General features: G+C 40.1%; 4 protein-coding genes across 23 annotated transcripts; all 4 read left to right on the top strand.

The window, feature by feature from the left end:
- The first annotated feature begins 34152 nt into the window (after positions 1 to 34152).
- lancl1 (LanC antibiotic synthetase component C-like 1 (bacterial)) lies at positions 34153 to 44830 on the top strand. Of its 4 annotated transcripts, none has more exons than XM_021320029.2 (11): positions 34153 to 34291; positions 34577 to 34690; positions 34775 to 34892; positions 38706 to 38916; positions 38998 to 39145; positions 39231 to 39377; positions 40217 to 40399; positions 40546 to 40722; positions 41227 to 41299; positions 43301 to 43390; positions 44215 to 44830. In XM_021320029.2, exons 2-10 carry the CDS (start codon positions 34604 to 34606, stop codon positions 43375 to 43377), a joined length of 1221 nt encoding a protein of 406 aa, XP_021175704.1. In that variant the 5' UTR covers positions 34153 to 34291; positions 34577 to 34603; the 3' UTR covers positions 43378 to 43390; positions 44215 to 44830. The 4 variants fall into 4 exon arrangements, with proteins under 4 accessions (XP_021175704.1, XP_021175703.1, XP_012725013.1 ...); XM_021320028.2 differs by having other exon boundaries at positions 44195 to 44830; XM_012869559.3 differs by lacking the exon at positions 44215 to 44830 and having other exon boundaries at positions 43301 to 44191.
- A 2601-nt stretch (positions 44831 to 47431) lies between these two features.
- Positions 47432 to 49953, top strand: mylz3 (myosin, light polypeptide 3, skeletal muscle). The gene is made up of 6 exons (XM_012869564.3): positions 47432 to 47518; positions 47840 to 47867; positions 48793 to 48936; positions 49020 to 49190; positions 49279 to 49356; positions 49436 to 49953. The coding sequence occupies exons 1-6, from the start codon at positions 47516 to 47518 to the stop codon at positions 49462 to 49464; spliced, it is 453 nt and encodes a 150-aa protein (XP_012725018.2). The 5' UTR covers positions 47432 to 47515; the 3' UTR covers positions 49465 to 49953.
- A 2197-nt stretch (positions 49954 to 52150) lies between these two features.
- Positions 52151 to 57694, top strand: acadl (acyl-CoA dehydrogenase long chain). The gene is made up of 11 exons (XM_012869578.3): positions 52151 to 52459; positions 53526 to 53705; positions 53778 to 53915; positions 55189 to 55353; positions 55448 to 55514; positions 55589 to 55753; positions 55832 to 55933; positions 56015 to 56128; positions 56875 to 57002; positions 57074 to 57160; positions 57243 to 57694. The coding sequence occupies exons 1-11, from the start codon at positions 52371 to 52373 to the stop codon at positions 57334 to 57336; spliced, it is 1329 nt and encodes a 442-aa protein (XP_012725032.2). The 5' UTR covers positions 52151 to 52370; the 3' UTR covers positions 57337 to 57694.
- A 1439-nt stretch (positions 57695 to 59133) lies between these two features.
- Positions 59134 to 143310, top strand: LOC105931057 (microtubule-associated protein tau). Of its 17 annotated transcripts, XM_036128119.1 has the most exons (18): positions 59134 to 59235; positions 96836 to 96898; positions 111015 to 111083; positions 121257 to 121419; positions 122434 to 122508; positions 125521 to 125541; positions 125675 to 125863; positions 130788 to 130843; positions 132262 to 132279; positions 132504 to 132683; positions 132779 to 132893; positions 133029 to 133085; positions 134766 to 135073; positions 137579 to 137671; positions 138043 to 138135; positions 138577 to 138658; positions 141091 to 141203; positions 142320 to 143310. In XM_036128119.1, the coding sequence occupies exons 4-18, from the start codon at positions 121287 to 121289 to the stop codon at positions 142524 to 142526; spliced, it is 1740 nt and encodes a 579-aa protein (XP_035984012.1). In that variant the 5' UTR covers positions 59134 to 59235; positions 96836 to 96898; positions 111015 to 111083; positions 121257 to 121286; the 3' UTR covers positions 142527 to 143310. The 17 variants fall into 17 exon arrangements, with proteins under 17 accessions (XP_035984012.1, XP_035984013.1, XP_012725010.1 ...); XM_036128120.1 differs by lacking the exon at positions 125521 to 125541; XM_021320020.2 differs by lacking the exon at positions 59134 to 59235 and having other exon boundaries at positions 96698 to 96898.
- The last annotated feature ends 869 nt before the right edge of the window (positions 143311 to 144179 follow it).

The raw sequence follows: 144179 nt of genomic DNA, 5'->3' as shown, positions 1-144179 counted from the left end.
AGAGCAGTGGGGAGAGTCCCAGCAGCTGCAGCCATGATTAACTGAATTAAAACATTGTGTTTGATTGTTTCTTCCCTAAGCCGTGCTAGTTAAGACAGGAATCTATCAACCAACAGTTGCAGATTTATACTCTTTCCCAAATTAAATTAGAGTGTTTACGCTTCTTTGACCGTGGGAAGAAAAAAAACATTAGCCCAGTGGCAGGGTGACAACACAGTACAGATGAAGTGAGTGCTGCTCTTGCCAAAATCTGAGACTGTTTTACCTATTAATGAGCTTTGTGTTGTCTGCTGTTATGAGGAAAATCATTATAAAAAAAGGATTTTTTTCCCCCTATCCAGATCAGACATTGTAATTTAGCACTTGCTGTAAAACAGAAACTAAAGATTATGGCAATGACATGCAGTGTCAGAGATTTCATGACATAAATGCTGAATTTTGTGGATGGAATGAAAAAAGGGAAATGACATGTAAACAAAACAAAACACAGCAGCCACACACAAGGGTGTTTTATTTATATCAGCCATATAGGCACTTACTCAGAGCAGCACTAGAAAGAGGATTGCTCAATCACCATACTTAAAATAACCTTTTTTTCTTTATGCATGTGCATAAACCGTAAATTGTAATTAAAAATAAATTGTGTGTGTTCTGGTCATTTGAGCATGATTAGACATGCCACCTTTAATATGGCTATAAAAAAGCTTGTTGCATTTTTATTTTATTTTTTGAGATTGGGGATGCTTCAACCCGGTTGGGAAAGTTTGGGAACCGCTGACCTAGAGTATTGTATCTACGCGGCCATCCTGAGTTCAAGTCCTTGCCTGCAGACCTTTGTCACATGTCTTCACTTCCTCTCTCAACCCCATTTCCTTCCAGCTTACAGTCAATAACTTTAAAAATAGATAATTAAATATATGCATAAGAGTTAATAGATATCTGTTTGCTGAGAAAAGCTATTTCAGAAATTGCAGATAAGATAAATCCTTTCACTTGCAAAATGTTTGTAATGGATTCAAGTTAATGCACAAGACAGAAGGTAAAGGACAGACGTTAAAGGTTTAGAGGGCCATGAAAATGTTTCCCAAACAGCGACACAAAACCGTCATTACTTTTATGATTAAATATTTTTAAAAGTCACAGGAGCTGCTAGAAATGATGCATTTCCAAAAAACAACTTTTTTGGATTACTCAAAGAGAAGAAAGAAACTGCGGAGCCTCCCCAGACTTTTACCCTGAAGACAAGATGAATAGTATATTAAGGGCAAAGATTTTAAAAAGCCATGTTATAAGGAAACAATATAATTAGTTGTAACATTTGACAGCTATTACACTGATACAACAGATAACAGGTGGAGACATGGTGGCTTTGGGATGTGAGATGAATTGTTCTGCTGACTTTTACCACACGAGATTCAGGTTTTTCAACTGTGAATGAAGGTTAGTGGAAAATGGTCTACATTTGAAAATGTTTCCCAATCAGTTTTGATAATGTTTTATTTTTATTAAAAAACGGGATTTGGATGTAACTGTATGATTAGATCTGAAAATGTAAACTTTTGAGGAAAGTCAGAATGACTTTCCTCAAAAGTTTACATTTTTGTCTGTCTGCCGTTTATTTGGATGTACACTTCATGCTTCTCCTCTAACCTTCTCTTGATTGTTGCAGCTTCATCTTTATTTCAGCCTGTGAGGCTGTGTCTGGCTCCAAACCAAACAACTTTCCCATCACAGAGGCCACAACAGAGCGTAATCAGCAGTGGAGCCTAAGAAGCACAGCCTCGCTCCACACCACTTACCACAGGCGTAAGAAACGTAAGCAGGTGGAGCTTTCTGTCATGGTTCTCTCCACCTGACGCTTAGACTACAGCCAGCGGGAAGGTGGACCCACCACCCCCGACACAGTGTGAGATAATCAGCACAGAGCCGCAGCTTGAATTACGACGGAGCGGGCGGTGCAGGAAGGAGGCCCAAGGGCAGCCGAGGTGGCGGGGTTGAGTGGAGGGCAGGGGGTTCTCCTGTCATCAGCAGACCCAGCATGAGATGTGATAATCATGGACCACCGTAAGACTCAAGCCTACGTGCTAACCAGCTATCACTGAGTGCAATCACGAAGAGTGGGGCCCCTCAGAAAGACAGAAACAAAAAAGTACCAGCAAAGCTGGCTATTCTGACTGAGAAGCACATTTTAGCCAAGAAATGAAGATTTGCAGAGCGAAATGGAAGCGTCTGGTACTCTAAATCCACATCTGGAGGAAATACGCTTTCTTGCATTGCCGCAAGTTCATTAATCATCTTCAAATAGTACAATTACTATGGACGCATTTTAGCTCCGTCCATCTTCTTGTCAAGTCTGACATGCTTCCATGTCCCTGTTCATGAGAACCATGCCCACGGCCTGATGCTACCACCACCATGGGATGGTGTGTTCAATGTCAGTGCTAGTTTTTCCCACACAGACCAAAAAGTTCAGTCTTGGTTTCAGCCAAACAGAGCATCTTCTTCCACGTTTTCATTTCCTTATTGTCATGATGTACGATAGTCTTGGCAAGTTTAGTTTAAGTACAAAAAAAACATATATTTTAAGTGGAAATATCAGCGTTGTTTGTTAACTCTTAACTCATGTGCAGAGTAGAACAACCACTTTAAATAAAGGGATGGAACTATAACATTTGTAAGGCCTGACCTTCATGGACAGAAATTAACCATCAAATTGGAGTTAAAGCTGGCTTTTAAGACTCAGTATTATATCAGTTAGAAATGCTTAGCAGTAATTAATCCCGTGAAAGAAGTGTGCATTCAGAACTATAAGTGTGATTTCCTTTGGAAATTGCAGATATGTTACACTTAATTTTCACCAATAAGCATAAAATCCTGTTGTTGTTTTTTTTTTGTGTAACTGCCTTTTGTTGAAGTTGCTTCAATCGTTTTAAGATTGTTTACTCAGAAAAACAGAAACTAAAATTGCTGGCGCCACATAACATGATATATTTACGTTGTTGTATTGTTGATTTCTCTTTGCATTTTTTGATCCAAAGGCCTCCTCTGTCCCTCACTGTTAGATACATGAATGAATCATGAAAACATTTCTTCACAAGCCAGAAGGCTTTTCTGCTTCCTTTCATGTTTTCTATAGAAAGCTGATCTTTCCCTCAATCAGAATAATATCCAGCCGCAGTCTAATGCTGCCACACAGTTATCGTTATCGTCATTCATCTCTTAATCCCAGCCTGCTTCTGAGGTTCTGTGATGAACAAATTGCCAATCTGAGTGATTTGTTCTTGTGTGTTTTGCCTTCTCACCTCTTTTTTGTGCAAACCAGAAACATTAACACTCTTCCTTTACCCGATTTTCTTCTTTGCTTATCTCTGTATCTTACTATAAGGCAGCGTAAGGGGTAAAAAGGGCCCAGAAAATGTTTATAAATCCCAACTGTTAGTCCAGTCTAACTAATAGGAACTAACGCAGGGCTCTTACAAATCTGTCCTGTAAAAAAATATATGCTTTATGTAACTCAATTTCCCAGAGTTCTTAGTCCTTTAGGTAGATTTTAAATATAACAGTCATTATATATTTATGGCTCACACTTCCACAGTGTGCAGGTGTTGAATATGGATCCTTAAAAAACCGAAGGAACCAAGTGGTCATATAGTAAGAAGGTAGGAAACAAGGAAGGGAGCAAGGAAGGACATAAAAAGAAATTACATAAGGAGCTAGCCCCCAAGGAGGTAAAGAAAAAAAACAACCAAAAAAGGAAGCACATGAGGTAGGGAGGCGAAGAAGGAAAGACTCAAAAAGGGAAGTAGATAGAATGCACAAAAGGACATAAGGAGGTGAGCCTTAGGAAGCAATTTTGGACACAACAAAGAAGACCAGTTATAGTTTTTCTTAAGTGGGCAGGAAGCAGTGATAGAGGCAGGTCACAATGAATAAAAGGCATGAGGAATAGGGGAAGGACAAAAGACACTGAGAAGGGAAGGAAGGGCAAGACGTCTGCAAGGAAGCAATGAAGGCAAGGCGCTAAGTAGGTATGAATCACAGAACGAAGAAATGAAAGACAGAAAGAAGCAAAGGTATAAAAAAGAGGTGAAGAAAAACAAAGGAAAAAAAGGAAGGGTGACCTGTTATAGATGCTTAGAAAAGGATAGAATGAATTATAATAAGAGAGGGAAGCCTATTGGAAAAGAGGGAAGATGTAGATTTTGTGGAAATACATGTTTTTAATCCTACGTCCTATTTTTTTCAAACCTATGCAGACATGTAAAGAAGCAAAGTAATTTTCCAAGCTTTGTTTGAGCCCTGTTAACAGCACGTACATAGCTGCAGCTGTGAAGCTTGCTAAATGAAATTAGATTGATGTTTATAAGATGAAACACAGGAATGAAAACAAAAAACATGTTTATCACATAATATTCTGTAACATGAATGAAATCTAACCCGAGTTATTTAAAGACATTATAAATCACAGCATAATTAGTGACTTTCTAATTGTGATATAATATTGAATTCATGCATTTCTTCTTTATTCCCCTCTGCCTACTTTACTTCCTCATCTGATTTGAGCTCATTCGCTAATTTGGAATTTTGCCCGACACATTATTTCACTGCTCGAGATATTCGCTGGCATCATTAACACAAGAGCTTTTTACTTTTAATGCACCTAATTGTGCTGCTCTTCACAGACGGGCGCTTACAGCCAGGGCTCTTTTGTTATGATAACCACCAAACGTACAATTACAGGTCCCATCAGCGCTCTTCAGCAAGGAGCGCAGATGCACGAGAAGAGACGGAGCAGCAGGTACATGAGCAGGAACAATATGTTTTTTTGTCACAGAAACAATGGCAATCTGAGTGGGTTTCTGCAGAAACCGTTGCAGGGTGATGTTTAAATCTTTGGGGTGATGAAGCAGGAATGTGACCGGGTCATTTCTGAGATGACAGGTTTTATCTGCATGCTTGGTCGAGCTTTATCCCGGAGAGGAGGAATAATTTGGTGCTTTAGTCTGCTCAGGTAAATCACAGGGTGTTTTTAAACTCAGTGGTAGCCTGGATACTTTAAAATTCTGTTGAGTCCTTGAAGTCCTGATGAAATTTGAGGACAACATAAGCAGTGTACTCTAATATACATAATCTGATTTGGCTGTGTCTCTTCGCTGGATGGAACTGTTTGCTGCCTTTAACTGTGTTCTCTTTGGTTTCCTTTTCCATAAAGAGTGACTCAAAAAATAGCTCATACTTTTTTTCCAGGACAAAGCCACTGACACTGCCATTGCTGATGCTAGTACTGTGTATACCCAACATTATTTTGTTTTGTTTTACACACAAATTAGTCCTGGTCCAGTGCCCCTGTGTTTAATTTATTTTTGTCCTGGATGTCACTACTAACCTGAATGGTATGCTGTTTTTTTTTGTTGTTGTTGTTTCTGTAGAAGCTACTGCTGGTAGAGTGATTCTGTGTTAAGTTGGGTGGAACAAATGACAGGGATAGTGCTGCCATTAACTTTCTCTCTGCTTTGGTTTTCTCAATATTTCAAGCATTTATTTCTTGCAATTGTGATCATTATCACTTAGAGATAATTCAATCTCCAAATTCAATGTCTCAGAAAATTAGACTGTTACATAAGATCCATAAAAACGGATATTTTAAACAGAAATGTCAGGCGTCTGACATCCATGTTCATTTCTATGGACTCGGTACCTGGTGGGCCTCCTCTAGCATAAATTACTGCATCAGTGTAGCGTGGCCTAGAGGCCACCAGCCTGTGGCTCTGCCGGGGTGTGTTGGAAGCCCAGGTTGCTTTGATAGCTGCCTTCAGGTCATCTGGATTTTTTGGTACTGGTGTATCCCGTCTTCCTCTTGAGAATACTCCATAGTTTTCCATTATCTGTAAGCCATGATTGTCAAAATTACCGATAATAATGGCTTAAAACATTTAGCATTTTATGTGATAAATCTCTATGACATATGAATTTCACTTTCTGAAATTATTGAATTTCTTCATGATATTCTTGTTTCTGTGAGAAGTCCCAGGAGTATCTTGGCGGAAATCTACAGGGACTGACCAAAATGCTGCAGTATTCTCAGAGGCAACTTGTAAGGAGTCCATGTGACAAAGTGGGTAAGAACACCATTTGTCAGTTTATATATATTTTGGTAACTTTCTGGTTTGTTTGATTTAGCCATATTGTATTTAGTCCTTAGTTTGCAAATATATACCATCCCGGGTTTGTTTATGTTTTGCATTTCTGCTGATTATTTACTATAACATCATGGTTTAAATCATTCAGTTTGTTTGTAATTGTTTTTCACTTAACTTGTGTATTTTATTTTGGTGATCTTACCTGATGTGTTGCAGAAGAAAGTGTTACCTCACTTCCTGGAGTTAGGCCTTCCTGTTGGAGGAATGGCACAGGAAGAGACCAACTGAAGAGGGGGAAGCGATAGCTACTTCAGTCTTTTTGTTTAATGAGTTTTGCCTTTGTGTAGTTTCATTCTATGTATATTTAATTTTGCTGCACTTGACATCTTTTGCCTGACTGCCTTCTTTAGCCACTTTGGCCAGGCTAACTTACAGTCCAAAGCAGCTAGAGGACATAAAAGGTCACAGGATATTAGTCACAGCAAAACTTTGCTAGAAAGGGTTTCAAAAGAGGCTTGACTGACCACGACCAAAGTGAAGAACAATGCAACTGGTGAAGTCTGACAAACACACTTTGTTTCATGAACTTAAGTGTTGGGTTTTGTTGTATTTTTTCACCAAATCATCTGTGTTTGAGTGAAGTAAAATAGAATCAGGTTTTAAAAGTTAAGTTCACACATTCTTTTCTAAATAACAGTCTTGCTTAAAAAAATGTGTTTTTCCTGATTGCTGCTGGTTCTTAACGTATTCCCCTGCCTCAACTGCTGCCAGTCAACCAGGAAGCTGCTGATCCACCGACACTGGAGGCCGGCTTTATAAGCTGGGTAAGCTTCTGGTGGGGGACGTCTGGGTCGATGGTGCTGAAGGCAGAGCTGAAGTTTACAAACAGGTTCCCAGCATAAATTTCTGGGTGGTTGAGGTGGGGCAGGATGAAGTGCAGTAGATGACTGCCTCATCTGTCGACCTGTTTGGCCTGTGAGCAAATTACAGGAGGGCCCAGGAGGGGCCTGTGATCTCCTTCAGATGTTCAACACCAGTTGTTGTGAGGATTTGTGACCACAGTTGTCAAGGGTTATAGGTCTGTTGTCATTTAACCTCGCGTTGAAGCACGAGGGGAACCTCATGCAATTCTAGAGACTTGGGGCCAATTCACGTGACGTCAATTGTAAGATTGCTCTACCCATGCAGAAGTGTACCCCAGGCCAAGCTAACCCTCAACAACAAAGATGTTGTAACGACCATGATAGTGAAGCTCACAGTATTGATCAGAAGCATTTCTGCCTTATCTACCAACATTAAAGCAAAAAAGACAGGGAAAGAACTTTTAAGAAAGTTGTACATCAAGTCAGTGAAGTTATTTCAAGATAATCATGGACAAATCAATATTAAACTCCAAGTTCAAATACCTGACTTAAAATAAATAGAAGTAATTAAAAATGGTTACTGCAGACTGCAGTAGGTGTATTTATAGCCCCATTTACACTACCCTTTTTTTACCAATCCATGACGAGTTCGGACCGAGCTTGGATCAGTTAACCGTGCCGAGCTTAGTTCTTACGACCATTTACACATCACGCTAGCATGGTTCCTCGCCTCCTAGTGACAATCTATGGTACTACTGCTCTCTAGGATTGAAGGAGGGAATCAAGCAAATAACAATGGCGGCGCCGTAACATTCAGGAAGTTATGTTTGGTTATAATTGTGATACGTCGTTGTTTGCGGAGAGTCAGGCGAAGAAGGCAACCTTTGGTAAATGTACTTGACAGAGTCGGCTTTTGAGAAGTGGATAAGACAAATGATAGTCTAATCAGGGCTTACAGACACAGGAAACAACGACAGACGTTGAGGTTCATCACACTGCTAAGCAGAATCATCACTGGAAATCGTGTGGCATGGTAGGGAAGCTAGTATTTTTATTGCCCCATTTACACTACCCTTTTTAAACCGATCCGAGCCAGCCAGACACGCCAGAAAAACCGCGGAGAGTCAGCTGATGTAAGGGCATGACGCGGTCTGCTCATGCGCTTTTTGTTATCAGATAACCGGGACAGAAAAAAACTACACATGGAACTGGGCTGCATTTAGCGCGGTCCGGTTATGTCTAGCTCGGTTCAGTTCAGTCTACTTACCGATTACACACGAGAGTTATCTCGGTTACCGAGTTCGGACTGGTCTCGGCTCGGTTAAAAAAGGGTAGTGTAAACGGGTTAAGTTGCCATCAAGCAATCCATGGCAAGTTAAAGGTTGGAGAAAGGTGTGAATGGCAGCTTTTCAAACCTCCAGTAGAAGCTGTTGAGGTCTTCTGCCAGACGACTATTCAGATCACAGTGGGGTTACAGGTACTTGCAGGCTCTGGTGGTTCTCAAAGCATTCCATCTTATAACTTGGTTGTTAGTTGAGAAGCTTTTTCAGGTTATCACCATAGCGTCACCTTGGTGAGCTTGTTCTTGCTTATCCAGGGCACAGTCCCCACTGTTCCTATGACACTTCCTCAGATGTGAAGTTACCCATGGTTTATTGTTGTTACGTGTGAAAGATTTTGGTCTGCATGCACATGTCCACAAAAGTATTTAGGTCATTGGATGAAGTTTCATGCCCACTTCCATCAGTGCAATCACAGCAGGCCTGTATTACCTGCTTTGACCTGAGTCCTCACCACAGTCCTCGCTTCAGACTTAGAGGTTTTCAGTTTTTGCCCTTTTACATTGGGATGAGATAAATCAGACAGTGATCAGAAAGTTTCATAGCAGCCCTGGTGCCAGCATGATATGAAGCTGTGTAACAATGATCCAGTTTGTTATTATAATCCCTGGTGGAGCATTTTACCTGCTGTCTGTATTTTGGAAGTTCACAGGAGAGGTTTGCGCTGTTAAAATCCCCAGGAACTAACGGTCTCCATGCCTGTTTTCAGTCCAGCAAGCTGCCTTTCAACTTCTTGTGGTGGCGTGTAAACACAAACCAGAACAAAGATGGAGAACTCTTTATGTGAACAAAAAGGTCTACACTCTTTATAAAATGACTCTAGGTGAGGACTACATGTCTTCTAAAACACTTCACATCAGCATTCCAACCTTCGTTTACGCAAAATCAGATTCCAGCTCCTCTCTTTTTCCCAGAAAGCACCACGCTGGGGTTTGCACAAAACAGCTGGAAGCCCGCCGTCAGAAGTACGCTGACCATGGTGGGCTCAGAGAGCTAGGTTTCAGTGAAACAGAGGGAGGTAGATTTGAAGAAATCAGAGTTTTTGGAGTTGTGTGTTCAGTGATGTGACACTCACTAGCAGATCCCTTCCTGAATGACTCAAAAATCAAGACAAAGGTTTTGGAGTGGCCAAATGAAAATTTATAAGTTCATGCATGGAAACCCTTCAAGGTAGAGAAAATGAGAACAATACTGTAAAGTAGGAAGGGTCAAGATTCCTCCACTGCGGATGCATTACCAGTTGGACCGAACACTAGATGGCGTTTGATACATTTAGGTTTATAGTGTACAATTTTTAAAATTCTAATACACAAAACATCTTGCATCAGTAGCTGCATTCCAGTATGCTAAAAAAAATACTCTTTGTTTTCCATGTCAACGGGGACTTAAAGTGGACCGTATGAAATAAGAAATTAAGTCCTTGAAAGTGCTGAGAAGTGTCTTAGGATCTGCGGAGTTTGAAAAGAAGGGACAATGATGGTGGCTTGGAGGGGTCAGACATGTCTTCTTCTGTCAGTCCGAAGATATTTGCATTTGAGCATTCTGTGAAAATCCTTGCATGCCTATCCTTGTGAAGATCAATTTGACGCCTTGACATCAAAGCTGTCGTTGCCTGGGCTGACTTCCTACAAAAACCTTGAGCATCGCTGTTGATTTTGTGTGCATTGTTTTGCTGCAAGATTGCTCCAAACTATTTTTCTACTTCAATAAAATATGTATTTATATTTCGTCCTCAACAACAACCTAAGGTTTTGTTCCGTCCTTCGGTCGAAACTGAACAGGGAGACGGATTATTAGAGTGTCTGGCAGCATCGATATGTCTGAGTCAGAGGGGGGAAAAAAAGCGAATCATCAAAATTCACAATGTGTTCTACAAAGGCATTGTTTTCCGCCACCAGTGTACAGAGGCTGGGGACTCAAAGACTCTGCATAGCCCTAACTTTTAATAACCCTGCAATGGTTTGCCCAGTCTCTCCACCCTTAAACACTTAAGCAACTTTTTATTAACAATCAAATCTGCAAAACTGACCGAAATAGGCTCTGTTTTATCCTTTCTCAGGGGCCTTATTAAAAGGATCTGGTAAGACATCAAAGCATTTTCATTTGCTCCATTTTTGGTGGTATACCTGGAAACTCCCCCAATTGTTGAGCTTGGCAAGGACCTGATTATGATTGGTTGCATCCACTTTCACACCAGGGCCATTTCAACTTAATGGTGAAAAATTTTAAATCCATAAAGGAAGGTACATAGTTTATAGAGGAGTGCCCCAATTTAGAAAAAAAAAAACATTTCATCCAAGAACAGGAACTGAAAATCTTACCTGATTTTCTTTTTTCTAATTTCCTTTCTGTATCATTTACAAAATACTTTTACATTTAAGGTTATCACTTTTTTTCAACAGAGTTCACAAACGTTTAAGGAGAAAAGGCACAGAGTTCAGGGTGGCAACAGAGCTGGAGGAACCTTGTTACAACATGTAAAAATGTTGAAATAAGAGATACCTTTATGCCTTCCGCTCAATATAAAAACTCACCAAGAATCCTGCCATGCACTTGTGGAGAACCAGTAATTCTGATTGGAAGGGATATAGTGTTTTCCGAAAATGAGAGAAAACAAGAGCAAAGCTGAACTAACTGTAACGTGTTCCCACACGTGATCAAAAATGATGACGAGTCAGACCTGACAGGGGAAGAATCCATCTTCAGTTAAACGAAAAATTATGACTATGGCTCACATTGTTCCCAGATCTCAGTTCAGTTGAAGAACTTTTTTTTTGGCACCTACAAAGATTTTTGCAACAGGCACTGTCAGCGACTGTCAGTGCAAATGAGGCTCCTGGAGGTCGAGATGCTTTTGTATCAGCAGGCAACTTTTTCACCTGCTCTTTGCTGTGCATGTTCCCTCACAGGAGAATGGATATCCAGCTGCTCGGCCTGGAATAAAAAAATGGGAATAGACATGGCTCAGAGTGTGGGCTTTAATCCTCTTACCACTATACTCTGCAATCATAAACACTATTTGTTAGCCAAACGTGCCATATGTCATTTTGTTCCTTCATCTCTATATTTAAATGTTTTGTTGTGGCTTCCTTAAAAACAACAACAACTTGTTTTTCTCCTTTTCTTTGACTCATCCTCAGGGTCCTGAATCTGGTTAACAGTGCATTCATAAAGAGATGGCCGCGAGAGCCAGACAGAGCACCACACCTTGTTCTCGCTCATTATTAATGGCCATTTTAGGTTGGACACGATGCGAAGCAAGACGAGCCACCGAGCGAGAAACCTGACGTGAATTTTAAAAGAGCGAGAAAAAGATCATAGCCGGAGCTGGTAAAACAGGCTGCGGTGAGGCGCAGTGACTAATGACTACTCCTATTTCCCATGCTGGGATATGTATTAGGTCAGCCAGCTTGAAAAATGCATAATTGGGTGACGAAATAGAAACTCCCACCGAGCATGCTTCAGCTGAAGTCATACATACTTTTAAAATCAGATGTTGTATTAAAGATCTTTGAATTAAAAAAAAGTAACTCAGGCAGTTTGGAGCCCTTCTGATGGTCTTTTATGTATTTTTTCTCCATTTGCTCATACTGATATAATTTAATCTGCTGTGGAATACCTGGTGATGAACTTGTAAACACCGCTCAGAGTGTCAGACAAAAGGACTGTTTGTAATTCATATTTCATTCCCCACATCCTTCATTGTGTTTTATGGGGATTTTATGTGATACATCAACATAAAGTAGTGTTGAATTGCATAGTTTAAGGAAAATCTTACGTGTTTTTTTTTTTTACACTTTTTACGAATTAAAGTCAGAATAGTGTGGTGTGCATCTAGAGACATAGATTTGTGTGGTTCTTATTTTTGTAAAATGATGAGATGAAGTTAGAAAATGTCTGTGAAAATTGTTATGCCATCATGAATAATTGATCTCAGATTGTGAAAATCTAATTTTAAGTCTTGAGGCTAATCGCATTAAGGTATGGACTTTGTCTTGGCCGCTCAAACTGAATCTTTAGCATCCATCCATTCATCCATCTTATCAACTCTGAAAAGAAAAGCATCCCCACAAAAAGTTAAAAAGGAAAAGTTTGGTCTAAATTGGTCATCAATGTAAATAGGGCTGAATATAAATCCATGATGCACTTTTAAGATTTAATTTGTAACACAAAATAACATTTTTGTCTTTTACTTCTCAACTTTGTGTTAGTCTATCACATAAGAGTTAACGTACATTGAAGTTAAAATGCAACACTTTTGCAACATACTTTGTTCCTGTCTTTTCTGCAAACTTATTTCATATCCACCTGTCAGCTTTCCGCCTATTTAATTCTGCTTTGATCAACTTGATTACTGCAACTCCTTCATAAGAGACAGCCAAGTCCTTGCTGTCACACATGCAGGTGCTTCAAAATGCCATGCCAAGACTCCTGACATTTTTCCCCCCATGTGCTCACACCTCTCCAGAGATTACCACTCAAATATGGAATGGACTTTACACACAGGTGGGCACTGATACAAATGACTCCGATGTAAGTGTTTGAAGACCTACATGCTGCAGATGGTGCATTAGAAAAATACAGTGACACCAGTTTCATTTTCTGCATTGATCATATTTTTCATCACTTTTGTGAAGCTAGGACTTTCCATGCACAAAAACAATTCATGTAAATTAGTACAGATGTTATTATAAGAAATATGCAAAATCTAATAAATGCATGTCATTTCTTTTCAAGCTTTCATCTTTGTTATAACCCAAAACATTACCTCCGTAAACATTAGGCTGAGAGTCTGTTAAATCTGTCACATGTAACACGTGGATATTTTAATACAGATAAATGCATGAAAAGGGCAAATAAATGAAAGTTTGCAAAAATAACAGACACCTTTAACAACCAGTACTTTAACAAATACAAAATATAGCTTTGGATAAACATCCTGTTGTGCTATTACACACTGTTCAAAGTGATTTAATGTTTAATAAATAAGCCAAAGGGCTGATATCAGGATAATAGTTGAACGAAATGTTACGAGCACTGGCGTTCTTTTAAAAGCAAACCCTGCACACATATGGAATAAATGGGTGACAAGTTCTCTTCAAGATCAAGAATTTATTAACAGAAATAAAATGAACATCCAGAGAACACCACTATAGAATGCTGTTTATCTGAATTAACACTATATTTCAATCAACAAATCCTCTCTACTAGGCTAGTGAAACTTAACCAAAACTACTAAACAAAAGATAAAATAAGCTAAGGAACTATGTACACACAAAAGAAACAAAAGACAAAATAAAATGGTTGATGATGATCATCAGAATAATTCAGTGAATCCGGGTTCACTGCAGATCTAAGGTAAAGAACCAAAGTTCATCTTTAAGAGCATGGAATGAGGTTAAATTAGCTTAACTAATTCAGAACAACATTTGGCATGTGTTTCAACCCATTCACAATGCAAATCCTGAGTTGAACAAACTTTATTTGATAAAATAACATTTTAAAGAATTATTTTCTCAGTAAAAATCAGTAAACTTTAGAACGCTTGAGTTTATTACTGCCATTATACCTCTGGGAAGCTAGGGGACACTGCAGCGATCGGTCGCTAAAATCGTAAAATATAAAAGTTATACAAAAACACCATTAAATCAACATTAATGTTCCATATTTATGCAATAATAACGCTCATAGCACTATTGAACGATGGTGGAGTGAAACGAAACAAACCATAACGAACCGTAGTCACGTTTCCGGGAAGAGTGAATGTTATACAGAAGCTAATAGCATTAGCCTAGCAGACATTCGGCACTAATGTTAAAAAGCTTCAGCCTTATTTTCGTCGTCATAAGTGAACCGGATAACACAAATATCTATATCCCATCAATGTGTAAAACCCTTGTGGGGATAACGTTTGTTATAACCATAAAAACACACTTGAATTACATCAGCATGGCATGGTTTCGAAGAAGCTCGTGGGAGCTACGTCGGTTGGCTCCACGTGTTTTAAGAACACCGTGAAAGCGCGTTAAGTAAAGCAATAAACACTTTAACTTCCCCTGTTTATTTCTCTGGCACAGAAGGGCACTGGTTCACATGCGTCCTGAGCGGGTCTGGGCAGGGGTAAAGCGTCCTGTTTGCACAACATCCAGGAGAATTTGATATAAGCCAGCCTCCAAGGTTAGCCATCAGGGTGCTGGATTCAGTAACAAGGAGATTGTTTTTGTATCAGGCTGACTGTGAAATTTGTGTCATCCTTTAAGTCTCGGCTGGTCCATCTTCATGGCAAGTCTCAAACAACCGAATTTGTTGGACGTTCTGCCGTAAATCAAGCAAGAAACTTCTCCGAGGTCCTTCCATTCCACCATTCAGTTCAAACCACTGCTGGCATGCAATACTGTGCAAGTATTGCATCCAGCTTACGGTTTTGTTCACTAAGCATCTTATTCTGGGTCATCACAGCCCTCGTCAACCCATCAAACTCCTGGCAGCCTCGCCAAAACTGCCGCCAAGATCTTCTGTATTTGCCGATATATCAGGTAACCACTAGCACCAATAAGCAGTACTGTTATCATAAATCCAATTATGTAGGCACTTTCCACGTCCTTGATGGACAAAATAGACAGCACATCATCTTCCAAACTCCCCATGAATCCATGATGTATCCGGCAACATGTGTCTCCACAGAACAGCTCAGCTCCCCCGGGCCTTTTCTTCTCGTTGAGAAAATGTGAGCAATTGCGTCTGCCTTCGCTGAGAGAGGAGAGATAAGTTTGGCAAAATGTCCCACTTGTCCCACAGACAAACTTGTCTGATCAGAGCAAACACGGAAGGTTATACCTGACAGGAATTGATTCAGAAATCCAAAACGTATATATTTTTTTCTTTATTTCCGGGGCAGCACCATTCAAAACCTATTAAAAGGCTACAGTGATGGCTCTGATTAGTGGACGTAGGTTGTAGCAGCTGTCACACTGTGAGCTATTCTTTCAGAATATCGGACACTGTCAGATATTGGTTGAAGGTTATCTTTGCAAGAAGCTAAAGAAGGAATTCCTTGCTTTTATTCTGTTTTATTTTCCTATTTTTTAATCATATAAAGCACTTTGCTTTGTCTCTGTACTGAACTGTGCTATACAAATAAATTTGCCTTGCCTTGCCTTGCCTTGCCTTGACTTGAACCTATCTCACTGAGAATTTTTCCATAGTCCTCGTCTTTTGTAGTGAATAGGAATGGGTACCTAATTTAGTACTTTTATAGGTATCAACCGAGTTCCGTCAGTACTACCAGATACCGATTTGTGTAATATCAAAAGGTACCATGTTTCGGTACCTGAGGGATTTGAAGAGTGGAAAATTTTCCTCACTGAACACGCACATTGCACGCACAAGAGCATAATGACGTCAGTAGCCGCTGGTCCAGTTAGCAAAGCAAGCATGGCTGATAGAAAGTGGTCAAAAGTATGGCTCCGCTTTTCAAAATGTGCTCCAGATTACGCTCAATGCAATATTTGTGATGCGAAGTGCAAGGCCAGTGTCGGAAATACTTCTAATCTGAGGAAACACCTGGTCACTGCTGCCAATTTACCAAATTTCCTGGCTATATTTAGTGACTATTCTAACCCATCGTGCAACCTTTTTCAAAAAAAGCGACTTTCTTCTTGTATATAAAACAACCTGTTCAAATAAATTCCTAAACACCCCAAAGTACTGACAGCAATACCTATAATGATCAAATCACTGCAACTGTCTTTTTTACCTAACAATTTAGCATGGGTAAAAGAGGCTAGCTAATCTTTGCTAAATATTTAGCCTCATTTGCCTGCCTCCTAATATTTTTAAGCAAAACTAACAATGTGTCCTGCTTATTCCCTTAATTTGGAAACGTTTGTCTCCATGGTGACCTCTATAGCACAAGAGATAATCAACACCATGCTATGTATGACTAACAGGTTTAGCAAGGCTAGTAGTTCCAGGCTCTGTGGGAAGACTAACCTTACACCAAAACTGACATTGTTCTGGTTTTAGTAAAAAAAGAACTAAAAATCTGGGAAAGTTAATGCCAAATAATCTGTTTGAAGTTGAATAAAATTTATTTAAGGCGAAACCAGTTAACCTAGCAGTAACATGAAGAACAGAATTAAAACGAAGAAGCTATGCCTTTCAGTTGTTCAAACATGTTTTTTGTTATAACTGACGAATAAAGTGACATTTGGCTTACATTTAAGATTTTGCACGTTACATTTTTAAATTGTTGCATAAACGAAAGTGTAAACTATAATTCCAAGGCTAAACATTTCTTGCAGACATCTTTTTAACATGTCAAAACTCTTTCATATAAGTGGAAAAGTAGAACAAAATATTAAGAATATATCTGGAAGTTTAACAATCCTTTTTCTTAACTGTGGTGCGCTCTATAAAAATGACTCAGCATCATTATGGGGCAGGCTTAGAGAAAAAGGACCTCTAGCTGGAGCCTTGGAAGCCAGCAGGGGTCCTTCTCTCTGCAGGCGGGTGTTTCCAGACTTTGTGGGCAGATAGTGCCTTATCATTCCTTCCACGTTCTTCTGATTCCCAGCCACTTGTGGATCAATAGTGGTCTTTGTGCAAGGCAGAGGTCCTATTGTGGCTGTGTTTTTTACCAAGGCTGAACCAACGCCACCACTGGTGCAGCTAAACCATGACGGATTCATCCCAGCCTGGTTCTCCCATTAGTCAGCCGCTATGGGGTGAAAACACAAACCTGAGGTCCCCTAATGGGAACTGAATGCACTTCAATATACCTGCAAGCAAATAGAAAGAGAGTGGCCGCTGTTTCCTCCCTCCACAGATGATGACTCACTGTGAATATTAGATCTCTGCAGTCAGCGAAGCCGACATGTATCATAAGTGGAGCTTATTTGTTTGTGGCTTCGAAGTTAAATCGGGGCACTCAGTGCATCGGGGATAGGGCTTACGGATGGATTGTTTCTTTTACATGAAAGGAAGTGGGTATAATGTAGAGTGTGAGGTGCGTCTGCTTCTCTTCACTTCAGTTGTTACACCTTATCAACTAAAAAACAGAAATGCAGATCACAGCACCATCCACATTTATTGATAAAGATGTGTAAAAACCTTGAACATAAATTTATCTTTTTCTGCAGTAGCACATTCAGACACTGAGCCCTAAATTTAAAGACATTTATTCAAGGAACCCACATTAAGAGATAATACGTTTTCTGACAATATTTAACAAAATCACGCCTTGCACCTTTACTGGCTCCCTAGAGGAGCAATTCTTTGAGGCAAATGTATCAGATTTGAATTTCTTCTTTTTGAAAGTTGATCAGAATCTTGAGGAACTCTGAATAAACAGTCTACAAACATGATGTGACACAGAAACACATTTCTAGGAGCTTCTCTTCAAAATGGGAAAGATGTGATGTGGGTTGATTTTCACAAATCAGGGCACTCCTACAACAAAGTCACAGGTCACCTAAACTTGGTCAGATTAACCATTTAGATTCTTAAAACAATTGGAGCTTTTACAGACAAGACTTGACGAGGAACCACATTTAAGTAAACAGTGGCATCTTGGGGGTCGGCAAGTGTCCCTGACAACCACTAGACTGTTGTTTGGGTAGGATGCCTGGGTAAAGCCTTTTATATATTCAACCATCACAAACATAGGAGCTAGCTTATTTTGCTAAGCTAGCTCCTGATAGGTTCACCACTGTTCCATTTTTTCTCAGCTTCAAGATAATGACTGAGTTTTGTTTGCTGGAATACCACTGCTCATGTCCAGACTGAGGGATGTCTACTTCATGCTGTCAGCTTGGTTCAACAGATCTGGCAGTAATCGGAACTGGGTGTGGCTAGTGAAACTGAACTTATTTTTCCATGTAATGTGGTAAATGTTTTCCTTTAACAAGGGGGGCAACTCTAAGTTCATATACAGCGAGGCTGACTTGTAAAGCTCTTTATCTACAACAAATAAAATCACTATTTTAACAAACCCCCACCCTCGCTTTATTTTTAGCATCCAACTCATAAATTACATGCATACTTGATTGGATTAACCCTACAGTCCATTGTGTTGCGACTGGTTGCTTTTCTCCAAGAAAATAACGATTTTCTTTTTCCTGCTAGGATCTCATTATCCACTCGGTTTGATTTCCCACAGAGCCTGGAACTACCAAAAAGTCCTCCCTCTTCATTCCTGCAGTGCATGAAGGGGTAAATAATTGAATGGTGTCCATGTGCTAGTCTTAAAGCACATATGATGATATAAACAGTGTTTGTAATGCTAAATACTTAGCTGTGTTTGGATCAACTAAGTGGATCAACTCAGAAAGTGCACTGAGTCATTGACTGGCTGCAGTTGAGTCTAAACAAGCTGAGCAAAATCATCATTATGCTCACAAGCCTTTAATTTGGTTTTATTTTGCAGATGCATTCACCCGTTGAAGTTGCATCTTGAAGTTCCTTGTGTAATAGAAATTCCCTTGCTTTATCAGCACTTTCTCTAACTATTTGATTTAGGCTGTGCAGCCAGCTGAAACATGATTGTGAAGAACAGAGGCGATGCTCTTCTTTGGTCTCTTCGTGCCAAAGGGATCGCAACTCTCACCTCGTGGCTGTGCCGAGGACAAAGTACTCTACCCACCTTTCTGGTGACCCTGTAAACCCTCCACAGGCACGTGGATACACGAGCACTCAAACTCAGAGAGGGGACAAGTATAAAACATGACAGTATTGGCAGGTCCGGGAATTGCCAGACGCCTCTTGCCCCGCCAGGGTGCTGGGATTCATAATGACCCCATACGCTTCTATCCGATGTGTATTGAGCGCCGGTGACACATAAAACTGTCGCAGCATGATAAGAAATAACCACTGTCAGCCCACATCTGTGCTTCAAAAGATTTAAGCAGGAAAGGAGGAGAGGGCAAGTGCGAGGGCAGATGGACCAGAGTGGGGAGGGGGGGCAAAGGGTAGTCTGCGTGACCGCCCAGCAGGATTCACAGACCCATGACAGTACACTTTCTAAAAAACACTTTTCTTTTACTGTGGCTATGGCAATGCTCCTCTAACTGATACTGAAAAGAGGAAATCACAGCTCAGGATTGTTTGCTTGTGCCTCTCTCTGTTCGCACAACCCCCTCTCTCATACAAATCCACGATGCTCGGCTGTCATCTGACTGATAAACGGGCAGATGCATGAATCCCAGACCGACATGTGAGAAATCTAAGAATGCACGAGTATTAAAAAAAAGGCAAATAGATACACAAATAGAGCAAATTGGGGGAGTCTGTGGGAATATTCAAGGTTCTAGCTCATTCCAAGTAGTTTAACTAAAGCCATTTTTAATTACCAAAAAACACTGGGAAATATTTGTTTGCTTCAGACTCAACAGGTTGAAAACAGCCGTTCCCTGCAGTCCATTTAGGTCATAGATTTAAAAAGTGTTTGTTGTGGCTGCTTAGAAAATTTCAGAGGACGTGGCAGGACGTCAAAAGGGACAACTACACCGGCAACGCCGATGGTGCAGGAGGTGGTAAAGTATCCAAGAATTACCATAAAGTCTACCCCGAAGAAGGTGGGTCATGCTGATGGCAACATCTCAAGCCAGACCCTGCATACTGCTGGATTACGAGCGCAGATCGAGCAAGAAGCCCCTTCTCTCAGTAAAGCCAGCTCCATCTTTGCCAACCAAGCAAACAATGTTTATAAGTGTGTTTATGGGAATTTTTGGCCATTCCTGCGGAAGTTAATTTATGAGATCAGACAGTTTAAAGGTTTTTAATCCAGGCAATAGTATGGAGGACCTACCAGGAGAAGGTAAAAGCGAGAAACTTTTTGTCTGCTTTTATTATTAATTATTTAGTATGGAAACTCTTCTCCAAACTGAAAAAAAAAAATGTAGAACCATCTCGCTATTAGCTGTGGTACTAATTAGATTAGATCTAAAACCAATTAAACAAACAAATAATAAGAATTATATTCGAAGAAACTTGTATTTGGGTTATACAAATACATTTGTTGTCATTAATGGTTTTTATAAGGTAAAACTTTGAAAAACTGTTTATCTTTAGTAAATGGGATTCATAACAGAGCTCACGTATCCACTGAGTTCCTGAGAGGGACCAATCCTTTCACAATTGTTTGCGGATGCAGTCTGCAGACCTAAGTGCTGGATTGTATACTGCAAACATGTGAACATGGAGGTGACTGGAAGACTTGGATTCAATAATTTGGCAGAGTGGCGCATTGCTTTTGGTGATAGAGTGTATTCTCTAATTTACCCAAGATGATTTCAATTCAGTCTAAAACTGTCCTATTTGGAGTCAAAGAAGCTGCAGGTCAGTGGCAAAGATTGTTCAAATGGCAATAGAAAAGATCTGAATGTATTTCCAATTGCTTTTACTGAGAATACTTCAAAAAGTACACAGTGAAAATCAAATTCAGTGCAGTTAAATACAAGGTAATTATCCATAATTTATCTAAATGCAATCAATTCAATTTAATACCTCCTATCTCTAGTCCGGTTTAGTCCAGTTACAAATTAATACATTTATATTTAGATCTAAATTTTGCTGCAGAAATCAAGTGCAAATGTGTCTTTCTTCCTTCTAATGACAGAATCTATTTAAATTGCACAGTACGGTTCAATTTCATGACAATTATTTCCATTCACTCCAATTACAATTCAATCCACTACACTCAGGTACTGATTTTGCCATCCTGAGTCGAAATGGTGATAGAGGAGTTCTGAATTATGATACTTGAAGATCAGTCTTAAGGGTCTTGGAAGTTTTGGATATTTTTCAGACAATTTCTGAGAAATATTACTTCATGTTTTCAGGATACTTCCTCAATGGGGGCATATTTCACAGCTAGTCTACAGGCTGAATGTGACCAGCCTCAAATAGCAGTAGTATACTTGCATCTCCCCTTTTCATTTTCTCTTTATGGAGGAAATAGCTACATGCGCAGTCAGTGTGACTTAAAGACAAAGTGGAAACAATAATATCAAGTAAATTCTTTAAGTTCTTTTTTGCAATCAAATCAGTGTTACATTCTGTTTTTTTCCAGTGTGGGCGTTCAGAAGCATAAAAAGCACTTTGCCATGGCTTGTGCAAATAATTTAACACAGTAAAACACAAGTAAACAGCCTTTGATGTTTCTTTCTTTCCTCCCCCTTTCCTGTGATGTTTTTGGGAGTGTTGCGCTAATGTGATTTAGAATGATGAAATGAGCTCAGTGTGGCTTGGAACCCACAGAGGGGGCTCCAGGTAGTTCTACCTGTTAACCAACTGTTAGCCTAAGCGTCCGAGCCCGCTTCCCTGTAGGGGACCGAGAACTTCAGCTCTGCTGGGGATGAGAGTGAAGGAGGAGGAGGCGTTGAGAATCGTGTGTCGCTTTCCAATCGTGTCATCAGTCCCCTAAGATGAGGGAAGTTTGGGTGTGTGAGTCAGTAGAAGTTGGCACAGCGACAGCATCGACGCACATGTAAGTGATAAATTGTCCCTGTGAATGCAGGCAGAAAACAAACTACAGGTCCTGGCTGATGGAGAACAAATTTTTCACATAAGATTCCCAAAAATACTTCAACCTTCCACAACTACAAGGCTCATTTACATTCCTTTAATTCCATTTCATAATCTATTCAGAGTTGGAATTGGTTTCTAAGCAGTAACAAAGATTAAAATTGTCCTGACTTGACAATTTTTGACTTGCTTTATTCCATAATCACCAGTTAACTTTGTAATTCTTAAGAATATGGCTATATGCTCCCAAGTAATCAGCCCATTCTTGACCAGAGAGTTACCAAACATGCTAATTCTGACAAAACAGCCTTAAACAACACAGAAAGTAACAAAATACGTGTTTAGTCAGTTCTGTCTTTATTGTACTAATGTTTCTTCAATATTAAGCTCATACAGCTGGAAAGCCTGTTGATTTCCCTGAAACGGATGCCACATTTATGAAAGAAAATGCCTTTAGAGGTTCAGCAGTGGAGTTGAATATGTTAAAGGCAGAGTGATGGTGTGGGACGGCATCTCTGCCTCAGACTGCGGTTTCCGAACTTAACCCCATCGAGCGCTTAGGAGATCAACTAAGGTATGCTGTTCGTGGTAGAGCGACCAACCCAACAACACTGTCTGACTTCATGTGAATGCTGGTTGAGGAATGTGATGATGAGGCAGAATACTATGAATTCCAAAGACTTGATCTTAGTACACGCACTGTTCATAACAGGAACCCCTTCAATGCAATGCCATACAAAAATAGGGGAAAGGATCTTGGACTGTTGGACATTAGAGTGGAGGAGGAACTCAGACTGGTGTTAAGGATCTGCACCAACATACTGACCCCGTCCCAATACTCACACTACACCCTACCCCCTTCTATGAAGTGTGTACCTGGTGGAAGTGCATACAAGGGCTCGAGTGCACAGGTTCCCAGCGTGCAAAATTGTAGAATTGGGACATTGTGGGTTATGTTATCAAGTGTCTGTGTCATAACTGCGACAACAAAAATGACGAGGATCTTGGACTTTGGGGCATCAAAGTGGAGGAGGTACTTAGACTGGTGTTGAGGGACAAGAGTCCTTCTGTTTTTGTTTTACGTCTGTTTTAGTACAACAGCACCATCAATAGGTATGGCAGAGTTACTACATTGCATTGGAGTGTGTGTGTGTGTGTGTGGGGGGGGGGGGGGGGGGTCACTGTGTGGATAACAACATTTCTAGATGCAGGGTTAGGGTTAGGATATCTTTATTGAAAAAAAAAGATCATATGAACAAATTCCTCCAACACGAATGAGATAAAAAGCTAGCCTAAATCAACACCTCAAAGTTGGAGAAGTCTTTCTTGCCAACTAAATAGTATGTTTTGCAAAACTCAGCATATCACTCTACTCATCTTGAATTAGTTTTCTAATTTTCAGACTCTGGCACCTCTTTTAAGTGTTCACTTACTTGCTCTGTTGGTTTTACTCATGCTTTCTTGGGCGACCTGACTTTATTTCCTTTAATGTTCCTGCTCAGATCTTTAACAGGCTCCCCGGCTCACATAATGCCCTGCCTCCTCATACCTCTCCTTGTCGTTTCCAGGGAGAGTTTACCCTCCGTATGCCCGCCTTTTGCCTTACTTCAGTTCTCGCTGTTCTCGTCGGCGTTAATGACCTGGCTTGGGTTTTGGGTTTTTTTGTTTGTAGCAGCGGGAGCTCGTCAGACAGAATATATGGTTCCTGAATTCCTCCCTGAACCTGAACCCTCCCAGGTGCGAGCCGTTCCTCAGGTACAATGGGTGAACAAAGAAAGGGATGGGTGGCAGAGTGATGGGGATGGGGGGCCTAGTTGCTGTGGACCACTCTGAATGTTTTTTTTCTTTTTTACAATGATCCTGTTTATTAGGTCCATCAAGAAAAGCTGTGTAAGTGTTTTCCTAATTTGCTCTCTAATTAGAAAACCTAAACAGTTCCTGTTGTTGAGGATCAGCCATTAGGAAGGAAACAAGGCACTGGGCTTAACTGTGCAGGAGGTGCAGCTTTGTATAATGCGTGGAGGTGGTTGAGGTGGGAGGAAAATCACGTGTAGACATATTGGAATTACAAAAAAATTAATGAGCTTACATATTTTCGAATGAAAGAAACTAATTTCCACTGTTAAGGCAAAGCAGCAGTTTCGTTTTAGGGTGCATGTATCAGCTCCACACAGCAAAATAAACTCCAAGGCCTCCACCTAGTGGTTGCTCTCAAAACTACAGTAAAATGCCAGAGCACAACCTGTCTTGTAGATTGAAACAGAAAAGGGCTTTCATCAGCTGTTTTGTAATGGCAGCTGTCATCGTGGATGGGTGTAAGGGGTTCTGCAAATATGTTGAGAGAAAAGAAACAATCCAACCCCAGTTCTGATGAAGCCACATGATAAATGTCTGGTAAGTGCATTCCCCCGAGTCACAAAGATTGGGCGAGAAAGAACGGGCTTGTTTTTGGGTAGGATCAATTTTTCACTGAATGCATTATAGCAAGATTGATTGGGGAGAGGAATGTGCAGACGGTAATCAGCCATCTTTTTCTGTGCCTATTTCAGTTTGAGCGAACATTTACCTGCCTGGTTATGACTGAAGCTTGAAAAGTTTCGTTTTTGCAAAGAACTGGTGCCTGCGCATAGCTTTTAAAACTTCGACCAAACTTCACTGTGAGACCAAGGTCATTACTACATTAAGCTTGACTTTAAAACCTAAAATATCCTGGGCCTTTCTACAATTATTTGTTCTCAAGGAACTGATGTTGCAATGGAAGAAGTGGCTTCTGGTGATAATGTGATCTCATGTTTTAGACCAGCGTCTTCTTCAAAGACCCCAGGATGGCCCATTTTCAGTTTGAACCCAAATTCCATAAGATTTCCAGTCAAGGAGTGGTTCATGATGCAATGCACTGTAAGTAGATTCCAGAGAATTAGGCCCACAGCATCGCATATCCTCCACCATACTAAACAGTGATCACAAGGTGCTTTTCCTCAAGCAGATTTAGGTTAGTTACAGCCATTTCCTGACTTGTGAAGAGCTACACACATTTGCCGTTATTAAACACTATTTTCTCTTGTTTTGCCCATTTTGAAGCGTGGCTAAGAGAAATATGCTCCTATTTTGTTTCACATTAGCATTAGGAAACAGTGAGTCATGAATTACTAAATGGAATTACTAAATGGAACCTTCTCTGTGATCAACGTCAAACAGGAAAGTAGAAAACAAATGTACAAATTGTAATTGTGTGAGGCAGCATATTTCCTGGTCCACAGATAACATATACAGTATATTGTTTTATGTCAAGGCAGGAGCTGATCAGATCAGGTCGGGTAACACAATAGGGAAAACAAGGGAGAAATGCACACTGGAAGCAATAATCATCATCAGAGCTCTCGAAGCAGGAATATAGAATACATAAATGTTCCTGAAATTGGTAGCTTTTAAAGACAGACTATTTGTCTAAATAAGACACAGACATGTTCAACGTTGACACAAATGGCTGATGAATGGTATGCAGAACTGGACAATCAAAAGATATGCGGAGTAGTCCTATTAGACTTTTCAGCAGCGTTTGATGTGGTTGATCATAGCCTTCTTTTAGAAAACAATTGAGCTGTATGGTTTTAAATCATCAGAGTTACTTGTCTGATAGATCACTGAGTGTGTATTTCATTGGTAGTTTTTCAAAAGTAGTGTCAGTGGACTGTGGAATTCCACAAGACAGCTGCCTTGGTCCGCTCTTGTACGCTATTTTTACAAACGACCTACCATTCACATTAAAACATGCAAAATTAACAATGTACGCATTAACAATGTACTGTTTATGCATCTGCAAAATCAATATCTGAATTGACATAAATTTTAAACAATGAATTAAAAATTATAGATTTTTTTTAGATAAAAAATGTATCACATTACATTAAAAGCAAAAGGTTTAGTACTTGATTCAAACAAGTCTCTTGAAAATGACTCAAAATTAAATTTCTCAATAAATAACACATTCAATTAACAAATAACAGAAGTAAATCTTCCCTCTGTCTATCTGGATAATAAACTGTCTTGGTCAAGACACATAGAAGCTGATGTGAACAATATGGGTAGGACTTTAGTTTTAATAAGATGTTGTAAATCTTTGCCAAGTAATTTGATTAAGCAAGTCTTTCTTAAAATGCACCGTTACTTACTTAGCAATGATATAATTGAATTCTTTGCCATTAATTCTAATAAAGTCAGTTTTTAAGAAAAAGCTGTAAAGCTTTTTAGCAGCAAATTATTTATAAATGAAATGGTTAATAATTGTACATTTTATACATTTATCAACATTTTGTATGAATTGTAATGAATTATTGTATTAATATGTATGTTAAACTTGTTCTCTGTTAAATATATTTTTTGTAAAGCCTAGCTAGTGGGGATCCTAAACAATTACCACAACCCTTTTATTTCCCTCATTAACATTAAATCAGACTAAACCTTCCCTGTTAGGGGTCAGTTGGGAATAACACAATTATTTATATTAGCTAAATGCCAGAATAACCAGAGAGATAATTGTTTAAGAGAATTGTTGTAAAACTTTCTTCATATTCAATAATGTACATTAATTTCCTTATTTTAAGTAGAATTGCCTTTTAATTTTATGTACTTAAGTCAAATGTTTTGGGTTTCCTGTCATAAGCTTCTAACAACAGCTTGCTAGAATTCTGTCCCATTCTTCCTTACCAAACTGGGATAACTGAATCAGGATTCTGGGCCTCAGCACCAAATTTTCTCTGAGTGACATCAGGGCTTTGTGATGGCCACTCCAAACGTTGACTTTTTGTCCTTTGCCCACTTTCTAAGTAATCTTCTGGTGTGCTGAAGGTCCAGTTAAGAGACCTGTGTGTGTCCAGCTTTAACTTCTTGGCTGATGTCTTGTGGTGTTAGTTAAATATTTCCACACCATCTCCTTTGCTCATGTTGGCGTCTATTCTGTGAAGTCCACCTGTCCCTCCTGCAGCAAAATGTACTACATAACAGGGGGCTGTCACTCCCATATGTCACAGTTGGGATGGTTTTCAGGTTACAAAGCTGCACCCTGTTACCTCCACATGGTCATCATGCCAAACACTTCAGTGTTTGTATTTGTCGTGCCACATGGCGTGTCTTCGAAAACAAAGTCCCTTTTCCCTGTGTGCATTTGGAAACAGTAATTTGGCTTTTTATTTTGCTTTTGGACTAATGGCTTCTTCCTCTCTGAGAGGCTGTTCAGCCCCTGTTGGAACAGAAGTCATTTAACTGTGGATAATGACCCTTTTTATTCAAGCTTCAGCCATAATCTTTCCGAGATATTCTGCTTTTGTTCCTGGATGATTGACAGATTTTACACCCGGTCAATCAACTAGTGAGCTGGATCAAACATTAGCCTACCCTCTTGGCACATTCTCGATGCTCTGCCAAACGGATTTTTGCCCTCTCGGACAAATACTCAACAACAAATTGGCACCATTAAACCACTTTCCTGATGAATTCTACTCATCTGTGGTAAAGTGCTTGCAAACCGATAACAAAATCCATTTTATTGACCTGATTTTACTGTAACAGGTTCAGAGGAAGCCCAGTTAATGAGATCTGACTCACAGTAAAACTTGGAAGCAAAACTAGTTTTTTAATCTCAAGAGATTTTCAACTGATTAAAGGAAAGCACATGTTGTAAATTCAGGAAGCTTTAGTAGATCTCTGTAGTTATGCTTCTAGGGGACATAACGACCACTTTTCCTTGCTCTGCTGCGTTCTCCAACTACTCTCCAATTTTACACGGTTTGTCGTTATTTCGACAAACCGTGTCGTTATTTCGAGTTTTAACTTTATGTTCCCTCTCTGCATTTTCTCTCTCCAGAGTAGCTACACCTGGGCTGGCTTTCTGTGAAGCTGTGACATCGTCCTGGATGCGGCCATCAGCTGAGCTACTGCTGCCAACAGTTTCATGTTTTCTCTCAGAGCGGAACCCTGTTTCTCTCCTAGACATTACTGTGGTTAACTGTATGTGCTCTTTTTCATCCTATAGACTTGAAAACTGGCTCAGAGTTTATCTGAATAGCTGTGCTTCTTTCCCGGAGAAGGTCACTAATGCAACCAGTACTACAGTTACCCTTTTACTTTTCTCTCACATAAAAAGTACTCCTGGATCAGTGCCTCCATGTTGTTTTTGCACGTCTCCGCTTGATGCAATCCGTTGGGTTTCCTTAGATAGAAAACATTTTAATCAATCTGTCTGGATGAGTTGATAGAATTTACTTTGTAAAGTAATCACATAACTTCATAGAAAAAAACTAGGGGTTGCAAAATAGTCTACTAACCCAAGACACGGTATTGAGCTTTGTTTATTGTGTTCACCACTGTCTGTTTGCCTATCGGTACCGATAAGAGAAGGATTAGTGACGTGATCTAATTTCAAGCACTCTCCTGGTGTTTATTTCTTTCAGTAGTAATATTTCCAGTGCTCCTCTTCATCTTCATCCTCTTGATATTTCTCCAGTGTATCCGTCTTCTCCCATTTTTTCCCCTGCTCCGTGTCAAATGATTCGACTTGTATCTGTCTGTCACCTCCCTTTCATCTCTGAGCCCCCCCCCCCCCCCCCACCAGTCTCGCCCTCCCTCCGTCTCCTCGACAGTTGACTGGTATGGCGACAGCAGACTGGGAGTATTTTTAGTGCTGCCACAGATGGGGGGAGGGAGGGGGCAGCACGACAGAGACCAGAATGTTCTTTATCTCAGCTGTCAGGCATTTTTTTAATGTTTTTTTTTTTCACCCTCCGGAGCAAAAATGGATACAGTCCATTTTGGGAAGGAGATGAAGGAAGGGAGGCCATACAGTACTACCCCCTCAGATTGAGGTTTTAATTGTGTCTTGCAAAAAAAAAAAAAATTCAGGAGGCAATTTGCATGTTCCCAAATGGGCTCATGTTTTTTCACAAGCCCAGTGGAGGATTGAACTCGATTTTGAACTGAAAATGTAAACCATCTAGTTTTGCCCTTGGTTGCCACAGCTGGCCCCAAACACTTTGCAATAAAGCTGTAGAGGAATCTGTGGGCCTCTTTTCATGGCAGAATTGTTTTTATTTGGCCACAAAGGAGGGTTTTTGAGCATGAACAATTACTGTATCTCAGTCAGAGTTAAGTCCAGACTTTGACTAGGCCAGTCCAAAAATCTTTAACAAGCTAAAGGGTATGAAATGATGGCCAACATTCCCCTTCAGGAGTTTTTGGAAGAGACTAGAATTAATTATGATTCATGATTACAGCAAATTGCCCAGATTCTGAACCAGCAACGTCCGCTAGATCATCACACCTCCACTACCATGCTTTGCTCGAGGTATGATGAAAATGTTTTACAGCAAATGTAACAAAGCACGCTCCGCCCGGAACTTTCCACTTTGGTCTCTTCAGTCCACATTTACCCATAGGTCTTGGGGGTATTGAAGATGTTTTTGGTAAATGTGAGATTATTCATGTCATTCTTTTTTGCCAGCAGTGGTTTAGGCTGGTGGTTCACTGGAGTCCCAAAAGTTGTAGAAATGGCTTTGCAATCCTTCTCTAGACTAATGCATGTCAGAGACTTTCTTTCTCATGTGTTATGATTTAGGTTTTTCAACATTTCATGGCATGTTGTGTTGCTTTTTGACAGCCTTTAACCTATTTCAAGTTGTCAGATAGGTTCTATCAACTTTTAAATTTAAAGATTTACAAAAACAAAACAAAAACAACTTGGAGTGTCCTAGTCAAAGTCCGGACTTAAATCTGATCTGCTTATGTGTGACCCAGAATGGGTCAGAATTCTGCCACAGTGTCGTAAAAGACAAATTGCCAGCTATCTCAAACAATTGATGGCAGTTATCTTCACTAAGGGTGGCACAAGCAGTGATCAGGGTCCCACAATAATTGTTTATACTTTCCCTCATAAATTATAGCATCTTTTTAAAAGGGCTTTTGTGCATTTACTTAGGTTGTTTTTATACATCATTGAAATTAGTTTAAAGATGGCAAACATGGATTTGTGATTAAAAAAGAGAAAGTCAAAGCACTATAAAAATCCTTGCAGTCTAGTATTTTTCACAGCCCTGGATGTGCTCTCCCTAGTCCAGATTATGGAGTACTACAACATATTTATAACTTAATCTTTTACTGTCACCGCATGACCACAGTCCATTACAGGCAGCGTGTCCATGATACCAGAGTGGATAGGATTGAACTTCCTCCAAAGCGATGCAGACAAGACAGAAGCTGTTTTTTTTTTTTTTTTTTTGTTCTCAACTTGACTCAGTGAGGCAAAAACCTTCCTGGACAGTCCTGGTGGCCGCTGCAGACTACGGCTGGAGGTGAAGCGGTCATCTCTGCACAGCTGGGCAGCAGCGGCCTTGTTGTCTGTGCAAATCTCTGAGAGTGATGCGAGACGGAGAGAAGAAGAACTCAGGCGGAGATCAGATTGAGGATGGCGAAGAGCGGCGGGGTAAATCGGTCAGAAATGATCCAGACTCCACTTGGTTAGCGCTGTCACTTTGTGTTCAGCTGACATGGATTCTTTTTGGCATCGGTGAATGGAGACTGGGGCTTCGTTCTGCATACTTACTGGTGTCTGCCACTATCTTTGGGAGCTTATAAAAAGTGTAAACCCTTTACTGTTCACATTGTGGTTCTCAAGTGTGAACTGGTTTTAGTGAATGCATACATTTTCCAAGTGACGAATCACCAACTGGTTTAGAGTCTGAGCATCTTGATTTACTGGTCAAAATCAAATGTGGTAACAGCTCAGGAAACACACGCTTGCATTTTCAGTGTAATGAGACAATTAAAGTTTTATCCTAGCAAAATTAGCTTTATGTTGACATCATGGGCTAAGCTCAGCAAAACAAGCTTCTTTGTCCTGAGTTCATCCTGTTATAGTCAAGATAATGACACCATTATCGTCACCAAATAAAATGTGTTCCATTTGGTTTTAAAAGTGGAGTAATGTGAAAGAACAAAACAAGCTTCTGTGTTAAAAAAAAAAAAAAACTCATATTTAAATTACTACTGTGTGTCATGATTTGTTTACCGAAGAACTCAGGAAGCGCACACGGGACTAAAGTTTAAGAGTCTTTATTTAAAGGAAGGGTGGTGATGGCTGATGACGAAGACCAGAGGACAGAGGTTAAGGGCTGCAGGTGGTCAGGGTTGTAGGTGATGGCAGGAGCTGATGCCCCGGAGAGAGAGAGTCCACACTCGCTAGGTGCTGCTCGGCTAGCAGGCCTCATAGCAACACCAGGACTCAGGGCGGCTAGTCAGGTTAGCAGTTATCAGGAGACACCAGGGCACAGAGCAGAGCTTCACCAGAGCAGCTTGACAGGTTAGCAGTTCTCAGGAGACACCTGGACAAAGAGCAGAGCTTCTCCAGGAACGAACAGTAGAACACAAAGACTTACTGAGGGACTGGCATGGAGTGGTGGATAGCAGAAGACGGCCCAGTGCTGAACTGAAGGCAGAGGGAGGTTTAAATAGAGCACTTCACAGGTGGAACAAGGGTCTGGCTAATTGACTGGTAAATTGTTAACAGGTGTGACTGACTGCTGAGGAGGTGAAGTGAAGATGACAGAAAATAACTGATGACAATGAAAACTAACAATAAACAAAGTCAAACCTAACCCACGTGAGATGAAAAAATGAAAATAACAGAAAAATGAAGTCAAACCAGAACTCAACCATGACACTCATCCATCAGCTCTGGACACCTCACTTGGAGTTTGTTCTTAATTCTCTTAAGAAAACACTTTCCATTCTTGAGTATCATAACTTAGACACCCAAAGGTGTGATGAAAATAGGAAGCGTTTCCCTACACCGATGACAGTTTGTAGGATCCGTTTTTACAGAAATCACTGACTATGGAACAAAAATTGTGAAGCATCAAAATCCTTATGCTTCAAGCTTCATTTTTTCTCCTATGCATGCTGGCACCAGAAACTAAAGGTTTATCAATAAATGTATCAAACATGACCCTCTCAGAGGTGAAGTAGGAGGGAAACTCCGCTCAATAATGTGTCTCTCAAGGAGAAGCTCCAATCAAACCCGAAGGCCTCCCTCTGAATCTTCCTGCATTTTCAGCCTCATTTCCATTCCCCCATCCCTCAAGGCAAGCTGAGACAGTCCAAGTCTCAGTGCTTTGCACGGCCCGACCGACCTTCACCTGCAGCAGCCCGGCCACTTGATGTGGAAATAATGGCGCCAACACAGACATAAAAAGGCAGACAGGTAAACAGAAAAAACAAAGGCCGACGGTGATGATGGAAGCAAATCTGGACTATCTAATTGTCGGCTTCATTTGCAGTTTTCAAAGGCAAGGTCACCCGAGTCATCAAGATTGGAGAAGCGCTGAAGTACAACAAAAGGTTCTGAATTCAAGAAACTCGAAAAGAAGTCACACAAGGTCAAAACCTAATAGTTCGAGGCCTGATAAACATGCATTGTTATTAGAAAATAGTATTTTAAAGTTTACACAATGTTCTTCCTTACAGCCAAGCCCTTATAGAAAATTTCTTACGTAAAGATTCCACAGTTTCCCAGACACATCCATAACTCTGTCTTTTAATAGTCATTTTATACAAACAAAAAAACATGAGAATTCAAAAGGAAGGAAAATTAAAATATAAGAGGAGTAGGACACGAGTAAGGAAGGACAAAGGGAATGGATGTAGGACACAAGGAATGATGGAAAGAAGGAAAACAATTAAAAACCAAAAGAAAAGAAGTAAGGACACAGGGAAAGAGGCATGAGAGGCATGGAGGAAGGAATGACTCAAGTAAAGAGGGGTGGAAGAAAGGAAGGGAAGAAGAAACACACTAGAAAGGAAGACATAAACAGTAAATCTACTTGTATAGCGCTTTAACTAGTCTGACAACCCCAAAGCACTCTACACTACAATCGGTCATTCACATCCTGACGGTAGCTACTAACATAGTGAGGCTGTGTTAGTAGTGGGCCATCAGACCACCACAAGCAGGATATTTGAGTAAAGCATCTTGCCCAAGCACACAACAACTGAGACAGTTAGAGCAGGGGATCAAACCAGCAACCCACCAATTGCAGGACAAGCTCCCTCACTCCTATGCCACTGTAGCCACAAGACCAGATGGAAGGGAGGAAGGATAATACTAGCAAGCAATGAAGAGAGGGAAGGACTCAAGGTGGGGAAAATTGACAGAGGAAGGGAGGATAGGCAGAAAGGACAGTAATGAACACATAGGAGTGGAGGAGGCAGGACCCAACGGATGAAGGACATAAGGAGTGGAAGTAGAACATAAGGAAGGAAGGGTTTTAAGAAGGAAAGAATGGACACACGGAGGATGAGAAAAAAGGAAAGTAGTTGACACAAGGAAGAGGCTGGTCAGAATGAATGAAGGAGATACAAAATAGGGGAAGGAAAAAAGAAGACAAAAGACAAAGGAAACAAGGAAGGTCAAATGGAAGAAAATGACATAAAGAAGGAAAGTAAGGAATAGAAGAAGGACGTGTGCAAGGAAACAGTGGAGATAAGGCACTAGGTAGCTTTGAATCACAGAAGGAAGAAATGAGACACAAAGACAGAAGTGTTGGTATAACAAAGAGGATAAGAAGACATGAAGGAAGAAAGGAAGGGAGAGCTCTTATAGATGCTCACAAAAGGAAAGAAGGAATTGTAACAAGGGAGGAAAGCATATGAGGAAGGAAGGAAGAACATACCACACACAATTTAGACAAATGGACAGAGAATAAAGTATGTATGCCGTTTATTTTTCTTTACCTGAGGTTGTATTTCCATTATGTAATGCTGTTAAGGGGACAATATGATTATTTTAGGTTTACATTCCCCTTGTATTTTAAAGTATAGACATATTTTCCTACTGGTGTACGATTTCATAAAAATGGAAACAAAGATCTGAAATCATGTAAGAGACCAATTAAGCATCAACTGTTGTTTTTCTATTTTGTTGTCAGCAACTCAAAAACAATGTGATAAGTAAGTTTCACAGACATCAACCAAAACAAAGCTTTAGATGTGTTTCAGTGTAAAAGGGAAAACCATGGCCCCTCTGGGCTGTGGAAGCATCATTATTGTGGGGTGTTGAATCGCTCTTTCCGGTACTGGTGTGCGGAAAGTGAAGTGGATTTTTTAAAAGATGGCCTTATAAAACTACCACTCAAATTCTTTATTTTTACCAAACACGGAAAACGATCAAAACAAATTCTGTACTTTTTTTTAGGCTTTTCTGGACTGCATAGGAACCCTCTTGTGATGCCTCTTTGTTGCTGTAGCGGGAGTCACATTTCCTAGCTGCAGTACTTCCTCTTTTGCGGTAGTTGGCAGTAGCGAGTTAGCCTTTCAGGAGCGACATTACGACACAGAGCCTAAACAACAACCCAGCTGCGTTCGTAGGGTGTCTTCTTATGTGAATACTTTTCTACACCTTCTCTCCTTGTTATTTGTATGTTGTAACCGCGTATTTGCTTGTTTTCACTGCGCCGTTGCAATATTCCCCGCGCCGCTTGATGCTAATGGCTAGCATTAGCTCCGTGGCTAAGCTAAACAGAAGCAGCTTCGCTAGCTTGCTGGACAGCGTGGGCGTGTAAGCTGTGCGCAGAAACCAGGCGGTGTTTTTTGTGACTTTATGTTGAGTGTTGAAGTCACCCCCTTTGTCGCATTTTTTTATGTTTCATATCTCCTTTGTTTGAAGCTTCCAGCTGTTATCTAGATTTCTAAAATGGACACAAGAGCGTTGAGGAATCCTTATCACGACTATGATGGGAGCCCAGCTTCCACACAGGCGCTGTTTGACTCTCAGGGAAAGGTAAAGCGAAGGAGGATGCGAGGACGCAGGAGGGGCTCGGCTTCGCACCTCGTTGTTTAAACCGTTCTCCCCCTTTACCTTCAGCTCACTCCGGAGTTTGCCCAGAGGCTGAGCAGCAAGGTCAGCGAGCTTTTAGCCGTCATGGAAAATGGCCTGAAGTCGGCTGATCCAAGAGACTGCACCGCTTACACAGGCTGGACAGGTGAGGACCGAGTCACACACACGGTGGGATGCTCTGCTCTACCTCCAGTGAGGTGTGAAAATAAGAAACACTGCCGTGTATTTTGATTGTAGCCCGATTCCCAGAGCTCAAACATCAGCAACCACACCTGAGGACGCCGAGGCAATAAAACAAAAATGCGTTGCCAGGTTTGTATGCCGTCTTTTAAAAGTGTGGAATTTTATTAGAGCACTCTATCGACTGTCAAGCATGGTGGTGGTAGTATCATGCTCCCCCCCCCCTCTCTGAGTAAAATGTGGGAAGGGGACTACCTCCAAGTTCTGCAACTGCATCACAATCTTTGACTCTTGGCAAATTTTGGGAAGGCGGGTAGGACTCAAGGAAAAGGTTTACTTAGTTTCCTACACGGAGGCAGCCTTTTAAGGGGACATATCATGCTCTTAAGTTCTGTTCTTGCCCCACAGCCCCTCTTCTCCCCCTGTTCTGAGGTGTGTCTAAGAGCAACTCGTTTAGGGGCCGTTTCTTTGACCCCGCCCCCTCCAGGCTGCACTCCACCCCAATCGGCCATTTTTGTAGTCTGCCGGGGGACGGTGTAATGATGGATTGTGTGGGTCCATACACCCAACAACCCAACGTTTTGCATCACGGGGGTCGGTAGCTTTTACAGTTTCCACTTCTCCACTTGTGCCTTCGGCAGCGTTGAGCCTTTACTACATAGTTCCAGCGAGAAATTAAAATGGCGGATTTCCCAAAACTCGGTAAGCCGGAAGTCCTTGACCTTGTTTTGGAGCTCCGCAGCAAACACAATTGTAAAAAAAAAAATGTATTTGGGGATGGAGAAAACTGAACTGAAAAAATATGACCTAAATAGAATAGAAATATGTCTATGCAGCATCTGGACTTCCACAAATGACCAAGTACAGAACCAAATGTGTTTAAAGGCTAAAGAAAGTGGATGTTGCATGTTATGTCTCCTTTAACCCTACATCGGTGTCAAACCGTGGACTCCTGAAACTCCTGGTGACTTAATCTTAAGCCTCCCATCTCAATTCCTAAGGCTGCTTGGGCTTATCTCAGGGATCATTTTGAACACTTTATTGTTCAAGTTTCCACTATCAGAGCCAAACTGGCCGAAGAAAGGAGTCGGTTAGGATGCCATGAACTGGAAGCTGCTGGGACACCAAACATCTCAGATCAGCTGAGACAAAGACTGTGCCGTTTCAACGCAGCACCAATAAGTATATTCAGAGGAATCTAAGTAAGTCAGTCAAATCTAACAACTGTAGCTACTGTCAAGTAGGGTGGTTATTAAATTATTTTTTTTACTTATTTTTTGCTCCACTTACGGAAAAACAACTAGATTTTACTCTACGAATCACACGTTTGTTTGCGTCAACAAGCTTCTGGCACAATCCCGCCCAACGATTATATCACTCTTCTTGACTGTGTGTTTGTGGAATTTATTTGAACTAATTAATATGAATTAATCCGGTTATTATGATTGGTTTCCTGGCAGCGATTTGATGGCTCTGTTGGTAGCACTGTTGCCATGCAGCAGCAAGGTCCTGAGTTTGAATCCTGGCCTGGAGTCTTTCAGCATGGAGTTTGCCTGTTTGCCTGGTGGGTTCTCTCAAGGTATTCCAGCTTCCTCCCACAGTCCAAAAAACACCTCTATTTGGTTAAATGGTCTCTATAAACTGCCCTTACGTATGAGTGTGCATGCATGGTTGTCTGTCCTGTGTGTCTCTGTGTTGCCCTATGATTGACTGGCAACCTGTCCAGGTTGAACCCCCGTCTGTTGTTCGAGAACCACTGCACATAGGCACAGCCAACCCATGGCCCTACAAGGGTAAGCCGGTAGACGATGGATGGATGGATGGATGGATGGATGGTTTCCTTGCACATAATGTGAGTCCAGGTTTTAACCAACAGATCCAAACTGTTCCCCAATCAGACAGAGGATCATTTGATAGATCCCTAAAGACTAGAGCTGCTCCAAAATGGAGAAATCTGACAATTTTAGCTTCCAGTATGAACGAGTCACCATCCCTGCAAAAAAGTATAGTCAGCTCAGACAGGTTAAATTAGAGATGCACTGATGCATGTTTTTTCCAGTCCGATACAGACACCTGGGCCGATGAGTGAGCTGTCTACATTACCATGTCTGCGGTGTCGAATTGAACAACTCTATCACCACCCCTTGCAGTTTTCGCGTTTCAGATGTTGCAGTCGAACCCACATGGCTTAAACATAAAATCTCCGGTTTTATCGTGCCAAATCCGATCAATCTATTTTTTTCCCTTCTTTTCGTTTCACAAAAAGAAATGGAAAAAAAAAATTCCCCAAAAAAAACAACTTGCTTTTATGTCAACCATTTTGTGTGGGAGTGGGACCTGAATTCAAAGTGCAACTAAATACAAGCTGTGAGACAAGATGGCGGCCCTGCTATCATAAACAATGAACATAGAACAAAATGTTTGCTGCTAGTGGTTTTACACAATGAGTTGAGAACAGGCTTCACTTCACTGGTGAAACTTCAAACTAACTTAAAAGATAAGTAAATTAAAGTCAATTATTAAAGTGTTTCATATTTTGGTTTAAAAAAAAGTTACCAATTTATAATATTTTGACAATTTATTTTCCTAAACATAAATTCAGGATTTCAGCATTTCTTCATGGAAGCCTGATGAGTTAATTGGCAATATAAAATCCAGATTTCCAAAAATTCTTATCTTAAAAAAAAAAAAAAAAAAATGTAAATTCAAATTAATCGATTAACTCAAATCATCTCCCTAGTCGGACTTGTTGCCGTATCACGATTGTAATGTTTCTTCACTAGCTGCTCTGTGTGATGACGTTGCCGGTGTTGCGAACGTAGAATTGAAGTGACTAGAACTGTATTTCTGTGTATGATATTAATACAAAAGAACCGACTGGATCGGAATGCGTCATTTATATCATGTTCATATCCGATCCAGCTAAATTATCAATATTGGAGCAGATATCCGATCGGTGCATCTCTGCTTAAGATATTTAATGGCAATGATGAAAAAAATGTCTGGAGGAGTTGATGTGGTTCTTTTAAAGCAAAGAAGATAGGATTCAACGTTTTAGGCGTGGTGGTTGTAGCATCGTGTGCCGGGGCTGTTCCACCGCTGCTGGCAGCATCATGCTAGATGTCCTGAGCTTGTACAGCGCTTTATCAAGTCCAGACGACCAAAGCACGCTTCATTCTGCCTTCAGTCATGCACACATTCACACCCTGATGGTGGTGAGCTGCATTAGTAGCAATGGCTGCCCTGAGGCAGACTGACAGAGGGCTGCCATGTTGAATTGGTTACAGCACCTGGTTCCTGCGCCGTTGTCGGCCCCGATGTGTCCTCGGCAGCATCATCCTGCGGGACGGTTAGTCGGCAGTGGAAGCATCGTGCTGTGGGCCTCTGCACAAAGGTGGAGATTAAAAGAAGTGTAAAATTAGGACACAAGCGAGTTGACTAGTTCTACAGTTGGATCATTTCTGTTGGGTTTAGAACAGTAGTGTGATGTTTTTGCCAACATTTTAGTGTTAGAAGTATCTAGGGCCAAAATGCGAAAAGTAGTTTTATTGTGAAATTTGCAATTTTCACTTGCAGTGAACTAAACAGAATAGTTGAGCCAAAGCAGTCAGACTTTTGTATAAAACGGAGCTGTGAATCCGTGGTGATCCTTCATCACGCTGCGTACAGGCTAGTCTTCATGAGCCTCTAAAAATAAACAAAATGTTTCGGTAGTTCTGATTCGACACATCCGTGAAACGCCTCGGTCTGACGTGTTTGGCATCTTTGTCCCTCGCAGGCATCGCTCTGCTCTACCTGCACCTCCACAGCATCTTCAGAGAGGAATCCTTCCTGCAGAAAGCGCTGGACTACGTCAGCCACAGCCTGAAGTATCTGACCCGCCGCCACGACGTCACCTTTCTGTGCGGAGACACCGGGCCGCTGGCCGTCGCCGCCGTGGTTTACGCCCGCCTCCAGAGGGCGCAGGAGTCCGAAGAATGCATCAACAGGTTGTTACGGGTTTTCATCCGGCTCCTACGCAAAGCAGATCTGTAGTCCGTCTGTGTGCTGAGCTGTGCTGCTGCTTCCAGGCTGATGCAGTATCACCAGACGGTGGCGAGCGGGACGGGGGGGCTGCCGGACGAGCTGCTCTACGGGCGGGTGGGCTACCTCTACGCCCTGGCCTTCATCAACCAGCAGCTCGGCCAGGACCGCATCCCGCTGCAGTACATCCAGCAGGTAAGCCGCCCGCCGACGTCACGCAGCGCCTCCAGAGTCCCGCGTCTCCGCCGTTCACAGATCCACTTTCCCCCCCCCCGTCCAGATCAGCGAGGTCGTTCTGGCGTCCGGCGAGACTCTCAGCAGGAAGTACAGGTTCCAGAACCAGAGCCCGCTGATGTACGAGTGGTACCAGGAGCATTATGTCGGCGCTGCTCACGGGCTCGCCGGTATCTACTATTTCCTTATGCAGGTGAGAAACGGTTTAACCTTTTAAAATGGCAGCAAGCCTTTATTTTACACAGGGATGTTTTTGAGGGGGAAACTTGGTGAAAACGTTAACGGTTGAAAAGTGAGCTTCTATCAGACTGAAACGTGGTCTCTTGAATGTTTTAGCATTGATTGACAGAACAGTCTCTTAATTCAGTTTGGAGCTGATTTTCAGGCCCTGCCAACGGCCATCATGGCCCACGTCATGATGCGGCGCTGTGGCGCTTTAACTGGGTCCATCTCATCTGAGCAAACCGCTCCGCCAGGCTGGGAACAGGCTAGAGAGTTCCTTTAATTGTTCAGGCTTCTACCATGATGCTTCGCTGTAGGAACGTTATTCTCTCAACAGAAAATGGTTTCACATATTTGGGCCCTCGGCTGTAATTAGATCTGATCCTGTCTTCAGTTCGCTCCTGGTTCTCCGCTCACTTCCTGTCCAGCTTTTAGTCTCATGTGAACCAAATTGCCTCATATTTGGTAACATGGATCGAGATTCCTGCGGATCTGACGGGTTTTGGGTCGCTGCTTGGCCGGAAAGGTGGCGACGTGGGCCTTCAGCTGTGGGTGTGTTATTCCCTGGGCGTAGATGCCTCGTTCCACACCATTATGGCGCCACCTCCGTGCTCATCTATGAGGATGTTACTGTAGGAGTAAACTTAGTTCATGTACATAAAAAAAATTAACTGAATTTAGTATTCAGATGTAGCATCTGGCTGTTCTTGTCCAGTAAGCCCTCCGTTTGCAGACTGTCTCAGCGCACCAGAGGTGCCATCTGTTGGGTCTCCACCCCCTGCTAACCACTTTCTAATCCCTGCTCCACAGCCGGGCTTCGTTTCCGCAGAGGAACACGTGCACAGGCTGGTGAAGCCCAGCATCGACCACGTCTGCCGCCTCAGGTTGCCCTCCGGGAACTACCCCCCCTGCATCGGGGACGACCGGGACCTGCTGGTGCACTGGTGCCACGGCTCCCCGGGGGTGATCTACATGCTCCTGCAGGCGTACAAAGTGAGCAAGGAGATTAGAGCGCTGTTATTTTGGAAAGACAAACTCCGAAGGTCACCTGTGGATAGAAATGAATCATCAGTGGAGTCACAGCGCCATCTAGTGGCTCAGCTTTGTTGTTTCCTGTTCTGATCTGCCTCCCGTTGCAGGTTTTTGGGATCCCTCAGTACCTGGAGGACGCTCTGCAGTGTGGGGAGGTGGTGTGGCGCTGGGGTCTGCTGAAGAAAGGGTACGGCCTCTGCCACGGGGCAGCTGGGAACGCCTACGCCTTCCTGGGCCTCTATCGGCTAACGCAGGACCCCAAGCACCTGTACAGAGCCTGCATGGTGAGGACACACGGGGGGAGAGGGGGGTAAATATTTGGGAGGGTTTCCGTCTTTCTTTGAGGCTCCGTTTCCTCTGACTTTGATGTAAGATGTGAAAGTTCTGTTTAACTCGGTTCAAAGCACCGACAGTCATGCAGAAGCTGGCCACTGGCCAGCCCTGAAATTGAAAATTATTCAAGAAACGGCGACAGAAGCTTTTATGTTTATTGACAGGCAGGTTGGTGGCTGTCCGTGCGAGTTGTTCGTCGGGTCCTTTTTTTTCTATTTATTTTCATCTTTCTGGATGAGCTCCAGCTGGCAGCCGTCCAACCTGTACTTTCATTAATATGGATCCGTTCACCAAGGATGGCCGCCAAGTCGTGACACTGATCTGATCCGTTGTCAGATGCCGGGGTTTCACCGACAGAAGCACAAGTTTAGAAGTTGTCGACATTGCTGGTTTTTCTCCTGAGGCGGTTCTGGGTTAATCCACCTTGTGCTCTTTTATTCTCCTTGTTTCTGCAGTTTGCAGACTGGTGCATGAACTACGGAAGACATGGATGCCGGACGCCGGACACCCCCTTTTCTCTCTTTGAAGGTAAAAACGTCAGAATCTGAAATGATTTAGCCTAAGACTAACAACCAAACACCAAGCACTGGCCTTTGAAAATAATATTCATCCCCTTTTAGATTTCTTCTGTTTTTGCTTTTTTTGTCCTAAATAAATGTTCCAGAGTATTAATCAAATTTAAATACCACACAAAGGCAACCTGTATAAATAAAAAAGGTTGCTTTAAATTTCTGGTTTTCCTCCCATGGAGGCCATCTTTGCCTGGCCTCTCTCTAGTTGCTCGATCCTAAAGCCGACCTCAGCTGAGGCAGTAAGGCCTGCGGTGCTTAGATGTTGCTCTGGGTTCTTCTGCGCCGATGCCCTCCTGGAGTCACTTTGTTTGGCCGAAGGTTCACCGCCCTTCCATGTTTCCTCCGTTTGTGGATAACAGCTCTCAGTAGCTACGTTTACATGGACCAAAGTAACCGGAATAAAACATGTAATGTCAGGTAAACAAGTCAGTCGGAACATCGTGATCGGATAAAGCTTGATCGGAATGACATGATATTACGAGGGAGGGGTGGTTTATGCCCATTGGTAATCCGATCAACGTGCATATAAACACTTGTCAGGATCAGTTATTCCGAATTTGGCAAACTCACCTGAGTGCGCCTGACGCCAACGTGACGTATTTCCACATTGTAGAGTGGCGGACATACGTTGGGAAGCAAAACCGCCGGGACTGCCGATACAACCTTTCTGTTGGAAACATTAAGAGCTCAAAATTGTTATTTACAATGTTTGTTTTTTTTTCTCCTTTTTTTTTCTAAATCCAATCTTAAGATTTTGTGCATGGAAACAAAGCTAGTGTGGTTCACTTTAGTCCCAAAACCTTAGAAACAGTTTGGGAACTCTTTCCACATATACCCCGTTTACACTACCCTTTTTTAACCGAGCCGAGACCAGTCCGAGCTCGGTAACCGAGATAACTCTCGAGTGTAAACGGTAAACAGACTGAACTGAACCGAGCTAGACATAACCGGACCGCGCTTACTGCAGACCAGTTCCATGTGTGGTCTCGGCCTGTTTTTTTTATCCCGGTTATCTGACAAAGAAGAGCGCATGAGCATCCCCTTACAGTCAGCTGACTGTCCGCGGTTTTTCCGGCGTGTCTGGCTGCACGTCCCGATTCACACTCCATTCAGACAAATTTCAGACATTCATAATAATACTAGCTTCCTTACCGTGCCACACGCTTTCCAGTGATGATTCTGCTTAGCAGTGTGATGAACCTCAGCGTCTGTCGTTGTTTCCTGCGTCTGTAAATCCTTATTAGACGTTCGTTTGTCTTATCCACATCCCAAAAGTCGACTCTGTCTAACCATAACAACCTGAATGTTACGGGTGCCGCCGTTTTGATTTGCTTTGTCCCGCCTTTAATCCCAGAGAGCAGTAGTACCGCAGAGCCACTAGGAGGTGAGGAGCAACCAGGGAACTGAGATAGCGTGGTGGGTAAACGGTCGTCAGAACGAGGCTCGGTTTGGTTAACTGATTCAAGCTCGGACTGGTCTCGGCTCGGATCGTTTTAACAAGGGTAGTGTAAATAGGCCTATAGAAGTCAGTGACTTCTATGTGCAAAGGGTTCTTGAATGTCTTTAGATCGGGGCATGATGTGTTGCTTTTGGAGATCTTAAAGCCTACTTCATGCTGTTCTGTTCATGACTAGTTCTGTTTGAGGGATCTCTCGATTTTACAGGTCAAGTATTAACCACTGAGCTTAAAATAGGGTTAATCCAAGTTATTTTGTGGTATAAAAGTTAAAAACTTTATCACAAAGTTCTCTGTGTATTTCCTGTTTGTTTTCAACTGAGGATCTAAAACATTTAGGTGTGACAAAAAGGCCAAAACGGAACAAATCTTGTTTTTACAGCACTGTACCCTGTGACTACATTTCCCTTCTGTCCCATGTTTTCCTTCCACTAAACAATTACATAACAGGATGAATGCAGGTCACTGTATAAAACTAGACGTTTCCCCGTCTCATTGCAGGCATGGCCGGCACCATCTACTTCCTGGCAGACCTTCTGCAGCCAATGAGATCGAGATTTCCAGCTTTTGAGGTGTAGGAAATGTCCACAGGTAGTCCCTGCCCACCTCTAAACCACCCACACTGCAGAAAATTATAACAAAAAGAAGACTTGCTGTCATACGCATGCAAGGACACAACAATATCTTCTTTATTCCGGCAACATACCGTCTTGTTACGCAGACAATTCCTGTTTTATCTCACAAATTAGCTAAGCTTTCTGGTGCTTATTAGTTCTTTCTTGGGTGATGTTGTTTTCAGTTATGGGGTAAAGAAACGAGGGAGTAAATTTAAATTCTAGATGTTCTAAAGTCTAGGTTGAAAGAAGGATTGAGTATGTTTTTGTTTTCCTAAAGTGTAGCAACGCTTGATCTGCATTAGTGACTAAACAGTTCAAGCTGTGCCATGTGATATTGTCCCAACTGTACGGGTTGAAAGAATCGCATCTTTAGTTGACTTTGCATCTGCTTGTTTTTGTTTTGCTTTTTTTTTTTTGTTTGTTCTTGCAGCAGCAGCAGCAGCTAGGTAACTACACTAGGTGGCAGCAGAGAGTTATCAGGCGATGGTGTTGAATGATAAAGTTGACACTAGGTCTCCTTAGAAATTTTTTTCACAGCCAGATCTGTTAATTTGACCAAATCCACATCACGCAGAAAGCAGAAACAAAAGCATTTTTGAAATTGAATATTAACGTTATTAAATGTTAGCTTAATTGTAATCCAAATCATCTCAAATCTTTTTATTGTAGTTATATTAAATATTTGTCTCAAGAAGTTAAGTTTCTTATCCGAAAATGGCTCTTGAAATCCAATCAGCAACAAAATCCGACTTTTTTTTTTTTTTTTTTTTTTTTTAAGCCCCCTCTCACTACCCACAGGTGGTTTTATGGCCCGAGGCCAGCTGGGATCTTGGTGAGCTCTAGAGGAGTCAGAGATGTGGTTACTGTACCAGAGAACCTTGAGACACGGGAGCGCAAGAGAAACCGAACACCTCCTGCAGGACTGGAAGTAAAAATAGAGCTCATCTGTGCTGAAGGTGTGGCCATCGGGACACAACTGCTGCTGCTGCTGCACTCACTCCTAAAAAATGTCCTCCGACGCCTTTCTTCCCGCTGGAGCCGAACCGGTTGGTTACAGAGTCGGTGGCAATGAGCACCGTCAGGGAACGATCTCATAATCTTTGTGTTGCTGATTGTTGTTTAGTTTTTTGTTTTTTTTCTTTTCTCACCTTCTGAACAAACTGTCAGGAAAAGGTGCTGCACATGTATCAGTGGATAAATATTTGTTCTTATTATACAACAACTGATGAGTTTTAGGCAGAATGCTGCGTAGAGTCATGTTTATTTGCGACATTGCCAGGAAACATGCCAGAACTGTACTAAGACTAATTGTATGTGGTTATATGTGGATGGATGGATTCATGTGGTCATGGAAAGTTTGGATCAAAGTGGAAACATCAATAAAGTGTGCAGCATTAATTTCAGTGAAAATCAACAGTTTCTCAGTTTTTTGTTTTTAATGTTTAAAATCCACAATTTGGCACAAAGATTTTTTCTTTTTTTACAGATGTAGAGTTTGGTTTGCAATAAAGCTTAGATGCCGTGTAAATGTCGCTTAAGTTCTCTATTGGACGGATGTAGCTAACAGGGTTTCTGTGCAGCAAAAGACGGATCAGGAATTTGGTTCAAGTATTTTCCTGCTCTGGGTAAGTCGAAGATGGAAACGCATGTGTTTACTGACTTTATGTCCTGGGTCATCCATCCATCCATCTGATCCTTTTGTACCTCTAGCAGTCTGTCCATCCATTCGTTTTTCCATCTATTTGTCTATCTAACCATGTTTGACCATCAATCTTACCATCCATCTAAATTTATATTTATTCCTCTGTCCAGCCATCCGTCTGTCACTCATACGGCTGAATTTTTGTCCTTTGATCATTCCAACTATCCATCCCTCAACTGACTGCTCATTTATTCATCAGTCCTTCCAGCCATCTGTCACGTTTGATACTGTAGCTTTAAATGGGCTCTGATTTTCAGAACTCAAATAAATTTGAGGGCGTTTTCGTAAATTCTCACCGAAAACGTTCAAGTATATTAAATTACATCTCGCACAGAAACATAGAGGGTAATTTTTTTTTTCCGGAAATGAGCATAAAAAATGGAAGTCATAGTTCTGTAGCGTCGAGCAATACCACCTTTATTTATAATGCACTTCATAATAACGAAGGTCAAAGTGTTGTACATTTACAGCTGAAAATAACAGTAAAATTAAAATAGGCAAGCTAAAATTGACAAAAAAGATTGGTTAAAAACTATTAAATAATAAAATAGTCAACATCTAAGGCTTCTATAAAACCTTTAAAATTGTAACCAAAAATGTAGAGGCAACGATTCAGAATAAGGGTAAGGTGCTCAGACTTTTGAAGCATTTTGCACGACCTGCAGGCGCCTGATGGATGCATCGTTGACCCCAAGATAGAGCAAGCAATCAACCGTTCAGATGAATATTTGCACAGAAGAGACTGGGAGGACCAGTATGGGCTTCACCAGGAATCCCTTCATTAAAGCCAGGCATGGGGAGACAAAAACGATTTGTGAACTGATTAGTTTAAGCTGAAATGCTGCCATGCAAAGAGAAACATCTCTAGAAGCTGTTGCCTTATCTGCCCCTGAGATCATTGTAGACAGACTAAAGTAGAAAACGTGGGGGGACTACAACAGCTGCTGTACTGTGAGTTCACCTAAATCATCTTAAATAATGAAGTCTAAAAAACCTGAGAAGTGTGGCATGCATTTCTGTTCAGCCCCTTTTACTCTGACACCCCTACGTGAAATCCAGTGTAACCAACTGGCATCAGAGGTCCCCTAATTATTAAATTGACTGACTGACTGAATCTCATTAGACGTCCAGCTGTTCTATGGAGGCCTCAGAGGTTTGTTGGAAAACATCTGAGAGCAAACAGCATCATGAAGACCAAGGAACACAGTAGACAAGCCATGGAGACGTTTACAGCAAGGTTAGGCTGGAAAAAACACACACTTTAAACATTCTGTAGAGCAAAGTTCTGATCATCTAAAAATGGAATCAACATGGCCGCAGCCTAAACCGGCAGACCAGGCATGGAGAACATTAATCAGAGAAGTGCCCATGATATCTCTGGAGGAGCTGCAGAGATTCACAGCTACGGTGAGAAAAGCTGTTGACAGGAAAGCTTTTGCACTCTAATAATCTTTCGAGTTCACAAGTCACGAGAGGGGGGGGCTTTGATCAGACGAGGACAAACACTGTTTGGTAGCATTCTGCTGTGGGGATTCTTCATCCTGGACAGGGAAGCTGGAATGAGCCACACAGAGGGCTGATACCAGGTTGGCTTCAGCCTCTAACAGGACGATGACCCCAGACACTGGATCAAAGCATATTCATAAGTTATTATGGGCCATTCAAAATCAAAGAGAGTCTGAATGAAGGCTTGAGAACTCCTTGCACAACAGAAATCCTGCAAGTCTTTGGAACGTGTCGTTCTTTGGATGATAGCGGCAGGAGCCAATCTGAAACACATTCATTCATTACTGCAGTCAGGGTGTTTATTGTTTTTAAGAAACCTTGTGTTCTGACGGATCTCACGTTCACCAACTCCATACCTGCCACAGAGGAGTCAACTTTTCGGCCGCTTTTTCCCCTGCCGTCATTTAACCATAAGAGGAGGAGTGTCCTGGCTGTTTTAAAAATACCACCTTGTAAATTAGCTCCAACGGTTTGGGGACCCGTCTGAAGAAAACCACTGAGCCTTGCATTTTGCCAACATTAACTCTCTTCTAGAATAATCACCTTCAATGATCAGGTAGTTTCAGCATTGCATTCTTCACTGATATATAAGAAGAAGAAGAAGTCCTGTGTCAGAGTCTTGACACGATTCTATGCCTTCCAAAAATAGCCCCTTCCCCTTCTAAAGGCCGTCTCCCGGAGCTCTGGAGGGAGCATAGGTCTTCTTTCCCTAAGAAAGTTAAAGATGTTCCTACGTGTCATCCGATCCTCTCACCCCCACTAGGAGCATATGTGACATCACATGCCGAGGATAAATAAGGGGGCTTTGACCATGGCTCAGGACCACTCTATCTTGGGACTTCAGCTTCTCTTCTCCTTCCTTTCCGCTCCTCCGTGCTCCTACTCTCCAAAATGGTGTGTAGATAATTGTGGACATTTTTTAACGGGAGCAATTGCTTTTTTATTGGCTTGGATTTAACTTCTCAGGATTTCTCCCGAAATCTTTCTGTTTTAAATGCCAAGTTTAAATTGTACCTGAAAAAGGTTAACTTCACTAAAAGACTGCTAAAAGCGTTTGATACGTCAACCTGGCTAAACTGGGTTCATGAAATACTCAAAGATTTGAGAAATTCACAACCTTGAGCGTCGTTTGGAATTAAATTGTTTTAATTTTTGTTTAGTTACTCATAATTAACTTTTGTGTTCATCTGTGCATTTTTTTCCTTCATACAACAGACGGAGTTCACACCGGACCAGATTGAGGGTAAGTCGAGAAGATGTCCTTAGCTACCATCTCCCTGATTTAGTTGCCATCAAGAAAATAACTTCTTATAATGTTTTCGCATCTTCCAGTAGCAATTTAACTGAGGTTTTTCAGTTACCTCCCTAACAAGCCACTTTCTTAGTTTAAAATTGAGGCAGAGCAAAGACAGCTGTAGAAGATATAAATCCAATGACTTGTGTTTGGTTGTATATATTAAGACAACATAGCCTGGTCTTACAAGCCCAAGAGGTGTTAATTCCCAAGTCGGTTTAAGATGGAGGCCTCCTGCTATCGCATTACCAAACTATTCCAAACCATCGCCGTCCCCTTAGTTCCCTGTTGAAAGACGTGTCAAGGAAGGCTTTATTTGGATCTAAGGAACACTCTTACATTTTAACACTATCAAGCATTTTCTTGGTTTCTTTTGGAACCCTTTCCAATAAGACGTTGCTAAGTCCACAGTCAGCATTCTCATCTTTAACCCACGGAAGGCCATGCCTCTATATAGTCTTGGTTTTCTCTGTCAGGGTCTATCAGTTTGCTCCAAGCAGCAAGCAGGAATGAGGAGGGGGTGGGGTGGGGAGGGTACAGCTGTTGCTGCTACACGGGAGCCAGGCGAGTGCATAAATCTCTCTAAAAGGTCACTTTGAGTTCCTGGTGGGATTTGTAGAGATGACAAACCTTTGTCTGGGCCTCGGTTTTCATCTTCTCTGCTCAGATACAGCTGTCACATCCAATTAGTCGTGAACAATGGCAAAAGTATGTGGCACAGACTCTTTTTAATCTTTTTTAATCTTCCAGGGCAGTTTGGTTTACAGCACATCAACACAAATGTTCTAATCATAGAAACGGGACCAACTATGAACAACAAGCTGAGATTTTGTCCGAAAGCTTTTACTCAAAGATTTTTCCTATCTCCCCCCAGACTTCAAGGAGGCTTTTGGTCTCTTTGACAGAGTTGGTGACAACCAGGTGGCCTACAACCAGGTGGCCGACATCATGCGTGCTCTGGGCCAGAACCCAACCAACAAGGCCGTTATCCAGATCCTTGGCAACCCTAGTGCTGATGGTAAGAGACCACGTTCTTCAACAAACGTGATAGGAAAGGTGTTTTTTGTTTGTCCCTAAAAATAGTGCATTGTAAACCAACAGACATGGCCAACAAGAGGCTGAACTTCGACGCTTTCCTGCCCATGCTGAAGGAGGTCGATGCCCTCCCCAAGGGAACCTACGACGACTACGTTGAGGGTCTGCGTGTCTTTGACAAGGAGGGCAATGGCACCGTCATGGGCGCTGAGCTGCGCATCGTGCTGTCTACTCTGGGTAAATTTAGAAGCACATAGATATAGTTTGCTTAGTACACAGACTGGTTGAAATTGAGAACCTGACATTGATCCTTGGACATCTACAGGAGAGAAGATGAATGAGACCGAGATTGACGCCCTTATGGCCGGACAGGAAGACGAGAACGGCAGTGTACACTATGAGGGTAAGCCTTCTATCTTCCAGGCCACTTATTTTTGGTTTTATCACAACAAGAAGCTAATGATCCGAACTTCTTCCGGCAGCTTTCGTCAAGCACATCATGTCTGTGTAAGAGGCCCGCAGCAGGAGTGCTGAAGAAACTGTAGCTCGCCTACAGACAGCCCAACAGTGTTCAGGACATCTACGCTGTTTCAAAGACCAACCAAGGAAAGACAAGGACTATGTACAAGGGATGTTGAAGCAAACCCATCTTGTTTATTTTGTTTTCCTTTCCACTTCGTCTCAAACCCCCCTCTCTCAGGACATCGCCTCTTTTGTTGTAGACCCCCATCACTCGGCCTCTACTCTCCCCCCGGGGCGCGTCGCCACTCACCGCATGGGGTGAGGAACGGGGGAGAAGGGGTGACCACTCATCAAGTGAGGGTAGATCCCTCCCTTCCCACCGCCACCTCATTCAGTCCTGTCATCACTGGCCCAGCAATGCCAAAGGTGCTGGAGAACGTTCGTGGACAGACCGCCAGAATTTTCCCATTTCCCTGAAAAGTTGTATTTATTTTCACTCTGATTCAATTCAGAATAAACTTTTCCAACGTACATCCCATCTGGACTGATTCTTGATCTTTCATTGTTCACATGCACATCTAGACACTAAGTAGTGAGTAACTATTAATGTGCAAAGGTCGAAATGGTTCTACAAACGTTAGATATTTGTTGCAGTCTACAAACTGCATATCAGTTCATCTTATTATGTACTGCCCTTGATAGGCAGATAAAGTCAAAACCCATATATGATTGAACTGTATATTATTTTCTGACGACTCTTGCGCCCTATCACCATTGATTTTAGGGGTGAACCCTGTTTGGGCCAACTTATTCTTATGAAATACCACATTTTAGGACCCCTAAACTGTTTAAATCTCAGTGGTTCACAGTATAATTAATTTTGGATGTATTATGGGCCTTAAACTAATTTAAATTTTTTTAAACTAAATTTAGCCACTTAAAGGGAGACGAGTATAAATTGAAACCCCTCTTTTTATCCATACGTCTTATGGTCTACAGGAGATACCTGTCTCTACATTTCCCCCTTAGTGCCCTTATCTGGAATCTCAAACTTTAAAATCTAAGGATATCAGGCAGAAAATCAGTTTCTGTAACTGTAGACAATGGCCAACACAGAATAATAACATCCTGAACTGCAACCAACCTCAAATGTATTGTGGGTAAATGGTAAACATAGCCAAGAAAGAAATGAAAATCAGGGGTAATTAAAAAAAATTGGGATTATTTATTTATCTATTTTATTTTGCCTTTCACATAACATAAGTATTAACCAAAAATGTTGTGTTCCAATGATGCATCATGGTTTAATAATTTGCCTTAAGGCAGAATATACAATCTCCCATAATTGGTATGTTGCTGCCTCTAGACAATAGCTGCACTTAAAAAATTGCAAATGTATTTCATTAAACTATTATATATAATTTTTTACGCTACCTACTTGCATTAATATATAATTCTACAGATTTGTATAGACCTTTTTAAAAGTTAAACAGGAACTGTTATTAGTTGCCTATGGGTTTGTTGGTACCTTATAGGGCTATGAATCGTAGGCATGTGGAATTGACTTTAAATCACTTGTGGCTAAAGGAGTGATGAAACGTCCATCGTAGAACACAAATAGATGACTGGTTGGTACGAAATGTCTCATGGCAGACGGTTCCTTATGGCACCTGAAAATCTCAATATGAACTACAAAAGTGTAAAACAACCACTAACATTGCTGCACTTTTGCTTGTTACTAGAAAGTGCTATATAAATAAACTTGCCTTGCCTTGTTATTGTTGTTTTTTCTTAATCTGTTTTCGGTGTCAGTACTTCTTTAAAGATAAACCACTGCGTTAGAACACGGGTGGTAAATGTACTACTTGTGCAAGTTTAGCAGTTAGACACAAGAATCAGACATATTTGTGGCCAATAAATTGAAACCAGGGTTATTGCAATAAACTGCGCTATGTACCAAGTGACACGCAAGAGCTACAGTAGGCCTACATGTAGAGTAAAATTAAAATTTAGAGACCAGGTCGAGCCTGTAGAAGTACGTTTTCTAAACTGCCTAGCCAGGCAAGGGCAGAAGCAGAGAACAAGAGGCTCATGGTAATTCTGGAGGAGCAGCAGAGATCCACAGCTGAGGTGGAAGGATCTAGAGGAACACCTTGTAATCAAGAGGAACACCGTTAGCAATCCAGAAATCTGTTAATGGAAAAATAGTAAAAAGAAAGCCAAAAGATGTTCTGCTGGTGTGATGCATCATGCTACGAGGATGTTTTTTTTTTTAGCAAGTACATGGAAGATGGAAAAAACTAAATACTAAATACTTCTTTTGCGGTACACCTCTGCTTGTTATGGAGTAGAATGTGTGATGATCTTTTGAAATATAGACCCCCCCAGCTAAATATTGAAATACCAAGAGCACCTTTCCTCTTAAGTTCAGCAACACCAAAGTTTAAAACAGCTGCCCCCTGTGGTAATGAAGGGCATTACATACACGTTGTAAAAAAAAAAATACTTAGCTGCAACGCAATGCTAATTATTTTTTATGCCACTATAAATACCTTTAGATATATTAAATCTGTATACAAATTTATATTTTGACGTTTGTTGAAAATATACCAGTAGATGGCAGCACGGAGCAAGAAGCTCTATGTTTCTTCTACTAAAAGAAGAAACTTAAGGATAACAGAAAAACCAGAGGCGTCACTCCGTTGCGTTTTTTTTTAATCAGGCGCTATAGGACATCGAATATTTATTAATTGTCTTCTTAGTGAGCTGGAAATACGCGTGTTTTCAAAAAATAAAACCAAAGTGAAACAATAAAAAGAAAAAATCTTTGCCACGCTTAATGCATGAAGTGACTGAGTGATCACTCCTCATACGTTTCTAACCCTGAGGATCTTTGCTCGTCTCGCGTCTGCTGCGTTTGTTTGTTTTTTTTTTTTTTCCTGTTTTTGCACGAAGATGTTTTTAAAGAAGCTTGTCCGATCGTGTGTTTTGAGGGTTAAAAATGCCCCTGGAGGCGGACAGGCGCTGTCTGCAGCTGCTGCCAGGTTAAACACCTCTCTTACTTTGTCGGTCATTCAAAGACAGACGCGCGTATCTGGGTGCTTGAGAGAACAATCCAAGGTTTACAAGTAGACATGTTTCTTGGTCTGTGGGTTTAATGTTGTATAAGTAACACCACATGTCACATTGTGTCATATATGTATCAAATACTAGATTTAATTCAAAGTCGGATCGTAAATAGGTCACAGCAACCTTTGACACACTTCTTTTACTGTCAGCTGTATGTGCCCTAAAAGCCCCTCCTTAAATCTTTATTTTCAACACAAACTTTATTGCCTGTTATTAAGGGCCTGTGGATAGAGCAACACAAGATAGAGCTTAATTGTGAATTGGAAGGAAACGATCAGTCGTTTTTTAATGCTGTTTTCTTGCTCTGGTCAGCCCAAAGTGAGACGCTTTGGCCTTTAAGTAATAAACACAGGTCGCAGCATCATGCCTCGGGTTCCTTTCTAGGCAACCTATATGGTTAAGTTCTTTCTATTTCACTTTGTCCTCACGGCTCAGGGTCACACCATCTAAAGCGATAGGGGTGCAAAAGGGAGGTGAAGAAGAAAGATGGAGGAGAGGGGGATGTGTCAGGATTTGGGACTGTGAGAGGTAGCTGGAAGAGGGAACCTGCTCTGTTGAAAGCAATTAAAGATGTGTTACGATTTGTTTATATTCATAAATCTAATGTCGTTTTTATATTTACTATTCTGTCTAGATTAAAATGCTGCATTCTGAAACCAAATGGATACTTCTATCCATTCATTGCCTACAATGTTATCAGTGCTTGTTTAAAATATGTCTCAAACTGTCATTCTCAAACAATAAAAAGGGTTTCTTGTCTCACTGTTAGAAAAGCGAAACAACTTGACTAAGTCGAGTTAAACCTAAGATAATTTCACTTCAATGCCAAACAGATGTCATCTTTGCCGTTTGGTCCAAAATTAACTGTAATTAAACCAGTTCAGTCCAATGCAGTGTTTTCTTTTGCACTGCTCGGATGCTAAAAAACAAAAACAAAAAAACGAATGACTGGGGGATCACTGGTTCTGTGTTGCCTCTCAGAAAACAGCACTCTCAGGCCCAGCAGCAGGGTACACCTGTCTCCTCGATCCGACCGGAGACCTCCAGCGCCAGAACTCTGATGGACATCGGAACGCGCCGCATCTTCAACGAGGACCACGACATCTTCAGGCAAAGCGTTCGGCGCTTCTTCCAAGAGGAAGTGGTTCCACACCACAAAGAGTAGGTGCTTAATGTCAGATGAAGACATTAAAATAATGATGCTTTCTTTCATCAAATTCCTTCTTGTCCCAGGTGGGAAAAAGCAGGTCAGGTGAGCAGGGAGCTGTGGGAAAAGGCTGGAGAGCAAGGCCTGCTGGGAGTGATGATACCAGAGGAGCATGGTGGCATTGGAGGAGATGTGTTTTCTGCAGCCATCACATGGGAGGAGCAGTGAGTTGGCTGTATAGAATATTGTTACTGCTCTCCTTTTGGGCCATAAGGCACACCGGATTATAAAAAATATTAATATTTTTCCCAAGTGTGTAATATCACTCCGCCCCTTCGCGTACACAGCTCTCTCTCTGTTTCTGTTGGGAGGACCGAGTAGTTGGACTACACTACCTTGTTTCTAACATAAGTCCAAAATAAGCATAACTTTTATATTGAATTAACTTACTAGGTTTATTGTTGCTAGCGTGTACGCCAGACGCGGGCTGCCTAAAGGCTCCCACATATTTGGGCGTACTGTGCGCATACTGTGAGTTTGCCAGACTCCGCGCTGATTCTACGCAGACTTTTTACCCTGCATAGTCGAGCGTACTGTTGCCTCCATTTTTGGTGGCAAATTCCTACAATTCCCACACTTTCTGCCAGCGGGACGAAGCGGTGGAACGGATGGTAAAAAAATGTGTGATTAGCTAGCTGAGCACCTAGAGCTGTTTCTTTTCCAGCAGGCTCCCACCGCACACCTGTCAGTGAGAACAGAGAGGGACTGTGATGCTGCGAGTCCTTGCAACCGCCTGCTTGGAGCAGCTCAGTGTATCAGGCTTGGTGTCATGTAGAAAACAGTTCGATGTAAAGACTTCTTGCTGCAGAGAAGTCGTAAAAATTTAGCCCTGGCCTGGACGTGTGGACATCCCCGAGAATGTGGGGGCCTTTACATGAATGCTCTTCTAGTTTCAACATTACAGTCAGGCAGTCTTGTAGACTGCTCAGGGGTCCAATCAGGTAGTGACACAGTGCACTGTAATGCTCCGAATAACCATTGAGCGGAGCGGTTTCGTTGCTTACCAAAGTCATACTTACACATTTTAACAGATTTTTGGGTGCATTGTGCCACATAAAATCAGTCATTAGGCACAAAGGTAGTCATATATAAGCGCACCATACATTTTTCAGACAGTTTAAGGATTTTAAGTGCGCCTTATAGTCCGAATAAACAATATGTTCAAGGTCTGATTCGGTATAAAATGAGGGAATGGGATATAACAAAATCATTTTTTCAGACTTTATTCCCCACTGCATTTTGTCCATCTATCCAGCCATCTCTTAGTTTACCCATCATCAGATCAATATATGGATTTAGAAATAAATGAATGGAAATCTTTTACACCTACTTGAAAACAGAGCGAGACAAAATTGTAGCCTAGAAAACGAAGCAGAAACTTTAAAAAATAAACATCAGATTTGCTGCTGAAAACATTTTATTTTCTTTCATTTTCAGAATGTACTGCAACTGCACAGGCCCGGGCTTTGCTTTGCACTCGGACATAGTCATGCCTTACATCGTAAACTATGGCAGTAAGGAACAGATGGAACATTTTGTACCTACCATGACTGCTGGGAAATGCATCGGTGCAATCGCAATGACTGAGCCAGGAGCAGGCAGGTTGGGACCATAGCCTTACTTCCTATCTTGCATAACAGAAATGCGTGGCTGATGTTACTCTGATTTAACGACTTGGGCCCTTTTACTGCTGCAGTGACCTTCAGGGTGTGAGAACGTATGCCAAAAAGGATGGCAGTGACTGGATCCTCAATGGCAACAAGGTAAGGTTTTGTAAACCCATTATGGCTTCCCATTGGATCAGAGCATCAGGTGGAACCTTTTTCCTTCTTCTAAGGTGTTCATCTCGAATGGTTGGATGGCCGACCTGGTAGTGGTTGTAACCGTGACCAACCGTGAGGCGAAGACGGCCGCCCACGGCATCAGCCTGTTCCTCGTAGAGAATGGCATGAAGGGCTTCCTGAAAGGACGGAAGCTAGAGAAGATAGGTTTAAAGGCACAGGTACCGGAGTTCAGCTGTAGTTCCTGTTAAAGAACGGCTTAACGTCAAGACTGTTACCTTGTTCTTCTTGTTTTAAAGGATACGGCAGAACTTTTTTTTGAAGATGTTCGACTTCCAGCCAGTGCTCTTCTGGGTGAACTCAACAAGGGTTTCTACTACCTGATGAACGAGCTGCCACAGGTGCTAAACACACATGTGAACACATGTCATCCACCTGAATCACAGTGGAAGTTATACTTAATAACCAGATTTTGCTGCTAGGAACGTCTGCTGATTGCTGACATGGCCATATCAAGCTGTGAGTTCATGTTTGAGGAAACGAGGAACTATGTAACGCAGAGGAAGGCTTTTGGGAAGACCATCGCCCACCTACAGGTCCGTATGATTGAAGAACCTTGTTTTAATTCCCAGCACATGCATCCAACATGAAAAGACCGTTCGATACACCCCAGAGAAGGGGGTGTTTCAAGGACAGTAAGGATGAGAAATAAGTCTGGGATGTTCTTAACTTTCTTTAAATAAAATTTAAGCAGGACCTAACTCTGTCAAGTAGGAGGCAGTGTTGCTCCTTAAATTAAAATAATCTACTCTTCTGTTTAATTGTTGTATCCCTTGGTTACTTATGTTGGTAACTCTTTGGAGTTTAGTTTCTTTTTGTCCATGTTAAAACTTTGGCATTTAGTGCGTTAGCGATTTTATTTTTGTTCATAAACATTCTAACTTTTTTATATCCCCTTGTGCGGACTGAATTTAGTGCTTTCAGAGGGAATTTGCTGCTAACCACTTGATATTTAAAGTCAGTAAAGTTAAAAAAAAAACTGTGAAAATAGTTTTCATACGTTCCTTGATTGTTGTATAATTTAATTCCAAGCAGCTTGACGTTATTAACCTTGAAAGATAGACCTAAGCAGCAACTCTCGAAACTGAAGACATAAACTAGTGTCTTCTCCCACTCCCAAACAATTGCTTATGTAGATGTTGCCTAATGGTTGCTAATAGCTGGTGCCCGTAAATACACGTTATTTGTTCCAGAGATGCAATATTTGTTCCAGTTGTTTTGGTTCTTGCTGAAATACCTTTCAAAATGTGCCTCTGGGCACATTGTACTTTGTCATTTCCAGACTGTGCAGCACAAGCTGGCAGAGCTGAAGACTGAGATCTGTGTTGGTCGGGCCTTTGTCGATAACTGCCTTCAGCTCCTTTCTGAGAAACGCCTGGATCCCTCCACAGCCTCCATGGCCAAGTTCTGGTGAGTAATCTTTGAAAACTGACTTTTGAAGACACTTAATCTCAAACTGACCTCCTAAATCTCCCCACCAGGGCGTCTGACCTCCAGAACAAGGTGGCCACACAGTGCCTGCAGCTCCATGGAGGATGGGGCTACATGTGGGAATACCCAATTGCAAGGTAAGTGCTATACCATGAAAGCAAAGGGTGGTGGACCCAATGTTTGCTTCAGGTGAACCTGTCCCTCTCTGCTTTTTTTTAGGGCATTTGTGGACTCCCGTATTCAGCCCATTTATGGAGGCACCAATGAAATCATGAAGGAGCTGATCGCACGTGGCATCGTAAGCCAGAAGTGAGACTTATAGTCTTTTTACTGTTAATGAAGCATGTAGGTTACTTGGAAATGATAGAGATGTAGGGAAAAGGGTAACCATGAGGCGCCGGAAAAAATAGAATCACGCTTGAATGTCCAAATGTAATTAGAGTTGTACTGAACCGTTTGGATGAAATAACTGATTTTGGTTTTAGTGTCTAATTTTCTAACAGCCTCTGGACTATTTCCTGTCATGGAGGTGTAACTTATAACAAAAGTCCGATGGTTGCAGATAAATGGGCTGAAAACGAGATTTTTGTCAAATGAAAACTGATCTGTTATGTGCTTTGTGTGTATGTCACATCTGTACAAATCAGAAATAAATTAATATTGAATTTGAAGTATCTGCGTCTCGATTATTTATTAAAACAAATTAGTTGCAATCCGTCTTTTTAATGTAAAGGATAACAGACGAGGAAGCTTTAATTTCAGTTGCTTTTTGTAGTCCATCCCAAGTTTTTTCTCCAGAATTAATGTCTGTAATTCATAGTTTTCTCAGACAGAAAAGGTTTCTTTGTTACCATTCTTTGGCCCAAAGGTTTTTCCCTCTCTGTGCACGCTGATAGATTAATGTTTTGAGTAAGCTCTGCACTGATATGTCTGATCACGGCTTCTTTTAGTGCTACTTTACTGATACGTGAATGGATATTAATGGAAAATTGAGTGGAGGGAAAAAGAGTGGTAGAGAAGGTAAACAATTAAGGAGATAACAGCCTCGTGATAATTGTTGAGCAAAATGTCTGTTTGGGAGCCTCACAAGGTGTTTCCTGCCTGCTTAGCAGGGCAGCCATGTTGGGTTTTGGTGAAAGATTAAGAAAATAATTTTCATGTTTCCCAGTTTGAGGTCCAACTTTAGGGTCCATTTCTGTTAATCTTTCCCATGACAAACTTGAAAATCTAAATGTTGGGTCAAAATAGAATCCTTATTTAATTGCATCTCTCAAATACATAATCATGCATTACCAACAGGTGAAAACACAATGGTGTATAGTCCAAGAAAGCCCTGTCAAACAAACGGTTTATAATATATGTGAGTGTAGTTGGAAAACCCAAGCTTCCTCCTGTGATATTTGGTGGAAAGATAAGAGAACCAGAGACGCAAAAAGTTTCCCTAATCTGCAAAACTGGCAGCAAAAGTTGCACCGCCTGACCTCTGTCAATAGGTGGCAGTAGGCGGGCATGCAAACTGTCAGGAGTAAGAGACATCTGCATGCTTTCATTCAATGTATGTCTAGATAAAGGAGGAAACTGTGGACTCTGTTGAATGATAAATGTTTCAAAGAATCTTTGCGAAGTTTTTGGGCTCATGAATAAAAAATATATATACATAGTCTATTTATTGTTACTTCTTTTAGCTTTTAATAAATAAGGTCATGATGTGAATGTCTGTCATTTCTAGCTGGAATAGCAGAGAGCATCCCTGCCACGCCTTACCTGCAGGACACTGTAGCTACACTGTTCTTCCCCCTTCTTTCTCCATCCCCCTTCCCACATTCTGGCCCCCTCCTCCCCCTTCTCTCCATCTTTCCTCAGCAACAGCCACACCCCAGTGCTCCAGCTCTGCAGAGAAAGGGAGCTTCTGTCTCTTCGCAGTTAAGAAGGCTGCAGTAGCTGAAACTATGTGTTAACAGTGACATTTAGTGTTCTATAGCACTGACTCGGCATGCATAAATGCATCTGTTGCATCTTTGCTCCCAAGTGATGCTGCGAGCGGTTTAAACGGCATTCCCCATCCATGCGCATCTATTAGCGCAGTTACGGTAGCTCAATTTGCAAAGAGGGAGGGACCTAAGGGCCCCACAGCGCTCTCATTGTGACTGCAGCTCCTCTCTCACACACAAGGGTATTAGTGTCAGAGTCGCTCAGCAGCTTAAACCTGCAGGTAAGGCATGTCACGGATTGTTTATTCACCATATTTTTTTAAATTAGGATGACGAAATTTTGCTTGCGCAAACCTACAGGAAACGGGAGTTTGGCGCATTTTAACTCGGCACCGGGAGATGTAAAAGTTTCTGAAACAGTGTGTGTAGAAATGTAGCTGCTCAAAATAATCTGCGTCATGTGCTGCTATGTGGATTAATTTCAAAATCTGATTTGAGGGTTCGTATCGTTAAAATAAATGCCCTCACAAATACAGAAGTGAAAAATGTGGACAAGTAAAAAAAAAAAAAAAAAAAAAAAAAAAAAAAAAAAAAAAAAAAAGATGCTGATTTTGATTGGATGATTTTGGTGCGTGGCTACCGATGCGCCTCTGCCGCTGCCTCTTTTGTTCTGGTCCACGCCTGCACGGTGCTGAAACCCGGCGTTTCTCCCTGCCACATCCTCTGCAGCAAGTAAAACAGATTTTTGTGCGAGGAAGGGAAGTGAATTTAATGAGGATGAATGAAAATGCGATCATCTTTGTGCACATGTTCTAGAAACGCCCTGCCCAGGAATGACACAAGCAAAAGGTTGCATTGCTTCAAGTGCACCGGCGTTAGTAGATGCTGTTTATTTGAATGGAGAAAATACCTCCCGTGCTGCTATCATTCGGGATTCTGCATGTTTGCTGAGATGTCCTTGGATGTCTTTATAATATATGTACTATACAGTAGATCAAGATCGAAGTATAGGGCTGCAACAGCTTCAAGAGTAGAACCAGACTGTGAAGATGTAAGAACAGATGTTCTGAAAAGAGGATTCCACTCTCAGATGAAACCGCAGGTTTCTTTGCTAGAATTAAATTCCATTTTCTTTATATAGCACCAATTCACAACATATGTCATCTCAAGGCGCTTTACAAAGTCAAATTCAATCAAATCACCCAGACAGATTGGTCACATAGTTTCCCATCTAAGCAAACCCAGTAGATTGCATCAAGTCTTAAAAAAGCAACATTCACTCGTCATGAGGAAGTGCAGAGCCACAGTGGACAGTTGACTGCACTGTCCATGCATGAAGTGACAGTGGAGAGGAAAACTCCCCTTTAACAGGGAGGAAAACCTCCAGCAGAACCAGGCTTAGTGTGAACGGTCATCTGCCTCCACTGACTGGGGTTTAGGGAAGACAGAGCAGAGACACAAAAGCACAGAAGCACACATTGATCCAGGAATCATTTCTATGTTACATAGTAATAGCGTATGATCTGTCTTCCCTGGTTGATGTCACAGCTAACAGAACGCCAGACCAGGTGTACCTACTATGAAGAGAAAAAAGACAGAGAGAAGAAAAAGTTAAAACTTGAAATAACAACAAACAATGCAAATTGGAGAACAGTAGGAGAACTCAGCAGAGTGAGAGAAATAGGCCCTGATGTCCTCCAGCAGCCTAAGCCTATAGCAGCATAACTACAACGATTGCACAGGATAACCTAAGCCACTCTAGCTATAAGCTTTGTCAAAAAGGAAAGAATTCTTAGTAAATTGTATCCAACTTTCTGTTTAAGCCTTGGTTCTTTCCACAGTATGTAACCATTTGAAAATCATTTGCTATCATAAGCCACCTAACCAGGTAATATAGTTCAGAAGTGTGAAACATGGTGGTGGCAGTATCATGCTGGGTGGATATTTTTCATCCAAAGGGAGAGGGAGAGGGAGGCAGGTCACAGCTGTTGGACAGATTGAAGCAGCCTCGAGGCCCATGGCAACTATGTAGGAGCTGCAGAGGTCCACACTTCAGGAGTGAGAATCTGTTGGCAGGACAGTTGTTAGTGTTGTACAATTGTAGCCTAAGGGCATGCAATTTCAAAATTGAACTTTCTGGTGGACACACAGAATGCTATGTGCAAAGGAAAATGAACACTGCACATCACCCAGAACCCATCATCAGCCTGGTCAAACATGGCGGTGGTAATATTATGCTGTGTTTTCAACTCAAATTGCAGGAAAAGGTGTTTTTACCCCTTGCTGACTCAGGTATTGAATACATTTTGTTAGACTTTTGTTAAGTTATTTTTCGAAATCTTGCATGATTTTAGGGAAAATAGAAAAAAGTAGTTCTAAATTCATATTAGTGACATAATTGTGATTATTGAGATGTTAACAAAAAAGCAGTAAAATCCAGCACCATAAACATATAGACCAATAGAAATAACACTGCTCAAACTCAATCTTCCGTTTCCATTTGTGTCAAGATGTAGCATTAACATTACAAGAAAACTAGCTGCTACAGAAAATCCAAAAAATACAGAAAAAGTTGTTGAAATCATCCATGAGGGAAGACAATGTAAGAAACACAAAAATAAAAAAATAAAAATACAACTGAAACATATTTCCTACCAATGTTAGCTTATAGATAAATGTGTACAAGCTAACAATAGCACTTCAGCACAGCTAGCTGTTGGAGGAAGTTAGAAAAGTAGTAGTTTAGTGCTAGTGTCATGTGCTGCTGCACACCTACTGTTTCTTTAAGTTAGGTTGTTTTGGGGTCATACCGGAAGAAATGCGTGGCTTCCGGGGAGAGGAGTGGTGGTTCGGGCCACAGATATCATATACGTAGACGCGTCATAGGGCACAGGTTCGCACGTCAACGTCACTGCCATATTGTATGTGGCAGAAAAAAATTGAGTTCTCTTATTGTGAACGTGAAGCAGAAAAGATATATATATATATATATATATATATATATATATATATATATATATATATATATATATATATATATATACATATACATACAATGTATATATGTGTGTGTGTGTGTGTGTATGTGATATGAAGGATCAATTTGTTAAATCTAAACTTTGTGGTCTTCGTTATTTCATAAAACCGTGTCACATGTGAACCTTTTGGAACAGACTTTTTGGGGGAGAATTAAAGAGGTAAAATTAATAATATGAGAAAAAAAAGTCCTAGGTCAATAAAGTAAAAAAAACAAACAAACGCAAAAGTGATAATGTTATGAGAAAAACGTCGTATTATGAGAATTAAGAGGGAACATTTCCAGAATAGTCACAATTTGCAGAATTATTTCACTCCTGGAGTAATAGGGCCAGGTTAGATTATTTTAAATATTTTTATTCTTTAGGAGAATAAATTCATGCGAATGAAGCTAAAGGGATACGAAAATAAACTTGTAATATTACAAAAACAAAAATACTACAAATACAAAGTATATTCAGAGATTAAAGTCCCTCTAATACTGATTTAGTGACTGAGTAACTGCAGATTTGCCACAATTAATATGGCGGACGCTCTGACGCATCGCAGCATAGGCAGAACCCGCCCAATGACGCGTCTACGTATATAATGCCTATGGTTCGGGCCATAGACATTACATACACACATATGTATATATATATATATATATATATATATATATATATATATATATATATATATATATATATATATATGTATATATGTATCTATGTATCTTGTATCTGCCTTCCATATATATAGAAGGCAGATATATCTTGTATCTGCCTTCTATATATATAGAAGGCAGATACAAGTATTGAAATCAGCCAGAATACATTTCCATGCAGCACTGGAATGAGGCATCTTTTCTGATTCACGTTCACAATAACAGAACTCAACTTTTTTCTGCCACATACAATATGGCGGTGACGTTGACGTGCGAACCTGCGCCCTATGACGTGTCTACGTATATGATGTCTGTGGTTCGGGCGACTGGCAGGCTGATAGCTGTGCTGTTTGTCCTAAAATAAAGTGTTATCAGCAAAACCTCACTCTGGTACTTGGGTGTCATATTCACACGAAAATGTATTTATTTAAAATAAATCTTTTTCTACGCTTCATTTTAAGATGAAATGTACGCATTGTGCTGTATAAGCGCACATTACTGGTGGTCTCTGCTTCAATCATTCTAGCAAATATGCTCAGAGGGACTCTGTTTCAGAGACGTTTCAGGTTGTGGACGTGTGACCGATCTTTTTCCGGGTTCTGCTGTGGAGGTGTAACTTTATTGTTTACAGTTTAATTCAAATTATTTTCTAATTTTACTTATACAACCTTACCAGTTATAACCTACATGACTGCTATATATATATATATATATATATATATATATATATATATATATATATATATATATATATTTTTTTTTTTTTGTATTTATTTATTTATTTATTTATTTTTTTGAAGATTGGGGGTGCGTCAAACCGGTTGGGACACAGAAAGGGGTGCGCGGCTGAAAAAGTTTGGGAACCCCTGTCCTAGAATATCACAACTTTGTTCACATCAAGCAAATTTTAATAGGATAGCATAGCTAGCTGCCACAGAAAGTTATTAAGATGGTAGTTTAAAACTCCCTTTTACAACTAAAGGATTTCTATACTTGTTGAACTATTTAGTACAAAGACACAAACACATTAATGGGTGATTAAACAAGAAACTTAGTTTCTCAATAACATTTATGACCTGACTAGCATTAGCACTGGAGCACATGAAAATGCTTCAGGAAGACAGAAAAGTAGTCATTTGAACCATAAATGAGTAAATAAAAGCATTGTTATTTGCAGCATTGTGCTAGAGTAACTTAGAGTAAATGAACCTGTTGTTTTTCCAGTTTCCCTTTTGCATTGCATTGACAGTGTAGCACAATTAGTTACTGAAGGAAATTCACATCAGGGCTAGCTAGGTACATTTACTATAGTTTGTTAAGACAGGTACCATTACAATGTCTGGTATTAAAGGTGGGAATTAAAGACCAAGCTGAATCAGTGCGTCCCTCCACGAAACATTGGTTACAAAAAAAGGAGATTTCTGTAGTAGCATTTACATTTACTAGGGACTCTAAAGTTAAGTCAATTGTTTTTTACATGAAGACCACATCTTATTGTAATGACATTTAACAACATTCTTTTAAAGTGAAACTTTTGCTGCTTTTGCAGCAAGGGTTCACAGATCCTCGAAGACAACATTTGATGAAGATGGATTAATTAGTTATAATGTGTGTGTGAACTAATTTAAGGCTAAATCTGAAGGACGTTATAACAAAAAGCCAAAAAGAAGCAGAGGAAAGTTTATTTCCTCTTGTATGGAATAGAGTAGAAATTATGATAAATACCTTACAAGGTCATATATATTTGAGTGCACTGTATGCAAAATGGGAAAGAGCTCTATGCCTTTTAACAACAGGTGTACAATATATGGCAGGATCCCAGAACAAACTCTTTAACCTGACTACTTTCCCAATGTAACATAGATTAAGTGTTTCTCAGCCAAATAGAAGTTGACTAAGTACATTAACACAGCAGGCTAGTTGTGTATCAAGTTTTACCCACAGCCTTCCTCCCATCACGCCAGATTGGGCTAAGTCTAATCGCTAGTGGGAGTAATTGAAATGACCCTAATCAGCACCCACCAGGTTTTATCGGTGTCCATAAAACACCAAGGGGTTTTTATGTGAAATTTGAGTGACCTATACTAACCACCAGAAACAGCCGATCCATCCTTCCAGCTCTGTTATGTTGGGTTTTGTAATGTCAGTTGTTGTTGGGCAAGCGGCAAAAGTTCTCAGCACCACAGAAGCTCTCACATATCAACTTGGCAGCTGTTTACCAATGAGAATAGCTTTTATTAGATTACCGCTTGGAGTAAAACGGAAGTTATTGGTAGGAGGATCTTGTGCTACATTGTCGCAGGCGAACAGGACTCGGGATTTGTCTTGATCTGCTGCTTCACCTTTCTGAGGCTCTTTGGAAGACATGTACCTAATGGGAGGTGGCAGAACTGTGCTCCAGGAGGTGATTTAGTCTTGACTGTGAGTGAACTTTAATCCAATTAAGATACGTCAGAGAAGCCAAACAGCACACTGACCTGGATAACCCTCCTGCTCCTTCACCTACTTAAGATCCACTAGCTACATAAGGTGATCAACATGTCTTAACCGTACAAAAAATGTATGGATACTAATTAAAACAAACTATGTATTGGACCAGTTTACATAGTTTACATTTCAGGTATGGCTAAAAGGGCGTGTAAAACTAAAACTTGGGTGTCTTAATTCAGCATGCCATGTCCTTATCTGGTGCTTCAATCCACCCTGTGACCTCCTTGCTTACAGCATGGCCTCTCTAATCATTCATCCACACTCTGTGCCCTTGCACTAGAGCCCCATCCATGGCTGACTGGCGGCAAGTTTCCCCAAACGAGCCCTGACAGCCTGTGTCACATTTCATTCCTCACGGATGATGCTCGCCGACAGAGAGGACACTCAACACGGGGCATTCTTTCTCAATATTTTCTGAGGCTTTTACGATCTTGTGGCTGTTTTTTGTTTTGTTCTGTTACTTTGTTAGATAATCGGCTAGGTCCTGCGGCTGCTTGTACACGAGAGGGTGTAGAACAGAGAACAAAATTCCGAGAGTCAATGGGTTGGCCTCCATGAAACCCACCCCATCTGCATCCATGTGCTTCAAAACGTCTGCTTTTCCTTAAAAGTAGGTTCCTTGTTTTGGAATAGTTTGTTTGGACGCAGTCCATGCTGAAAGAAAAAAAAAATCCATGTTCACGCTGTGCTATAACAGGAAGTTTATGTGTCTCTGTCTTTGTGAGGTAATTGCATATCTTTCGGCTTTTACGCACTCTGTGGTTTCACACCCCTAATTGAAGCAAAGAACTGCCAGCAACTGGGCTGTTGACATCTGATGGATAATATCATGGTGGAGCCTGCAACAACTGCATACATTTTGTCAAGTCTCAGCCACAAAATCTAGTGTACTTTATTGGGATTTTATGTGATAAACCAACATAAAGGATATTTTTCAAACTTTTTTTTTACAAAAAAGTGTGCCTTTCTCTTGTGTCCTTTAAGTTCAATACCCTAGATAAAGGTCCATCTCAACCAGTTACCTTCACAAATCACCTGAGTAGTAACTACCGTCCACTAGAGTGAAGCATGTTGGTGGTCACACCATATTGTGATGATGCTTTTTCTCAGCTGACAGTGAATCCTGACAGTAAATCTAGTCCACCTCTGGGAAGTATGGTGTTAGTAGTATCAACCTGCGGGGATACTTTTCTTCAGCAGGGTCAGGAAAGCTGATTGGTGGGAAGATGTGGAGGATTAAATAATGGACAAACCTGGAAGAAAACCTTTTGAAGGCTGCAAAATATTTGAGCTTTTGAGAATTCTGCTAAAAACATTTAAGACCATGATTAATTTTCTTCCATTGTAGAATTATGTGCTATTTTGTATTGGTCAATTACATAAAATCCCAATAAAAACATTGGATTTATGTGGTGAAAACAGGGCAAGGTGTGGAAAATCTTGTTGTGTATAAATACTACTAGGCGATGTAATTTCTGAGTATTTTCAGTTTGTTCTTACAGTTCATGACTGGATTTCCAGCATTGGGGTCACAACAATAAAGACAATTCAAGCCAGTTCGCCTTTTCATTCTGTAAAAAAACATAACCATGGATTTGCTGTAATAATAGGTTGTAAACAGCTTTAAAATAACTTCAATTGCAATAAATGTTTTGTGTTAGCTTGTGTCGCTTAATTAAAAATTTTTTCGTTGCAGTGCCATTCTTCATTTTAGTTTCTTTGTAGCCCGTGGTCTTGAAAAGGCCTCTTGGGAGTCATAAATTTCTGCCCCTCAACATGTCCATCAAACCCGTAGCTATTTTAAGCCTCTGTGACCAACAGTGGGAAGAAACCGCAAATGTGCTGGGGCTTTTTCCTGAGTGGGCAACGGCCCTCATGTTAGCCTAGCGGCTAGTTATTGACCAAGCTACATGGGTCTGAGTCTTTATGGTTTCCAGATGTGAAAGCCAAACAGTTGGGTTGTTTTCCTCCTCAGCCTTTTGCAAACAGTCCGTTGGCAGCTGCTTTACTCTAACACATAGAGCAAAGTGTTCTGGAGGACTGAATTGTAGGAGTACTGTTAGCACACACTGACTCTATCAGGTTTCTCATTGAATTTTGTGGCATCTCAGTGTTTGTGTTTCAGAAGAAGGTTGAATGGGGGGGGGGGGGGGGGGGGGGGGGCATGGAAAGAAAATCCCCCCAGAATTCAAGAGTAAATTGCTTTTCATGGCTCAAAGCTTTAACATGTCCTAGCTGTGTTAGCGTGGATGCTTGAGTGCATCTGCTGGTCAGGGTCAAATTTTTGGATGTATGGTAATTCCAGAAACACAGGAACATCAAGCATGGCTCTTAGGGGCCTGAGTGAGATGTGGAAACAGATGGAAGTGTGAATCGTTGATGGTACGTTAAGATTTTGAGTCTGTGGACATAGTTTTCATAAAGAGTTTTTAACGATGACCACCTCTGATATGTTAAATGGGAGTTAAATGCTAATATCATGCAAGGCATAACGTATGAACATTATAGGATTTGATTTGACTGAGCTAAAATAACCTAGAAATCCCATTATTATTATGACCACAGATAGATCAGTCTTCAGTTCATTGGTGTACTAATACTTTTACTTTTACACCTTATGAGCAAACACAGCAAAGGTTAATCCTTTGCTGTGTTATGTTTAAACAGGGCTCCTACACGTTGTTAATGTCAAAATCTGATATTTTTCCAAAATAAAATGTTACATTTTTATGGATATATATGTTGTGGACAAACAATTGAAAAAGCGATGGATGGATGGATGGATGGATGGATGGATGGAAGGAAGGAAGGAAGGAAGGAAGGACAAATGTATCTTTGGATGATGGACAGATGGCTGTATTAATGGGTGGGTGTATGGGAGGGTGAATGGGAGCATGACGTCTTAAGATGGTAGGATAAAGTAACGGGATTATGCAAATATTGACATTTTCTATTCTCTCTTTGTCTTTCTCAATACTTATCAGGATCAGGAGAGATTTATGTGAGAGTGTTATACTTTCCAGCCTCTTCAGTTTCCCAGACTCAGCTCTGATGTTGAATCTGCAGTCCTAACATAAAAAATGTTAAACACTGTAGTTATGGCCTGTAAAAATGGCTGGTCTGAAAAGTTAAAAAAGTAGGTTTACAGAAACTTTTTGCAGTAGTTTTTTTTTTGGATGTCCCTGCTTTGGAGCATGCAGTGGCTTAATTAAACCTGGAAAATGTTGGCTTTGTATTCCACTGCCGCCGGCTTGTTGGTGCTCACAGCTATATTGGGGCCATCAAGAGCACCCCCCCCCCCCTCACCATGGGAACCTCTGCCATGGAAACCATCCCCTGAAAGGAATGACCCCTTCAAGTACCAGTGTGTTTGTATCTCTGTGTAGAAAGAGGATACAAGAATTCTTTTCTGTTCATTTTGACCTGCGAACGCTCTGAGTAAAACAAAACCTTTGACCTCATGGAACGCCAAATTCCTCTGACTGGTGTTTCTACAAATCTTTCAAAAGCGAGAACTGAAGAATCACTGATGTCAAAATGGATTCTTACCTTGGTCAATAACTTTCAGTAGTGAGAATTATCCAAGAGTTGTCCTCCTCAGGTCAAATCATTGAACTAGCAAGCGTAAATCATGGTAGAAAAGCAGCCGATGGCTTTTATTTTAGAGCACTAACAGATGCTAACGAGGTTAGAAAGTTTTGTTCTCCTCCACAATGAGCTTTTTGACAGACAGAGATTTGTATGTTTGGCTACTATTGACCCAAATGATTAATCAGTCAAAGATTTCAAGGTTTAAAACTTGTATTCATAAACTGGGTTTTCATGGACTCACATTTAAAAGGTGTTAGTGAAAGCAAATGCAACTCGGGTTATAAAGGCTTCAAGAGTGCATTAAGCTTACTTTGATAACCACTTATGTTCTGCTCATAATCTGCGGTAAGCAATTGAGGCTATATTACTCATATAAGTAATATCTAAAAGAAGGTAGTCATTTAGCTTAGTTTGATCATATTTGATCATATTTTATGAGTCAACTGGCAAAATGAGGTTCAGAATCACGATTAATGAGTATAGAGTGCAAAGCAGAGGGTAATATGCAATTGCTTTAAATTACATGTGGAAGTTTAAAAATGTTTGACCATTTCCGTTTCATCATTCATGAAAATGGTTAACGATAACAGAAAGTAATCTTGAACAAGTACATGAGTATGAAATAGTACACAAAATTGAAGTAGGATGGGACAAAATGGCAACAGGTAGGCGTGAAATGGAGGTACGAATTGGCAAAATTAGCAATTAACCCAAAGCCAATACAGATCCTGTGGTGAGAAAATGTGGCATGGTTATGTTGTTGCAACGTGCAAACATAAATTCCAGGATGTCATCAGCATATCGCATTACACCTATCTTAAAAGTAGAGCTTCCCAATATATCTAATCAGTCTTCAACAAGTTTTCAATACGTGAACAGTTGCAACAAGAAAGGATGGCTTCAGCGCTGTATTTGCTAGATTATTGTATTTTATGTCTGACAGATTTGTGCTCTTGATCTCTATAATATTTTTGGCCAGTGGAATGGACTTTCAATTCATGGCCATAATCAAAAATAGTTTTTCTATTTCTCTGAAATATTAAAGCTACTGGAAAGTATTGGAAATGTCTGGATGACAAATTAGAAATGGAAATGTCTGGATGACAAATTGAGACAAGAGTCAAGAAAATGTTGGATAATCGCAATTACTATCAACTTCTGTGATTAACAAATTAAAATCCTGAATGTTTTCTTGATATCATTCAGCCCTACTATGGCACTTTACAAATTATATTTGTAAAGCTGAAACTGCACAGTCACAGCATCATTAGTTGGTAAATGTATGACAGTCGTAACGTCATGTTTTAGCATTGGATCCATTTTTCTCATCTCTGTTTTCAACTTGAGGTTGGTTTCAGTGACTGAGAACCACTTTTTCCACCCAACCACCACAACAGAAAATGTTGCTATGTTCTGTTTTTCAAGCCTTTCCGCATTCTTATTATTGATTGGTTGTCTGATTAGAGCTCTCTCTGTTTTACAAGAAAGGCTTACCCTTACCATTAGGCATAATTCCCTTATTAGGTTTTGTCTAGCAGAAACAAAGTGCCCATTTTGGACTGTTGAACCTACTTTGTTTTGAAAAGGCTTTGTAGCAAAAAACATTACAGAAAATACAATAATGTCTTAATGTTACAAAATTGTAGAATTCCAAAAAAAACAAAAAACATTTTTAGTTGATTGAAATATTGAAAAGCTACATGCAACCAACCCTAAATGTTTTTGTTTGAAAAAATATATATTTTGTCATTTTTTTGTCAGTAGCGTTTTTTTGTTTGTTTGCTCTTTTGTTGTTGTTTTTTCCTTAATCTTTTTAAGTCTTTTGTAACATTGTGTTGTCTTAAATAACTCCTTTTCTGCTAATAATTTGCAGCTGTGCTTTGTATATTGTCATTCTCCCTTTTTTTTAGAGCCACGAAAAATACGTAAAATTTCTTAGCAAAAAATGTTCAATCCTTTTTTAGACTTACATTTTTCCTCTTTTTAAAATCACAGAATACCTTATTGTATGTCTATACAGTTTTCAAACAATTGTTTTATTATTCTTTCCTGTTATAATATAAATATTTCCAATGGAGATAGCATTAAACCAATTAAACCTGATATTTTACGTTACTTCTTTTTATGTCTTCTTTGACCTAATTCATGAACATATTGACACATGAATGAAAGATATTCCCTCTTTGATACTGTTTTTTCCTGTTTTTGCTATGCCCCTAACCGGCCTGAAAGTTTCACACATGATTCAATGTTTTGCTCCTTTTTCCATGTGTGAATGACTTAATTTGATTACTGTTGGTCCTTTTCCCATGTCAGGCAGGAAAACCATCTGGATGTTTAGATGTTATACCGGGTTAAAGGCATGAAGGATTTCGAAAGAACAAATACAACTCATTGTGAAAACCCACATCTTGTTACAAGTCCAAACATTTCAGCCGTAGAGTTCAAAGCTGAGCCATACTCGCCCTGATGTTATCTTAGATTCTGTCATGTCTACGGAAGCTTTCAGCCTGATTGTTATCTCTTGCTTACCAGCTTTTTTACCTTTTCATTTCAAAAATGTCCAAAGTGAAACGGTGGAGAAAATCACTAGAAAATTATCTGTTTAAATCCTCCAGCTTTCTCTGGTGTTGTGCGCGTCTCCAGTTATAGATTTTGTCTTTCCAGGGCCCTCCTTCCTTAGCTCACCTGCAGGAAAGCATGAGGAGCAGCTATCCGTCTGTGGATCTGCAGTCTCATTCAGATGCTAATCTGACGCCATCTGCTTTTCTACCTCACAGGGTGGTTGCATGAGATTCTTTCCTGTCCTTGTCTGCTAGATGGGATAATGCACTACACTGGCTGCCAACACATCCCTCTAAACATTTCTGAAAAGATCCATTGAACGTTCCTCCTCTATCCTTGGGCAATGGACCTTTCAATAATAGGCTTGTTTTTCTGCTTGACCCCTCACTCTAGTCAAAAAGCCTTCCGGCCAGAGGAGTAAATCACTTCCAGCTCTGTGTCGTGGGTTGCTTCAAACTGCCAGCTGATCAAATGAAGCAGATGTGATTTACATGCGTCTACTGATTTGTTGAAGTTTGGCTCCCACTCAAGCGGGAGTGGAAAGACTTCTCAGACTTGTTTTACGCCTAGCTGCACCTCAGCGGGTGTCTGGCTGGGTTTTCTCTTGGATTGGAAGCTTCAGGATGACATAACCGAACAATTTTGGACCTAACCCTAACCCTGGCAATAACTGCTGGAACCCTGTTTTGTGTTTGGTTATAACCACTTGAAAGATACCAAAATATGGTTTTCATCAATCACAGGCAACTACTGCAACAGCTGTATGGTTTTACTGCCTAATTTGAGCCAATAACAAACCTAATGCCTTTATAAATCACTTTACGATGCTCTAAAAGACTACAAGAAATACTCTCATTTATTCATAGCCAGAAGGTATACCCTAGTACATTGTTATTCAGTAGAACCAGTCTAGACATAACCAGAAAGTGTAAATTACAATGACTGATCTGCACTTTTTCCACTTTGATGACAATCATGATGGATGTCATAAAAGTACAAACTTTGCCCTCCCGTTTTTCTGCTTTTCCCAGTAAAGAGAGCTGATGTAAACAGTAAAGTAAACCCTCTCAGATGATTCTCCTCACCGCTAACTCATCACAGCCCTGTGCTTGTTCCATTCTGGAGGATTTTCTTTCGGAGGTAGCTCGTATGTTCTCAAACTCTGCTATTTCCTGTGTTGGGCGGCATCCCCGTCAGCAGCCCTGTAAACCAGAGCTGGAGATATCCGAGACGCTTTAATCTGCTTCTTCTGTGTAATAAAACACAAATTGCTCAGTCTGGTCAAGCCTGCTCTGCATCATTCTGTCTGCATGTGTTTTTGCTTTGTTGTGTGTTAGTGAGCGTTTGGTCTGGTTGTGTAAACCCAAAGCGACATGCAGTTGCTTCGCGGACAATGTCAGCTCAGTTTAAACACTTACACCAGTGTTTAGAAATATTAATTGTTAGCTCCAGCATTTTTGGAACTCCTAATATTGCTGTAAAATCAGTGTAGTTCAAACATTTGATTAAGTTTATACTTTTTTAAGTTGATTCAAGTCTCCGATAAGTTTTCCCTTTGTTTAAGACTTTTAAACAGTTGGCAAAATAAACTTAATTAGACTAAATCATACTAAATTGTGTCAATTAATCTACTCGGTCTATATGACAGTATAGTTCAAAACAAAGTGGACATGTTCTCTTCCAAAGTGTGTGTTAACGACATCAGTTATAAATGTGGTGGGCAGGAAAATATAATTATATGTTCAGGCTTTTAGGGTACCAATATATGTGGTCAGTGCTGCAGTCATGTTAAGACATAACCTTCCAATTGCAAACACAAAAGGCTCGTGGGATAAAAAAAATGCTTATCTCTAAAGCCAACATTGCTGCCTGTCTGCAGTTTGATAACAGTCACATGAAAATACCTGAAAAAGTTTGTGAAAGGTTGTGTTGACAGATTAGACCAAAAATAGAACCTGGAGGAAGAATAACCCTGCGTTCTTGCATTAAAAGGTATTCAGCGGGTGGGGCAGTATCATGGTTTGCGTAAGAATCTACAAACAGTATAATCTAAGAGGTACCAGGGAAGTGCAGGGGACTGGCAAAGTTCCATTTAATTCTGTCAAGAGGAACATTATTAGCTTTTGTGAAATTGTAAATATCTTATACAGTTTTGGTGTTGCTAAAAAGAGTCAAGACAGTTAGTTCAGGCCACACAGAGTGAAGATATTGTTGGGTAAATATATTTGATCTAGGGTATCAATGTTTACCTTGCAAATATCGGCATAAAACACATTAATTCAATAGGTAGCAAGCTGGTAAGTTTGATGCTGAATGTAAAAGCAAACACCGCTTCATTATTGTGACGCTTAGTTTTTTTCTCTTCTGCAAAGTGTTTATCTTTATATCAGTCATAAAATATTTTTCGAAAGACCATTCTAATTGTTCGGTTAGGCTAACTATATATATAGCTATACATTCCTGTTTATTCTGCTTTTGAAGGCAACCTCTGTGGTGCTAAAAATAAATTAAAAACTGTTGTCAGTTCTTAGTGTAGATAAGCAACAACATCCACTCCAGCTTTGTTGTTGACTCATTTCACTGCGGAAACCCCGCTGCCAATGCCACACTTCCTCAGAACCGTCCTTGGGTCTTCTTTCTCCTAACTTTGTTTTCAAATCAAACTGTAACTATGGCGATCTAGCCTGGTGTCATGGAAACAAAGTGCTGTTGTTGCAGCGCTGATAAGCCCAATGCACATCTCCAGCCCACACTTCATCCCCTAGCTGTGAACTATAATCAGGACTTTTGGATGTTTTTTCTTTAAATAGTTACATTTCCAATATTCCTAAAGGAAACTGAAGTAAGGCAGATACTTTGAGATGTTTCAATTCAGATTTAGCCTTAGACCCGAAGCTTTTGGATTCCAGAGGATAATCCTGACAACTCTTTTTAATTTTGTGCGCTGGAGTAGGATATAGAGGCAGATCTGAGTTTACAACAGGCCATAGCCATAATCAGACAGACATGTCCTGAGCTGCAGCTGGCTCCGAGCATGTAAATGTCAAACTAAGTTACAGATGAGTGACCTCAGCCTCCAGTCGCTCAAACACAGGAAGTCATTACTGCGCCAGCACGCCAAACCTGACGTTGGTGCATCCAAACTGGGATGCTGTGCAACAATTTGGCCATCAATCCTCACTTCATCCTGTTTTGCTAATAGATGTGAAGAGATTGCAATACCTTTATCCTCTGAGGGTCTGGAGATGTTACCACTTCCCTCTTTGTTCCATCTAGTCACTACTCTGACCACACTATTGCTGTATCACTTACTCTAATAGCCTGCACTCAGAGTACTCCAAGGTGAAAGCCTCACTGAGATGCTTCCTGTCCACACAGGAAATCTGTGTAAACTTGACCTCTTGTTTTCACAGTTTAAGAGGCATTCTGTTTGGGCTGATTGATTGTTTAAGTTTCCCTGCACTATCACTTATCCGGACATGTTCTGCACAACACCTTTTGATGCTTATTGTTTCTTGCCTGGGGCATCATAGCTCATTGTTAAAAGATGGCAGTACTATCTTTGGAGATTATAACCTTTTATCTTAATGCATCTTGGTATGCAGTTCTGTGAAATGCTTTTTCCCTCACACAAATTTTTAAGACAGACAAACATAACCTTAGCAAATACAAAATGCAGATCAAATGATAATTGGATATAGGAGGAAAAATTATCCAAACCAATTTAGCTCTTTGTGAAAGGTAATTGCTTCTTAAACCTTAAAGACTGCATCTGCCTCTCTTTTGGGACAAAATGCTGTTGTGTGTTTGCAATAACTGAGGTTTTTTTTACATTGCTTTGGAGGAACTTTAGCCCATTCATCAGAGGAATTTTGAGCATGAACATGGTGTTTAAGGGCTTGCCATTGCATCTCAATCCAATTTAAGTTCAGAATTTGACTCGATCACTCCAAAAGTTCAATTTTGCTATTTTGGAACCATCCGGAGGCAGACTTGCTGGTTTGACATCATCCTGCTGTCTAATTCAAGTGTACTTCAGCTGAAGGTCACAGACTGATGACTGGACATTCTCCTTCACTATTTTAACTCTGGAAAGCCAGCTCTTTTTTTTTTAGCTTTTGATGTTGTTCTGGGTTTCTTTGTAATGTAAAACAAGCAACACACAAACAGGGAGATATTTTACTCATTTATAAAGCACATTTAAAACAACCGGGGTTGACCAAAGTGATGTGCAGAAATCACAGTTGCAGAGCCTAAGATAAAAACTGAAAAGTAAAATACATAAACACAATGCAAAAAAATGTAATGGAGATAAAATATAATAGAATAATATTTCAATGTAAATAAAATAAATTTTAAAATAAAAATTTGTTAAATGTCCACTTAGACTTGATTAAAAGCCAGGGAGAAGAAGTGAGCTTTTAGAGAGGATTTAAAAAACCTGAAAGGAGCCTGCTGATCGAATACGCCAAGGCAAGTTATTCCAGAGTCTCGGTGCCGCTGCCTTAAAAACCACGGTCACCTTTGGTTTTAAGTCAGGTTTTAGGCATGGCCAGTAGCAACTGATTAGAGGATCTCAGTGTTCTGGCCGGGGCATGGATTTGGAGAAGCTCAGTCAAATTTGTTTTTAAGAGCTTTAAAAACCAACAATCCAATTTTAAAATCTATTCTAAAAACAACCGGAAGCCAATGCAACAATGCTAGAATTGGTGATATGTGGTCACGTTTACGTGTGCCAGTAACGAGACGGGCAGCTGCATTTTGTACCAACTGCAGACGGTGTAAAAGTGAGTGGTCCAAACCAGCATATAATGAATTACAGTAATCCAATCTTGTATTAATAAAAGCATGGATTACAGTCTCCAGATCTCTGTGTGGCAGGTACCCTTTCACTTTTGATAAAATTCTTAACTGGTAAAAGCTGTTTTTTACGACCAAATTAACCTGGCAATCGAATTTCAGCCTGTCATCAATTATTACACCAAGATTTTTTACTGATGATCGAATGTTGGGTGTAAGGGGACCCAGAAAGCCAGCAGGAAAGTATGCTGGACTACAACCAAACATTATGATTTCAGTCTTACTTTCATTCAGATTCACAAAGTTTGAGGTCATCCAAGATTTAACATTGTTTAAGCAGTCAGAAAATGACTGTATGGGGTTGTTGGATTTTGATGTTAAACGAAAGTAGATCTGGACGTCATCAGCATAACAATAAAAAGAAAGATTATAGTTCCGGAAAATTTACCCTAATGGTAACATATATAGAAGAAAAAGAATAGGTCCAAGAATAGAGCCTTGGGGAACCCCAGAACTCAAAGGGGCTGAAGATGAGGTGAATTCACCTAGTTGCACAGAAAAGCTCCGATCGGTCGAATAAGACAGGAACCATGAGAGCAGATCCTGTAATGCCCACCCACTGCTCAAGTCGTGCTAAGAGAATCCCATGGTCCACAGTGTCAAAGGCAGCTGTAAGATCAAGGAGCACTAGCATAGCAGGATTTCCTGAGTCAACAGTCACCATTAAATATTTAAAAACTCTCAATAGTGCTGTCTCAGTGCTATGAAAAGGTTTTTAGACTTGATTAAAAGCCAGGGACTAAACATTTCCAAGGTCAATGTAACTGATGTTGCTCTATCTGATCACTTTTTTTGTCATCTTTGAAAGCATAATTTCCAATGACTCAGTTAGCCAAAGGCACATCATGACAAAAAAAAAGTATCTTTAAGGACGATGTCACGGAAACTTTTATCCAAGCTTACTCTCCTACTGTAACTCAGTAGATGAACTAGTAGATAACTTACAGTCTAAAGTTTCCGGCATCATTGACTGCATTGCTCCAATTAAAGTGACGGTTGTTTCTGGGAAGAAAAGCAGGCAGAGAAAGAACAGACTCCAGGTTCACTATGACATCTATAAAGATAGACTTTACAGTTATAACTTCAAACTGAAAAATGCAAGGGAATCTTTCTTCTCTAAGATTATCAATAAAAACATTAATAATGCTTATGCCTTATTGTCACAGTCGACAGGTTAACTAATCTTCCTGTGTCTGTTACTTCTGAACACCACACCATCAAGGCCTGTAACAAATTTGCTAACTTCTTTACTGAGAAAACCCAAAACATTAGAAGGGCATGTCAAATTCAGTACCAAAGTTGTCTCTATCTAGAACTTATCTCGACAAAATGTCCCAATTCAGCCAAATAAACTACAAAAGCTTAGAGGAAATCATTTAGCAGCTAAGTTCCTCCTCCTGCTGCCTTCATGTTCTGCCCACAGCTATGACAGAAAGTTTTACCTGTCATAGCCTCTGATTTGACTCAGATAATAAACACGTTCCGTCTGTCAGGGGTTTTTCCTCAGTCTCTAAAAACAGCAATTATCAAACCACTGTTGAAAAAGAACAATCTGGACAAATTACTACTGCAGAACTATAGACCCATCTCAAACATCCCCTTTATCAGTAAGATTATTTAAAAATCTGTGTTTCATCAACTAAACACCTTCTTAATAATGACCAGCCGCTTTGACGTTTTCCAGTCAGGTTTCCGTGCTCACCATAGTACAGAGACCGCCCTTATCAAGGTGTTTAATGACATCCATATAAATGCAGAATGTGGAAGAACCACTGGTATTATTGGACCTCAGTGAAGCATTTGATACTGTTGATCACTCCATTCTGGTAGAGCGCCTGGAAAACTGGGTCGGCATTTCTGGTCCAGCACTCGACTGGTTTAAATCCTACGTAAAGGACAGGGACTTTTTTGTGCCAGTAGGTAATTTTACATCAGAGACGACAAAAATCACATGTGGGGTTCCATCCTGGGTCCCCTCCTATTCAATACCTACATGCTCCCTCTAGTTCAGATCATAAAAAACAACATCAGCTACCATAACTATGCAGACGACATGCAGCTCTACATCACCAGGTGACTATAAACCCATTCAAGCACCGAGTAAATGCGTAGAAGAAATCAATGCATGGATGTGCCAACATTTTCTTCGACTGAATAAAAACAAAACTGAAGTAATAATTTTTGGACCAATAAAGGAGAGATCAAAAGTTAGCTCACAGCTCCAGTCGCTTCAGCTAGAAACCACCAATCAGGCCTGAAATCTGGGTGTAGTGATGGACTCAGACCTGAACCTCCAAAAGCATCTAAACACAATCTTGGAGTAATTTTGGTAGGCCCGACACTCCTGGATGGGAGTGTTCCTTGTTTGACATGTTCCATTTGTAAACAAATGTTCACTGCAGTTCAAAAGCCTTTAAAACGACTTTCTAATCCTTTCCAAATGAATAGATGACAATGATTTTGTTATGGGACTTTATGTGTTGCTTTCTTTTAACCTACTTCACCTTGTCAGGCAGGCTCTAGTTTAGGTTTTTCTTATTTCTATAAATCTGGCTCATGTAAAGTTTGCCCAAAGAACTGTGGGTTAATCACAGGAAATTCATGATTTAATTAGATTTTCACTAAGGTCCAGAGTTGGTTTGGGTTGTATTTCACTATTAATACCTGAAATAATAAGTTGAAAACAGATTTTTTTAATACCCTAATCCTATTATTGTTATTAAAATTAGATTGATGATCTGATGCATATAACATTGACCAAATACATTTGTCAGGCAGCACATACTTTTTTCCACAGCATTTTCCATCATTAGGGTTTATTAGGGTATTAGAAAATACGTGAAGTAATTTAAAACATCATTAAAACACTGATTACCAGCAGGAATGTGCCAGGTTAATGTGCTGAAAATACCATGAAGATTTAACAAAGTCATATGAACACAAGTATAACCTATAGCTTTGAGTTAAATTAAAAACAGCAGTTTGTCTAATATATGAATGGTTAATAGGTGAAACAACCCAGCTCAAGCTATAAAACCATCTATTAATTTTGTGACTGAGTAGTGTGAATTGTTAGATTTACCCATTTATACAATGCAGCTGCACTAAGGCAACTGACATGACTGCCAAATGATTGGAAACTAGGCATGGTTCTGTTTGCGGTTTTAAGGTAAAACAGTCTTTTATAGCAGCCTTTTGGCCCAACGCCTTTAAAGTTATGCGGTATAGACTGTGTGGCATAAATATGGCAAAAGTGATCAAACACATTTGTATTAATAAAAAAAACAAGGACATTCTTGGTTTAGAATGCAGAGATAACCATTTTTGAACCAAAAGTTGCTAACAGGCTACAAGAGCTGCAAGTATGTCTGTATAGATTTCATAAGTCAACGTCAGCGTCTCAGACTTTCAACCTTACAAAGAGAAGAACAACAGAAAATTCACATTGTTAGAACTAACGTTAGATCAGCTTGTTTTAATTGTGTGTAACTGTGTTTTTGCCTCTGTCATACCCAAACTTTCCCATTGTGGGACAATACAGGAATTTCTTATCTTAGCTTTTTTTCATCCCAATAGGCACTTTTACCTTGGAATTACAATTCAATTTAGAGAAACGATGCAGTTTCTTAAAGTCCAGCCACAATACCAGAAAAAAAACATCAACAATTTCCTGTAGCTTAATCACAAGGTGAATTTCAGAGAAAGTGTGGAATGTTCTGTAGCCATGTAGTGCATAGAAATTATTTCCTTCTTCCCAAGCTGTCGCTTTGAGCTGTCAGTCAGCTGTGTATAATGGCCCAGGAACATTATTTGGGAAAAAACACAGACACTCATGTCTTGGTGAGTGGATTGGGGCTTCGTCTGCAGTAATGGAGGTAATGCTCCAGTCTGTTGTGGTGACGAAAGAGCTGAGCTGAAAAGAAAAGCTCTCAAATTAATGGTCCGTCTACAGCCTGATCCTCACCTACTGCCATGAAGTATTGATCATGACTTAGAGAACAGATCCCAGATAAAAGCAGCTGAAATGAGCTTCTTCTGGAGGTTGGCCACACTCAGCCTTGTAGAGAGGTGAGGAGGAGTTCTGTCATCAGTAGAGATGGTCTGAACATCTAATCAGGATGCTCCCGGGATGTCTCCTTTGAGGGTGGGGGTGGGGGGGGGGCACATCCCACTGGGACCGGACCTTTGGGAAGACCTAGTACTCGTCATCTGCCCTGGGATCCCCTAGAATGAAGAGGAATGTCTGGGCTTCTGTCCTGGACTTGTTGAGGCAAAAGACGATGGATGGATGGATGGATGGATGGATGGATGGATGGATGGATGGATGGATGGATGGATGGATGGATGGATGGAGTCTGTGATTGTTTACAAAGGTTATACAAGCAAAAAAGTCTTCACAAGAATTGTATGTAGAGAGTGCTTCTCTAACTGTTGTGGGCTGTCAGTCAGCTGTGTATAGTGATCAAAACACACTTTTTTGTTATAAAAAAAAAAAACACAACATGCTGCGTAGATATCAGGCACACCCCCTTGTCTATCAGTAAGTTAACTGCAGACTCCCCACAGGATCAAATGTATGTATTATTTAATTGATATCAGCTTATCAGGCTTTCAGCATTATTTTAAATAGTATTAAACAACAGATAGTTCATTAAATTGTTGGAATTTTTTTACCTTGGATAGACAATAATTTTGCAATACAACTCAGTTTTTTTATGTTCAGCGATCAAAACCTGCACATTTTCATCCCAGCATTCATGAGGTTGAATGAAGTAGCCTGTTGCTATGAACTGTCGGTCTACTGTACATGACAGTCAAAATAAATGTTTCTGCTTGCGAAAAACAAAACAAAACAGTGACACTGATCATAAGCACTGGCAACAAGCTGTAAGAGCTAGCGTGTCTGGCAGTAAGGTAAACAGCCTACTTTGGACTTGTTACCGGGGCTTTTCAACCACCACTAGGTTGATAGGCACTCAATAGCTATGTTTACATGGACAAAAGTAATCAGAATAAAGGGCCAATTGGAATAAAAATACATCATCTAAACATGTCAAACAGAATACTGTGATTGGATTAAGCTCAATAGGAATGAAATTGTTTGTGAATGAGAGGGGTGGTGTATGCCGATTGATAATCCGATCAACATACATGTAACCACTTGTCAGGATGAAATTATTCCGAATGTGGCAAGGTGACCTGAGTGAGCAACGTAAACGTGACGTATTTCCGCGTTGTCAAGTGGTGGAAATACGCCAGGAAGCAAAACTGTTTGGGCTCCCGATACAACCTTTCTATTCGAAACATTAAAAGACCTCAAAATTGTTATGTATTTTGTAACATTTCAACCGTAATTAGAAACTGGTGCAAGGCCTGGGTGCTCAGAAGAAAAACAAACTCATATAATACTGCTTGTTTACAATTTTATGTTATTCAGCAAAGACGGAACTTCTTCTTCTGTGGTTTTCTAAGGGAAATTTCAGAACTCTGCATGTCAGAGTGGTTCTTTTCTGAATAAAGCCAGGCGCACATTATGTTTCGATTAACTGATTGTGTACCCATATAAACTGTACAATTCAATATTTTTTTGTTTTTTAATCAAAATACATTTCAATTCGATTGGAACTACAACAGAACTACAACAGAAGTTTTGCGATATACCACATTTCATTGTGTCAAAATGGCAAATCTTATAACGATCTTGCTAGTCCTCAAAGCAGTACAGTGTAACATATAGTTCAATTAAACACTCTCCCTCCATGTTTTTAAATCTGATAGCAGACCACTTTGGATCAGCAGTTTGAGAAGTCATCTAATTACTTGTAAAGAGAAGGCCACATTAACCCCTCTAGATTAAATCCTACATCAGAAAATCAACATATGTCTGATCAGGTACGTGTCACATCTGTTTTATTGCCTAACAACAACTTTTAGCTTGGTAGCTTAGCATTTAATTCAATTGAATAAAATTTTATTTATATAGCGCCAATTCACAACACGTCATCTTAAGGCACTTTACCAAGTCAAATTCAATCAAAGCATACAGATTTGTCAAAAAGATTCCTATCTTAGGAAACCAAGTAGATTGTATCGGGCAGCATTCACTCATGAAAGAGCTTAGAGCCACAATGGACAGTCATCTGCATTGTAGAGGGCTTTGCAGCAATCCCTCATACTGAGCATGCATGAAGCGACAGACGAGAGAAAACCTCCAGCAGAACCAGAACCAGGCTCAGTGTGAACGGTCATCTGCCTCGACCCACTCGGGGTTAGAGAAGACAGAGCAGAGACACAGAAAGCACAGAAGCACACAGTGGTCCAGGACTCCTTTCTATGTTGTATAATAATAGGGGATGATCTGTCTCTTCTGGATGGTGTCACAGCCAACAGAACGCCAGACCAGGTTCACCTACTATGAAGAGAAAAAAGAACTAAATAAATAAAAGTTAAAAGTTTAAATAACAACAAACAATGCAAATTGGAGAACAGTAGGAGAACTGAGCAGAGTGAAAAAAAAATAGAGCCTGATGTCTTAAGCAGCCTAAGCCTATAGCAGCATAACTATAGAGGTAGCTCAGGGTAACCTAAGCCACTTTAACTACAAGCTTTGTCAAAAAGGAAAGTTTTAAGCCTACTCATAAAGGTAGACAGGGTCTCTACCTCATGGACCAAAATTGGGAGTTGGTTCCAGCGAGAATTAGGCTGGAGAGGAGCCTCATAACTAAAGGGTCTGCCTCCCATTCTACTTTTAGAGACTCTAGGAACTACCAGTAGACCTGCAGTCTGAGAGCGAAGTGCTCCGTTAGGAACATACGGGGTAATCAGAGCTCTGATATATGATGGAGCTTGATTGTTAAGGAGAATTTTAAGTTCTTTTCTTGATTTAACAGGAAGCCAATAAAGAGAAGCTAAAATGGGATAAATATGATCCCACTTGTTTATTTTCATCACAACTCTTGCTTCGAACTGCATTTTGTAGACTTGCATGTAAGGTTTGCTCTCATGTTTAAGGGGAGCTCAGATGGCTTGAAAGCGGCGCTCTAGGTCACATGACTTTTAGGTCACATGACCAATTCAGCGATGACCCTCTCAAGTTACATAGGCGGATTTTTGATAAGGGAAACCCCCACAGAGCATCAATATGTGCCAAGTGCTGTATATTGACCTGAAAAATCATTTAATATGTCTCAAATTAAGCTAATACTAAGTCAAAACTTACACAGTGTTGCTTTAAAATGAGATTACTCCCTCAGTAGTTGCTGCTAGCTGTCAGTGTGTTCTGTATGAGGGTCACAGAAAATCTCCCCTTTAGCAAAAACAGAAAAAAAAATTACACTCACTGGCAGAAAAGTCATGATATTGTGTAACTAGGGACATTTAGAACTACAATAGCATTTAGCTTTAAAATAAAATAAAATTAAAGTTAGTTTCAGAATCACAAAATAATCTCCATTTTAGCATTCTTATACTTTAAACTCCTTAATCTGGTTTCCCTGGTAGAAAAAGTGAACAACAAAGCCCCCTCCCCCACCTTTTGCCAAAGCTGTTGGTTTGCTGTATAAGAAAAACTTTTCTTTTCACTGAACCCCAGAGAAAAAAAACTCTTCTAGACCACTCATCGTTCCTTGAAAGGTAAAACCTCTTTGTACCAAACTGGAACAATTTATGAGGGTTGGCAAGTATGTCAAACCCTCTAGAAAATATTATAATTTAAGCTGTTTACTTATGCATTTTGACATAATGCTTCACGACTCGCTTTTCCAATGCGTCATTTGAAGCCTCAAGTCCAATTATGATTGGTTTCAAAACAATAAATATATATTTTAATTTTTCATAAAACATAAAGGGTTAATGGTTTCCGTGCCAGCAAAAAAATTTGACCTTTAGAAATTAACTGCATTTGCAGTAAAATAGTGTTGCCACCTGAACCAGAAGTGATCTGTGTGATTGCAATAGTATGGTGAAAAAATGCAAAATATTCACAAATAATCCCATATATGGAAACCAATTAGTGTACAAAATGTTTTTTATACCATTAATGCCCATTTTGTGCATTCCCGGATGAACAAAAAGCTCCGGATGTTTAGATAACTGTGTTGCATAAATGATCCTCTCAGAGCTAAATGTACTAAAACACACAAAGCACTGGTTTGGCCCCATGTTAGCATCTGAGGGTTTGCTCTCCACAAAAAAAAAAAAAAAATTACATCAAAACACAACATTGTTAGTCATTTATCATGAGGGTGGCACTCACTGTTTTCCCACCACTAAAGATCAACATGTATTCCCAGTCGTCCTGCTATGACTTCTGGAAGATCAGGAGAAAAAGTGCTGACTCGATGGTTCTGAATGCTTCACTGATGGGGAGGTTTCCCATGCAGCGTCTGAATGACAGACTCTGGCGGTGGTTGGCTACATCTCACAGAGGAGTATGTTTATTGTTTACTGGTGTTAACGCTCCACTGCGCGCTGCCATGCCGTGCTGTTGACCCGCCACACCAGGATGTGGACTTTTCCCGACATATTTCACCGAGTAGCATTTTGCACCGTGTTGATTTACATCCTCCCTCGCAGCAGGAAAAAAAAGGTTCCATACAGCTGGCCCCTGCTTTTGACTCTGATGATTTCCAGAAACTTCCGCTCTTCCCTCACCCTAAGTGACACGTGTCTCTCCTCCAAGCTTGAAAAATGCAGCCTAGTATCATTTGATTAAAGAAAAAAAAAAGGTTTGTCACAAAGCTGAACTCCGCCTCCCAATCTAATATTCATCTCCATGTCTGTGCAATCTTTCCATTATTCTGACTCTTATCTGGTCCTCCCTATTGCAGATTTAGGACTCTAACCCTTAGCGCCTGACCACTGCTGCCTGGATCTTAGTGCTTCCTGAGTAGGTGCTAATTTAAAACATATGGCATGTAGATGCATATTTCAGATTAGCCATTACTGGGAAGAGGTGTTGAATACATTGTTGATACAAATTACCTCTGCTTACCTTTTCTCTCAGGTAGTTTGACCTTTGAGTAAATTTTTTTGACTGCTACCCTTAAGGGACAGGACAGATTTAAGGTTAAGCCAATATTATTCTTTTGGCTCACAAGTACTTTCCACTTAGCAGTTTTGACCCTTGTAGCAAAAAGGTTGGAATTCACTGACGCTCAAATATTTAGTTTTTGAGCATTATTGCTGTTACATTTTTTTATTTTTCTTATTCGGCAATTTTATAATTCTTATATAGTTAATTTAATGCTGATTTATAAAAAACAAACACATAAGAATCCAACCACCTTTTATTGAAGTGTTTAGGTAAAGGTCAAGTTCCCAGCAACTCAAGCTAAAAAAAAATTATTATTATTATTTAGTTGGGGAAAAACTTTCTTCAAATCATTTTTGATTTCCAACAAAAACATTTTAGAAACAACACAAATGTAATACCAATAGCATTTCTAAATTATGTTTCATATAAAGTAATTTTGTTCCATTTTATTTAATTATTTGTCTTGATTTTGTTTTCAGGATTCACATGTTCAAACATGTTCACTTTTTCAAACGATGTTTCTTTTAATTAAACTCATAGCGGTTGGTTTTGAACATTCTGGGAGTGTAAAAAAAACATTCCAGAATTCACAATTAAAATTTTTATTAGTAGCAGTTTCAAACTGTAAGAAAATATATAATAGATTATGAACGATGCTGCACCAGAGACTTCTGAAAAAAAAAAAAAAAAACAGCTGGTTTAGAATGGCTGCCTAAATTCTAACATTCATTTATTGACTAATATACATTTCTTCCTGTGCTTTTCTCCTTAATGTGCTGCAAGTTTTGAAAGGAAAGCCAAGAAATGAAAGCTCCCTGGAAGTGAAAAGCATGTTGGGATTTTTTCCATGAAGTAATACGGGACCTTGTACAGTAGCCTGTATTTCAGTTCAGAGCGGGCTGCAGGGATGACTTCAAAGCACCAGGCTACACCCTGTGGTTTGTGTAAAGTCAGACACGCCAGCCGACAGACAGTTAATATATACAGTACAGCACACTCTGTAAATCTACGACTGGCACACGCCCTCCGACGTGCATGCTTTTATTGAAGTTTATAAAACAGACATGTTACCGTCAGTCCCGTGTTGCTGCACAGCGCTGAGCCTCTTCCTTCCTAGTTCTTTCTTTTTTCCTCACAGCTATTTTAAACACGCCTCTCAGGCATATTTCGCATATGAGGAATTTCCTGTGTTCTGCTTTTATCAGAGATGAGCGGCAGTCCAAAAGTAACACACGCCGGGCCATCTTTAGCCTTTAAGTGTTGGAGGATGTGAGTGTTGGATATGCATGTGACTGATGAGACAATATGTACCCCCAGAAGGATGTCTTTCTGGGAGGTAGAGTAGAAAAATGATTTCCAATCCATACCATTGGCTGTTTTATCCATTTACACATTTCAAGCAATTTGTCACGATTTTGATGTTTGCCAGCTGGTCTTTCTGATTGCGTGATGCTCACTTTTGACTAATGGACCGCCTGTTATTTGCTCTCAGCAGTAATTGCAAAATAAAAAAGCAGGGCTTTCATAAACCACTCAGTCTTTTTTTATGCTCTCGGCAGCTTTTCACGAACTGTGTTGCAGTCCAGTCCCCTGAGCAATAATGAACAGCAAGGCTGTCATTGTGCCTCTTAGAGATAATTATGACAACATAATAAAATCAGCAGTTTCTTTTCTGTAAATATTAATGTCAGAGAGTTAAGCTGCTCTGTACTTTTACAGAGAAATTAAATGATTTGGGGTGGAACTTTTTTTATTCATACTAATTCTATAATAATAATAATACTAATAAAATAATATTTAAATAGCCTTTTCAGTTTTTATAAAATTAAAAGTCAAGTTCAGAGTGTCGAATACTCACCAGAGAAGTAAATGCCAGTCCCTGCCAAAGGATTTTACTCTTTTAAGTTTTGCTACCTTTTAATCCAATAGGGGTTGTAGGGGTGTGGACATCACCAGCTTTGTAATAATAATAGTAATATCATTGAAACATACATTGAAACATATCTTACAACAAAATTTGTTCTCTGCTTTTAACCCATCATCCTTGGGGAGCAGTGGGCTGCCATGTGCGGCGCCCGGGAAGCAATCTGGGGTTAAGGGTCTTGCTCAGGGACCCAGAGTGCAGGCGCTGGGGATCGAATCGGGTACTTGCATCCTTCTCAGAGTGCAAGTACACTGCTCTAACCACTAGGCCAACACTCCCCATACACCGTGACGCAGCTCGGTAGGCAATTTGGGGTTAAGTGCCTTGCCCACATTGACATGTGGCAAGGGGAAGCTGGAATCAAACCCACAACCTTCTGATTGCCAGACGACTACTCAACCTATCAAGCCGCAGTCGCCCATATAACAATATGATGTCATATTGACTTGTTTGGATGACGATATCACAAATCTTATGATGTGATATGATGCAATATCACAATATTATCTAACATTATTATTTATATTGATATCAACTCACAAAAAATATTACTTCTACAGGTATCTGGGATTTAAATCAAAAACAGCATTCTTTTAATTTTAAAATAGTAATAACCGATCACATGCTCACTATAGCCTCATGCCTGAAGTTTAAAATAAAGGTGTATCTTAAAAATTACTATATTAAATATATGGATAGATATTTTAATTTTGCATCGATGTAATTGGATTGTTAATCATTGAAACGATATATCGATGTAGATCGATGTATTGTTACACCCCTAGTAGGTTATGGAGGACTGTTAGGTTATTTTAACTGGATAAAGTAGATTAAGGTAGATAAATGTATTCCTAGCTAGACATAATTTAAAGTATGATGTATGATGAATAGCAATTTTTTTAAAATCAAGTATAATCACTGAGATCAAACTTTGACATTTCCCCTTCATATTTATTTGTCTGAGTGGATGCTTCTTGGTGGACAGCAAAGGTTGTAACTGAGAAGACTTTAGGGGAACAAAAATAATGACTTCAGCCATTTTTGAGAAAATGGCTAGCTGGGATTTTGTTGTCGGAAATACAAATTGAAAGATAAGCAAGGCGGTTGGGTGTAGGCCTGTACAGTTCAGTGTGATTTACATAAAGCTCACTATGTTCCTGAATAAGGTTCCCACAATTCTAGACGGTAAATACTATTAATGCCTTTCTAAATATTCTTTTTTGGACTTGAGGGTTTTCCCATCTGCATAGGACTGACATTGCACATCATTGTTCTTGTTCTTAAGCAAGCTGGTACAGAAGTAAATGTAGGTGGACAATAAAAGGGCAACAGGACCAGATACCTGAAGTGCTCCACAAATCAACTGAGTAATTGATGCATAATAAAGGGTGACAGTAAATGTTTGGTTTTATTATAATTAGGATAATAATTTACCCTGTTAATTTACTAATAATTTACCCCAAGTAATGTAAGAGATCGTCACTGTTCCCATAAAACTCAGGAACATCTCATCACTAAAAACCTTCTTTAAATCAGTACAAAAGTGGCTCCTGGATAATAAAACATGCACACATCATTCTTATTAATCTACTTTACTAAAACTTTACTAATTATATGTTCTGTGTACTGTAGACACTGTCTTTTTTATATATAAAAATGTATATCTGTATATATATCTGTATATTTTTCTACTTTATGTTTTTACTAACAGGTGTTGCTAATGTATTTTACTTTTCTCATTTTAACATGCCTTGTATGTATGTTGTATTTATGTATTGTCTTTCCATGTTTCTACATCAACCTGCCATGGGACTGCAGATGAAAACTGGCCTGTGTTGCTAAATCTGGCATATTTACATGTTGAACCTTCTTGTGAGCATTTTAATCACTATGTGTTGTCCCATTTTAAAAAATGAACTCTAAACTCTAATATCTCTTTATAAACGTTGACCGTACCTGTTGTCAGTTTTTAGCCAAATGAGCCTGTATCCAGTTCATGAAACACTTTAAATATATAGTGTTGTAAAAGAGAGTTATAATGCCATTAAGACATTTTGTCAGTTTAATAATAACCTATGACTGTTAAATAAATAAATAAATAAAGCAACTTAATAATTTGTGAGAGTATTTAATAGTGTTGTCTTTGCAAAGAAATTAGAATATACACTGTTGTCCCAAATCAAGGTGGCTTAGAAGAGGAGTATAATGTAGAGTAAAGAGTACCAAGGACAAATATCTGAAGTATCCCACAAGTCAACTGAGTCATTTATTATATATATTTAAAGCTACAGGGTAGTCTTAATTTCACAACATATGCTTTTAAACTCAGTAATAAGTGAAAATTAGATATTTAAAGATTTTCTGTTGTTTTTTTCCCCAAAGACAGCTATTCCCTGACGCTCATGTTCTTTGCAAACAAATCTACAGTATTTCAAACTTAGACGACAGACAGGAAAAAAGAAAATTAACACCTTTAGACTGATAAATGATAAAAATGTGATTAATTTAAAATTGGCATTTAGCTGTGGGTCATAGAGTAAACCCTACCAGGGAGGTGTCCTTCAAAGTGAATAATATTTTTGGTAGTTAAGTTCAGTCAACATTAACTGCTGTTTTACTGTGTAGTGACCTGGTACATTATAGTTTCACTAATCTAACATATCACCGTGAAAAATCCTTAACTCTAAACACAACTTAAATTCATCATAGATGATATGACATTGTTTACCCCTTTTGTGAATTAAAAGAGGATTTTTAACAGCTTTTTTGTGCTCAAGGACCTTACAATCAAACAGTTTCAAGTCATTTTGTAGTATGCTTAAAATTCTTTGGAGAAGAGAGTGAATTAGCAACAGTTCTAAAACCCAGTAACATTAATTTAGCCTGATTTATGACAAAAAATATCATACAGTGGGTTAATACTAGAATCCTTCATCATGGATTAAACTGATTTAATTTGAAACCACATGACTTTATCATAGTTTTATGAACGACCCTAACTGATTTGTCTCCTGTGTGGTTTGAGTAGTTTCCAAGCTTTGAACACTTCAGGCCGATCAGCCCAGATCTTAATTAAATATCTAAATTCTAAATTGTTTTTGTTTTTTATCTTGTTTTAAACAAACAACCAATCAGACAATGGTATACCGTCTCTGCCAACCCCCCCACCCGGCCAATAATTTCTTATTGTTTTATAATAAATAATTGTTGTTGCTGTTTAAATGCATGCAGTGATCCAGTCCTCCTACTGCCGGCCAGTATGAGCGATTACAAGCTCCAAGTTTGCATAACAGTATAATACAGGGCTAGCATTACAGCCAAAGACACTGTAAAGATGCAATCATGCAAACCCATTCTGTTAAACATTATCGTAAACAAGATAATAGAAGTTTGTCTGAATTCAATCTAAATTTGACTTTTAAAGCAAGTTGGATGTTAATTTCTTTCCAAATATAATTTTTTCATCTTCTACATTCATGTTTTGAATATCATACCATAGGTTTCTTTAAAATGTATTGAACTTCAGTAAACCAGATTTTTTTTTTTTTTAACAGAGTACTTTGTTTTTGGTCATAAATATAACCTGTATCTAATCATAAAGCCTAAAGTTTAGGCTGGTCAAAACTTAGCTGGAATCTTGTGGTTAAACAACATAAAACATTGTTTTCAGGGATTCTACTCACTCTCTAAGCTGTATGGAAATTTATGGAATTTAAGTGTTTTTCGGTTTGGAGTACTATGGAAAAAGAAACAAAACTCATACATACATTTGTGTTCCAACCAACCAACCCAACCCAACTCTGACCACAGTTGAAATATCGACTAAATCTCATAGTCAGCTTTTATATTTTTACTTTAAAATACGTGCTAACAAAGGACTAACCCTGGGGTACCACTAAACGCGGAAGCGTCGTGTGTGCGCCGCCATTTGCAGCTGATCGCTGCAACTCTAGTCAGTCAGAGAGGTTCCACCCACCGTGCTGCAACGCATTTTTGAAACATCCCAGAAGCGCCCGGCTGTTCTATTTTTGACACTCGCTGCGCCAACCCAGCCTAGTATCTTACAGGTAAAATACATGTGCAGAATTTGGATCGCATTTTACTGTGAAACATCATTATGTCATTACCTGCGGCTCCAGCAATAAGTCACCAGGAGATCTCACTTGATACTTGACTCCATGACTGACCATTTTTATTTTACTTAAAGCCTACAAGTGCACTACTATCACGTGACGATGCAGTCCTCACATGATCCGAGTCTGACCTCGTACTGGCGCTCCAATGTAAAATCACTCCTCTTGCAATGGGTGCCTGGCAGAAAGTATGTAATTCTGACTGTAAGCATTATTTGTGTGTGTCCTTAGAACACCTCTGATTTTTTTCACCAGCTCAATGAAACACAGCTTGTGCTATTACTGCATTTTCAGACAGCATGAGTCATACATTATCAAGGGGTCAGGTTTGGGGACACCTGGGTAGGCATTTTTTCTAGGTACGGCAATACACCATACTGCTTGAATATAGAATGAAATGCAGTATTAGTCAGCACCTTTTTGTCTTCCTGTAGAGGCAGACGATCCCTAATTAGTTACCCTTGACTGTGTTTGAATTGCAGTCCCTATAGCACACTCCCAAAGTCTTTTAGACATATATATTGATGTGTTGTCAAAAGAATTTAGGTTCTGAGATCAGACACGGAAAATATTCTGATCTGCAGAAAAATGAGCCTGCCCAAATCTGGATGAAGGGTTCATCATCTATTACGCAGATGTTAAGGGGATGATCCATTGAACTAATCCTAATCATAGTAAATTGGGGTGCAGCCAGGGCAAGACTTTCCTTACCAACCCATCCCCAATATATCAGGGAGCTCGCCTTGATTTAGCCGACATAGTCTGTCAGACGAGTTCTCCTATATTTAACAGTTCTGTGGGTTCTGGCAGATTGGCATTAGCACAGCTAGCATCTGCTTTCTGGGAGATTAGATGTTAGCTGCCATGTTTTTGTTCCGTCTGGCCTTGATGTCTAATCAGCACTGGAAGAAGGCAGACCAGGAAATCGCAGGACAGAAATTAAATTCCTTCTGTCCATTTTGGCCTCTTTCGGTCCCATATATAAGTTAAATCTCACTGTCGCTATTTTAAAGATATGCTTTCTTAAACCGCGATGCTGACAGCTTGATTATAGACTCTCACTGATAGCTCTTTCTGACAAGCTAATAGAGGATATGGAAGCAGCAGGTCTGCCCTTTTCCCTCTCTCCCTCTAATTTTTAGAAGTTCTGCAGACCTTAGATTGCCTCCTTTCTGATTCTGTCTCACATCAACCCCAATGGTCTCTTTAACGTTTGGCGATGATTTGGTGATTATGATGATGTCCAGGAGTGCCTCTTAACATCATTCTTGGCAGTTAAGGCATCTAGTAGAAAGCTGTGACCATTAACACTTGTGTTAATTTAGACTTGTTCTGTCTGTGTGTCTTTAACAGAAAATAAGGAAATGGCCTTAGACTTTTAAAATGTGTTTTATGTAATTAAAATATAAATTTCAGACTTAAATTTTATATAGGATTTTTAAATGGCAAGGTAAAATTTCCATTTCTCAGTTTAGCTTTGTAACTTTCTGCCATAAGCAGTTAAACTAAGTTAACTTTGATGTAACACAGATAGGTTTCAAAGTAATTGAGTAATATCCATCCATCCATCCATTTTCTAACACCTTTACAACTATAGGGCTTGCGAGGGGTGCTGGTGCCTATCTCCAGCTGTCAATGGGCAAGACGCGGGGTACACTCTGGACAGTTCGGCAGTCTATCACAAGGCAATTGAGTAATATTTTCCTGTAATATTTTTTAATTTTTAGATGTATTTAACTCCTGAATCTTTATGTATCTACATCATTGTATCACACATATTTACAACGTATGTAAATTACTTACATCTGATAACGGATAGTGCTAGGAAAATACTTGTTTAAATATGTAAATATAAACTTAAATAAAATTTAAAATGGTCTTTCTAAATTACTAATAGTAGATCTTCTCAGTTTCTCAATTTAGTGTTTTATTTCTATCTAAGGCCCTGTTTACATGAAAACAATCCACTGAAAATTAAACTTTTGTTCAGTTTCTGTTAACATGTTTAAACAACGTTCTAATGATAATCTCCATTTACACAGCAGCAGTAGAAACTTGAAAACGGTGCAGTTCCCAATCCGCACCACTAGTGGTGCTATGTTCTTTGAAACTCAACATGTGCATGCGTATATACTGTATAAAAGGCGCCCCGAGTTATAAACCTTTTTAGAAGGCAGGGAATAAAGTTTTCCAATGGACAGATGATGAGGTTCAACTGTTTCTTAAGGTAACATTGAATTATATCCATGTCCAGCCGTGGTTACATTCAGAAGAGTCAGCAGGCAAAGCTGTACTTTGCTATCTGGCTTTTTTTCTTCTTCTGTGGTTATTAAAATTGTAGGCAGCCATAATGTTGTGCCTTTGCATTAATTTCTATTGATCTCTGCCATTCTGTGCATGAGCCAGGGATTCTCTGTAGGAAAAGTCTTTTCTTGTTTGCGGGACAACAGAAACCAGGACATTTTTGAAACATCACACTCTAAAACCCGTTTTTAAACTGCACTGTTGTAAGAAAGACATTCAGTGTTGTCGGTTAACATTAACCCTTTTTACCTAGACAATATGGAAATTTGCCACCATGCAACTGTTTATGTAAACTCATTCAGATATCCAAGTAAATTGTCAAAATAGTTCAGATCAGGTATTATTCCGTTTAGTTGGATATTTTCATCAGTTTTGCTTATTTTGTGTAAGTCACCGCCAGTTGAGATAACTTGAACCTTGTATAAGATTAGCTTGTCAGATTGAAACTGGATATTAGCACACCGTAACTTTTCGTACCTCATTTGAATACAAGCTTTAGTAAGTAATTAAAAGACTAGTTATCTCTATGTTTCTTTGGTTTAGTTGTTAACAGCTGAAATAATTTAACAAAAGCACATTTAGATTTCTGGGTTACTATACAGAACAAGGGTTAGCATATATGGTTATAATGCTATGCCCCACAAATATAGAGTAAAAACTCATAATGAATTGGAAAGAAGTACTAAGTTGTTAGTTGGAGTTATTGTCAGTTAATCTGTTTAGCTTTATGGCCTAATGCATTCTGTCAACAGGTGAAACAGGTTAACACTGACATAGCATTAGCTAATCAAGACAAATTGAAGATACAAACAGCAAATAGTTATTTTCATTAACACAGTCTGAAACCATGAAATTCAAAGTAATTTGACAATATTTTTCAGTGTCCTATATAGCTAGTTATACACAGTATCATTTTATTTCTGGTAGTTTTTGTGACACTGACCAGAGGTTGAAATTAAATTAATCTAAAGGCCTACTACATTACCTTGTGGGGTAACTGTCAGCCATATGTAAGCATACAATTTTGTCTCATTTAAATAAAAAAATAATTAAAATTAGGTTTTTATATGTCTGGTTATATTTATTTTCAGTCAATATGCTATGAACATATTACATTAGCATAAAATAATTTCCGTTCTCTCATTCTGTAATGAATGATGCCGGTGAATCTGATATTCAGCCGGAGACAGAGTTACGTTTCTTTAAAAGGTTAATTGTGTGGGATGAATAGTGGCGGATGTGGCAGATAAGCAGAACCAGACTTGAAAAAAGATGAGTTATGGCAGATGATGCAGGCAGGCAGGGATGAGCATATTTATTACTTACCAATAAAGTATTGATATAAAAACTATTTTGCATATCGTTATTTGTTGTCTACGATTTTTCAAGCATGAGCCGGTAGGGGCCATTTTTTACTGCAGTCTGTCTTTATTTGCATGCCTTGAGTTCGTATTGAACAATCCTTGTTCCTTTACTAAATTACAATGTAAAAGAAACCTTTAAAACATACTTTTTTAGGCTTTAAAACCTTTTACATTTTCCCTTTTGGTATCATTCCTTTTGACAAACAGTTTCAATGTACTGCTTAAACTACAATACTCTACTAGCTCTGACCAAGGTAGACCCCTGGTCAGAGCTACACAGCAATTTCATGAGAAATCCATGAATCAGACAGGGAGAGAGACACTTTGGCATAGTAAAACACAAAACCGCTTTGAGGAAAACACAAAATAAAATCTCACTGTCCATCTTGTTTACGCTGGCGGAATATCTGGAATTTCTGCTACATACTCTCATTTGAATTCTTGATCTTGTGAGTCCGGTGGTCGGTAGAGTGACACTGTACGCAGCCAGTATGTCAGGGAAAAAATCTGTACAGATATGTCCATTGCATCAGAAGTTTGGTGTGTCTTGGCCTTTAGTGATGCACGTGGTCAAGGGTCTTGCTCATGGACCCAGAATGACAGACTCAGTTTCAAACCGGTAACCTTTGCAGCCTCTCCAACATGCTAACACCTGGCTACCTAACCACTAGACCACCACTTCCACTCAATATATATCCCCTTTAATAGGAATTGTTACTGATTGCAGCCAATAAAGGTGGTGATTTGTTTGAAAGCAACTACTTTTTGACCTGGGATTGGTAAAAAGTTCTCAAATTAGGGCAAGTTAAATTGTAAACTGGTGTCATGCTACTGCAGTAAAAGTAATATGTCTTTTAATGCTTTTTACATTTCTTACAATATATTTTCTAAACAAGGCATACCTGATGACAGGATCCAGCTACCTGCAACCAATGATAGTTGGCTTTGTGTGTTAATATGGGCTTAAAGCAGTCTGGAGCTTTATTCTCTAGGGTTATTTTACTCATTTTCTCACTCATTCTTTAGCCCTTCCACTAAGCTTATAATGTCTGTGTTCATTTACTCTGACATCTTTAGTAGTGTGGGTGATGGATAGCTAGAATGGGAGCAGTTTGTGCTCTTATCCTTTCATATGGTATGCGGTTGGAGTAATGAGCAGGGAATTTAAATCTCTGGGTTGTATAAGTTTGTTCTACTGGTCCGGCCTCTGCAGTCTCTCACTCAGACCCTCTTTTTCGCCCTCTCTCTCTCTCTGTCTCTGCCTTTGTTTCAGTTCTGCTGCAGCACTCGGCCCTGCCTGCAAATGAGCACCATTGACAGAGCAATTATTCAGTGTGGGGCAAGCCCCGCACCCCTCTTTGCACCTCACATGTACACTCATGCCGCATTTGCCGTCATGTTTGGATGTTTTGTGCATTCATAATCTGGACGCCTCGAAGCAAAAAAAAAAAAAAACGCAAATGAGATGAACACCGGGGGAAGAATATAATGCGCTTCTGGAGATTTCTGATGCTGGCGAAGGTCTTTCATCTTAAAATCAATTCCCCCAGGGGGTAGAAGAGCCTCGTATTCCTTTCAAATATGAATTAATGGGCGAAACATGGACACGTTTCTTGTGCTCAGACATGGCTAAAACCCACCCATCCCCAACCCCCATCTCCACCCCTCCCCAATGCGATGCAGACGCTGGTTTCAGCCCTGACTGTCGGTGTGTGCGCTTGGTGGAGGGGATGCAAGGCAGCTTGCTGATTGGCTTGCTTTGTGCACGTGTGTGAAGGAAGTGTGTAAGCTGCAGCAATGTGCTCTCGCCGGCTCCGCTAGCCGGCGTGAAAAAAACATCAGTCATCTCTGCGAGTGCGCCACTGCCCCAATGACTCTGGTCCTTGCTCCTGTGCCTCTTTCTCATCTCTTTCTCTCTTCTCCTCTTTCTGCAGAAGCTGTTGCCCTCGCTTTGGTGCCTCGTTGCAGACACAAAACAGCTGGACCCACCTCATCAGGTAAGCTGGTACATGCCATATTATACATTTTCTGCATATAAATCATTTGGAATATGCAGGGGAAAAAATCCCTACATGAATTATTTTTCCAGCTTTTCTACCTCGGGGCTTTCCTTTCTTCTCATCTTTAATAGCAAATCAATATTTCTTCTTTGTCATCCTTCTTTTGTCTGCAGAAATTCAAATTGCTCAGGATATTTGAAGCTGGTGACCTATCAAGAACAATCGAGTGAAAACAGAGCTGATGTTCCGATAAGCCTGGGGCTGGCTCTGTGATTTTTTTGTGACTTTTAGTGTTTGTGACGTTCTCCGTCTAGACAACACTGATTATTCAGCCACCAGCATGCTGTGAGAGCATATTTTTTAGATATTTCAAATCATTGTCTGCTTCATTTCGACACTATGTCTCATGTTTTGAGGGTTTTGTGGCATGTGCTCATAGCTGGTAGATTGTTGGTGATTTCTCATTGAGACCACAGAACACGTTAGGCTGTATGTTCTCATTGGCAGAGCTGGCTGTCAAAAGTTCCCCAACAGCTCGGTCAGCATGCATTTTGGAGCAGGTGGTGATAGATCGATTAAAATGTCAGCCCCTAGTTATTCCAGACATTTATGCTCATGCTTGGATCTGGTTTTGTGCTTTGATATCTTACGTAGTGAGAAGAAAAGTAAGAAGATATGTGCTTGGTTGATTATTTATGTATTGCAGCAATGTTTCTTTGCAGCAATGTTTCTTAGCAACAAATCCTATCCTTTTGAATCAATTCATTTCTAGTTATGTAGCACCAATTCACAGCTCATGTCATCTCAAAGTACTTTACAAAGTCAAATTCAATCAAATCAGACCAATTGGTCAAAAAGTTTCCTATGTAAGGAAACCCAGTAGATTGCATCAAGTCTCTCCAAGCAGCATTCACTCCTTCTGAAAGAGCGTAGAGCCACAGTGGACAGTCGTCTGTATTGCTGATGGCTTTGGAGCAATCTCTCATATTGAGCATGCATGAAGCGACAGTGGAGTGGAAAACTCCCCTTTAACAGGGAGGAAACCTCCAGCAGATCCAGGCTCAGTGTGAACGGCCATCTGCCTCAGTAAGAAAAGACTGAGCAGAGAAATAAACAAGTTCCTGTAGTTGGCTTGGTGAAGTAATTGGCAGGCTGTGGATGTCCATTTCTGTTCGCCACTTTGCCAGTAAGTCAAATAAAATGGGACAACGAGAGAGAGACAACAACGGCAGAACAGAATTGCACCGCTTTTCTCCATTTCTGACTATTGGTTCATCCAACAATGATATAAAAAGTGATGTATTATCAGTATACTTGGCAGGTAGAGCACTGCGCTTGTGTCTGGAGGTTCAACTCTCACATGCTGCCATTCTGGATTCCTTGAGCCTTATCTCTCCCTGGACGCCACACCGTTGCAGCCCACTGCTCCTCAAGGGGATGGGTTGAATGCAGCGAACAAATTTCATTGGAATGTATGTTGCAATGACAATAAAGACACACAGCTCAGTCACATGACCTTGTGAGCTGCTGTGTTTGGTCAAAGCAACAGTAGACATGTTTAGTGCCACCAGTCATGATATTGACAGTAGACTAAACAAGCTTACTGTTTAACCATGGTGGCTGAATAGCGGTGTTTTGCCACTATGTTGGCCACTATTATGGTTTGACTTTATTAGTACACAGTACAATCACTACCATAATGTGGATAAAAGTAAATGTTTGGCCAAACCCACTGTTTTCTTGTTTATTGATAGCAGCTGTGTTATTTTGTGTGAGGAACCTCATGCAAACTGTGAAGCATGGTGGTGGAACTGTTATGGTTTGTGACCTTTTAAGGAACTGGCTGCATCATTCTTTGTCAAATTGAAGTGTTTGAAGCCATTGTGAGACAATGACTATTGGACCTTTTCTACGGATGTTTGTCCAAACACGGATTGTTGCGCAACCACAGTGTCAACATCCTGATCCAAATTTTGCTGAACTGCTGTGGGAGGTGTTTTAAATGCATTAACGGGTGGACTATTATGCAGATCGCCCACATAGAGTTATTTCATCTCTATAATGTGCCCATTTTATCTGTGCGCCCTGTTTTGGTCACGTCTAATACTGGGAGCGCTGGGAGTCCACAGGATCCATCACATCTTCACCAACATGACGGCCCACGCTCCCTCCAGCATCCATCTCTGTCCATCTCTGTTTCTGTCTGCCACCATGGTTGCTGGGCAGCTCCCATGCGAGCTGTCTCCTCTCTGAATACCACTTCGGGATGACACACAATGGCGCAGGACGGGATGACGAAGGGGGCAAATGCGCCCCTCTTCTGTCCTGCTTTTTGGGGATGCAATCAGAGGGTGCCCACCACCCCACCCATGCACCCACACACCCCCTGCATTGCCAGTTCTGTTAGCTGAGGTTGTTGTTGTTTGGATGTGAAGATCCTGCTAGAGTCAGTTCCCAAACTGTTGCTGCGTCTGCAGAGCAGGAGCCGTGGGAGGCAGAAACATTGCTTTGGAGTCAGTTACGCCTATTCTTCTAACTGCTGTTAGTCAGCGAGGCATTTGAAATCTATAAATGTAGGTGTCAGTAAGGTGCCAAGTGTGGGAAAACAAGGCCTTTGTTTTCCTTCTACAATTCTGTCACTTTAATATAAAAACCACAGTTTTGCCTCCCTTTCAGCCTGTGCAGACTCAGGCTACAGCTAAATCATCATTGGTGAAGGTGTTACAAATCTGTGTAAAAACTCATAGAGGGATGTGGTGAATGTGTGGTAAGCAGGGAAATCTCTTCTCACAGTACCGCTTGATATGACAACTCAGATTACATTAACTGTGCATGCGTATTTTTAAATTTCTGGGGTATTCCCTTGCTTTCACAAGGCTTGTTATTAAAACTCATTGTCTAACTGTGATTTAAGATGCTAATCTATACCAAACCCTTGAGGAACAGAGCTTTTCTACCTGTGATGCCATTTTGATGCAAACTGAAGATATTAGTGGATGTAGTTCAAAGGCTATTACAATGGTATATAAAATGTCGTTAGTGAATAAATTGTCTATGAAACTTATTGTCTATGCACAGTGGTGGAACTGTGACGGTTAGGGGTTGCTATGCTTCAATTTGTTTTTTGTTGATTGTTCAAGTTTTAGTTATGTTTCATATTAAACTATTGGAGAAACCTAAATATTGTAGCTCTTGTGTCTATTTATGACCTTAAATGCTTCATATAGAATTTGCTCATCAGTGCCATCATTCTATTTGGAATTAATTTCCTCCTAACCTGTCAAGTTTAGACATAACGAGGCTCAACCTCTGCAGCCCTGCATCTAAAATATGGCTCCACGCTCACATTCCTGTCCATAAAAGAATTTCATAGGATTAAAATTGTTGCCTCCAGGCTACATTTCTCCCCGACTTGTGGTAACATGTTGATTGATGAATGTAAGGCTCTCGGGCGACTTTTATTTAGACCCATTTTGCCACCTGTTTGCACTTTTAAAATGCAGCTGTTGCCTTCAGGGCACAACTGCCAGCACCTGCTCTTTCCTGGTTTTACATAAAATTCAATTTACATGCTTTTAAGTTTATAGATTGTGTGATGCGTGAGCAGTGCAAGTTGTTTTATTAGCCTTGTTGTTCTCTAATTGGATGCAGAGTATTAAAGTGTAGTTGGCAATGGAAAGATTTTGAAATGAAATAATTTTTCGTCAGAGTTTTCACACAGACCCAGAGCAGCTGAGAAAGTTCAGGAACCAAAACCACATTTCCCACGGTTTCCTGCACTAAACAGGAAATTACTGTCCTCGAAAGCACCAGCTCCTGACCTGACGTTTGGTGTTGCCTTTAAGAAGTATTAAAAATAACTGGATTCAGTGCTCTTGTGGAGAGTTTCTCCACAAGCAGAAGAAAGAAAAAGATTGTCGTTTCCACAGCATTTAGCTCCACACAGTCCTATTGATGATCCTACATAATGTAATTGTTTAATGCATTATTTGTGAGGTTAAAAAAACAGAACAAATATAACCCTTTGATGATCAGACATATTTTTGGTTCTCTGGTGTAGGATTTGATCTAGTGGGTGGATGTGGCCCTGTCTTTCCGAATAATTCCATGACTTCTCAACCTGCTGGTCCAAACTGATCTGTTATCAGATTCCAAAAAGCAGAGGGAGGCTGTTTAATGTAGCGACAGTGCAGTATTGCCAGTGGCCTCCTGTGGCACTAAACCTGGATGTTGCAGGTCTAGCGTCCCTAGTGGCTAAATGTTAAACAGTGCTACTTTAATAAAAGAAACAATAAATCCGCTGTTTTATTTCTACAATACATTATGATAAATCATATGGTTGGCTGTTTAGTCCTCAAAAGTCTTTCACCTTGAGTGTCTCGGTCAAGGTCTGTAAAAAGAGTCAAGATGAGGACAAGCGAAATGACTCACTCACACGTGAATTACTTGTTAGCTCACACTAAGTGAAGTTTGATGGGAAGGAAACAGTGAACCAAAACTCTGAAATGGTTCTCTTAACGAGAACAAAAGCTCACATTAGCTGTGTACTAGATGTAATCTGAAGTTTAAAAGAGGCAAAAACAGCAATAGATTTTCAGTTACCGCTTCACATCTTGCATTTAATGTGTTTAGCATCCATTTGTCTGTTCTATGGAAGTGTGTGCTGGCTCTGTGTGTGGGGAGAAGGGGCCTGTCAGTGTGAATTATAGATGAGGAAGTGGGGGTGACGGCCAACTTAAAAAGGGAGGAAGCCGGGAGACCTCAGAAGAGAGTATCTGTCAGATTTTTCATACCAGACCCCCAGGTTGAACTTCAAACACAGACTCCACAGAACACAGCTGGCTCAGTAGTCACATTATGACCTTGAATCACTCCTGGAGGTGTTTTGCTTGCTCATACCAGCTTTTAAAAGCCAACTCAGAGATTTCCCTGGACATTTAGTTAGTACTTTGGTTCCATACTTTGAAAAGGTGAAAATACCACCACCAATGCTATAACACATAGGATCTGAACATCTAAAATTATTAATGTGAACGTGACATCCTGCTGATTTTTTAGGCTGAGCCCAGCCGAACCCGGGAGCCATAGCTTGACCACCATGCCCCAAAGTCGGGCTTCACAAGAATGTCCCAGGCCCCCTATTTCACACAAGGTTCTCTAATAATGTGGTCAGCTATCATTCACGTTTTTTAATTGCTTCTGGCCTGACATCCCTGAGGCCAGTTTGCCATTGGAGACATTAACAAGGGAAATAATCGCCTCCAGGATCACAGCGGCACCAAAACTTGTCCCCCACGTTTACGGTTGCATTTCTATAGAGTGGGTGTTGTTAAGGAGTGCGATGATACATTACTGTTTATTCATTTCTATCCCACAGTCAGCTGGTTGCACAGATCATACATCTTGGCTATATCACAACCTTGCTCTCCAAGCTTGTCCTCTTCTCTTTGGTTAAATTTATGGAAAATACCCAAAATGACACAGTCTGACCGAACGGAAAACCGGAATTTCGGTTCAAACAAGAGACGTTGGCTATTACCTAATTTTTCAGACATCTTTTTTCCATCTCTCCCTTTGATCATTTTAATAAAAATGAATCCTTTATCTGGTCAGTGGAGCACTGAGATTAGGATTCATTTCCTGTTTCTCATCCCTGTTGAAGAGACAAAATCTATGGATTAGATCAGCCTCTGACCTCCTTCTTCATACGCCACTCATTTTTGTGCCTTATATGCAACCTTTTTGGGCTTCCTTGGAGGAGGAGCGCATAACTCAACTCCTATGTGGGAGTAGCTAAAATGTTGTTGATCTGTTCTACCTCTTCTTGTGATTTCAATGGCAATTGTATTTTTCTAGCCTGTTGAACACAGCTATGAGCTGTGAACAAAATTTGATGGGAAGTGAAAGCTTGTGGATCACTGATAAGATTGTACGTATCAAATTATCAGTGCAGCTTCCTGAAAAAGCAGCAGGTAATGAGTTTGTAGATAAGATGAGATGCTGCCTGGATACTTTGTGTGATGACAAGCTTCGGAAATCTGTTTTTTTTTTTTTTTTTGCAGTTCTGGAGCTTTGAAACAGAAACACAGTGGTTAAATGTGGAGTTTATTGTAAAAAAAATATTATTATTCTTGAACAAAAGAGAAAATGAGTAACCATATTTTTTTAAATGGTGACAAAATACATAAATGCATTCCTGTTAGCACTATGACACTTAAAGGGGGGTACATTATCCAAAATTCACTTTTTTAGCCCTTTTGTTGTATGTAGCCTCTCCAGGTACTGTGTAGATATCTTTTATATTCTATATTTTTCCTTTTTTTTCAATTTGTTCAGTTTTCTCTATTCCTTATTATGTTTTTCAACAATTGCTTCACAGTATTTGTTGCGGAGAAGCTAAAAAAGGTCATGGACTTCTGGCTAACTAATTAAGCAAATCCGCCATTTTTTATTTTTCGCTGTGATTTTGTGGTCCAAGCTGAAGGACACTGAAGCTACAAGTGGATAAGGGAAAATGTTCAGTTGTTGGGGATATTAACCCAGACAATTCATTACACCATCCCCCACCATACTACAAAAATGGCTAAACAGGGTAGAGTAGAACACTCTCCTGAAAGGGTACGATGTGTGCGATGCCTCCTTTGCATTTAAAGAGACCGCACCAACACGAGTTGCTCTCAGACACGGCTAAGAATAATGAGGATTTCAGACCAAAGCATTGCAGTTCCACATTATATAGACCACAACTGAATGATTTCAATGTGAAAGGGGATACCTTAAAAGAACGATAAGCCTGCACTTTTCCAGTTTTCTCTGTTCTCTATTATGTTCTTTAAACAATTACATCAAAGTAGTTGCTGCAGAACCTCTGAACATGGTCATAAATTGCCGGCTAACCAATTTCGCAAATACACCACTTTTTTATTCCTCACTGAAGCTTTGTAGTCCAGGTTCAAGAATGCCGAAGCTACAAGTGGATAAGTAAAAAGGTTCGGTTGTTGGTTGTATTAATCAGAGGTGGGTAGAGTAAACAAGAACTGTACTCCAATAAGAGTAGCACTGCTCCAACATATTTTTACTCAAGTAAAAGTAAAAAGTAGCCAACCAAGAAAATACTCATGTAAGAGTAAAACAGTATTTGGTAGGAAGGTTACTGAAGTACTGAGTAACTAATCATAACACATGTTTTAATATTTAACAATTTTGTAACCAGACAGACAAAAATGTAAAATACATATACATAAAATAATACAAAATAAATTCAGACAGGAGAGACACTTTTTTCACTTTTTTTTCAACATAACACCAATGAAACAAATACTTGCAGCAGTTCATACAGTAAGTCAGAACAGTGCAAGGTACTTCCAGTACCAATATTTACTGTTTACTGTATGTTCACTTTACCTCCACATGGCTCAATGAGCTCAGCAGGTAAAATCAAAACAACAAAGCTCGTGTACAAACACTTATCATAAACTGTGGGTGTGTCTCTGTCTCTGGTGCATTTTTTTGGTTAAAACAAGTCAGATGAAGTTAGCAATAAAAAACAAGTAGCAATACTTTGTAATAATATTACTCAAGTAAAAGGTGCACTGCAGTAAAACTACTCATAAAAGTACATTTTGTTCAAAAAGTTACTCAAGTAAATTTAACTGAGTAAATGTAACTAGTTACTATCCACGTCTTGTATTAACCCACACAATTCATCACACTGTCTCCAAGCATACTACAAATATGGCCGAATAGGGTGGAGTGGAGGGGGGTGGGGTGTATAGTGCATCATTAGCAATTGAAGAGGCTGCACCACAACGCGTTGTGATTCAGACGAATCTCAGAACATGCCTGTTCTGAGGACCCGTGGAGCTAAATTAACAAGCAATTCAGACCAAAGCATTGCAGTTCCACTTTACATAGAGCACAACTGAATGATTTCAATGTAAAAAGGAAGAACTCAAAGGCATGGTGTGTCCCCTTTAAAGACGGATCAATATGAGAAAGAAAGAGTTGTTTTCCAAGTAGTCTAATCTCCAAATATTCAGCCAATGCTGAGTCATTGGTTGCTATGGTGACTCCCAGCTTGAGGGGAACAAGGATGGGAAGATCTCTACCCTTTACATCGGACACACAAGGCAAAACACAAGCCAAACAGCATGAACAAACGTTTGTTACCTAAACACAATAGGTCATATTAAAAAAAAAAATTCTTAAGCTGTAAGCTTCCGAACCCTGTAGTGGTCAAACATGTGCTTTTTGTGTATATACATTGTTTTATATAGGCACTGTTATGGGTTAATTTTCTCCCTGAACTGAGAAAGTACACTGGGAGTGAATTAGAGTTTCAGTGTGTTTCATCTGTATTCTTTCTTGATTTAACTGTAAGCTGGCTGATAGTAGTCAAAAATATCTACATTATGATGTAAAAATCATAAATGGGGAGCTCAAAGTAGAATGAAAGAACAGCCGTTTACCCTTGCTGTAAACAACTGCTTTGGTCTGGTGCTTCTATTCCTGTCATTTCCTGATATTTTTGGGGCAGGATGGAACCACAAATCTCTCTCTGTGCTTTTACTCTTCTTTATATAGTAAGCTTGCTGTGCTGGCCCGCCCTCCACTGAAAGAGAAATGACTTCCTGCTCCCCTCTTTTTTTTTCTTATTTTATGTGCTTCCATTTTATTCATGACATCAAACAGCTCCCTTTTGGAAAATAATCGGTCTTTCTCTCTGCTTTTTGTTTGTTATGTGGAGCTTAAGGAAAAATTCCTAGCCGTCTGCCAAGATGCTAAACAAGTCAATCTTTTTTTGTTTTGGATGTTCCTCAAACTCACTCTTCTGATATTTGCTTTTAGATCAAAATCCCATAACAGCCAAGTGCCTTCACATGTTTAGCTTACTGAAGACAAATCATTGCGACAGAGAACAAAAAACCTCAGTAACATTAATTATGTCGGAAGAAATTGTGAGAATACATCTCATTACTCATTCATGTAGAAAACATGTCAGGTTTTACTTTTTTGTCGATGACAGTGTGGTCAGTGTAAAGCACCATTAAAAATTTTAAATTCCCTTTGGCAGCCAACCAGCCAACACCTCAATATGGTCCAACATAAATTCTAGTCTATTGTTCAGATTAAACTGATTCATAGTGGCCTATTGTTAATTTTCTGTACATGTTTAATGTAGGCACACTTTGCTAAGAAATGGGACTCATAAGGTTTAGATTTTTATTAAAGTTAATATTATTAGTGCAGTTTGAGACCTAATTAAGGTCTCCCTTGCAAAATAGATTTTTAATCTCAATGGGTATTACCTGGTTAAATAAAGGATAAATAAAAAAATAAAAATTAAGACTTGCATCGTGTGTATGACTTGTGATCATTCCCACTCCTAAATCTAGCCAGAGGAAAAATCTATATGGGGCCTATATGGGGAGGGAATGGGCCGAACAATAATTCAATTACATTTTATTTATATAGTGCCAGTTCACAACACATATCATCTCAAAGCACTTTACAAAATCAAATTCAATCAAAGCATACAGACTGGTTAAAACAAGTTTCCTCTCTAAGGAAACCCTGTAGATTGCATTGAGTCTCTCCAAGCAGCATTCACTCCTCCTGAAAGAGCGTAGAGCCACAGTGGATAGTCATCTACATTGTCAATGGCTTTCCAGCAATCCCTCATACTGAGCATGCATGAAGCGACAGTGGAGAGGAAAACTCCCCTTTAACAGAGAAGAAAACCTCCAGCAGAACCAGAACCAGGCTCAGTGTGAACGCTCATCTGCCTCTATTAGAGAAGACAGTGCAGAGACACAAAAAGCACAGAGCCACGCATTGATCCAGGAATCTTTTCTATGTTATATGGTAATAGCGAATGATCTGTCTCCTCAGGATGGTGTCACAGCTAACAGAACGCTAGACCGGGTGTACCTACTATGAAGAGAAAAAAGACAGAGAACAAAAAGTTAAAAGTTGAAATAACAACAAACAATGCAAATTGGAGAACAGTAGGATGACTCAGCAGAGTGAGAAAAATAGATCCTGATGTCCTCCAGCAGCCTAAGCCTATAGCAGCATAGCTATAGACATAGCTCAGGGTAACATAAGCCACTCTAATTATAAACTTTGTCAAAAAGAAAAGTTTTAAGATTAGTCTTAAAAGTAGACGGGGTGTCTGCCACACGGATCAAAACTGGGAGTTGGTTCCACAGGAGAGGAGCCTGATAGCTAAAGGATCTGCCTCCCATTCTACTTTTAGAGACTCTAGGAACCACCTAAAAAAAAAAAAGACTCTAGGAACCACCAGCAGACCTGCAGTCTGAGAGCGAAGTGCTCTGTTAGGAACATACGGGGTAATCAGAGCTCTGATATATGATGGAGCTTGATTATTAAGGGCTTTATACATGAGAAGGAACATTTTCAATTCTATTCTTGATTTAACAGGAAGCCAATGAAGGGAAGCTAAAATTGGAGAAATATGATCCCGCTTGTTGATTTTCATCAGAACTCTTGCTGCAGCATTTTGGATTAGCTAAAGACTTTAAACTGAATTTTGTGGACTTCCTGACAGTAAAGAATTGCAATAGTCCAGCCTTGAAGTAACAAATGCATGGACTAGTTTTTCAGCGTCACTCTAGAACAGAATATTTAAAATTTTGGCGATATTCTGGAGGTGAAAAAAGGAAACTTTGGAAACCTGTTTAATATGGAATTTAAATGACATGTCTTGGTCAAAAATTACACCAAGATTTTTTTTACTTTATAACCAGAGGCCAAGTTAATGCCATCCAGATTAAGTGATTGATTAAGAAGTTTATTTTTTGAGAACTCTGGTCCAAAGATTAAAACTTCTGTCTTGTCAAAATTTAAATGCAGGAAATTTAAAGTCCTCCAGCTTTTGATGTCATCAAGACATGACTGCAGTCGAAGTAACTGATTGGATTCATCAGGATTTATGGATAAATATAGCTGAGTATCATCAGCATAACAGTGGAAATTAATCCCATGCTGTCTGATAATTTTGCCAATCGGAAACACGTATTTATAGTAAAGAGAATTGGTCCAAGGACTGAACCCTGTGGTACTCCACAAGTGACCCTAGAGTTTGAAGAAGATTTATTACTAACATGAATAAACTGGAATCTGTCCGACAGATAAGATTTAAACCAGCCTAATGCTTTTCCCTTAATCCCTACAGTATGCTCAAGTCTTTGTAGGAGAATATTGTGATCAACTGTATCAAATGCAGCACTGAGACCTAACAGGCCAAGTACAGACACAAGTCCATTATCTGAGGCCATGAGAATATCATTAGTGACCTTCACCAGAGCTGTTTCAATGCTATGATGAGCTCTGAAGCCTGACTGAAACTCTTCAAGTACGTCATTACTTTGCAAATATTCACATAGTTGATTAGCAACTACTTTCTCAAGAATTTTAGATAGGAAAAGAACATGAGATATACTGTAGATCTGTAATTTATTAACTCATCTTGATCAAGAGAAGGTTTCTTAAGTAAAGGTTTAATAACAGATACTTAAAAAGCCTGTGGTACATATCCATTTTTCTAAGAATAGATTAATCATCTAAAATAGTGGCAATAATTAAAGGGAATGTTTCCTTAAATAACTTGATTGGTATTTGGTCTAACATATAAATTGAAGGATAGATGAAGCTAACATTTTAGATAACTCAGTAATCTCTACTGGGGCTAAAACGTCCAAACACTGATCAGGTTTTAAAGATTCCTCCAATGCCGCCTCACTTACTGAGGACAAAGTAATCATGTTTGGGGGGAAAACAATGATTTTATTTTTAAATAATAAATTTCATTTAAGAGGAATCCCATAAAGTAATTACTGCTAAGAACTAAGGGAATGGATGGATCAACAGAGCTATGACGCAGGGTAGGTTTGGTAACTATACTAAAGAGAAACCTAGAATTATTTTTATTGTCCTCTATTAATGATGAAACTTATGTTGCTCTAACTCTGTGAAGGGCATTTTTATACAAAAGTAGACTGTTACTCCAGATTAGTTAATATTCCTCTAGATGAGTAGAGCACCATTTTCTCACCAATTTCCTAGCGTTGTGCTTCAAAGAATGCAGTTCTAAATTAAATCAGGGAACCTTCCTGTGAATAATTACCGTCTTTTTCAAAGGGGCTATGTTGTCTAATGCAACACGCAATGAGGAAGTGACACCATCAACGAAAGCATACAGTTGTGAATGGGAAGAAATAACATTGTTGCAATCTAATGTGCATTTCTGTAATTAAAAGGAGGGCAAACTTTTTTAAGATTTGATACAGCATTATCTGATAAAGATCTACTACAATCAAACCCTCTTTTGGAAGTGGAGAACTTAGTTAAATTGAACTCAAAGGTTATTAAAAATGGTCAGATAGGACAGGGTTGTGAGGAAATACTGTTATACATTCGCAATCAATGCCATATGTCAGCACAAGATTCAAAGTATGAAGGCATCGTTTTATGCACATTTTGAGCAAAAACAATTGAATCTGGGATAGTATTAAAGGCTACACTAAGGTTATCACATTCAGTGTCAACTTGAATGTTAAAATCCCACACTATAATAAACTTTTCAGTGTTTAACACTAAATCAGATAAGAAGTCTGAGAACTGATCTAAAAACTGAGAGTAAGGGCCTGGTGGACGATACAAAACAACAAACAGAACAGGTTTTCTTGCTTTGTAGTTTGGATGAGGGAAACTAAGGGTTAAATGTTCAACAGAATTGTAGTTCTTAATTTGCCTGGTACTAATTAATAAATCAGACTAAAAGATGGTTGCAACTTTTCCTCCTCTTCCTTTAGTTCTGGGAATGTGGAAAATTAAATAATTAGAGGGAGTTGACTCATTTATACTAATGTAGTCTTCTTGAAGCCAGATTTTGGTGAGACAAATTAAATCAATCTGATTTTCAGAAATCAATTCATTAACTAACAAAGTCTTTGGAGGGTTAGACCTTATATCTAATAAACACCATTTAATTGTTTTATTTTTTGCTTCAAGTTGAGTCATATTGATTTTTATGATTTGCTCCTTTCAGATACATTTTTATTCTGATTAGTTTTGGCCGTGGGAAAGACACTAGATACCAGATTAGTTTGCCCAGTTGGACCCGATTACAAAATATATAAATTTTATACCCAAGTAAGTCGCACCTATGGTTTGTCTTTTGTACTTGTCATTAGCATAGGCTCACTGACTCTGAACAAAATCTGTACAGGGCCCATATTCACATTAAAGCTAGGCAACATTTTCCTTTTAGGCACCTTATATATACAATATTGGATCCAGGGAAATTATAATGCATCATTGGTAGGTAATTTATTAGATTTACCTCCGCTATATATTGTCCCTTCCTCGCCCCTTTTCTGGTTAAATGTTTTCCATTTTATAAGTCAGCCTACTTCCTGTATGCAGAATCTGTCTTTTGTACTCTAGATGCTTGTTTTGGTGCATAAAGCCCCCCCCTGCTGGTCCTTTCTCACTCTTTTAATGTCCACAGGATAATCGGTGTTCCACCTCTTTACAATCCCGGAGCAATGCAAAGCTTTTTTTTTGTATTTTTTTTTTTTTTTTTTTTTTGTATCTTTGACCAGATTTAACTCTTTGATCCTTTGGCTCATTCCCAGTGGGCTAATCCAAGAATTTAACAAATCTTAAGAACAGCTCACTGGAGCAGTTGGTCTAGTTGGCACAAGACGGATGCTTGTAATCACTTGTTGGTGCTAAATTACCATCCCTGCAGTTGCCTCGGATACTCTCCTCCCAATCTCTGTTTCAGTCCGTTGTGTTGTTAAAGTTTTTCTTGCTGAATTGATGTTCTTGTCTTGAATGTTATACTGAATGTTGTCTGCATACAGAACCAAGCTTAATGCACAACTCTACAACACAGGATGAAAGCTTAATGTGTGGAAAAGAGCATAATATGATTTAAGGCCTACCAGATGGGATTTAGATGTTTGAGCTTTAAGTTGTGGGCAAATTAAATAGGCTTAAGCTTGCATCTGCAAATATCTAACTACTGTTTGATGATTCTAAAATGTATTTTCCTCCATGTTTTCCCTCATGTCTTTTATCACAGGTCTGAAAAGACAGTTCAACTAAACCCTTTCCTAGTTCAAGAATCAAGGAAGATCACTTTTCATCTTAGGTAAGTGTACATATTATACTGAAGTAGAAAGATTTCCAGTTTTCTGAGAGGTAACGGATACATAATGACAGGCAGGTGACTCAAAAGTACGCGGTAGCTGGATTGATTATTAGCTAGTTATATTTAAATGTATAAATTTGCAATTTATCACAGTTGCAACATTTTGTATAGAGAAAAGGAATATGGTTTTCCACCACCGGAGAACCAGTATAGTCCCACGGAGGCAGTTTATCGGCGCACATCACAGTGTTTGTTTACACGTTCCGCTTTCAGCAACTTGTTAGTTTTCGTGAATGCTCTTTTAAATACCTCACCAGCAGTTCTGGTCTCTAACCAATGAGTATGAGTAGCAGTACAAAGAGGATTTAGGCACATATCAAGCACAATTTTAAAACAGCAGCCTTAACGAGTTTGCTATAACGAGCTGGCAGTGTTTATAAACAGAGCCTCAACCAGGATTTGGATACATTTTTTTCTTGCAGGAGTTATAAACTCCAGCTGGAGATATTACGAGCCAACGATGTTTACAAACAGTTCCGCAAATAGAATTTAGGTATGTTGTTTCCTGTATTTCTAAATGCCAGCTGTTGACTATGAGTGTTGATTATGAGTAGACTGTTTATAAGCAGAGAACAGAAACCGTGTTTATAACCTAAGTTGAAAACACAGACTATAAGTACAGTATGCACAGTATCCTCAACATTTACTGCCATCACTGTCCAATATGTGTAAAAAGCCTATTTAAGGCCCATTTTCAGTTTACTAGTAAAATCCACTTGGTGTTTTTTTATGATGCGGTCCAATCCAACAAGGATACCAAGTTCTCCTTAACCTCTCTTCAACCATGCTCAACATTGGTCATCAAGTGTTTTTTCCAAGTGCCGTCCCGTACAAAAGTATTTTAACCCTCACAGATTTTTTTTCTTAAGCATTAAAGTTTAGGATGATCAGCCTGATGTTACTATCTGACAAAGATTACCTGAGTAAATACAAATGTCACTTGGAGAGTTTATTGCTAAAAAGCTCAGGCTTAGTTCTGTTGGTGTTTCTGTGACATTGACTGAAGTTTATCGGTGACATGGATGAAATAAAAAAAAAAAAAATCCAGTTAAATAAAGTTAATTTGTCCATGTTATGGTTTCAAGCTCATGATAAATGCAAATTGCAATAGTGGGATTGCAACTAGTAGGATGTGACATCAGCCTTTCTTTGTCATCTATTTTATTCAGCCCCACTTTATTAAGTCTTTTACATACAAACACAATTGAAGTTTTGAGTTTTTTTACATAATAAATGTCCCAAAAATCTCCGTAAGGACACAAAAGCAGAAAAAAAAAATCTTGTTTAATCCAACAGTAATACTATGGCTTTTCACTTGAATGGTTAAATTGAAAAAAAAAAAAAAAAACAGGAAGAAAAATATCCTGCACAAGCTTGGCCCACTGCCAGCTGGTTCATTCATCTCTACTATCCCTGACATTTCACACTCACTTTTCCCATGACTCACGGGGGCCGCGGGAGCTGGCTGTAAGTGGCTGCATTCAGCCAGATGATTGGCTTGGCCCTTCATATGTGCATAATAGCAGGGGAATTGTGCTCAGTTTGGGCTGATGTCATGCAAGATATTTATGACCAACAAAAAGCAGTCATTACGTTTAAACTTTGGCCTTACAACTTAACCTCAGCCGGGTTGTAGCGTTGGTTACATGGCAGGAAATTGTCTTTAACCACTCTTCTTTGCACACACTGATCGCATTATCCAGAGTCCTTAGAGGACCTCTTGTGCTTTCTTCTCTTTAGCACACAATGCAGGTGCTCTATAGGATTTAGGTCTTGAGACTTATTTTCATGGAAGATGTAGTTTGTCTCTAGGAACCACTCCTTTTTTAACCAGGAGTTGGCCAGATGTTTTGGATCATTATCCTGCTGAAAACCCAGTGACAACTCAATTTCAAGTTTCTGGCACCTGATTTTCATCTAAAATAAATAGTGTTTTAAAGAGTTCATAACAACATGCACTTTAAAAGAAGGGAAGAAAAACAAGCCCACAAAACAACTGGTCCACCTGACATTTGACACAAGGTGTTCTTCCACATATTTATCGATGGATTTACACCAAACCAACCAGGAATATTGGTCTAAAAAAACTCAGGCAGGTTTAGGAGACCAGCTGTTTCCGCGAGCCATTTCCTGGCTTGTGAAGATATGCAGACTTTCTGGGTTACTTGAATGGCATGTTGTCTTGTCTTGTTTTGAAGAGTGACTTTAAAAAGTAAATTGCCGTTACAAAGCATCAATCGTTTTGTAGTTAATTTAACTACTCTTTCATCAACTGCTTCAATTTAGGTGTCTAAAACAAAAACGGGCACAATTTAATGTTTTGATTTATGTAAACGAAGCTCTTAAATGCTCTACAAACTGAAGTAAATTCTAGTTAATTTTAGACAAATAGCAAACTGTGATTATTAAAAAAATATATTTTAAGGTAATTTCTGTTATTAAGGCAGTTTTATTATAATGAACAGATTACATTCACTTTTCACCATAATTGTAATTTCTGGGTTAGAGATATTTAATTTCCTGGGATTAATCCTGGATATGTGAACGATATGTTGGCTATATTTTGAAGTTATGAAAGCCGTCATTGGCATCACCAGCATATTGACTGGGTTAAATGGCTTGGCTCCCTTTTTTGTCAGCGCAGTCAGGTCGGAACCCTGAGGTGTTGTTGGCCCCACACCATCGGGTGACCTATTTCTGGTCACCCAATAACATGGTCAGAATCAGTCTATGTGCTGCTGTCACCCTTTACCAACCACTGACCTCTCTAACTCTGCATTGTCATACCACCATGGGAATTACGACATCATTGAGGAGACTGTTGACTGACTGACTTTATGGTAGGAAAACACCAAATACAGGTAAAACATTACTGAAAGGTCATGTTGAGATGAAATATTTGACAAGTTAACAAGAGTACAATCTGAGACCAAATTGTTTCAAAAGTAGCCTTTTAGTCCAGGAGATTAGAAACATCAGCTTTTATTCCCAGGATTGGCTGTCCAAGCGATTTATCCCTGAGAAAAGGCTGCAAGATGCCAAAAGAAGTCCCCAAAAACCCTAAAATATCATCACAGGACCTACAGTGGGTACTCAATACAGTTGCCCGTAGAGTCAGAAAGAGACCAAACAAGTTTTACTTTCATAGCACTTTCATTTAGACACCGGAATAGACAACCAGTCTATTATAAATCCAATGCATCATTCCATGTAATGCACTCTAAAAACCTCTGTAACTACGCTCTGAACCCGTTTGGAGGTGGACGCATCATGGTATGGGAATGCTTTGCTGCGCGGACCTGGCCAGCTCACCATCACAGAATAGCATGCATTCTATCATGTGTAATATCAGAACACCTGTAATAAATAAATAAAGTGGAAGCAGAATTTAACCCTTCACAATGAGAATAACCCAAAAACATACAAGTAAATCCACCAAGAACTGACTGAGAATTTGGAAATGGAAAATCCTGGCCTCGTCAAAAAGCCCAGTTCTTGATATCATTGAGATGCTGTAGGGGGACTTGGAACAGACTGGATATACAAGAAACCTATCAAAGCAGGATACAATTTGTTCAGACTGATGTCAGAGATTGATGTCAGTTACGAAATCTCATCAAAGTTATTTCAGTTAAAGGGAGTAACACTGGCTAGTGATGGTTACCAGGGGAAGTGTGTCTTAGCCTTTTGCAATTGAATCACTTGAGCAGCTCTTTTTAAAAAAAAAAATAATAAAGAATGGGTTGTCCTAACTTTTCACAAGTGATTGCTCCCATATTTCTGGTATTACAGAGTCTAATCTTTACTAAGTGTAAACCCCACCCCCAAGCCCAAGCATGCCTCTTGTCAAGCCCAGCTCCACTGCTTCCACAGTTTATTCACACATGCAGCTTAAGCGAAAATTCAGACTGAAGAAACTCTATTGCCTACCTCCATCAATCAGGGACTCATCCGCCTCCGACACAAGCCAATCAGCTTTGAACTGCTCCTCCTCGAAGCCAATCAGCATCCTGGGTTCATCTTAAAAAGAACTCCACATCCTCGTCTCGGCCTTCTCCTCAGCGAGCAAGCGGTGGCTGCGCCGTGTCCTGTTTGGACTCTGTTGACCGGTTTCAACCCACCTCCATCCCCTTCTCCACCATCGTAGCAAGCTTCGCCTGGCTTTCCTATGGTCCTCCTTCAACCTCGTCCCTATCAGAGTGTAATTCCTCCTGGACTCTTATGGAATTCCCTGTCACATCTCAATGGATCCGGCAGAAGACCGCCATGTTGAGCCTGGTTCTGCCAGAGGTTTCTTCCCAAAGGGGAGTTTTTCCTCTCCACAGTCGCTTCATGCTTGCTCATCATGGAGAGTTCATGCAAACCTGTGTTTATCAAGTTGGACATCTAGCTCAAACAATTCAGCATATGGACTGAACAAACTTTATTTATCTCCACTCCACCACCAGTTTCAGACCTGGGGGGAAATATCCCTATTCTCATACGCTTGCTTATGCATATTGAAGTATAATTCAGCGTGAATTTTTCCTGCCGAGGTCTGAGCGCCAAACTCTTAAAATATTGTATCAATAAAATTCTTCTAATTGCCTTTTCTTTCTGTGTGAGTTTTTCAGATTGAATTCCCTGACAGCACTCATTATGCTTTAATTCTCCTTCATGTGTTGCTGAGTCAGTGAAACCTAATCTGTCCATTTGCTGCTGCTGTTATACTGCTTGAGAAGGAGAAAGCTGTCGCATTGGCTTAGTTCCAGGTTAAATAACCCCATGCTTTGTTAAAGACAATGTTTCTTCTTTGCAAGTTCCTGTCATTCAAGCTTCCTGCTTCAGTCGTGTGTTTTAAAGCATGTAGATTAGTTTTTTTTTTTGGTTTCTCGAGTATCATCAGTGAGTTTATCACATCACATTCCATCCCCCCATTCAGTTGGAAAGTATGAACAGATTTCAGAGTCAATGACATGCAGTTCTGTTATAGTCGAAGTATTGCCACACAGGTTATGTTTTTTTGGATTTTATGGGAAGTATTAACACAAAGTTGTGCTGGATTTTGGGAGATAAATGATCAATGTCGAGGTCCAGATTTCCTAAAAACACTCACTGGCTTTGCATTTCTGAAGACTAATGTTTTTCCCATTCTTAGTCAGATAGAATAAAGGGCGTCTGTGAATGTCAGTTTTCAAGTCTCAACACAAAGTCTCTATTGAGTTTTGCTCTGGACTTTGACTAGGCCATTTGGACTCATGAAAATGCTTTGATCTAACAAGTTGTCTTCTGGAATTGCTCTGTATTACACTCCATCTATCTTTCCATATACTGTGACCAACTTTCTCTTCCCATCAGGCTGGTGTGTTGTGTTATTGATTTTGTAGAGCTATTGTAATTAACGTCAGCTAACACTGGGAAACACCCAGCTTGAAGCAACCTCTGGAAGTTTTCATTTAGAATTAAGGCAGCAGCGTTTTTTGTAATTATAGCCGTGGTTCACCATCCAGGGTGCCATCCTGTCAGAGGGAGACAAACATGACAAAAAAACCCAACACATGTCAGTTTTCCTGAACAGGTTTTGCTTTTTGGTGCCTAGACATTGGGGAGGTTCAAAGAAAGTATGGCCGTACAAGCTGAAGATGCAGAAATGTAGGTGTTTTTAAAAGCAAACTTAAAGTGCCACATTAATCACTTTATAGGATCAACTCCAGTTCAAAATCTAAAATACTGCAAAACTGAACTTTATGTTGATGGACTAGGTGTTGAAAAAATACAATACTTTTTCTACTGCGTTGCTTGAGTATGTTTCAAATAAGTCGTGCTAATATTAGTCGCATTTCCATCTGTTTTTAATGCACATTTTCAAGTATCACATTAGAAATGGTTTGATGGAACCGGCAGAATTCGAATAAACTCACTAAATTTCCCAAAAAAGGTTTTTACGCTCCCTTGAGGTGGTTTTTGACTTTTTCAGTAAATACGGCAAAGAGGAGATGGAAATACATTTGTGTAATCAGTGCTGATGTAGCGAACATTTACCCCACATGTCTGATCAGCAGTCTCTGCTGCAGCGTCTTTCCGGACGTTTTCCATAACGCTGGAAAACAGAGCTGGAAGCAACAAAAGTTACGTGTGGACCGATGAAGATACAGTTTAAAAAATTAAACTGTACATTCATTAACGCCTCCTCCATTACTGATCTGTGGCCTGCACTAGTTAGGAACCTAACTAGCCAACGTCAACGCATGACAACATTACGCTGTGCATGGCCTGGTTAATTCGCTGCCACCCAGTAAAAGTAAATACACTTGATTCACATTTTCACTTTTGTATCATTTTAAAAATTTGCTCAATGTTTGAATGAGAATTGGATGGAAACACAACTATTGACAGCTCTCACACCTACTGAAGCATGTTGGATGCCATGATGTGCTTCCTCCTGATCGACAGACCTGCTAAAGCTCACAAAGCTTTAGCAGGTCTCCAACTTTGAAGTAGGATTGACTGGTTTACGTAGTTCACTCAGTTGATTCAGGCTTCTGCGCACCAAAGAAAGCTCAGCAGCTGTGGGCTTGTCAGGTGTGAACCATGTAGGTCCCTAAAGAAGAAGCAGCATTTATTTTTGAGGATAACTGGCAGTGAAACAAACTCCCTGAAAACCTGAGATGTGAAAACATTTTTAGTTTCTATAAATTGGGACTGAAAACATTAGTATTTGCTGCTACTATTCCATAAAGGGCTAAGATTGCTTTATCACAGGGATCTTCAATTCCTGTGTCCTGCAGCTTTTAGAAATGTCCCTGGTAAAGCACACCTGAGTCAAATAATTAGGTCCTCAACAGGACTCTGGAGAACATGACTGCAAACTGAGGAGCTAATTCAGCCATTTGATTCAGGTGTGTTGGACCAGGGACACATCTAAAGACTGCAGGACACCGGACCTCAAGGACCAGAATTGAGGACCCCTGCTAGTATCGGATCACTTGTGTCATAACTTAGCTACAGTATGTATTCCTTTAAATTGACATCTTCCTATTTATTTCTTGTGTTTATTTATGTTTTTTTTTATGTGTTTCTTGTTTATGATGTCAATGTCTTTATTTTCCTACAAAGCCTTTGAAATGACCTTGTGAATGCCTGATGCTATACACCAATAACTCGCCATATATCAGAGGCCATACTGGTCGAGGTTGGCGGACACATTTCAGCTGCTCACATAGAGGATTAAGGCCAGGTTGCCCTACAACTGAGACAGACTGCCAGAGATACTCCCTCCTAAATGGATGGTGACATTCCGATGTGAGCGGCGCTCCATGGAAGCATGATGGGTGACCCAAATCCGGGCGGGGTGAGCGAAGAGCCGACAGGGCAGGGAAGGAGGGTTGGACTGGGGTGGGGGTATATTTTGTGGGAAGAGGGCTACAGGGGGTGGAAAGTGCTGAAAGGAAAGTGTAAAACAGTGTTGTCAAGAGACAAAAGAAAAGGAAGCTCGCGAGCCTTGGGCTTGACATACCTTGTCCTTGTAACAAAACTTTCTGGCGTGTTCAATCGAAGAAACAAATACTATGATCTGATCTGATCTGATCTGACAGGGTTTTACGACTCCTAGCAGTATTGATTTAACCCTTTCAAAATTAGTAGAACTATCCATTAGGATAGTTCATGCTGAGCTCCCTTTTTTGGAATTAAGAAAGGTCACTCCCAACAAAATGGTGCTCCTAAAAAGCAGAATGTGAAAACATCATGCCGAGACAGATTGCAGAGCATGCACATGGTGGAGGCAGATTTCATTTGTTGCTTCAAGTGAAATGCCAAAGTCACCTTAAACAGCTATTTTCAGATAGACAGCAGTGGGAAAATTAAATTCCATCAGACCAGGAGTCTCCGACTTTATGGGATAAATTTTGGACAAAGCATTGTCATGTTACAGAATATGAAACTACACAGAGAGGCTGGTAAACAGCTAAAAGGGGGCAATAAAAAGGGCAATGTCAGCTCTAGTTACCCACAAGATGACAGGATCTGCCTGGAGAGCAAGGTTTAAAACCACAAACAAGGGTAAAATGCATTAAACATAAGCTTTGAGTTATAAGAAGTCAGAGTAAATGTCAAGTTTTATATTATTAGTCACGACTTTGACCCTATATTGATTAACGGTTATAGTTTCTAGCCTTTGGGTAAATGGCAAAGCACTGGCAAAACACTAGACTTAAAGGGTAACAATAGGTATAATTAGCAACCATAAATACGCAGCTGAATCTCACAAATTAAGTGATGTTTTCAACGTTATTATGTGTTTGTTGTTGTTTTGCTGTTTGATGTAATTATAAATCCATACTGGAAGATCTAGTTATACTGGAAGTTTGAAATAAAGACAAGTTTGGATTTTTGTTTTTTACTTTATTTCCAACCAAACTAACATCAATAACATTAACAAATACTATTGCCACTGTTATAATAACATGTTTTTTAACCAGCCGTCACACTTATTTAAGAGAAAAATAAATAAGAAGTTACATTAAAATATTTTGTCATATTTGCATTTTTATAAAGTTATATTGAAATTATATTTTAGCTTTGATTACTCACCAAACTAAAAAAGTTTTGCTAGCAAGCCTAATAACCTATGTACATGGCTACTACTGATTTTATATACAGGGTTTCCGCTATGTAATCCCTGATATATGCATATACGCATAAGTGGCCAATATAGATAACAATAAATTCCCTGTATTGAAGGATTTTCTTGTAAACTGAAAACAGAAATTATAATTGTAAAGATTTAGGCTCATTAATTTTTTTTTTTTTTTTTACAAATATACATTTTGCAAAAAATTTAAATAAAATAAAATACAATGGAAGCATAGCAGAGCAAAATGATAATCTATTGTAAAAAACAAAATGTTAGCGATGCATTAAAATAGCATAAAGGTTTTAAGTCGAAATATGTCAAAGAAGTAAGGGTTAGTCTAGATGACCGGTATCTAACTGTAGAACCTATTTGCTTAGTGCAGGAGGTTCATCAAGGGTTGGATTTCCTTAATCTGGTTTGCGTGCTGTCAAATATAACACCAACATGGCTCACATAGACTCAGAGGGATTTAAACGTGTAACCTCATGAATGTGAGACAGTAAATTCATGCAGAAAAAAGTTATTATTGCACGTTTTCTGTAAATAAAAGAACACGCAGCAACATTTGTGCACATTTTATAGCCATTTGTTTTGTAGGGGCAGAGTGTGCAGTGATATTGCCAAAACCGCATCTGAAAGCAGGTCAATGTGATTCCAAAGCCAGCACCAGCGCACCAGTTTTCCTCCTTGGCAACAGCTGCGGCCCAAGTTGCTGTGACTGAGCCCTGGGCTTGTCTTCTCAGTCTCAGACGGTCTGGCCCAGTCTGTTTGAGTGTCACTGGGTCCTTCTCCTCCTCCTCTTTCCTCCCGTGACCCTTGCATCCTCACACTGCAGCAGACGTCGGCTACAATCCCCCTGCTGTCGTCATGCTGCACTGCAGGGAAGCGGTGGAACAAATGGAGATAAGGAGAAGAAGGGAGCTGCAGTAGCAGGAGACAGGTTTTATTGGATCCTCATGTTGGGAGGGATGATCTTGGAGAGAAATTAGCAGCAGCTATTTGATGATAAGCCCAGCCAGTTCATAGCCCTCCTGGTAATCTGGTTTAAACATCACCATTGTGTTGTTGCCTTGGAGCACCCAAGGCTATGATTAGATATTAAGATACTTTATTAGCTTCATATTGAATAGAACAAACCTTCCTTTCTGTTCTAATTGGTCTACATGCACATTGTGAGCTAATAGTTCCTGCTGGGGGTCGTTTCCTGCATCGTTTACTCTGGATTTAGGCACATTTTTATTAGTTTAGCAATTTTACTGTCAAGAGTTCCACAGTTGAGGGACATGATCATGCATTGTAAACATGGAAAATAGTTTAATAGTCAGATGCATGTATTTTATCAGCAATTGCATTCAGCATTTTCACATGGATGCTGAGACAAAGGTCTGAGTAACTGCTCACCACGGCAACTGGCGCCACCTGGTGGCAGACTTTGCTTTTGGATCAAATTATAAAATCCGTCAGTGACATCTCGCCTACTCCTCTCTGCATCCTTTCAGATCAAACAGCTGAATCGCAAGCAGGTAGACATGGCAGACGGCAGGCAGCCAGAGGACCACTGGGCCTCGAACGGCCAGGAGAACGGCGAGAACGGCTACTCTTCTTACAGCTACAGGGAGAACGGGTACCATGGTGGGGCAGCTGCACAACCTGGAGCAACAGGTAGGTGCACGGTGCATGTTGCGGGCAACAACATGTGCATGCAGAGCAATAGCAGTGGCATTGATTGGACTGCAAACACACGTTGCCAGATGAGTTTGTCTCTGTGGCAAGGACAATCAATTCCCTTTAGGCACTGAAAAAAATCCTATAGGAAGTTGAACAGAACAGTCCATCTAACATTGGGCATGCTGAGGGAAGTAATGAAAAAAGGCAGGAAAGTCAGACAATAAATGAGGGGAAGGAAATAAAAGAAAGAGATGCATGGAAGAGAAAAAAGGATGGAATTAAATACAAAAACAAGGAAAGAAAGAAAGGAATCATGCAAGAGGAATGACAAACGGAAGGGATCAGGATCAGCCAAAAATAAGGAAAGAAGTAAACAAGGAAAGAAGAAAAGAAACAAAGGAAGAAACATACTACAGAAGAAAGGGCTGAAGGACAAATTGAAGGGATGAAGATAAAATAAAAAAATTAAGAAAGGCAGAACACAAGGAGAGGAGGGCACACAAAGGGAGAAAAGAAAGTAAGGAATCAAAGATACACAGGGAAAATACAGGAAGACAGAAATGAAGAGAGAAGGACCCAGTAAAGGAAGCGATAACATGAAAGAAGGCTTAGAAGAAAAAAATCAAAAGAAACAAAAATTTAAAATAGAAAGATGGGCAATAAGAAAAAAAGGAATGAAAAGAAAAAGATTCACTTTTAAGATTGATATGTAAAAATGTTGAAAACAGTGAATACCTTTCTTTTCTTTTTCTTCACAACATGCGCTACTTTGGATTGGTCTGTCTCATAAATCCCTTGGGGATAAAGCTATGAAGGCACTGCATGTCCATACAAGAAAAACTTTAACAATTTCTGAAAGAAACAATCCTAGCGTAACATACAGACTGTCCTCCTCTGAAAGGCTGTATAATACGGTTAGCACATTTACCCCATCCTCATCTCCATCCTTCCATCCACATCTCGTCTTCCTGGTGTGTCTTGTCTTTCTCTCTCTTTCTCCCTCTGCAGTGGATGACTCGGCCAACCTGCCTCCCTCCCCTCCCCCCTCTCCATCCGCTGAGCAGACTGGGCCTGTGGCACAAGGTACATATAGTTTTTTTGAAAAACAGCCTGCTTCGAACCATACAGGACGTGAAAGGTGATGAAAGTGGCAGGGATGCTCTCCTGGTCTCCAGCATATATCACTCTCCCCTTCCTCTGATCACAATTTGGTCCATTTTAGCAACTTTACTCTAGTGATCTAACACCTACCTCTATGAGTTAATAATAGATAAAAACAGCTCACCTCCTTAAGGCCCTTTGAAGTCCCTCAGTGTGTTAGTCTGCTTTACTTTGTCACCATCTGACTGTGTGTCACTTTCATCATGTGCATTTTTTTTCTTTCTTGGTCAGGACATTAAGCTTTTTGCCATAATTTTTTTCCACACCACCAAACTGGTTTAGTGACTAAAGCAAGTGCTTAGGAATACTAATTTCAGTTACAGTGGGTGAAAGCACCCTTTCTAGCCAAGGACAACTTCTTCTGTCCCAGCACCGACCAGTTTCCTGCTTCCACAGTGACCTAAACACTTATAGACCCATTTACTTTTTGTAAAAAAGATGGCTGTGCATGCAGTGTGGCAACGAAAGTCTAGCCGGCGTCTCCGCAACTTGACTAGCTAGCTCGGCAAGCAATGAATGTTATCTGCAAAACATTGCAAAGCTTACTTTAAAACTTATCTTAACAAATAGCAGTTACTAAGTGATATCGTGATGTCAGCAAGTGGCCAAATATTCAGTAGCCTCATACACAAATTTGGTAAAAAAAACAAAAAAAACCCAACATACATAACAAAAAGTTCTGTGTCCTAAAGTCTGAAATCCTCCCCATTTGAAAGCATGGGCAAAAGACTACAGGTGGGAGTTATGTATATTGAAAGGCCAGATTTTAGCAAGATGATCTGAGGTGTGTCAAATGCAACAACTTCTTCCACTAGAGCTGTTCAGCAGTCAAATGGAAGACAGCAGCATGGCTCTGTAGGGAAAACCGGAGAGTGAAGACCTGAATGTCAAATACCATGAGCGTTTGAATATGATGGCGTAATAGGTACTAGTTGTCATCTTACTGGGCTGTTTTAGGTAGTCTGTTATTTGCCTTTATTCACAGTAGTTATCTCAAAAATGTCGGTGTTGATTCTCTAAAAAACATTTTGTAGATATTTCAATATTCGGTAAATATTTCAGAGCCACCCTACTGCAGTGGGTTAGGGTTATCCCTGAGCCTAAGATCACACCAGAAGTTTTGGAAATTATAAAAAAACTAAACCTAAGGTCACTGTATTTAATGTCTAAACCTAATTTAATATCTGCAGTTCATCCGCTACCCAGGGAAGCTAACCCTAACCCTAAGACTGGTGGATGAGAAACTAAACCTGAGGTCAGTGGGTTTAACACGACTTAATAACTTTCTGTTGGGACCGACTTCCAGAGGTCAGGATTCCATAAAAAGATCTTTCTAAGTAACTCTAACCAATTGCATTCAGTGAAAAACGTTGCCACAGAGCCTCATCTTAAGCAATTATGTGGCAAAAATAGAAAGAAGCCATTTCCTGCCCACAGAATGAAATCTTCAGCAGAAGCAGGTTCAGCGTGTGTGGCCGTCTGATGAAAGGTGATGAGAGGACAGAAAAAATACAGAAAATATGCTTTCCTTTCTTTGGAAGAAAAAAACTGAGGGAGAGCATTGAAGACATGGTAGCAACAACTCCATTTAAGGAATAAATGGGGAGTAGTAGGAGAAATTGCAAAGAGATCAAATCTGTCACTAATTCCACGAGCAGCATATAGCCTAGCTATGGGCTATAAATACAATAAGAAAATCCAAACAAGTCAAATACCAAGTTTAGGTTTGTTGCTTTTTTTTTTTTTTTTTTTTACATCTAAGAGTCAACTCCTCAAGCAAGCCTGGTATAACACTGGAAATGTTTTTTTTTATACATTTATTTTGCATTTGTCATGCAATCACAATTAATAAGAGTCACTTGGTCTAATTTGTGATAGCTAGTTTGTATTTTAGGTATAAAAGCTTGCTTGTTACCAAACCACCTAACCTGTGTTGTCTTGTGTTTTCACACCTGGAGTTCATCCATGTTCCCATGGCTTTCATAACCTTGTCTCTTCTGTTAGTCTTTCACCAATCCCTGTCTTTCAAGTCTTAAGGCATTAGTGACTATAGCAGCAGTTAGTAGTGAGAGCAGGAGTTTCAGCCTCATGCTCTGGATGTTGTGTTCCCTCAGCTTGCAAAACAAAGGCTGATCTTTATTAGCAGTCCAGTATGGGGGAGCAAACATCTGATTATAAGAATACAATACCAGACCAGAACTGTGCTAGATGGTTTAAATAAATACACTTACTAGACACTTTGTTGGGGATACCTTACTACTGTTGGATTGGACCACATTTTTTTTTTTTTTACAACTGCCTTTATTCAACATGGCATAGATTCAATGTCAATATTGAACTGATAGCATCTGGAAGTCACTGCAGATTTGTTGGTTTAGTTGAGTTGAGCTCCTGTTTCACCAATTTGTACTATAGGGACCAAAGTGTGTCAAGAAAATGTCCTTCACACCATTATACTAGAATGTTGCAACTGAAATCAGTATTAAAAGAACAAGGCAGAGATTTTCCAATTGGCCTCAGGGTCCTGTTCTTAGGAAACAGATTGGTGCCTGGTCTTCCACTGCTGTAGTCCATTTTCTTCAAGGTTCTACTTGAAGTGCATTTCATAGATGGAATTATGTCTACAGACAAAACTGATTCCATTATCTTGATGGTATCAGTTTTAATATCTGAGATTAAAAAGACATTTTCATCCACACAGCTGTCGTGACCCTCTCTTATTCAGACTATTCTCCATGAACCTGACAGATGGTTGTCAGTGAAAATACCAGTAGATCAGCCATTTCTGAAATACCAGCCTGTCCAGCTCTGACAACCAGGCCACTACAAAGTCTTTTAAATCTCCTGCCTTGCCCACTTCTGATGTTCGCTTTCAAATTCAGCAAGTCGTCTACTCCGCATTGGAGAAATGTGATTGGCTGTTTTTTTTAACAGGAGTACCTAATGAAGTGGCTGGTGAGTGTACATCATGTAATCCGAAAAGATAAAACAGGTCGCATGCATCTTTGTGTCCATTATTTTCAACCATGTCACTGTCATTTTTGATGTTGCCCATTTCTCATTTGTGTCTCCCTTCCCCTGCTCAAAGAGGAAAAGGTAGACATTGTCAGTCAGCGGCCTGCACTAGAGGAGGTGGCATATGGGCAACCAGGAGACTTGCACTTAGAGCAGACAGATTGTTTAAGTGACCCCCAGGCTTTGGGCAGCCAGAAAGCCCACACACCTGATTCCATCAATGGAGGAGATCACCAAGGTGAAAACAGCCCAACAGTAAAAGGTGTGTGTAGTTTTGAAAACAACTTTAATATTTGAACAATGGACTCTTTGAGAAAACATAGGACTGTGAGAGTGTGCATTTGCCAACTGTGCATGAACCTCTGGGTCTCTGTGATGGGTACAAAGGCTGTTCACTCTTGGTTTTATAACTGGTAATGCAGCTCGGGCTTTGCTGCCAACCTTCCCTGCTTCTTTGTTTCTCTTGCTTTTGTGAGCTTCTGTTGCAGTTCTTAGAGTTGCTGCTAGCAAAAAGTTACATGACGTAGCATTTTAAGTTTGTGCTTTGTTTCATGCAAAACATAACCATTTGCTTTTATAAGGACATAATCAACCATATCATGGTTGATCATTTCTGCACCTTAGTATTGCCAGCTACATTGCAAACGCTAGTATCACTGTCTAAACTGTCATTGTAATTTGTATATTTTTCTGTGGGTTTTGCTGGAATATGATGACTGAAGTAGCCGCTGACTATCTCACAAATCAATGCTGAATGCATTTAAAGTCTCCTGTAAACCATTTGCTTTATGTTTTTAAGTTGTTTTCATTTCATCCCACAATAAAGAATAATAATGATTTCCTATTGTTGCTTAAACTAATTTGGGCTTTAAAACTCACTCTCATGGGACATTTATTGTCATACTAATAAAGACTTCACCCCTCAATATACTTTACTTGATTGTTATGTACAAATAAGCAAGATTGCCTGTATTTATTATATTGCATACAGTGATAAATCCCTCTTTATTACAATAGGAATTCAGTGAACTTGTGTATTACCATTATTTATTGCCATCTAACATCATGCAACTCATTCCTTCGTTCCAGTTCTGCACGCTATCTTAGATGCTGTGACCTCCCCTTGTGCTGTTGTGGCCTGGCACAAAATACACTGTGCTGTGTGTTTTGCTTGATGGAGAGTATCTATGTGCTGAAAACCTCAGCTTGACTGTATGGGCTAGCTTTTGTGGATGCTGCAAATAAAGCATTTCGCTAACATGAGTCAGCCCAGAGTTCTACAGCATCCTTCAAACTCACAGCCCAGCCAGCAGAGAACAAAACATCATGTGAGTCAGAGGTGCAAGAAGACGAATATCCTGTCACGTCTGAAGAAGAACCTGCCCTCAGTAAACTTCCACTACCCGATACGTCAGAGAAGGATCCCTCGGAAGATTCCTCAGTTAAACAGAATAAACCAGACAGAGGAGATTTAATGGAAGAACCCACTGATGGCTGCAAGCCTTTGGAATCTAAAGTCAAGGACCATAAAGATGTTTCACCGACAGGAGATGTGTCAAGTCTTAAGACAGAAGATAATGCTGAAGTTATGTTACCTGAGAAATCACAAATACCTTTGAGTGAAAGCACTGAACAAATGAAGAAAATAGAAGCAACAAGTCATGGCAACCAGGACAGCAGCATTTCTAAAGTTGGGCTAGGTCATGAAACAGTCCCGTTAAAAGAAGGATTAGATGAAGGCCAATGTTGTGGATCAAAAAGCTACTTTGAGACAACGTCAAAAAGCCAAGAACAGGGATTGTCACAAAGCTATTATGAACTCAGTTTAACCTCAGAGAAAATGTTAGGTGTAGAGTTTGAGAAAGCTGCGGATAAATTTGAAGAACAGGAGAAGGAAGAAGTGAGGACACCGCCTGGTAAAGCATTATCAGAGCAACGGAGACTGTCCTTGAACATTCCTAGAGAGTCTTCAAGAGAAACAACTATAAAGGTAGACAAGTCAAGAAGATTCTCTGAAACATTGTGTCCAATAAGTGGAAGCTTTGATGGGTCAGAAGTTCCTCCATTAACACCATTTGTTGAGACCCACACTTTGCCCTTTCCACCTGTTGTCTCCATTACACCAACACCTGCACCACCTGATGGCGTCCAAACAAGGGAAGAAGTTCATGCTGAGGAGCACGAGTCTGGCTCTGAACAATCAGAAAGCCTCTCTGAGATGTTGGACTTGGCTGGTGTCCCACTTCGTCCATCAATCCAGATGAAGGATCATATGAGACGAAAATCAATGCCAACCAGTGCACTCCTTGGTAATGCTTTTGGCAAGCTTGGTTTGTCAGAGCAAATCTTGACAGAGGTGGCAGGGGAGAATCAACAGGAGGACCTTGGCTACTGTGTGTTCAGTGAGTGTTCAGCTCCCTTGCCTTCTCCTGCTGATGTACCAAGTCCTGTGGATTCTCAACACCAGCATTTCCCTTCTTTGGGTTCTGAAGAGGAGGATCCTAGAGTTTCTGAAACTGAAGGTGGACAACTTCAAATGCAACAAAAAGATGAGAGTGAAATTACCCAGATTTGTCAAAAACCTCTGTTGGAAAATAAAGATCCACCAGTGAAGACCTCCATGATTCTTGAGAAAGCTGTGACTAGTGGATTAAAACCAGATCGCTTACGAATCCCAATGACAGCTTCAAAAGACCGCCTTACTGAACTTCGTCTGGAGACTGGCTTACCTGGGGACATAAAAATCCAGGCAATCCCTGAGGTTGATGTTGAAAAAGACCCCTCTAGAGAAGCCTCACCCATCCCACCAGACAGCTCCTTCACTTTCACCCCTGCAGAAACTGGAAGTAGAGTTACTCTGAGTCCTACCAAGCCCAAGTCCCCAGCTGAAGGAACCGCAGAAACACAAGGTGGAGAAAGGCTGGGGAAAGACGATGAACCCAACAACGCTTCAGAATCCAAGACAGCTGATGTAGAACTGGAGGAAAACAAAAAGATAACTGTTGTTGAAGATCACCAAGAAAAAGCTGGTGAAGCAGATATAAACACAACAGCTATGTCAACAGAACCTTTGCAAGCTAGCACGGAACTAAAACCAAGCTTAGGAGAAATAGATACACACATACTCTCAGAAATGACACAGCATTTAAGCATAGAAAAGCCAGCATGTGAGAAGAATCCCCAAATCCAAATACCAGAGGTAACTCTAACTAAAGAATCAGCAAAGCCACAAACATCTTCCCCAATCATTGTAATACCTCAAGCACAAGTAGATGAGGAAGTCGAAGAAGAGGATGACATTGAGATTGCGGAAGAGCCCCAAGAGATTATAGAAGAACCTGAGGAGATTGTGCATTCCACGATAAATATAACAGAGGAAAGTATACCTGATGTACCGGAAATAGAGGAGCAAAAGAAGGACCAAATGAGACTGATGGTTTGTGATAAGATGGCGGACGACGATCCCAAGTCTGGAGCTGAAGAATGGAGCCATAGTGCCCTAAACAGTGATGAAGGGGAGCTTGCTACAGACAGTTCACACTTGTCTCCGTGTTCTGACCATGACCTTCCACAGCAGTCTGAGGAAGGTGACGAAGAAGGAAACAAGAAAGAAGGCTTACAGGTAGTTAAGCTAGAAGGGACAGAAGAAGAGAATCAAGGGGACAAGAAAGACAAAGCATTGCAAGAGGATGTGGAAAGAGTTGATTCTGATGTGATAGGTAATGGAAAAGAGAAAAAAGTCAAGATTGAAGAAGATAGCACCAAAAGTAGAGATATAGAGATTGGTGAAGAAGACACCAGTTTTGCAACTAACGATGAAACCACAGTGGATGTGTCTATCCTGGATACAGACAGTGGCTGGATGGACCCTCAAGGTACCCAGAACCTTTAATATATATCACTTCTAAAATATGGTAAAAGTTCTTCAATATGTATACTAAAAAAGCTGAAATGCCTTAGTGTAAACTATTGCCTAGCAATGACAGTTGTGGAGAACTAGTCCTCTTTTGATACCTTTCTGCTGCAGATGATGACAAAAGTATAATGACTGAGCAAATCGAAGCCCTTCCTCAGACCCAGAGATCTACCGCTGCATCTACGGTGGTGGACTGCCCTGCTAAACGGCTCCCCGGCAAAGGAAGGGGGCGCCTTGGCACTGCTGAATGTAAAGTGACACGCAAAGCACCAACCTACCATCCGCCAAAAGAGGAGATAAGAAAGAAAAAAGGTTCACATTCTGTTTTCGAGACATTCTTAAAACCAGAAAGATACATTTCCTTTTTTTGTAAGACTTTCCTGTTACTACCAAAAACCTTGATGTTAAAGACAGGTTGTTTTAAAAAATAAATAAATAAATCAAAACTGAGTTGTGCATGATGGTTTAATAATTTCTCTCCTCTCCGCCAGTAGGCGTGAGGAGGGCTGACCAGAGTAAGGTGTCAGCCCTCCAAAGTCGCTCTCCATCTCGAAAGAGTGGAGCCAAAGTGGCGGCCAGACATCCTAGGCCCGCTCTGCTTCACGGCTCTGCTAGGCACAAGGCCACAGGTGAACACCCTTTGGCAGGTATCTGCGCTGTGAATAGAGAGAGATCCCATTAATGTTGTACAGTCAGTATGTATATGACTGATGTGGAAGAGTGAGTTGAAATTTGGAAATTCAAAAACGGATCTCTCTTTATTTGTGGCTCCTTGAGAAATCAAGCAGTGGCAATGTAGCTGGCAAACATCGTGTGCTGCTTATCCATTGTGTCATCTAGTTTCACTGCCTTAACTGCTGTCTTTTCTTTTTCTTTGGTCAAAAATTGAGAACTCACACATGCTTTGCATCCTGATTGTTTATTTCTGCTCAGTGTTGCTTTTGTTTAGGATTTTTGGTCTTTAACATGTAAGGATATGCATTTGGGTGTGTTTTGTTTCCTAAAATCAGCTGCAGCTTGACTGTATGGGCTGAAAAGGACTTGCATGTTGGTGAGAGTTTATTATACGAGTGAAAAGGGGAATGAAACGGATGTCTTGCTTGATTTGTTGTCTTTGAAACATAATAAAACAAATGCAGTTTGCTTATTTTGGTTCCTTTTCCTTACTGCTGTCCATTCATTACATGTGTGCAACATATATGTGGAATGGTGCAATCCTAGAAGAGGACTCTCTGCTGGTTAACATTGAGTACTGCTATTTTCCCCTCAGGTATGGCCCACCATCAGCCCCTCAGCGTGGCCCAACCGTCCAGGGAGAGGCCCACTGTAAGTAACATCAGCTGTGCACTGAACATTATTATGAATTTTAGCTGCATTGATATGTTGCATTATTATTATTATTTTTTAACAAACTAGGTTTATTATGTCACAATGCACGAAACAAACACAATGATACAGATTTATTTATTTTTTTCGAATATGCAACAGGTCAAATATATCCTAGATATAAAACAATGTAAAAGTGTTCCATCGGTCTTGATCTTGGGGTGAGTCCAAATTGAGTCCAAATGTAAAAAAAAAAAACTGGGCATTCTATGAAGGTCTGTGTCCTTTCTGACATATTTATAACTTTTAATATTTTAGAGAGATTAAAGTGATATAATCAAACTATTAAAACTGAAAACAAGTCCACTTAACACTTTATAAAAGTTAAAAAAATTATTTAAGATAAAAAAATAAGGATAACCACAAAATTTCTTCCCCCAATAAGCTGACAAGAAGCAAGTTTACCTATCAACAGACTTTATCATGTTAAAAAAAGATCCCACAAACCCTCAGACTTATGTCAGAGACTGATCGACAGCTACAACAAGCTGTCCACACTGTCAGCTACGTCAGTAAATGGGGGTAACATTAGCCATTAGAGGGTACAGTGTCCTAACTTTTCCTCAGTTTTTAGCTGTAGTGTCAGAAAGGTCAGACCAGAGACCTCAAGCATGTACAGCACTTTGTATCGTCTTGTTACTGAAAAGTGCTATATAAATAAATTTGCCTTGCCTTGCCTCAGTTAGAAACGGCATTACAATTTTAGAGAAGTATCGTATAGTTCTGAGGGGAAAGAATGTGTTTATTTAATAATTTTGAGTGTGAGTTCTAAAAGTACACCTAAAGTGAAAACAGGGAAAATTACTTCAATTTTGAAATTTATCCACTTGTATTTAGCTAAAAATGTAGTTCCGGTGTGGAGATAGAACATTTCTGGGGGCCATCTTTCCCTGGCACACAGCTGAAGTTAGAGGGCAAGCAGCAAAAGCAGAGCAGAAGATCAAGCGATCACTGAAATGCGAGCCACCAGCACTGACAAAGAGTCCTGGAAAGGTGTCGAAACGTTTCCAGAAAGAACTGAGCAAAGTCCGATTCCCTTCGATTGAAGCTTGTTTGCTGTTACCATGACCCGAATAACTGAGAATTTGCACAGATCAAATGTTTGTGCAATAGCCATTCAATCTGAGAGCATAAACAAGTATCCTTTCTGTTTTCATCACCAGAAAAGTGATCTCACTGATTACATCTGATCACATCTGTTATACTTTGGTACTCTCTCATGATTCATGTCGCTTCATGAAGTCATTCTGCATGATGTTGGCTAAATATGTCTGCATGTCTTTCATCCTCATATTGTTTGCTTTCTGTGTCTGTATAATCATTCTGTCTTGCATGCACGCCTTCTGTCTTTGTGTCAGTCGCAACAGAGAAAATCTGTGAGTAAAGATTTATTTTTAGAAAGGGAAAAAAAAAACAGTTTTGATCTGAATAATACCATTTAAGTTTCATTGCAAGGATCTTTGATCCATCATTCTTCCCTTTATGCATTTCATCACTTTTCCATTGAAGGGCCTTTTCTTTTCCTCTTTTAATTTCTTGATCACTTCCTCCTTATTCCATCCTGCATGCTTCCTCCTAACTCATTACGTCGAACATCCAGAGCCCCACGAGGGCCGTTCTGTTAAAGATGGCAGTGCAGCGCGGTGGGGGGGCAGATCAGCGCTCCCCCCGGCCGGGCTCTGCCTGCAGCCTTAAACGGAGCCCCCTTGTGGAGGCGGTGATATGCCAGGCTCGCCCCTCCTCTGCCTGCTCCCGCCCACCCCCTTCACCAAATAAATGGGTAAATTAGAGAGAAAAGATTGGGGTTTGAGCCATAGATGTAGCCAGTTCTCTTGAAGGGACCATGATTATGGACTCTAGTGTTTGTTGATTCAGGAGAGAACATACCGCAGCCCCGAGAAGAGGTCATCCCTCCCCAGGCCAGCCAAGTCTCTGACTCGCCACATTCCTGCTGCGGAACAAGAGGACAGTACCCCCTCCAGGCCAACCTGTAAGATCATGCTCCCGATGATTGCCTCAAAACTCTGCTGTCCAAATTATTATTAAAATCTTACCAACTTCTCTCCTCCTGCTTTGCTGTTTTTACCCTCCCACTTTCCTTTAAAATCCTCATATTCTCCTAAAGCAATCCGAACAGACTCCAGAGGAGACAGCAGGTCTGGAAGAGCCCCTAGTATGCCAGGTAGAGCACTCTGTAGCTCCTCTAAGACTATCACTCCTTACTTGTCAACATCTGCTCAGCACATTTAATCATTTACTTTGACTGTATCCTTCAGAAGGGCTTCAGGTTTGTTTATTCAGTTTTGTGGCTTAGTCAAAGATGCAGCTGCCATATCAGAGGAGCAGGTGGGATCCAAACCAACAGGTGTGCTACTGCTGGGCCAGAATCCTATTGGTTTGTTCCTCTGGTAACCTGGCAACAAGCCGCAGGAGGATAAACAATGTGGTCGGCCTCTGCGTAGTCACTCACTGTTTAAACATTCCTGTTTGATCTGGGTTTGTTTGTTTTATGAGACTTGAATACAAGTGGCTCCGTGTTTGACCATCAACATCAGAAATTGGTCAAAGAGGGATCAAATAATGTTTCTTTTATCTTTGGGAAAGTTTTTTTCTAAATTCATTTCAGATGTCTTCATTCATTACCCGAGGAGCTGTAGCACAAAGTAAAAATGCTGATATTGTCCGTCCTGTAAGGGAATATTTAGGCCAACACATGGGCCCCATAAGGGTCTTGATCAGGTTGCCTGTGTACCTGGGCTGTATGATAGGAGAAACATGATCATTTTTGTGAATGTCACAATCCCATTCATAGCTGACACAGACCCTACATAGCCTTTGGTCTAGCTGGCCACTAGCAACGTAAGAGAAAGTGTCAATCTCATCAACATGGTCTTAGTGAAAAACGTGCATCTGACTACATCTCCTGTGCTGACTGCATGGTTGACTAATTTCTTAAGCAGGAAAGAACAAACATTTCATAATACAAATCACCTGAACACATGGCATGGTTAGCCAATATCCCTTAGCAAAAAGTAGTTTATTCAAGTGTACTACAAGTATACTTATTTCATACTTAAAATGAGGCAGCGTACTTGAAGTTTACTTTTTATAAACTATATTTCATACACTTAGTAGTATAATGAAGTATATTTGACTACTGAAAAGTATAAAGAGAGGTCTAAGACTAAGTACATTAATCCTAAGGCTTATACTTCTACTTAATAAAATTTACTTCAAGTATACTACTTTTTGCTAAGGGATTTATCACAGTTTAAGTATTTTTTTTTTTTTTTTGCAATATTGATTGTATGGGCAATAATCTTGTGATACCTAGAAATTTTGGACATATTGTGTTGCCCTAACGGGTAATGAATTGGCCTTTGTCCACAGTAGCCTGTCATTGGTAACAATGCTAGCCTTAGGCAGTATGTTAACATTAGCGTGTTGACTAACCCTAACCCTACTTCTGATTTAAGTTAAGTAGCTCTTCACACTTCACAATGAGGGCAACAAGAGGAACAAGGGTCACGATTAGGGCTGCCTGTATCCTGTATTAGCCTGGAGGTCTCGTATTTCGAGCCAACATTGTTTCTGTATTTTGACTGTAGCCTCCAATTTGTGGAGATGGAACTCCTCACCTTACTTACCGAGAACTAAATAAAGCAGTCACACTGAAGTAGAAAGCACTGCACAGTTTTGTGTCTTTGACAAATTAGGAAAGATCATGTTTTACGGTACAAGGTAACAGCTTGATGCTTACAGAACATCAGTGGGTCATATTTGTGCCTTTAGGGACACAGTTTGGGTAGAGACTGATGTACACCTTCTACATATAAATCAGTACTCCTCTTCTTCTTCCAAGGCCATGATTCAGCCCGGTCCCGGTCGGCCCGAAGCGGTGCCTCCACCCCGGGCTCTGCTGTCACACCCGGCACTCCACCCAGCTACTCTTGCCGCACCCCAGGCTCACGCACCCCCGGCAGCCACACGCCCAAGTCCTTCAGCGTCCTCCAGGAGAAGAAGGTGGCAGTGATTCGCACCCCACCAAAGTCCCCTTCATCGGTTCAGCGGCAGCTGAAGGTCATCAACCAGCCCTTGCCTGACCTGAAGAATGTAAAGTCCAAGGTTGGGTCCACAGCCAATCTCAAGCATCAGCCGAAAGGAGGACAGGTACACGGGCAGTAAATCTTTATTTAGATGAAGCAGTTCAGAAAAAAATTAGTATCTTTGGATCTTTTTTTCAATTTAACAGAGTCAGGAGGGTTTTTACCATTTCTATTGTTTTATCCAGTCTTTTTTGAGCAGTTTTGCAGTTCCTGCCCAGACATCTGCAACAGGGTTTAGCTATTTGGGGTGGATAGTGTCAAGTGGTCCTTAAACCAGCCTTTATCTGTTGGACAGGTGGAATTTTCATAGGAAAATATTTTATTGGTTATATTTTTCTTGTCAGATTTCTTTTGAGGGTATTCACGTTTCATGGTTTTGCCAAATCCTGCCACATGGGGGCAGAAAAGTGCTTGGTTTTGTTCCAATCCTTTAATGGAAAATAGGGAAATTTGCCGAAAAGGGTTAGATAGCAGGTGTTTTTGTTGTTGGCTGCTTGAGTTTTAAATTATTCTCCTAAATACGATACGTTAGTCTTCTTATAAATACAATTATGGACATTTTTCACATATATCCAACAGTTTGCTTACTATCCAATATGGTAAGCAAATGGCAAAATGACTGAAATGGTTGTTATATAAATAAGAGTTTTCTTTGGATTTCCCTCCATTTGAGATGTAGAAATGCCATATGTCCATATTCACTCACTGTCTGACCTCCCTCTGTAGTGCTGCTTCGCTGTCCTCTGCTCTGTCCGCTGCCATCCCCATCTTCTCCTGCCTCGGGCCTCATCTCTTCGCTGTCTCCACGTCTTCCTTCTCTCAGCTTTTTTTGTTTTGCCCTTTCATATCTGTCTCACAGCAGTAGCACCAGCCTTATCATCTAACACAGTAGGATTTTAAAGCATCCATCTGAACGAGAAGATCCCTAAAAACGTTCCTCGTTTGCTGCAAGGAGCGTTACAGACTCGCAAACCTTTGGGAGCTGCTTTCGTCATTGCTGCCAAGGATTTTCCCTCCAGCTCTTAGCATTTATAATACACCCACTAGAGAGACTCAGAGGACAGAAAAAGACTAAACTTAACCTTCTCTACATTCTGTAGCCCTTTTAGAGAAAATAACATCTGCTTTTAAACATTTTCCCCAAGCACTCTAACTTCTGGGCTAAAATAAACATATAAGGGTGGAAATATAAGGATAATTAATGGATTAAAAGAGAGGATTTTTTTGGTAGCATCATTATTTCACAGTGGCTTGCAAAAGTATTCATACCCCTTGAACCTTTCGACATATTGTCACATTAGAACCACAGATATAAATATATTTTATTTGAATTTTATATGAAAGACCAACACAAAGTGGTATATAATTGTGAAGTAGAAAGAAAATTATAAATTAGTTCTTCTTTGCTTTTTTGTGACAAATAAAAAAACTCAAAAGGGTAAATCAGCCTTCTTGAGTCAATATTTTGTGGAACCATTACTCTGTAATGTGGAACCCCCTCCCACATTACAAGGAGCCGGAAAGATTTCTTCACGTTCTTCAATTTCAAATGTTTACATGCCTTACCTTGGTATTTGGTAAAGCCGTCTTTTAAACTGTATGGCTTGGATCAAACGTTTTCTTCCACAATTTTCTAACACTGGCTTGCTGTAATTTTGGCTCATTCCTCCTGACACAACTGGCTGACTGAGTGACTCAGGTTTGTTGCCTGTTCCTCACACTCACATTACCAGCGCTGCCCAAAAATTTCTGACCTTTGTTACGGCCACTCAAAAAAATTGACTTTATGAACCTTAAAGGTTATATGCTCATAAAAAAGATCAGAAACTGTCTGATCATGATAAAATAAGATTATATACTCCAAGCCTCCATCCTGATATTGTTTTGATAGTCCCTTTTGAGCCTAAATATAACCCTGACGCCATCTATCAGCAGTATCACAGAACTATGAGAAAGCCAGGTGGTGACTAATAAATCACTATTAGATAATGGCGAACCGAGCCTAACCCCTCTGCAATGCCTCGCGGTAAAGCAGCAGCTCGGCGTGATCGAAGAGCGACCGTTATTAATTAAATAAACCGATCTACAGCAACTCTAAGAGCTTCATATCAGAACATCACAGAGAAAGAAAATTCCTGTTCATAAATGAAAACAGGGGAAACATCATCAAGGTGAGAACCAATCAATCGATCGATCAATTTATAATGTTGTCCGTACTTAAGACTGTAGAGGCGAAGAAAAAGAGCATTGCTATTACTATTATCAAAGTATTAATAAGGACGTTTACTCAAGTCAGTCAACTCTGTGGTCTAAGCAATCGGCAGCTTTAGCTTCCACTTCAGTGAACACCAATGGTCATACTGTAGCAGGTGTAGTGCAATCAGCCCACGGAGGTGCCAACCCCCCATTATTGTGTAATATGTTGCTTGGGCGCTCCACTTCTAATGTCACCCTGGGCAACGTACTTTAGCTTTAAAACAAACACCTCCATTGTGACCTAATCCTTTACGTTCCCCCATTTTTCTGTTTCGTTTTTATCACCATCATCATTATTCCAATTTTATTTTAGGTTCATATTTTAAGTGAGAAGCTGGACTTCACTCATGTTCAGGCAAAGTGCGGCTCCAAGGATAATCTGAAGCACTCGCCAAAGGGAGGCAATGTATGTAACCATTTCTCTTTTCTTTCCCTCTCCTTTCTCTTTTTTTTCCCAGCTTAAACGCTTTGACATCCTGCTTTTATACGTGGCCATCTTTTTGTCTGTTATCTAATCAATCATATTAATGAAATTCAATACAGGAGCTGATTAAGAAATTGCCTTTGTTTCCGTTGCTGTAAACCAGCTTCACTTCTCTGCTATAGTGTTGAGGAGAAGATTCAGGCAGAAACATACAAGCTAGGACACTTATAGGGGATTATTTTAGCTGAAAAAGCAGAGACGGTGTGCTCTATTTTCAGGCCCCCTCTTGTCTGAGAACCTCTTCTCTTGTGTTTTTAAAACCAAAGAAAGAAAGTCAACCTGTCATTTTGTAGGTCATGATTCCAAGCGTTAAGCTGGACTTTAGCCACGTTCAGTCTAAATGTGGCTCCCTGGATAAAGTGCACCACACAGCGGGCGGGGGAAACGTGAGTGTCTTTGCAGAAAGTTCATCCCCGAAAACCCTCTTGTCTCCAACTCCTATCATCACGATAAGCGTTCCGGCATGTGTGTAATGTGTAGTTGTGCTGTGTTTCTGTGAATCGTACCACAGAGGTTGAATATATAAATCATTCATTATTTTTAAAGATGAAGAAGTATCCCTTTAGCATGCAGGGTTGTTGCTTTAAACGATCAAACTTCTTTTCCATGGTGTGTCGTGGTCTTCTGCTTCCTCTCACGTCAAGGGAAGCGATGTCATCAATCCACTTCCTGTGCCATAAACTCACAGATCCGTGTTGTGATTTGTGCACCCGTGCTACACTCAGCTGTTACCTTTCCTTTCACGGCATCTCATATCAAATATTATTCCATTTGTTTTTCCTTTCCTTTAATATTAATTCTGTCTCCTTGCCTCCGACCTATTGCAGATTCACATCCAGACCAAGAAGATTGATTTGAGCCATGTCACCGCCAAATGTGGTTCCATGTCCAACATCCATCACAGACCAGGTAATGCACAGTGTGCTTCTGCTTGAGAACATGTGTGTGGAGAAACCCATTGCCCCACACATCATACAAATGTCCCCTGAAGTTTAATTTACTGCACACAGTGGCAAATGTGCATTTTGGAATCAACTAGACCTTAGCGGAGCTCTTGATATGGTTGATCGTGCTATTTGTGGAACTCTTTTGGGAAATGTCTTTCAGTCTTTTACTCATTATTGAAAAGCAGATCCTTCTAGAGGTGTCAAAACTGTTCACATCTATTACTCAAGTAGTATAAATACTAGGGTTTAAAAATACTTCTGTGGAAATAGAAGCATCAACCCAAACCTTTTACTGAAGGAAAAGTATAAAAGTACCAGATATAAAACTACTTAAAGTTTTAAAATAGAAGTAAAATAGAAAATAAATGATTAATCCTAGTGTTTAATCAAAAAGTGAAATAGGGAAAAATAAATACAAATAATCCTAAAAATGCAAGGTTCTTTTTCTACATTTTGTTCTTCTTCTTAAGTTTTTGTGGGTGGGGGGATGAAAACAAGCTGAAATTAAACTTAAATAATGAGACTATTTTCAAAATGTAAGGAGAAGAAAGAATAGATAATTGCATGAAAATGTAAGTAGTAGAAGTAAAAAGTAGACTAAAAAAATAATTACTCTACTACAGTATATATAACCCAAACTTTTACTTAAGTAACATAACAAAGTATTTGTACTTAGTTACTTGACATCTCTGGATCTTTCCCAGTTTAAATGGAAAAAGTTTATTATTTCGTCAGTTCTATCAACTGTGAAGTTCCCCAGGGATTTATGTTCGGACAGTTTTGTTCATGTAGTATATAATGCTTAAAATACTGCATTTAATTATATAGTTATGCAGATAGACATGTATATGGGATTTTTCCTTCTCAGGACGCTACATATTTTCTATACCGTATAAAAGACATTGAAGAGTTGAAATTCCAGATAATGAGTGACTATCTCTGGCCTTGTTCAAACAAAAACAGATGTGTTTTTTGTTTCTAAAACGTTCTTCATAAGCACAGCATAAGGGCTAACAATATTTTGAGCCATATAAAAACATAGATCATGATCCTAATTGCTGCAGTAGCTTTATTGGGTTTGTATGTTGTGCTATAATGCTTGCATGTAACCAAAAACAGAAGCTTGGATGCTGTGGCTATGATATAGTTTTCAAATGGTTGCATCTTGGGTGTTTCAAAAAATGTTGGCTTCAGTACCTGTTACTATTAAATATTATTTCAGATTTTCAAAAACCAATGTGGCTACAAGTTTAACATGAGCAAGTCCTCCCTTATCCCAATATCCCTTATGTCTGAACATTCACATTTCAATTTTCTATATGGACAGCATCCTAGAAGTTGAATAATAAAAAATTTTAAAATTCTTAAAAATAATTGGTATTGTGAAGTTCATGGTTCAAAGACACAAATCTATTATCAATGCATTTAGGGCTGTTATCGTTCATTTATCAGAACCGTGTAAGGAATTGTTGAATTGAATAGGATCTAAAAAAGACAAAACTCTCGATGTGCAATGATTAAAATGAGCTGCCTACGCGGCCAGGACTTATATTAGGAGCTGCCTCTTGCCTTGTTCACCATTGCCAGAATGGAACGCGAGATGGATTGACAGATTAGGGCTTCATCAGCCGTGATGTTCTGGACATGATGGAGAAAGACCTGAGGCAAAAACACCAAAAACCCTTGATTTCCCATTCCACGTATGTTCATGAAATATAAGCTATGGAACACAAGTGAAAGAAAAAGATCTCAGATAGAGGCGACTGAAATGAAATTCCTCTGTAGGGTGGGTACCGTTTTAAAGGTGGGATGCCTCCTGCACATCTGGCCTTTGAGTTTTATCCTTTCCCATCCAACTGGAAGGAGAACCTGGGGAAAATTTCTAATTGGTCTTCCCCAGTTTTACACCAAACATCTTTTAAGGACAATAGACGGACGTATGGGAAAATAGCTGATGTTTTTCTGTGCTTTGGCTTCAATAGCCTATAAAGTTAAATAATATTATTATCTGGAGTTGTCCTTGAACAGTCTTTGAAAAAACCTAGTGGGAGCAAGACTTAAGGCTGCCAGATGAAAGATGAAAGGGTCTTATTCAATATTTAATGTTGTTATTTAATCTTTGCTACATCATAAGTTTTACAAACAAATCATTATTTACAGGGTTTCCTTTTCTTATAAATTTTATGTATGATGTCTTCATTTTGCCTGTCTCTTAAACAGTTATGTCAGCTTTGTATGATACTGTTTCCACTGAGCCCTGTGTTGTGGAACATGATCCTGTCTGTGCTCTGGGATAGCTTGTCCTGAGTTTAGCCTTAGAGAAGCGCAGCCCTCTCTTTGAGAAGGCCTCATGGGTTTCTTTTGTTCTCTGCTTTTGCTGTTGTGTTTTTCCAGGGGGAGGACATGTCCGTATAGAGAACGTGAAGCTGGATTTCAAAGATAAGGCCCATGCCAAGGTCGGCTCCCTGGATAATGCCAGCCACATGCCCGGAGGGGGGAATATCATGGTAAAAAAAAAAGAAGTCTTGAAATATTTAACATTAAACCTAACTGCTTGTTTCTTTTCCTTTTACTTTCACAATCACAGACTATACCACAGCTGTATCAGCATAAAATATTTATGAAGTAGAATTATGAATGTAGGATAGGAGGACTATTAAACTTTGATAGAATTATTTGGAGTGAAATATTAGTGGGGAGATTCAGAAATGGAGTTTACAGTAGTTGATGAGCTCGCCCAGACGGTAAAGTAAAATAAATAGGTCAATTGAATGAGAAGATGAGGCGGATGAGGATTGAGGGAGAGGGGGATAAGATAAGAAGAAAGTATGGATGACAGAAGAGGGGTAAGGTTGAGGGATGAAGGAGGTTTCCATAAAGCAAAAGGATGACTAAGGTATGGGTGAGATTTTAAGTGTCGAGGAATGAAGAGTGTGAGATGAAGGAGGTAAGAATGAGGGATGAAGGATCAAGGAAGCAAGGACAAGAGATTCAATGAAGTGGGGCTGAGTTATAATTGACGTAAACATGATGGGAGGATGAAATTGGGATCAGGAGTGAGAGTTGATGGAGGAAGGACTGAGGCATGGATGTAGGAGGTGGGGGTGGGTGAGTTGGGATGTAGGGATAAAGGGTGACCGACAGTCGGTATGAGAGAAAAATTAGGTAGGAATGGGACATGAATGAGGTAGGGGTGATGAAGGTGGCAAGTAGCGATTAGGGATGAGGGACAAATGAGGTGGGAAAGAAGGAAATTGGGATGAAGTTGGAATGGGAAGAAGGGATGAATGGGGAAGGAACGAGGGAGGAATAAAGCAGGTGGCAGCAATGAATGAGGTCGGGTGGGGAAGGTTGGAAAGTATGAATAAATGCGAGAGGAATACGATAGGGTTGAGGGATGTGTGAACGAAGAGGGATAAAATGTGGATGAGGAATGAATGAGGTGAATATGAAGGAGGTAAAAATCGGGTATGAAGTATAGGCAAAGAGTGCTGGTGGTAGGTAAGAGGAGAGCTGTTATGATAGCGGAAGAAATAAGGGATGTTGAATGAATGAAATTATGCAGCCCTGGGGCTTGAACTTAACACATTAAAACAATGTTTTCCTCCTCCCTGACCCGACAGATCGAGAGCCACAAACTGAGCTTCCGGGAAACAGCCAAAGCCCGCGTGGACCATGGTGCAGAGATCATAGTCACCCACTCCCCCGGGGTTGAGACAGGAGGCACCTCTCCTCGCCTGTCCTCCGCCGGCAGCATCAACATGGAGTCGCCACAGCTGTCCACGCTGGCGCAGGACGTCACTGCTGCCCTGGCCAAGCAGGGCTTATGAGCTTTCAGACCCCTTCAGAACAAATCTGCGCTATTACTCCCTCCTCTCATCATTGTCGCTCCCTCATGGACACCCGGTGTTGTCCCCTCAGTGAAACATGACCCCAGAACACATAACCTCAAGAGCTGTAATTGATCGCCTGTGTCGCTCATCCAGATTTTAAAGACTGAATTCTGCCGTCTTTAAAAAGGGAAACCTTTCAGTTCTTCACTTCTCCGCTCAAATGTGGACGTTTCGGATTTGCTAGGCTGAAGGCTTAAGTGGTTGCGATTGTGTCAGTAAGCGGTTTTTACGATTGTATGATGAATTTTGAACAGCACCACTACAGCCCTCCTGAATTTATACGGTACTGAATGCAATTTATTGCTACTAGATGATTAATGTTGTCTTAAATGATATAAATGTATGAGAGACTTACGGAAAAAATGCGAAAGAGTGGCTGACAAATGGGCATGTCTGCTGAAATGTGACATGAGTTTGTCCTTGTTTGTATGTTTGATTGTAGTGTTTTTCTTGCTATATTTTCTTTTTTACATAAATGTTACTGTAGTGTTATAGTTTTGTACATTCCCCGTCGCTGCTCTGGCTTATTGGCATTTATTTACCACGGCAGTTGTCTAAAAGGTCGAACAATGAACAGCTAGCTTTCCTATATTTTTTTTGTTGTTTATATTGCTGTTTGTTTGTTTTTTCCACCCTAAAAGCTGCCTGTTTACTTTCATTTTTATATTTGCGCTGTAGTTTTGCAAGGTTATACAATACTGTTGTGCTGGCATAGCAAAAATAAAAAAAAAATGGAAAGTTAGAGCTATTTGCTACAGCTATAGCTATCTTAAAGGTAGAGTGGACGATATTTCCCAAAATGTAGGTAAGAAACGCCCAAGTCCCTTTTTGAATAGCTGCGCATACACAAGACCATCCTACCTGCTCTTCTGCTCCTCCGGAGGATCATGTGAAAAAGATCTCCCAAATACCATCTGGCCTTCCTCGTCTTCTCATTAACTTGTAAGACAGTTCTCTTCTTGTGGCTTTCAGCCATGTTCAAAGCATATAGTAAGAGCAGTGGTGCTACAATGAATGGCTAACACTGAAGCTAACCGGATACATAAACACTAGAGGTGCATATGCGCAGCCAGCAAGCGGAAACTAGCAAGGAACGAGCATGGACACTGGCGTTACGTGAGCACGTCGCAATGGTTGTCATGTGGGACAACCAGATGATCCCCCCCACAACTCGAAGCCGAAAAATATCATCCACTATACCTTTAAACCTTTCCATTGTGAGCGTAAATGGCCTTGATGCAATCCAAGTCAGGCTCAAAGAAGCCTTGCAACCCTTCTCGTTTTTGCTAAAAGACTGAGTGGCAAAATGGGTAAAGAGCCCAAAGTTTGTTCAAGTGAAGTGTGAAGTATGAAGCTTTATATGAAAACATTCCTGTTGGGGGAAAAAAAATAAGTGTGTTGGTTTTGATCGTTGCTTGAAGCGGAAGTCCAGAAGAATGAAGCTTAGAATTCATTTAAAAAATAAAAAAAAGACAAAAGAAACTCTTCTAACATATTTTCTGCTCACCTTTGTGAAACCCTTTTTTGCACCCGGTGTCAGGAGCCCCCCCCCCCTACTATCCACCAGTGTTTCCCCGTGCTTCCTCTTTC

Source organism: Fundulus heteroclitus, chromosome 24, assembly GCF_011125445.2.
Source record: "Fundulus heteroclitus isolate FHET01 chromosome 24, MU-UCD_Fhet_4.1, whole genome shotgun sequence".
NCBI lineage: Eukaryota > Metazoa > Chordata > Actinopteri > Cyprinodontiformes > Fundulidae > Fundulus > Fundulus heteroclitus.
This window is presented reverse-complemented; position numbering and strand designations above follow the sequence as displayed.

Coding starts and splice junctions, on each gene's coding strand:
- LOC105931057 (XM_012869548.3), top strand. CDS start 127,076: ATGGAAGAACCCACTGATGGCTGCAAGCCTTTGGAATCTAAAGTCAAG. Junction 129,830..130,008: donor GGAGATAAGAAAGAAAAAAG/GTTCACATTCTG, acceptor CCTCTCCGCCAG/TAGGCGTGAGGAGGGCTGAC. Junction 138,659..141,090: donor CAACATCCATCACAGACCAG/GTAATGCACAGT, acceptor GTGTTTTTCCAG/GGGGAGGACATGTCCGTATA.
- acadl (XM_012869578.3), top strand. CDS start 52,371: ATGTTTTTAAAGAAGCTTGTCCGATCGTGTGTTTTGAGGGTTAAAAAT. Junction 56,129..56,874: donor AGACCATCGCCCACCTACAG/GTCCGTATGATT, acceptor TGTCATTTCCAG/ACTGTGCAGCACAAGCTGGC. Junction 57,003..57,073: donor GCCTCCATGGCCAAGTTCTG/GTGAGTAATCTT, acceptor TCTCCCCACCAG/GGCGTCTGACCTCCAGAACA.
- mylz3 (XM_012869564.3), top strand. Junction 49,191..49,278: donor CATCGTGCTGTCTACTCTGG/GTAAATTTAGAA, acceptor GGACATCTACAG/GAGAGAAGATGAATGAGACC. Junction 49,357..49,435: donor CGGCAGTGTACACTATGAGG/GTAAGCCTTCTA, acceptor TTCTTCCGGCAG/CTTTCGTCAAGCACATCATG.
- lancl1 (XM_021320029.2), top strand. CDS start 34,604: ATGGACACAAGAGCGTTGAGGAATCCTTATCACGACTATGATGGGAGC. Junction 38,917..38,997: donor TCCGAAGAATGCATCAACAG/GTTGTTACGGGT, acceptor TGCTGCTTCCAG/GCTGATGCAGTATCACCAGA. Junction 40,400..40,545: donor TGCTCCTGCAGGCGTACAAA/GTGAGCAAGGAG, acceptor CTCCCGTTGCAG/GTTTTTGGGATCCCTCAGTA.